The sequence below is a fragment of the Thunnus albacares genome, chromosome 16 (genome assembly GCF_914725855.1).
Source record: "Thunnus albacares chromosome 16, fThuAlb1.1, whole genome shotgun sequence".
NCBI classification, from domain to species: Eukaryota; Metazoa; Chordata; class Actinopteri; order Scombriformes; family Scombridae; genus Thunnus; species Thunnus albacares.
In genome coordinates this window covers 5,559,808-5,684,160 of record NC_058121.1, presented here as the reverse complement: position 1 = coordinate 5,684,160, position 124,353 = coordinate 5,559,808, and the positions used below count along the sequence as shown (strand labels likewise).

Here is a 124,353-nt window from a genome sequence, read left to right as displayed (position 1 = left end):
AAGAAAAGCGACAAATTCTCATAAATTAGGAGCAGGAATTACAAAATGTTTTGTATTTTGATTAATAAATTATCAGTATTTTTGCTGATTAGTTTCTGTCAGTCGACTTATCAGTTAATTGACTAATCATTTCAGCTGTACATGTATGCCATATTTTCCTGAACATTTATGATGAAGCTACATGAATGTGAACTAAGTTGCAGCTCAGCAACATGCAGTTCAGACAACTTTAACTGGGGTCAAACAGTAATGAATACATTTTATACTGTACAGTATAGGCACATACAGTAAAACACACATCTCTTTCATGTACAGTATGGAGGGTTGTTCCCATGACCATAAAGGAGGCGATCAGCCATTTTTTTTCCAGGAAGCTCCCTCTTTTGTCACTTTAAATTTGTCTCTCCCTTCATCTATCTTTCATTATTCTTCCTTTGACCTTTTTTCCCCTCCCTCCTATCAGAGACAATAATTCTAATCACCTGATCTTTTTTCTGTGTACACCTTTCTTTCATCAGACTCCCTTTATGCTTTCTCTGCCTCACTCCCTTGTTCCCTCCCGTCTCGCACAACCAATAACCAGGATCTCTTTATCATCTGAAGGTTATCACAGTTTCTCCTCCTTAGATATGACACACGCATCCAAACTAAGATCTATGATCTCAGAAGAATTAACACAGCCATCAAAGGATGCTGCATTCCTTTCAGGTAACATAAATATAAAGAAACAAATACTGATGTCAAAACTGCAGACGTGTCATCTATTGATTTGATATATTCAGTTACACGTGCATACTACGTTTTACAAAAAGTTGCATGATCTTTTTAATAAAAAATGTTGAAGAAATAAGAAGTATTTCTAATAAAAAGGGTTCATTTTGGAGGTACAATATTTGATACATGCCTTCATAAGTTGCCACAGAATGAGAAAGCATTCATTTTAGCAAATGTCCTGGAAATGTTATTGCTTCTTGCTTGTTGTTGCTTCTTAAATTCACTCAAAGTGCTCAAACATGCAGTTTTTCCCAGATGTCTTCAGTATACATCTGTACATATATGGATACATTTCTCATCACATTTCATTGTTTCATAAGGAGTAACAACTATCTTGCTGGTTTTGTTATTGTAACCATTTTACAATTCAACCAGGAAAGACATCACATGTGAACAAGACTGTAGATGCTTCATTTAGTAAAAGCTTTATTTCTTGATCCAACATTAAAAAAAACAATATGTGTAAAAGCCTATAAATAGATCCCTTTCTGCAGAGATCCACAGATACAAATGCCAGAGGGACTTTGCAGCATACACCACAATGACAGCAGAACAACGAAACATGTAAGGTGGTTCAAATATCCTTAATATAATTACTGGAAAGCCTGCAAATAAATCCCAGTGAAAGCACTGGTTAACAGCTGAGAGATGGAACCCCAGTGGTGACAAAATAAGAGCGATAAGGGTCTTAATGCTTCAACGCTAAACAACACTAATACCTTTTCTTTTTGTGAGTGACATTATTTTGTTCAGATAAATTCTTATCACATGAAGTACCAGAATTCAACAGATTATCTGTAATATATCAACTAGAAGGAAACATTCCTATATACTGCATCAAAATTGCATGTCAAAATGTTTTGTTCCACGTTACGCAGTGGTAAAGTGAATTGTCGTTTATTACCAAATAATCTTTTAAGACAATCTATCAAAAATGCTAAACATTTTCTGGTTGCAGCCAAGTGCCCTGACTACCACTGAGAACACTAAGGTCACGTCCTCTGTCATTTTTCTTGAAATTTGGGGGGTCTACAAACTTGGTGGAGTTTACTTCTTCACTTAAAGTCCTACACATGGTGCATATTTTATAATCTATTTAATCTGCTTCCATTGGACCAATTTTAGGCAAATTATACTATATAGGGAATCAAAATTTCAAGAAAATATTAGTTATTAATTAATTAATTTATTTATTTTCTGACATTTTATAGACCAATTGAATAATACAATGAACTTAAAAATAATGAATCTGTAATGTAAATAAGTTTTAAATTATCTCAAATACCAATCAACAAATTTCATCATCGTGATTTTGTTTTTCTCCCCACTGATGTGATAAAAACAAAACATATGGGGAGATAATGTGGGGAGAAAAACATAACGTATCATGATCCTAAACCACATGTTCGGTTGTGTTTAAATTCTCACCCTGAGATTATTTTATCACTTTGATCACAACAAGTACTGTTCAACACATCAAAATGTTAGTTTGATGTGTTGTTAGATGTATTTTACTCTCATTTTAAAATTTAGAGATGGTTTAATTTTCTGTCTGGGAACTGTCTGAAACACCTCACTAACTCTATGTTCAGACAATTCTTACTGACAGTTAGCTTGTTGAATATCTACTTGTACATTATTGAGATTTAACAGCAGGCTGTCAAATTTAAGTGATGTCATTTGTACTACCCCTGGATTTCGTTCAAAGTTGGCAGTGTATGAGATCAGAATGGACCATTTTCCATTTAGAGTGGACCATTTTCCAAATACAATCATTACCATGTTTCTCTCTGAGCACTTCTTTTTCTTCAGTCTGGCAAACTACCAGAGCCAAAAGATGATTTAGTGTGAGCCACAATGACTTTCATTTCAGTTTGCTTTAGGGAATTCTCCTTTTGCTCTTATGATGCATTATTATGGTCCCTGCAGCCCGTAAAGCACTGTGTGTTTGTGTGTGTGTGCATGTGTGTGTCTCTTTGGTCATAGTGTACACATTATCGTATGTATTACAGTGGCATTTAGGAGGTAGAAGTACCCTTGAGACCAATAGCAACACCGCCTCCTGCTGCAGCTCGAAGCTGTGAAAAACATTTTCCTGATGAATATTAAATGAGCCTTTATGAATAAAACACCAATCACCAAATGTCTCTTTGTTTACTTTTTTATGGACTTGCTCTTGCTGGCAATAAAATACATGTACACCTTAATACAGACAAATATTCTTATGTCAAAGTGGACATGTTCTACTATTTTAATTTGTCATTTGTATGGAAAATATGCAGTGTGTTCTCCAACACACAGAAGAAGAAGTGGTGACCCTGAACTTTATATCCCCCTATTTAGCATTTATAAGCAGTATATAAACTTATGTAAATAAGTTTTAATTAATGTATTTGTCAACTATAACTCCTGTTAAACAAATAAGGAACAACAATATAGTAAATCACAGTTTTAATATTATTAATAATACAAAATCTATATAAAATATTCAGGAGGAGCATTTTTTAAAGTCATTAAATGATTTAAAATGATTTGAGCATGGTGCTATTGAAAGCCGGCATCTAAAGTCAGCAGATGACAAGTTGATTCTACCGAAAAAGTGAAGTTTTTAATTTGAAGCTTGAAAGGTGGCTCTCAAACAAGTCCTCACTGCCTTCCAGAACAAACCATATGACCTTTACAAAAAAAAAAAAAACATTCATACAAAGAATTTCCTCAACTGCCACAGCAATGATTAGAAGATAGACTTGAAAAAATGTAAACCTATCTTAAAACAACAGTCAGGAGCCCAAATGAACATTGAAACATGTTTTTCTTGCTGTAATCATTCCTCCTGTTCATACTGACCATTAGAAGATCTCTTCATAATGCATTTACAATGTAATTGATGGGGGACAAATCTTCCTCGTTGTCTTCCATAGTTACAGTCTTTTTAGTTAAAAATTCCCTCTTTGTGTCTCAATGGATATTGTTTTCCTGTCCAACTGCAGTGGAAGGATTGTAACAAAAAGCGGGAATTTGGCACTAAAAAGACACTAACGTTTGAACGATACAGACTTCATTTGACTAATTTGGGCAGCTGAAGCCTCATATTAGCTTCAAATAATTTAGTTGTGTAATACATTTGATGCACAAGAACAGTTCATTAAAACAATAAATATTTAAATACATTTTTTCACAGAGGAAGAACTGTGGATTTTGTCCCCCATCATTCACACTGAAAGTGCATTAGGAAGGGAAGTCTTAATGGTCAGTATGAACAGGAGGAATGATTACAGCACGAAAAATATGTGTCAGTGTTTATTTGGGTACCTAACTGTTGTCTTAAGACAGACTTGCAAAATTGTAAACCCGTCCTACAAGGTGTGGTTCAGTTTAGGCAACTAAAACTACTTGGTTAAGGTTAGAGGAAGATTGTAATCATGGATAAAAGAAACCAATGTTGACTGTTGTTAGGAGACAGTGTTCTCTGCTGTCACAGTCAGACACTTTCCACACCCCATAAATCAACCCCAAACTCCCCCGTAACGCCTAGGACACACTGGATGTGTGAGCAGCGCGTGTGCATCACGGAACCTCTTGCTTTTCCAAAATGAAAAGCAAGAGGAACTGCAAACAACGTCAATTATGACTCTTTCTGTTATGAACTTTTGATCCATGGAGGTTTTATATTTGTAAAACTTTCCTCAAGCTGAGAAAAGTGATTTAAAAATATGTGACGTCATCACAATGTAAAGTCTATGGGCTGAGCAGGAGCTAATCCACCATTGTGCTGTACATTCATATACTTAAATATTCATAACACTTAAATTTCTCTCATTCTGTCTCACTGTTCTCCTGTCAGAATTAGATTTAGGTTAGTAGCTTTATGATCTGTCCTTTCTGTTTGATGTTCAGTGAGTGTGGAGGTAAACTTTGAATGTTTGGGTTTCCCTTAAGGAGAGCACGCTTTCTGCAAGTAAGTCGCTTTTGTACGTTTGTGTGTTTGGTGGTAAGAAACAGATAAAGATGCACAAACAGCATATTGATACCTTACTTAGTCTGCTTCTGTTCTATCTGAATATGATGTGAGCCGATGAAGCACAGAGAGAAGGCATCCTGTCTACAAAGAGCTGTCAACAGGGGGTCCAGACCATAATAATATCTTGCAGACTGTTTCTCTGCAGCAGACTTTTTCATATTTTCAGGGCGAGACACACACACACACACATATAAAAGCCCTCCTCACTGTAAGAGCATGTTAAAAGGTCTTGTCTCTGTGATCAATACAGGTCAGCGTTAGTCATTGGATGTGATCATCCATGGGTTCCCTCAGGAGGAAACTAAACCGCTTCACTTCTCCCCTGGACAGTGAACATGGATCCATGGATTGCTGCTGATGTCAGAAGAAGCCAGGCAGCACAAAGAAACATGAAAAAATAAATCTGACAGGGGGGAAGAAGGAACAGAAGGCTTTTAAGTAACATAAAACATTGTCTAAAAGTGAAATTCAGGTTTCCCTGGGTATCCAAGAAGATGTCTCAAAATGATCAGTAGTTTTATTTTATTATTGGGTCACCCATTTTAGTGGATATTTAAAGGGCAATTCTTATGGTCCTTTTACACAGAGATTGATCTTAAGGGTGATTCATTCGTATTTTTTAAAAAAGTAATTAAACAAAAGGCAAAATATTGCTCTGCTTAAGCAGCAGCATTTCATTTCCTCACCCTAAATGTGTTAAATGTAAATTAGAGTTACAGTATGAATACTTTTGAAGCAACAATTTCCCCAGTGCATTGTACAACATATCATGAAGAGGAATGGACGCAAATGGAAGAGACTTCAGGCTGAGCGAGGCTGAAGAATAAATTCTTTATTCAGCAGCACTGAACTGAGCAGAGAAAACTGCACAGAACAGAATATCCAACAAAGACTGAACAGAAAACCAGGGCTAAAATATAAACTGGACTAATGAGGGAAATGGGGAGCAGGTGACTGGACAGGGGAACAGGCAAGAGGCTGATTGGCTGGCAGAGACACAGGGAGCAGGGCAGGGCTGACGAGGCTGATACAGGGCAGGTGTGTAAAAGGGCAAAGCAAGCACAGGAACATAGGAGGGAGACACAACACAAAATTTAGGACAAAAAGTCCAAAAACACAGAGTGCACACAGGAACCCAAAAGAACAAAAACAGTCCAAAAAATAATAATCCAAAATAAAATATGGTTGGCACCCAGATTGACCCGCTGCAGGTTTTTACTTTATTTTTTTATTGCAGAATACTTCAAATTCAATGGTCTGTTTGGCAAGTTGGTGAAATAACTCTAACATTTTTTCTCTTCTGTTACATTAAAACTGGGGAGCTATAGTGTATTTACAGCCTTTATGACTGACCACTCATGTTGCTCAGTTTGCTGGACCCTGCTTGACAGATTTGCTGCTGCATCCCAAATTCTCAGTACTCAAGTGGTAAAACCATTAAAATATGACACGGGCCTCTGTAAGAGTTTACATAAGGAGTTTTGTAATGTGTGACTTTCATTTTCACTCTCGTCTTTTTAAGTATCATGTATTTATTTTTATTTAAATGTGAATTTTAATTTCTTTTTAAACCTGCATTAACTGATTTTTTTGGCCACTTGGGGGCAGCAGAAACAAGTAGTGAAGACAACACTGACATATCATTATCTTTTAAGTTGATGTGTTGAACTTGTTAGCAAACAGTTGCTTCTTTAAGCATCCAGCAGTTACGGAGCAACATCACATTCATTTTATTGAATAAGTCCAATATTCACTCTCCTTTAGCTGTGTTTACTCTACCAACTCCTGAAGGAAATATCTGGCTCTTTAGCTGCTAAATGCTCCACTATGTTCACCAGCTAGGAGCTAGGTTTGGTGCTGAGCAGGCAGTGAACAGGGTGGTTTTTAGAGTGGGTTTTCTCTGAAAACAGCTGCCTGCTGTGGCCAAAAACACAATGCTATGAGAGTGCTGAGCGTGAACCAAAACAGTAAGTCACAGCCGGACAGCTAAACAATGAGCTGAAACTCACTGTAAAGCTCCATAAAGCCAAGGGGAGCCGCAGAGTCGAAAAAGGAAAGAAAAGGTAAAGTTGTTGGTTTATTTCAGATATTTTCTATTATTCTAGAAATGGAGTTTTGGGTTGGTAGTTCTCCCGGTTTCCGATTCAAAAAAAAAACTTTATTTCTCAGAATCAAAGGAAAAATAATTAAAACCGATGGTCTTAACATTAATCTAATCATATTGTTGAGTTATCAAGGACACGTCTGGGTTTTTGTGTTGAGAAATGTTAAAGATATCATTAAAGAAAACCTTAACACGATGACAGTGAGGAAAATATCTCTGGGCAGCGGGTCCTCCGGTCAACCAATCACAAAGCTTCAAATTCTGGATTTCAAATTCAATTCATCCCTGGAGCGCTCTGAAATATAAGTTTGTATTGTTGTATTTGTATTGAAAGAACATCATCAAACAGTTACATAAAATAACACAAATAACATAACGGCTCAGATAACTACACAACGCAAAGACAATGATTCAAAATACATGCAACTACGTGGTTTCAGCAACAGTAGCATCAAAAGCAACCACCATAGCAACCACCATAGCAACAATAGAAGGCCTGAAAAAATCTTTGTAATAACTGACAAACTGAGCGAAGATTATGAAAATAAAATGAACATTCCTCACTAGAAGTGTTATCAAAACGCATTTTAATGTCAAAACTATCTTAAAATATTGCATTTTCCACTGAGAATAAAAGGAATGTCATCCTTTTTGTTTGTTTTCTCAGTCATGTGACAGCACATGCTTGATAACAGACCTTCTGCACCTATTGGGCTCCACCAACATTGGCTCACAGAAATAACTGGGTTATAACAGCCTCCTAGGTTAGTAGGCCCCTAATAAGTTATATATTTGGGACAGATGTGTGATGATAACACCTATTCAGTAATCAAATCGGGTAACCGACTGGGGTCCCTGGGGACCCCAAGAATAAACTACAGTCAGAAACAACCATCATAACAAAATGTTAACTTATTTCTTCTCAAAACATTATTAGTTATGTAATTAATTCCATCTGGAAAAAACAAACAAATTATTATTATTTTAGGAAAGTTACAGTTAATTTGCATAATATTGTATAAAATGAAAATATATACTTTTCTTTAATACAAATTGCAGCTTTTATCCCAAGTATAGTCTTTCCACAAAACCCTCAGAACGACTGACAGAGTGCCCCTACCCCCCGATAGTCTGTGATACTTGAAACAAACATGAACTCAAATACTTCCATCTACATAGGCAGAATTGGGTGCTTTTGAAAGAGGTCCCTCAGGACCCTAGTGCATTGGAATTTTTGAAAAACACTAATTAAAACAGAAACAGGAAACAATGATATGAAGTCATTAGGAACAAATTGATTGACAAACTCATGAAAAATTGGAATAATAGAATAAAGCACCTGTGAGATATACTGTATATGTACTGTATACCTCTGGGGTCTCCAGGTACCCCAGTCGGTAGGATTAAAGTTATCATTCATTACCATTTTAGAGTTTGCTAACAGACCAAGGCAAACATATGTCTGACATTAAGATGAAAAAAGTGGTAATAAATGAGTGGCTCAGATGACTCATGGTATATGTCTGCAGTACAGAGGGAGAAAGAAAACTGTACATCCTTACATCCATCTCGCTTTTCCATCAGTCCATTTGACTCAATCAATCCTGACAGCCGGCCTCTCCTTTCCCTTTCATCTCCCACTCTCTCTCTCTTTTTTTTTTTTTTTAAAGCCGTCAGCATCCATCTCATTCGTTACGGCTCTATTATGCAGTGCTGCCTCAATAAAATAACAAACGCATGAATAAATCATACCCAACCCCAATCTCTCTGATTCATAGAGTTTGGATAATTATTCAGTTTTTCATGAGAGAGCAGTCATTGATTCGACTTGACCCTAAACATTTTCCAAGGTTATGGGATGGGAAATTGATCGGCGGCGAGCGATGATGGAGAGAGGACCGAACTCACAGAGCAGCGGAGGAAACGGGGGAATATCCAAATATTCAAATCTCTCTCCCTCTCTCCCTCTTTCTCTCACTCTTCAAATATCCGTGACCAAATGGATTTATAATTGGAAGTCAGGGGGCCCAGAAATACTCCTCACCTTCTTTCTGAGTCATCTAGATATTAGTTCTGGTGAGTTACAGGGTTGATATGAGCACATGGGGAGAAGATGAGGGAAAGAAAAAGTCATTAGGAGGAGCTCATTGCTGGTATTGTAAGAGACTCTCTCTTCCTGTCATTTTTTCTCCTCTTCTCTTTTTTCTCTCTTGTAACTTCACTTTTTCACATGCACACACAGACACATTCAGTCGTCCATCGTTTTCCTCTCTTCCAACAATGTTTCTCATTATAGCCTGTCTCCTCATATTTGTCATATTGGGTAGTCACCCGTGATGATAGCATAGGGTACTGGGGCACTGTGTTTGTGTGTGTGTGTGTGTGTGTGTGTGTGTGTGTGTGTGTGTGTGTGTGTGTGTGTGTGTGTGTGTGTGTGCAGTGACTTGGCTTTTCAGAACACCCCTATGATTCCTCACACGTATGTCCACACATACACACACACACGGTGACAGGGAGTCAGAAAGTCCTATTTGCTACAGAGTCCTTATTTCTTCCTGGTGGGAGTTGAGAGTCCCCCATTGTCTGAATTGAGTAGGACTTGTCTCTGGATCTATGAATCCTATTATGAAGGAAGTGAAAAGGGGAAGGGGGGGGGGGGAGAAGATGGGAAGATGGATTTTAAAAGGAGCAATGCACTGAGCGGACATGTGCAGAGTCTGACCTCACCAAAAAGACAACAAGCATTGGTCATTTGTTCAAAAGCTAAAAATGGTCTGTGTCTACATACTGTCTCCTACCTACAGTTGGTTTCTTTGAACAGCTCTGTCTCTTAGAAATTAAGTTTATATACAATTAAATTGTTTTCCCAATTACATTGTCTTGGCGAACATAATTGCTGCCTTTTTTTTGAGTGAATTTTGGTGCGTTACATTTATATAAGGCACTGAAGTCAGAGAGAGGAAGTCGGGATGGATGGTGGACGCAGGATTCAGAGACTGAGGTTCCGTGTGTGTTTAGGTTTCAGCAAAAAAAGCACTTTGGTTAAGGTTAGTGAAAGATTTTGGTGTCGCTCAAATGTGGAAAAACATGTTGTGCTTCAAGTCTTTGCAAACTTTTTTCTGTATTTCCCTAGTCTTAATCAAGTGCTGCCAGTGCCTAAACAGAACCATAAAAAGTTTGATAATGCTGTAGTTACTGAATAAACTGTATATAAAGACGGACGGCAAGATGTGACTCATTGGTTTGCATTGGAGCCAGTTGGAAGCCCAGAATTGCAGCTTATGGTCGGTGCCGCATCTTTTCCATTTGGAGTGTTTGGGTGTTGCCTTTCACAGTCTTGAATCACGCCCCGCCACCTTGGACCAAAGCTAACACTTGCTTAGTGGGAACACAGAGTGTTGCACACTTGGGCTAACGTTAGCTGCTTTAGCTAAATTGCGCTAACAGGGCAGGTATTGTAATCAAGTGGCATTAAATTTACTGAAATATTGTGTGACAGCATCCTCTGAGGGTCTTGTTAGTGTAACTCCTTAACCCTTACATTCGGGTCAGATTCTCATTTTGACATTTAAAAAAAGTTTTAAAAAATACCGTAAATGACATACTACAAGCCTGAAATGTTATGACTTTTCCTAAAGTGGCCCAGAATATACAAAAATGGAAATATTTCAAAATTATTTATTTTTGTGCAATTACATGAAGTGCACATATTGCCTAATGTTTATTTTCATTCCCATTAACCTGTCAGATCAGACCATTATTGGGTTGATATTGTGTACTAGACCACAGAAAGTGAAAGATCAGAAAACTCTTATATGAGTCATTTTTGGATTCTGTTGTGGAAATATGAGGACTTATGCAAGAATGATGTAAAAGTGTCATCATGATGGACACACAAAGCAGGAATAAGAGATGACAGACGTGCTGATGCTGAGGCAGAACAATGCTGAGATTATGGCTCTTTGTTTTTCTGTAGTTCTGTCTTTTTCTTTGGCTTTCGACTGTTGTGTGCTTTTGTATTCAGTGAACGCCTGTGTGTGCTGGTCAAAATACATGTGTGTGAGTGAAAGAGAGAGAGAAAGGTCTCGTTTAGTAACTTCGATGAAGTTAAAGTAACAAATCACACAACTCAGACACTTCACTGATGCTGTGCAGACTCTGACACACACACAGTCATAAAGGACAGACATGTCAGAATGATAATATTTTACACTGACGTTCCATCTCTGAGATCAGAAAGAAATGTGGAGCATACGAGCACGTAAGACCTGCTGTGAACACTGACACCGGAGGTGCAGTGCAACAACTCAAGTGAATGGTTTAAAGAAAATGTTATACTTTTGCAAAATTGTGGTACTTTTTTTTAACTTCAGTGATATAGATATTTTTGCTTTTATTGTCATTGTGCTGCTTTTTTAAAAGATTTGGTTATCATAATTACATACTGAGGAAATAGTAATGAATGTGCAGTAATCACTAAACCTAACTGTAACATATTTAAAAGAGCACTCCATCAATTTTGCATTGCACTCATATAGCGTTGTCGGACTAACAATGGACAATTTATTTTAGAACCAGAGATATTGTCTTTTTATTCCATGTATTCTCCTTCCATGGCAAAACATTGGGCCTACATTACCCACAATGCAACTCAAACTCTAAAGAGGTCTGGTGACCATGCTTCTTTCTAATTCCAAACCCCCAGATTTTCTGTCATTTTCAAACATCTTCAACCCCAACTGATGTTGCCTCAAGTGACATCGCTTAAGGCAGTTTATGAGACTGTCCTCCCAAGAAAACGACACAATTGGTTGCAATGTCAGTTGCCCAAAAATGTTCTGTTGTTACGTTTGAGTGACAGATGCCATCTATCAGCCATAGTATTTATGACCTGGAGCAGTGACACAGTCAACAAATGTCCACCTTCAGGGGAGGATATAACCCAACAGTGGACTTTGACACCGGAGACTGCTGTTTGTTTCCTGTTTCCAACCATGAGAGCCACATTTCCAAACGCAAGTCAGTTTTTAAAAAAACTAACCTTAACTTCATGGTTATTATTGTAGCCATGATGACAAAGGTTGCCTAACTTTAAGGACGTCATTTTAACCCAAACCACAATCTTTCCCCAAACCTAACCAGACCTTAACCATAGTACTGTCACATCATAAAACATCAATATTTTTTAACAGTGATTTTTAATGGTTTTTGAAAGCACAGATGAATGATGTAATAATGTATTTGGTCATTAAACAGACAGTCTCCCTTTAAACAAGATACATTAGTGTCACTTCAACAGAAAAAAACAAAACAAATACTGGCACGTACTTTTATGAATTTGAAAGTTATAAAAATATTTTTTCCATATCCTACAGGACAAATAATTCAAAGGGGTTTACATTTCAATATATTTTTATTACTTTAAGCAAGTTGATATTGAAAACATCCTTGGTTGGGTTACAAACTGATACATTTCTCCACAAAACTTTCTTTCAGTTTGGTGTTTCTCTGGTGACTCTGCTGATATAAACATTTATCTGTCCGTCCGTCTATTTGTCTGGAATGAAACTTCTGTGCAACATGCATTGCTGTGGTCAAACACACACACAAACACACACAAACACACACAAATGGACAATGTGTACACAGAGCTCCCAGTGGGCTAAGTGTCAGGAAATGAGATCTGGATCAGAAGGGGAGGAAGTCGAATTCTAAAATAAGAAAAACAAATCAACACCATTGAAACAATCTGGCCCCTGCGTTTGTGTGTGTGTGTGTGTGTGTGTGTGAATGCATGTGCGTTTGCATGTGTGTGTGGAGCAAGTGTAAATTAAATGATCTGCACACTTTGTAATTACTTTCTACCCAGCAAGTGCGTTATTCTCATGACAGAGAGTGAGAGAGATGGACAAAAAAATACAAAGAACGACAAACCAGGGGAAAATTCACTGAGACATGGAAGTGAACACACCTGAAAATTAAGGTTTATTATTTTGGAAGCGCTTCAGTTGAGGTGCTTTCATCACTTTCAAGTCACTGGACCATTTCTCATTGTGGAAAAAACATAAATAGTATGTGATGAGGTGGATGATACAACTCTAGCATCAGAGTTCCCATCAATACTAATGTTTCCCTGTTTAATGGTTTTTAAATCAAGTATATTAGCTGATAAAAGTATCTATTCAAGTGCTACAGATGATCATTACAGCTATTCAAACAAATGTTACATGTAAAAATAGAACACGTCTGTTCTGCAGCTGCAGGTGAAACTGTGTCTGACGGCATGACATCTGTAAAGACGGTGCTGTAGTTCAGTATGACTACATGTGATCTGACGCAAGTTTCCACGGAGCTAAATGTCACGGCTAAAGAGAAATGTGTTTTACAAATGTGTGACACAGAGATGATGTAGGTAATTGAAATATGTTGTGTATAAAACTTAATAGTAGCCTAATGTAGTCTGTCACACTGGAGTCTATCACAAATATGTAAAATATGTCTGCAAACAGTTTGTGTTTCCTTACTGATAGCCAAGGAATGTGAGGATAACCGGTCAGTTTTAAAGAATTATTAACACTTTATTTTAGGGGTATGTCATTTCCTCTAATAATTTCCTGGAACTATAATTTGGTAATAATTCTGGAAAAGAAATCCTTCATAAATGCTAATTCATTATTAATTTATTATTGGAAACTTTATTCTCATTTTGTGTTGAAGTGTATCCTTGCTTGTAAACAAATTTTACATTTGTGTATGTTCAGCTGAGCAGCTGTGCACTGACGAAAAGACTCTAGTTTACCCTTGCAATTAATTGGAATTAGTTTGATTGGTTACAAATTCAGTAATTGTGTGTGGTCTCTATTTTCCCATATAATTAGAACCAAATTACATTGTTATTTTCAATTGATAATTGTTGTTTATATAATTATTTTTTGTACTGTGTGTGTACTTTAATTTCCCATTAACATATTGTAATTCTGTTTTGAACATTGTACCTCATGGTCAGCTTCTTAACACCTGAGCCATGGAGGCGCCTATGAGAACATATTCTGACACACAGATGACAAGTCTTCAACATGACATAAAACAGCCATTCTCAACCAGTGGGCTTCAGAGTGGTAATGGTTAGTTTTTTTTGTTTGTTTGTTTTTTTTTTTGGTAACTTACAAAGCTAGTTATTTTCATATCTAAATGTGCTCAAGAATTCACATAAATAAAAAACGTCAAACTAAAATGCATAATTTTATTGACCAGTTACTTTTTAATATTACCATGCTAATCACACATAATCAGGTAGAGACAAACATGTTTTGCCACTGTTAGCTTTCTCTGTGGATCATGCTTGAGAAGACATGGCTCTGTCCACTGTGTTGGAAAATGAACTGATGGAACTATCAGCAAACAGCAGCCTGAAGCTTCCGCTCACACAAGTTGACCTTGCTTCAGTCTGGATGCTGGCTGCCAGTCAATATCCCTCTCTGTCAAAACAGGCAATCAAATTTCTGTTGCCTTTCACCACCACCTATGTATGTGAGTCAGGATTTTCCATTGTGACTGTCACAAAATCAAAGGCAAGGCACAAACTGAAAGCAACTTTGAATGCTACTCTGCGTGTCAGCCTCTCACCCGTCCCACCATGACTTGATCTCATTATTTCCTAGAAGCAAGTCCAAGTGTCTCACTGAGGGTAAGCAGAGTATTTATTTTGGTCATTACAGCTGACAGTGACATAACACACATTCACAGCCCAGTTTATTTTTCTCCTTCTTTGTTATGTTATGTTTTTTTCTCATTTATTTGGGAAGGTTGTCCTCAGAAGTTTTTTAACAATCAGAAGTGAGCCTTAAGTTACAAAAGGTTGAGAGCCCCTGACATAAAAGACTATATGTTCCTCCATAACAAACTGGCATTATACTGTATGTGACAGCAACACAAAAAGCATGTCACTTTCACCTGTTTGTCACTTAAGTGCTGCAGTTGTTCATTTAAGTCAAAATACTTTAGTTAAAGCTATGGTTAAGGTAGCCATTTAAACAACACCGTGGTTAAGGTCTGGTTGAATTTAGGCACAAAAATTACTTAGGTTTAGGGAAGCATCTTGGTTTGGGTTCAAACTATTACCTAAAGGGGAAATAACATGCTTTTTGTGATTTTCTGTCATTTTTATATGTCAGATGTCTATGTTAAACATAGTCAAAGTCCCAAAACTTGAGGTGAGCATATATAAAAATGCTCCCTTAAAGTCAAAAGCCAGGGTTTCAGCCTGCCCTTAATGCTCAGTTTGTAATGTTACTTCTACTTGCATGTACAGTATTTGAGAAGTTACCATTTCAAATAAAGAACAAGAAATAGAAACGAAATCCAACTACTACTGTTTGCTTACTTAGCCTCCAGAGCTGGCAGAAGTCTGCCGGGGGGCAGCTTCTATAGGACCTACAGGTCGCTGTCACTTGAATGTAAACTTACAGTATGTTGTTGTGGGGCACCTTCAGAAATAGCTGATTCAGTCATTTCTCTTAAGAGGACAGTCTCATCCCTAACTAACAGTTAGTGCAAAAGTAGAGCACTGCTTCTTTTCATGCATAAAAATTTCCTTCTTAATTCTCATTCACTGACTATGAGAAAACTTAAGATTTTGGGCTTACTTCAATGTCACAAAAATTTAAGTTACCATTTAATTTCTCCTCCTCCATGCATCCTCAGATTTTGTGTACTATCAGGATGATTATTTCTTTACCCAGTATAAGAAGTGAACGTTATTCAAAAAGTGTAGCTGGTGGCTCTTTCTGTCAGTTTTGTGGGCGGACTGTTTTATCTTTAGTTGAGACATCACAAGTGGACAGAAATATTCTGCTCATTTATGCCACTTTAGGGTGCACATAAATACCCTCACCTGAGTAACATCTTATTACCAGTAGCTGCCTCTTCTCATGCTTGTAAACATTTATACAATCCCTATAATGTTTAAGACAGAGTTTAATGGCTTGGAGAAAGTGAATCTGTCCTTCAAAATGTTTTAAAGATGTTGTGAATTGCCAACAAGGTCAGAGCAGCTAAAAGGGGTTGGTGACATAGATGACAAAGAAAGAATCAGGTGAGGAGATAAAGAGAGACAAAGAGAACAGACTTACCTTTTCAACCTTTACAGACAGTTACAGTGTCAGCACTCCCTCTTCAGTGCAGTGACAGTCTGAGAACAGCAACCCCGATGGGAAGGTGACATTTACCTTTTTCTGGCCTACAAAGAGCCCTTGACTTCTCAATGGGCACAGACACACACACACACACAGCACATTATAGCTCCTGATGGTCTCAATGTTTCCATTAAGCACTGAACATGTGCCAATTTAAATGTCTCTGAAGAGTAGACCAGCTCTTTTCACAAGCGAGGCTGAGAGTGTGCAGGTGTGAAGATAAAAAGAGATTTTGAGATGAATGCTTGGTTGCATAAGTGGTGTGAACACATGTATTGAAGGTAAAAAATAAATTAATTAAAAAAACATACATTGAGATATTAAGGTAGTCAGGAAGCGTGAAAGTGAATTGTTACATCATGGTGGATGGATGGGAAGGATCAGAATGGTTCCCATGTTAAGGACATCTGACAATAGGCCATAAGGTGAACTAAGAAAAAGTGGCTAGAAAGTTCTTTTTGTTCCCACACCTAGGCACTACTTTTTAAATGCATTTTTGCATAGATAACACCCATATGGACCTTGTGTTAAAAGTTTTTTGTCACAATCCATAAATGTATATAAATGTGACAAGTAATGGTGCATTAGTATACTTAAGTGTGAATTTAGACCATGAAATATGGCAAATTTGTTTGCTTCAGTGATTGGCACTAAGCATAATTAAACATATCCATGGTAAATTTTGCACGTTTTGTGCATCAACATTTTCAGTAGCCACTATGTAATCTGAGGAAGAAAAAAAAATGCACACTTTGGCCCAAGATGGCTGAAATTAATCAAAATGCTACCCCACCCCCCTTAATTTTTCCCTTCTGTAGTGGTTATGTGTTTGTTGATGCAGGTTCAGTGACAGAACATTGCAGCATAACCCATTTGTATGGTGGGTAGTTCCACAACTTGACAGTATCTCCTCCCCAAAGTCAATATTGTCCCACACAAGTATTGTAGGAACCTTCTTTGAGAATCCTTTTGGTATTTTCATCAACCTGTCTCTTAGACCCCATACCAGCTAGGCTGCTTAAGGAAGTCTTACCCTTAGTTAGCACCTCTTTACTAGATATGATCAATCTGTCTTTAGAAACAGGCTATGTACCATAGTCCTTTAAAGTAGCTGTAATTAAACCTTTTTTTCAGAAGCCTACTCTTGATTCAGGCATTTTAGCAAACTATAGACCTATATCTAACCTTCCCTTTCTTTCTAAAATCATTGAGAAAGCTGTTGCCAATCAGTTGTGTGACTTTCTACATAACAATAGTTTATTTGAGGATTTTCAGTCAGGATTTAGAGCGCATCATAGCACAGAGACAGCACTGGTGAAAGTTACAAATGATCTCCTAACTGCATTGGACAAAGGACTTCTCTCTGTACTTGTCTTGTTAGATCTTAGTGCCACATTTGACACAATTGACCATCACATCCTATTACAGAGACTGGAACATTTAATTGGCATTAAAAGAACTGCATTAAGCTGGTTTAAATCCTACTTATCAGATCGATATCAGTTAGTACATGTTAACGATGAATCCTCTATGCAAACAAAAGTTAAATACAGAGTTCCACAAGGCTCTGTACTTGGACCAATACTATTCACCTTATATATGCTTCTTTTAGGTAATATTATTCAGAAACACAAATAAATGTTCATTACTATGCAGATGATATCCAATTATATTTATCAATGAAGCCAGATGAAACCAATCAGCTAAAGAAACTCCAAGCATGCTTTGAAGACATAAAGATTTGGATGACCTGTAATTTTCTGCTACTAAACTCAGACAAAACTGAAGTTATTGTGCTTGGACCTAAACACCTTAGAAATACATTATCTAATCATATAGCTACTCTGGATGGCATTACCCTGGCCTCTGTGGGAGTTATCTTTGATCAGGATATGTCCTTAATCTGTTCCAGAATAGTATTTAAAATCCTTCTCCTCACCTCCAAAACCCTTAATGGTCAGGTACCATCATATCTTAAAGAGCTCATAGTACCCTATTACCCACTAGAACACTGCGCTCCCAGAATGTAAGCTTACCTGTGGTTCCTACAGTCTCCACAAGTAGAATGGGAGGCAGAGCCTTCAACTATCAGGCCCCTCTCCTATGGAATCATTTTCCAGATTTGGTTGGGGGGCAGACACCCTCTCTACATTTTGGAGTAGGCTTAAAACTTTCCTTTTCGATAAAGCTTATAGTTAGGGCTGACCAGGCTTGCCTTGGACCCTAGTTATGCTGCTATGGGCCTACACTGCAGGGGACTTCCCATGATACACTGAACTCCTCTTTCCTCCTCCTCCTCTCCATCTGTATGCAGTCATGTACCATTAATGCATGTTACTAACTTGGCTTTTTCCCCAGAGTTTTTGTGCTTCCTCGTCTCACAGAAAACTCCAGAGTCCAAGGGATGGTGGTGTGGCCCTGTGGGTTTTCTGCCTTGACACCTTCTCCAGCTATTATTGCTATTATTATTACTAGTCATATCTCTATTATTATTATCATTGTTATTGTTGTTATTGTTTTTATTATGCTTCTCTGTGTCAAGCTACTGGCAAGCCCATCCTAGACCTTACCTGGAAGCACAGGTATTCACTACCTGCAGGGCTTTGTTGCCTGTTGCACCTCCACTGGTGCCACTGGGCCAGCTGCAGTGTCGTCAGCTGGGAGCCACCCTTCACAGATGTTTCACCCCTTTGAGCCCAGAACATCTCAAGGTGGTGGGGCAGTGGTAGGGACATCTCATTACCGTTCCCTGCAGCTGACTCTAAGATCCTTGCTTATCCCACTTTGCATCTTTCCTTCTGAGCCAAAGCCAGAAACTCCCTTGCTCTGCCTCCTCAACCAGTTCCCTGAATGCCATCTTTTGCCTGGACCTGGAAATTCCGAGAACCTTCAGGAATCTTTGGGTGGATTTTCCAATGAAGCCTCTGCAGGCGACTTCCACCGGGTCGGTAGATGCCTGCACCCTGCTTCTGTGCATGCCACAGACAGCTCACTATACTTCTCATTCTTCCTCTCAAAGGCTGCCTCCATACCTTTCTCCCATGGGACAGTGAGTTCAGCCATAATGATCATCTTGGCAGAGGTGGACCACTGGAGTTTCTTAAGTTTCTTAAGAGTCTCTCCCTAAGTTTCTTTCTTGAACATTAATTTGTTGAGGTACTGCCTGATGGCACAGATTTACCTCCGTGCGCATCTTGAGCTTCAGTATGCTGTGTGATCCGTTTCTCAGCCACATCCAGTCAGTTTTTCTGTTCTCTCTGTAGCAAGTGGCATGAAACCCAGCATCTTCGGGAACATTGTCAAACTCGATTTTTATCTAATGTATGTCTGTTTCTGCTATTCTTTGATTCTCACCCTGCAAGCCAAGCCACCATTTGATGCTGTTTCTGAATGTATCCCACCGTGTGCATGTAAAATCCTTTGTCTCTTCTTTCTTTATGGATGTGAGATGCTTATAACATTGTTTATAATCCCTTTTACACACTTTTGAAGGTCTGGCCGTAATTTCCTCTTCTTCGCTGCTCAATATTGATGTTGATGCATGTGACAGTTGGTTTGCAAAGCCTCATCAATCATGATTAAAATATGATTACACAAGGAAAGAACTATTGCCGACTTTAAACACTAATAAAAAAACTGCAGGATAACACATTGAGAACTTTTATTTTCTCATTCAAAACCAATAGATCTTTCAAATGAAGTAAAAATTATTTAGTGCAAAACGACTTCACCTTATGGCCTACAACTCAAGCACTCACATATTATTAAGTGCCAAGTCAGATATGTTGTAGCTCTCTGAAAAATCCCTGTTTCCAAGTCATAATTGCAACTTGGAGGTTGACATGAACACTATTTTCAAGTGGGAAACTAGTAATCATGGCACTCCAGTATGACATGAATGCAGCATTAGCACTTTATGTTCTAACTACTTGATACTGTGGGTCCAGTCTGTTTGATTACATGTTGTAACAACCCTGCAGGTGCCTGGAGGGTGGGGTCAGGTGGTCCGGGAAATTCAGCTCACCTGGCCTGCCCTCCTCTTTTTTATTTGAATAATAGTCCATGGCATGTACAACTCTACAACTGTATGACTCTACACCTTTCAGTGATGATGCAAAATGGCAATGATTCATAAGTGTCTGAAATCTCCAATTACTGCTCACTGTTAAGTGCACTCAACTACTGAGTGTCTATTATATTTTGGGAGAAGTGAATGAGTGAACAAGGGAGTCATTTTGGACACAGCCAGCACCTATTTTTCTTTTCCCTGGTTTGCACCTTTAAGGTTTGTTTAGTTTTGGTTATGCTAGGTTTGGTTTTATTTGGTTAGTGTTTTCTGATTTAGATGGCTAATAATAAACTAGTTTCAGAATTGACGACAAAATTTCACTCCTTGTGTATAAAGCCCTAAAGGCCTTGCTCCACTATACCTCTCTCGGACCTAATCATTCAGTATGAACTCTTAGGTTTTCTGGCTTAGACCTTCCAAGTTGTTTTGAGACTTAAAACAAAAGTTAGTGAAGCAGCTTTTGGTCCCAGCTGCTGGAATATCTTTCCAGATTGTATTAGATGTGCTCCAACATTAACAGTGTTTGATTAGTTTTATTGTGTTTAAAATATTGGATTGTTTTACTTGGTTGTCTACATTTATGTGTATGTTTTGAATGTGTATATGTATATTCTGTATATACATGTTTGTGTTTTGTTTTGAGTTTTTTAATGTGAAGCACACTGAATCTCCCCTGGAATGAAATGCACTATATAAATAAAGTTTGCCTTGCCTTAAAGAATAGCCAGGCAGTGGATGACATCAATTTCACAATAATCATAAAAATATTCAGGATTCAGGATAGAAACCTAGAAAGTTGCTTTAAACAATATTCTAAACTAAAATTCACTAACTGAAAATATCTTAATGTACTTCATTTATGTGCATGTCTCTTGTTCTAGGACTATATAAAGTATGTCTGTGTGTGCATGTGTGTGTAAAGCAGTTGAGCTCTATAAAAGAAAGCATTCCCATGATAAAAACTCTATTTTGGCATATTTCCTGCTAAATAGAAGAAAACGTATATAAATATATATATCTATTGCAGGTAACAATCTCATCTGTCACACAGGGGTGCCAAATAAGAAACACTCTTCACCTCTGACACACTCACAAACCAACACACACATGCAGGAAACTCATCTTAAATCTCCCCATCTTTTGTCAGTTTCAATTTCACTGTACACCTCCTGCACTGCTGAGCAGAAGAAAGAAAAGGGAGAGGTCTGCAGAGGAATGACAGAACAAAGACAAGTGGCACTGTTAGATCAGCTGAAACCTACCAAATTGAATAGAGTTCTTCCAAATTTCTTTTTACCTGCTGTGAGAGCTGTCTGTCTCAGGTAACTTATTCCTAAAGGTGTGAGGGGTTTACTGCTTTCAAACAATACTACAGCTTTATGGAAGTGAATACAACTTCTTAATCTGGTCCATCAGAGTCATAGATTACCATATCACTACTTGGTTAAGGTTAGGAAATAATTGTGGATAAAACTACTTGTCTTATCCAGTAGGAACTACTCAGTAGAAAATAGGATAGGATGATCAACAATTGTTTCCCGAATCAAAGTCACACATTTTGTTGACCCATCTATCCAATCCAGTCTCCTACTTAAGTGCTAATAACAATGTCACACTACATCTGCCTTTGTTCCTGACAGACAAGAGTCATAATTCACATTTCACAGAGGGAAATGTGAATTATGGCATTTTAAGCATTTGAACAAAGAAAAAATGTTTTCTTTTGAGGACAGTCTTACTATAATACACCCACCAGCAGCAACCTGTGGAAAAATGATGCTCTATGAGTCTAAATGACAACATGCTGATCAGATCTGAGTTCCATACAGGTCAGAACAACCCTGTCTCCTTGAAATTACTTTTATAGACTACTAAATTGTTTTCCCTATTATGTTGCATTGGCGGATGTATTAGCTGCCTGGATTATGTTCACAGGCAATGTTTTATTGAATGAATTCAGCGCTATGTTTATAAATCGCTCTGAGGCTGGAGGGAGGAGGTCAGGGTGGACGCAGGACTCGGGTCCGCATGCTGAGTCCAACGTGTGGTAAGGTTTAGGCAACAAAAGTGCTTTGGTTAAGGTTAGTGAAATATCGTGGTTTTGCTTAAATTTTAATAAACATGTTGTGCTTCAAGTCATTTTGGACTTTTTTCTGTATTAAACCAAGACCATGATCTTTCCCTAACCTTAACCAAGTGCTGCCAGTGTCTAAATACAACCATAGAAAGTTTCATATTGCTGCATTTACTGCTAGCAGATATTGTACTGCAAGATCAGATATTTTAGTGGGTAAAAAGAACTATGATGTCTCTGAACAATTCACTCATACATTTAGTATCAACATTTTTGCAACTTGCCAAATACATTAATTAACAACATTATGTTGAGAGAAAATGTGATTCAGCCAGCAAAACATATATGCTGCCACAATTTAGTTGTATATAAATGTAATTTCTAGGAGACAGGGTTGTTCTTTTTACGCCAACCATCTGCTGCTTGGATGGGAAATGATAAATGGACTGCACTTATTAGTTCTTTTCCTCTTTAGCAAACATAGCGCTTTACAATTTGCCTCATTTACACACACATTCACAAACCACTGGCTGCCATGCAAGGCCATTGGGAGTAATTTGGGGTTCAATGTCTTGTTCATTGACACTTGGATACATGGAGCTGGGGATCTGGCCTACTCCACTGCTCTACCACACAAAAGCTCTACGAGGGTTATTTTGTGTCTGTATGTGCACTTTTCCACTCTCATACACATTTTGTTTTGATCTACATTTTATGGGCTATAGAATGTAAATCAAATTACCAACATTTTCCCAGAAATGTATTGTAAAGAAACCACTTGGTAATTGATTAGTTTTCTGAGCAATAATCCAAACACTGCAACATTTTATCTCCAGAACTTAAAATTTAGCTATGAAATTGTATTACAGTCACGTGACGTGCAAGATGGTTTGTTAGAAAGAACCATTTGAGAAGTCATCCTTGGAAAAAGGCAGTTTCAAAAAAATACTTGGCAGGTGGTTGGATGAACCATCTGTCTCTCAAGGTCTATCAATGTCTTACCTTGTAAGGCAGTTAGATATGTAAGATCACAAGATCACACAAGAATCCTTATAGGATGCTGATTGGTCCAAACCGCTAATGGTTTGGACGCAAGCGTATAACTGAGAGTCTGACAAGATGAAGATTCCAGAATCCAGAAACTTTGCCTTTAGTGAACTGAACTGAACTGAACTCTCTCCTGCTTTCTCTCCACTCTCCTCCGCACATCCATTGTTCATTTATTTTCATTTGTATTTTTCCTCAATTTAATTTTTCATCTGTGATCCCTGGACAACTGAATAGGAAACTATCTCAGATTTACAGCACGATAGCAGGCAAGCAATTATTCCAGTCGCCTTTCATGCATTCATACATACTTCTGGAGGATGTGAAATTCTTTTTATTCTGTGATATGGTCAATTGAAGCTCCAAATGATGCTCATTAACATCAGTAAAGGAGCATTAGGATGGTAATGATTATGAAGGTGATATTCAGTCTTGCTCACAATACCTCCTGTTTGGAAAAACTGATAAAATATTGGTATTCAAAAGGAGGCACCCGCAACTTTAGTTTTGATTGAAGTGCTGTGAGTGCTGAGTACACACACATATGCACGCGCGAGATACATGGTGGGTGACAACTAAAAGCAACAGGGGAATTTAATCAGTTTTTAAATTGAAAAGAATTGGACTGTTATCACAGTATAATTTGGACTGTAAACTGTGTCTTTTCAGTGCCTGAGGTGTGTGTGTTTATGGATGTGTGTGTGTGTTTATGTGTGTGTGTGTCTGACTCTGATGAGACAGGGTCCTCTCCAGTGTTGTCCCACAGTTTTCAATTTGAGGGTCATTTGTTTGCATTATCCAGTTTATGACAGGCGGGGAGGGAGAATGCCACTGTTGTATCGGATTCTAATTATTTAGCAGCTGTAAAACACTTGTCGCTGCCTCTCCTGTTTGCCTCCAACTCATTTGTCTGCTATCGTCTTTTTTTTTTCTGGCTTCCCTCCTCCCCGCCTCCTCGTGCCTTTTTTTATGTCACCTGTAGTTACCGCTAGCAGTGCCTTCTAAAGGAATACTCCAGACATTTTCCAGTCTTACCAAGAATTAGGTGAGAAGATCAGTGAGCTAGGTGCGCAAAAATGAGGTAGCTCCGTAACATATTTAGCCCAGCTTAGCTTTTAGAGCAACTTAAAGGCCAATTCATGCTTTCTATATCCATGTGGCTGCGAGGGTCTGCATGATGTAAATTTTGTCATCTGCCCATCAGCCCAAAATATGAGGCTGCCATCCACATGCAAGTGGACATGGAACATGAATTAGCATGAATTAGTCTTTAAAGCAGTTAACAGCATTGGTTTTGCTTCTAACCCTGCTGCAGTGATGTAGAAGTGTACTCCAGGGTGTGTCAGTACACCATGACATCACTGCTGAGTGTGGCTACAGTTGCAACAAACCACACTTCTGGGTACATGAAAATTCCTTTAATTGCATCCAAAGCATTTTGAACCAGCTGCAGGCAAGATAAAGGTGACTGACTAATTTCTATATGCAGAAAATTACAATAGTTAATGCAGGAGAAGATAAAAGTGTGTACTATGGTCTCCAAATCCTTAACAAACAAGTATTATTTTAGTTTTGTAAGTGATCTGAGATTGAAGAAGCTGGTGAGTTGATTTGTTTATCAAATTGTAAACCAGAATCAAAGATAATGCGGACTTGCATGGGAATTAACATTCAATTTTAGAGGTACAAGAGTATTTACTGTGGTTTTGCAAAAGTCTGAAGGGCCAAAAATTAGGACCTCAGTTTTTTAGATTTTAGAGAAATGAGATATCCTTTCCTCTGAATCATTAGGTGAAGCGACATCTATTTCTGATGACAGTGACACAGCTGGATCACCTGTCAGTCGGCTTTAACAGCTAGCAATTTTTGACAGAGTTTGTATTTTCACATACACTCACCGAGCACTTAATTAGGAACAGCTGTGCAGATTTAATGCAATCCAATATGACGGCTCTGCCATAAATTCTACATTTACGAAGCTTATACATTTTCAGTTTTTGTTGACACTGTCAGAAAGGTGATAATTCTACTTTATGTTTATTACTGAGGTCATAGTGGGCGGTGGTGGTGTACTGGAGTGCATTACTGTATATTGAAAAGTGTTCCTAATATTTTGCTACCCCAGCTCTTTTGAAGTATTCCAGTCACATCCAACAAGGAGGAGACACCGGGGCAGACCCAGAGCACACTGGAAGAATTATGTATCCCATCTGGAATCTGGGAACACTTCTGTATTCTCCAGGGAGTGCTGAAGAATGACAGGGTAGAAGGATGTCAGGGTGACTCTGCTTAGCCTGCTGCCACCACTGAGATTATGCCTCTGCAGACCAAAAAGGGTCAAGCTCAGCCACTTTACTGCATCCTAAGGACACACACAGTCACTTTATGCCACACAAACGTACATGCCCATGGAAACAACACCATCGACAGTCTCTGGGACAGATGCCACCTCTCCTCGTCGCACCATCTCTGTCTCTCTTGTTCCCCTTTTCGGAAATTAATCAGGCGACATGTACTTGGGAAATGAGGTGACATTTTCCTATAATGAGAGCGATGGGTGGAAGGCAAGGAATCACTGCGTTTCCAGGGCCCGCCATCGACAGAGATTGACATTTTCCATTACAGAGTCAAAATGTACATGTGTTGCTCCATCTGAGTTGCTGTGTTTGTGTGTGTGTGTGTGTGTGTGTGTGGTTTAAGGTTGGTTTTGGCAGCAGACGGCAAGGAGGTCATCCATCTTGTTACAGCCATATCCCAAAGTCTATGTGTGTGTACATTATGTGCGTATATGTGCCGTGGTGTTTGTGCATGTGTGTGGCGCCTGTGTGTGCTTGGGTGCAGAAGTGCATGTGTGTGTGTGTGTGTGGAGAGAGAGTGGTGGTAAGGCGTAAAAGCATGATTTATGGAAGGGAGTGGTGCTGGAAAGCTCTAGGTACAGCGACGCCTGTAAATCCTGATAAAAAACCTGGATAGAAGCAATTTAATACCATCAATCTTCCTACCTAGGGGCTGTGATATATTGGCAGGTAGAAAGGAGTGTGTGTGTGTGTGTGTGTGTGTGTGTGTGTGTGTGTGTGTGTGTGTGTGTGTGTGTGTGTGTGTGTGTGTGTGTGAATTAAAGAGGTAAGCTAAACCCATTCCTCTGGTACACAAACCTGCTTTGAAGAATTAGTTCAAATGTAAGCTGGTGGCTATTTAGTGGACCAGAGACAACAACGGCAATTTTGGAACAGTCTAATCTTGAAATTTTCATTTTTAAAAAACATTTAAAAGAAATTAATCTTGAAATTTGTTTTGACTCTGTTCATACAAACATGAGTAGCTACTGACCATCAGAATGCATTCCACCTCTGAAAAGAGTTTGTTTGGTTTTGACTTTCTAATTTTTATGTCTACTAATTTGCTCCAGCAAATATGTTTTCAAAGAAAAAATGATGAGAAAACATTTTTAAGGAACATATCTGCAAAGTCACAAAACATCTGTGCTGAATGTATCTACAAAATGTTCACTGATAATATATTCTAACCTACAATATCCACCCTTGGAATGTTTGATTTTTGTTTTCATGTAACATTTTGTGGACAGTAAAAACAATTGTCAACAAAATCCAGGCAACAATTTGATTTCCTTGCAGATGAATTTGGCAAAACTAGTAGTATATAAACATAATTTTGTAGATAAATCATCATAATTACTTCACAATGAAACTTGGAGTCTTGGCTTCGAGATTTACATGGATGAGACTGAACTGAGACTGAACCTGAAACATTAGTTTGGACTTGTTTTGTTTGTTGTTTCTGTTGTAGTTGTGCTGTTCCCCTCACATTCAAAAAAATGATTCCAAAGTTTCACTTTAATAACATAACTAAATCTTGTATCTCTCTGCATCAGTCAAATTCAGTTAATTTTATGGAATCAGAAGGCCAATAAATGAAGTTCTAACAAATGTCACAATTCAAGATAATGTATCATGTTCAAATGTCATTAAAGTTCATCTGTGGGGTCACATCACTGCACACGATTTCAATCCACAACTTGATTTAATTTGAATAAAAGTGTGGAATGGAGCTGGGTCAGTTTGTAGACCATAAATATAAAGTAACCAGTTGTTTTTAAGATATCTTGCTCTGGACCAGTGTTTAAAAAAACTAACAAACCAAATGACAGAAAGACAAACCTGCTAACATCTCCATATTAGAACAAAAAAAGAAACAGAAGTCAGAGAATTGTTCACACATATGCACATATAAATAAACTGTGTTTTTTATCACTTAGCTGTGAATTCAGTGCATAATTTGACCATAACTACAGACTGAAGGCCAAAAGAAACACCAAGTAAAAACAGCCTTTTGTTTACACGCTCCCCCGAGGCTCCGATGACTTTCCATTCACTCGGGTTAATAAGAGTATGATTTATAGCAAGACAAGGTTCCATCTATCTAACCACAGCTTGTGTCACCGCTCGGATTTGCAGTTCTCCACTAAATGCTAAACACTTCAGCAGCATCTCAAGTAAAAAGATGTACTGGTTGTGCTGTTTTTGGGAACTTGTTCATGCAATGAATGGCAATGCAGATGAGTTTATCGCTCATCATCAAGTCAGTCAACCAAATAATCAGTGAATTCATTCACTCATAATGTTTCTGCTTATGATAGCAGGACGTTTAGTGAATGCTGATAGGGGGGGTTACATTTTTTCAAAGGAGGATGTGTGTTATATTATCTAGACACCTAAAAAATATTGAATCATGTCATATATCATATATAATGATCAACACAGAGTTCTAGTGACAATTAATAATTTAAAATCCATCATCATCACTCTGTGGTACTGAACTCCTAACACCTGTAATTTGTCAATATTGTTTGTTGTTTTGTGCAGATTTGATGTTTATATCATGTTCTTTGCTCATTTTATGTCTGTCTTGTAAATCACTTTGTTATTATTATTATTATTATTATTATTATTATTATTACATGCCACATTATCCTGTTTTGAGCCAAGTTAGTTCATTCATGTGTCACAAAATCAGGTAAAGGTCAACCTGGACTACTGTAACCAGGATATAATCTTTATGTGCATGTGTAGATATGTCAGAGTGCAGAGATGTCAATTTGATTAGTACGACAGAGTATTATGGCCACTGTTGAGGTAAAACATGAGATTTTGAGCAAAAGTCATAGTCATTATTAGGGGTGCAACAGATCACAAAACTCACAATTCGGATTGTATCACGGTTCATCACATATCAGATCATTTTTCATATCAGCAAAAAAAAAGGGGGAGACAAATATAATTTTGCTTTCCATTCCATTTCATTCACAACACTCAAGATGTCCAATGTTTAAATAGAATCTTAAAATATATAAGATATTCAATTCTCAATTGTTATATTGAAGTGCAATATGAGGCCTGATACCTTCTTTGTTTAAACATGGTAGTGAATGAAACAACAGCCTGTGTCCACATCATCAAAACTCGATGATAACTTACAAACATGAACACACGTCTTGCCCTGCAGCTTGTTGAACGAGCCACCGAACAAACATTCACAGTCAAAGTGCACTACCACCATCAGTTAGCAGCTAGATAGCTAATTAGCTGCTCAGCTGCAGCACATTAAACAGCTTGTAAACATACCTGCAGATGTCACTTCAGACCCGTTAGATGCTGGTTTGGTTGTTGCTCTTCAAAATCCCTGTTAGCGACATGCTGTTTGTCCATGACTTGTAGCTACCGTACCGTGTTTACTTTGTCTCCATTGAGACTCATTAAATTTTGCAGGTAATCTGCAGTTCACATGCGTGCCGAACCGTTGGGTCAACTATGTTCTGTTACACCACTAGTCATTGTAAGAAGGAACAAATTGTAATTTTTGAAGTAAAAGTCATGATATTATGAGAATAAAGTGGTTTGATGCAATTAGAACAATTACATCTTTCTTGTCCTTATTCTCATAGCATTTTGTCATTTTCTCTAAATATAACAACTTTATTCTTGAAATCTCTTTTCCCTCCACCCCAAGAGTCATCCTAATACTCACCGTGGATTAGTATCAATGCTGCGTTTGCATCTCAATTCATGCATATTTAAAACAGCATGACCCCAAAAATGTCATAAAAAAAACTATAAACACTTGAAATGAGACAAACAGCAAACTGCCAGAAAATACTGGTACACTGTTTTTGTCATTACACTCTGACAACAAAAAAGTGAGAGTGAGTTCAAGGAAACAAAACAACACTTTAACTTTAAAAAGCCCCAGTTTATGCTCACTACACTTGAATATCAACAACTTTTCAGGTCATTCAATTCTTATTCAACTACTGATTTAGGTGTTACTTCAAAACATTAAAAAAAAACAGCCTCTGAATATTTTATTGAGGCTATTTGACTGAGAACAGAGCAAACAGCATTTTTTAATATAAACATTCACCAGAGAATTCTCTTTGTTTTGGGGTGACAGAAATTTAGAAAAAAGATGAAAGCTGATTGAGGTCATAATAAATCATTTACACATTATGTTTAATTGTTCAATTTTGTCCCAAACTTGTTACTGTAGTTCCTCCCTGGTCTGCTCCGATAGCATTTTGTGTGAAGATGAGGCTGCATCGACAGCGTTATCTTTCTGTGTGAAAGACTTGACTGGAGAGGCCTTGAGAAATGATTTAATTTACCCCAACAGGCACTAAATCACACCCAGTAAGAACATCTACTTCACAAATACACACACACACACACACACCAATACACATTTCCAGACAGGCACACACACAAGTGCACTTAAACACAAACATACACACACAATCAAGTATCCCTGATGGCAAACAGACATAAACATGCACACACACATATTGTCAAGGCAGTGCATCAAACCATGAGCCTGTCCACTCCGCTGTACTGCTGATTTGGAAAATTCACACCTCTCGTTTTCTCTCTCACATCACATTTCTACCAGTTATACTCATCAAGTGACACCATCAAGCTGCACAAGAGTGTTCTCATAACACAAATATGATGCTGCAGCTTGTGATTCAAGAGACAGCACTCTTTGATAATAGCACCCAACACCTCCCCCTGAATCCTCATATTTCCTCCCAGCTCACTGTTGATGTTGTGGAAGTCAGTATAGTTCACAGTTGTTCACAGTTTCAAAGAGTGCTGGTAAATTTGGGGATGCTATTTGGCACAAATATGTCAATGACCAAATTGGCGTTCATGTCCTATCAGAGTTACTTTAAGGTTCCTATCTGGTCCGATACCTTCAATCACAATAAAAGTCCTGCTCTGATTTTCCAAGTAGATTTTGTTTCCAACACTTGTGTTCAGATATCCTTACACTCCAATATCCTGTGCATCATTCATGAGTGTGTGAATTTGTCTTGTTCCTCTAGTGGAGGATCATTTGTGCAAAACTCTGAAATGCTGTCTCTTGTCTGTTGAGAAGTTTTCTGTTGGGCCGTCATTTCATGAGTGTGTGTGTTGTCACAAAATCAGACTCTTCTCCAGTAGTTTGTGCTTTATTTTGGGTTCTACTCTGATTCGCCATTTTATGGTTCCTTAACCTAAAAATCCTCTGTATGGCAGTCATAATACAACCAGCCTAGCTAGCTTCCGACAACCTCATCAGCTGACAGCTGACAATGAGCTGTTAAAAGTCAGCTGTTTTCTCCTCTAAATTGTACATGGGCAACGTTGTGAAACTCTTACCAGGGTGTACCAACAATACCCCACTGTAATAGGTCACAAGCCCATTCAGGTTGTTTACGTTGACTCTGAAACACCGCAGTTGATCACATGAGCAGTGAGCGTGTCACTATAAAGAGAGGAGATCTGTCAAATTAAACCCAAATGTCATGGGTGTAGTGCTGTCTTGCTCAAACTACCAACTCTGCAGTCATACAACCGTCTTCAGTTGTTCAGTTACATGAATTCTCAAAAGTCGTATATATTGGAATCTATCCAAGCTGTGCCATCTGTCTTAGATGAGGTGAACACAGCATGAGCACTGCATTATGTGACACAGCTGTGAGAAGCATAGGCACATTCATGCATGCAATTTGCAAAAGTGTTGGGTAAAGTGGAATATAATTAATGCTCAGCTGATCACATTTCTTCAGACATACCTTTTAAACAGCAATGCTCACTTGAAAGGGGCTGTCTTTAGTTTACAGATCTGTCAATTCCAAATAATTTTCTAATAATTTCCTAGAAAGTGTCTTGGAATGAACCATGTAATTTGAGACTGTAGAAATCATGTACTTTAAATGAATTCATTGCATTTAATAGGTATTGTAATCTAGAGTCTTTAAGTCAGTACACAATAGGTCATGCAAAAATGTGAAATGTTTCTAAAAGAAACATATGTGAAGAATTAAGTTTCCAATAATTAACAAATATTTTTTTAAAGTTTTAATTGAAGCATAGGTTCACAGTTTTTCAAGTGTGTCTTATAACAACAGTCAGGTGTCCATGTGAACGGTGAAAGAGGCTTCAAATGTGCTTTCAATGTAAGTGATGGAGGCCAAAATCCACAGTGTGTCATTTTGTGCAAAAATACATTTAAAAGTCTATCTGAAGCTTATATGAGGCTCCAGCAGTCTGAGTTAGTCAAATCAAGTGGATATCTGACACATTTACAGTCTTTTTAGCATCAAATTCTCTCTTTGTGTTTCCTCAGACAGTGTTTCCCTGTTGAGCTGCAGTGGAAGTATAGTAACAAAAAGAGGAACTTTGGCACAAAAAAGACTGTAACGTTGAAAGATATCTACTTGATTTGACTCATTTGGACGCTGAAGCTTCATGTTAGCTTCAGATAAACTTTTACATACATTTTTGCACAGAAGGAGGACTGTGGATTTTGGCCCCATCACTTATATTGTAACCACATTATGAAGGGCTCTTCTAACAGTCAGTATGAACAGGAGGAATGATTATGACAAAAGAAACCTGTTTCAATGTTCATCTGGGCAACTGACAACTGACTTGAAAAATTGTGAACCTGTCCTTTAAGCACTGCTTTTGAGGAAATTCCTATGGCAATAATTAACTACTGTTAAACTCAATACAACATACTAAATTCTGTAAAAACAGTTCATGAAAATTGTCTCTATTTCTCACATAAAAATAATAAGTAGTTATTATTACCAAATTACATAATGTTTTCTGGGAAATGTTCAAGAAATTATGGATCTGAAAACTAAAGGGTTACCCATTGAATACATACGTTTAATTAACTGACATGTCTGACTTTTCAGAATTTTGGATTTCAGTATAAATAAAAAAAATGTGTATTTATCTTGTTTTTTAATGTCTACATTCTTATTCCTAGCTCATTTATATTTGATATTTGATGCTTTATTGGCATACATTTTTTTTGTTACAACTGTATGTACGACTCCCCCCAAACACATAAACAGGCACTTATCTGCTCCCTGACAGTGTATAGAGGGAGCTGAGGAGAAGGTCCTGGGTAGGAGAATAAAGTGTCAGCTTGAAATGTCTTGTGATGGGCATCGGCTATCCAAATGACATCAGTCCAACATCCCGCCAACTTTAAGCCCAGCGTCCACACACCTCGTGACAGATAGATTAAGATTTTGACAGCCTTAAGCCTTCAAAGCTCATGCCTCGACACATTCTTCTTTGAACTTTTACTTTGCTGCTCTCTCTCTTGACCGGTGCTCGCTCTCTCGCTGAGAATGACAGACCTGTTCGTCACAACAGACTGACTGTCAGACAGACACTGAGCTTTTTTTTTTTTTCTAAACTAACCTTCCCTGCCCGTCTGTCTTTCCACACAGACACAGAGGACTGAGGCAACCAATTAAAAATGATTCCTACTGATGTTTACTCGTGTTTATGGCCTGTATCAGAATAGTAATGATTTGGTTTTTCAATAGAAATGCCAGAATCATGTCTTTAGTTTATATAAAGCATTAATGCATGTTGTTCTACTGTACTGTAAGACCCACAATTATGGCAGTATACAATATACAGCTTTGCTATGCATTTATAGACTTTAACAATGTAACCGATGGGATTAAAGCTATTTCTATTTTTCAGCATCATGAACTACAAGTGTAGAGTAGTGGAGTATTTGTACTGCTAAATGCACTATAAATAAATACCCATTGGACTAAAAATAAACATTTATAGTCGACAATTAAAGCCACTATGTGTACAATTTTCATGTGATCATCTAAGTGTTTCTCCTGCATGAAAAATGTAAAGGCAGCCACATCTACCACAACCTGATGGCAATGATAAAAGCGATTTGACATGTAAGCATTATAAGTGCCAAAAACCACTATAGAGATACCGCCAGGCTATTCTGAAGCTGATCACTGATTAGAAGTTGCTGGTATGTTTGTCACTAACATTTCTTAGCTGGTTACACACACAGCAAGCTACTGGTATTATAACTAACTTGGCTGACCTTATCAGTACCAGTATCAATACTTAAAATTGGAGTCAGTTTTTCCAAAGTGAGAAAAAGTTGCAAAAAGTCCATAGAAACGTCTGAAATAACTCCTGTAGCAAAATCATTTTCTCCTCTATGCCTTCATATGCATTCAAACCACTCATTTGCTCACCAAAATATGACACAGCTTCTGTTTGTTGTTTGTAGATAAGCATCTTTGTCACATAAATATGTTTGCTTAGGCTGGTATTTCACCATATCCTGGCAAAAATATGAATATTTGGACCATCCTGAGCCTGTGGACAGACAGTGAAGAAGTGGAGTGAGAAGTTTCTGGATAAGAGGGGTTGCTTCTGTTTTAGCTCTTGTCTCTTTAAGGCCCACCTCCCAATGAGCACTCTGTTCTGATTGGCTGGTGGTTTGAGAGGCTACATAAACAGTAGTAATAGGATTTAACTTATTTTTCTCATTTTTTCTCGAAATGGAAACTTCTCAAATACATCCGTACATGTTTGAGTCTGGATCCAATCCGAAATATGCAAGTGGACAACATGAACAATCCATAGAAATGCCTTAGCAACAACTTTAGCAACAACGGCTATGGAACGGACAGCTGTCTGTGAGCATGCACAAGCAATCTGATGTCATCATGAGGAGGAAGTAGAGGTAACTTTGCAAACGAAGCCCCGGCTTTTGACTTGCAGAGAGCATTTTTACATATGTTCACCTCAAGTTTTGGAAATTTGACCATGTTTAACACATACATCATAACAGTATAAAAATAACAGAAAATCACAAAAATTATATGTCCCCTTTAATTACATTTGTGTCATTCCATAAGTACACCAGCTTAAAACATCCTGAGAGCTCCCAAGGTCAGAGCCACATCTTTGTTCCTTGCCAATCCAATTAAACCCATGACGAAACAATCACCACTTATCATGACTGACACATATGACACAGCCCCTAACCCTCATGTGCTCTTTTATGGAAAATGATAAGGAAAATGTTCTCCCTTTGGAGGTTTTCTGTCAGTGACATGATTCAGATCTTAATTATCCAAAATAATTATTCAAAACTACTTCTACATGTACAGTATGTACACACACTCATGTTACCAATCATGCTGGTGCTTATATTGGTTAAAACTTGTGATTCCATTCAATAATTTGACAATTTTTTTCTTTCTTTGCATTATTGTCCTAAAATAGTTTTATTTTGTTGTTGTTTTCCTCTGCATCTACTGTATAGGTTAACAAAGTGGGAGGGGATATGTCAGTCATCCAGGGTTCCAAGTCTCACAAATTGTCAGTGTCAAATTACTGGCACTTGGAGTATTTTCGGGCTTTGATGGAGGTGAAACTCTACCAGTTTAATCACAAGCACAAAAGTTGAGCAACTTTGTTAGAAAATATCTGTTTCTGAGTGATCTGGTGATTTTCTATATTTTTCTTGTTGTCAACAAATCTCATGTGCAGAGCCAAACTAACAATGAACTGATCTACTTACAAGCATTGTGTGTGTGTCCAAAGCCTGATACACATCATTCCTCTGTGCTGTAGACCTCTGTTGTGATCCAAAAACTATTAAAAAACTTGTCAGTGAGCCGCATTGTTGCACTGGGTGACATGTTCCTTCACCACAAAGAATATAGTCACATTAGTTCGTATAAAAACAGCTCCAAAGACTAAACTTTGATAGCTTGTTGTTCTACATATCACAACCTCTTGACTGGTACTACACTGTAAATTTCTCAAAGAACTTCAGTACAAAGTCAAGAGGTTGTGATGTGTGAAACTCTGTGGCGTCTGCCTTACACAGAACTACTCTCCAGAGACTGAAAACGTGATCACTGATATTAGTCTTTGGAGCCATTTCTAAACAAATTTACATGACCAAACTCTTATAGAGATAAAGGAATATATCGCAACGGTGTGGCTCACTGACATGTTTTTAATAGTTTTTGGACAACAACAGAGATCTACGGCACAGAGGAATGATGTGTATCAGGCTTTGGATACACACACAATACTTGTAAGTAGATCAATTCATTGTTGGTTTGGCTCTGCACATGAGATTTGTTGACAATAAGAAAAATAAAAAATTACTAGCTATTTCCTGTATGTAACTATTGAACAGTGTTTGGTTCCAAATTGCAACAATGAAGCGTTCTGAATTTATCAAGGCTCTAATTTTCACCTCTGGTAGAGTCACCATAGCAACAGCTGCTGAGGCTTATGGGTACCTCAATATTTAGAGCCGTTCACAATACCAAACTGACAGAAAAAAAAAGTGATTTCTTAGAAAGTTGGAATAGGGTGGCTATAACATAAACCTTTAGTACAGGCTAATTTAATTATCCAGAACACTCCAATGTTGCTATGATGAGAAACTGTGATTATCTTTAAAATAAAACTTTCAATTTCTAATTTACAGTGGGAAAAATACTTCTCTAACCACTAGCTTTTACTTTACAACTTAACACACCCTTATCCTGATGGGGGACATCTTTATGAACAAGCATCCTGTTGTTTCCACCATTATAAGGTTTTTCTTGTGAGTTTCTCCTTGTCTTTAAGGGTTTCAGCAGGGTGAAGAAGCCTCTCCTCTCCTCTCCTCTGCAGCAGGGAGGGCAGGCAGCTTTGTGATAACCTTGCCCTGTCATTGCATTCTTAGAACAAATCTGCTCTTATCAGGATCTTGTAGCAGGCAGCAAATGCAATTTCCCAACTCCCCCGGCGGGTGCCTGCCTCAAATCCTCCATGGGCAATCTGCCTGTGTGATCTGACGTCTTTAAGAGGGACTTGAACCGAGGCGGCATTAGCCCATCTGACAACTAGCTCTGGCTCTGACAAAGTGTCAGCCTCACAGTGCGCTCCCTCACTCTTTCTCTTTCGTTTTCACACTGATTGCTTTCTGTCTCTTTCATCCTTTCTGTGTATTAGCATCTCTCCTTTTTTTTCCCCCTTACTTTCTTTCTTTCTCTGTGGTGCCACTTGTCAGCTCTCAGGCCACAGATCACAGGAACGCATTAGCGACTCCTCTTGTCCATCATGCCTCTCTTTGCACGCCACTTCTCTGTTCTCACAAAGTCCCGTTCTTCCACATACAGCGGATTTGTTCAGACAGGCTGCTGCTGAGGTGAGGGTGTGTGTTTGCCTGTGTCTGGCTTTGGGTATGTGTGTGAGTTATGTTTCATGGAGCAAGCCTTTTTTCAAATAAACTACCTCTACACTTCATGCCGGGGCAATGAAGCAAAAACAGGCTCAGTCATCATTTTTGCTCTTGATTGTACCAATTTATTCCGTGATTATTCTCCCAACTGTCTACCTTGCAGACCTGCTGCTACATGCAAAAAGAAAAGAGCTATTAAATTACATCAAACATCCAAGAGACCTTGAAGCTAATTGCTAGAGTAAGTTGTGAGGAACCTGAACAGGACTTACATTGACCTAAAATCACACAGTGAGGCTGCAACAAGGACAAGAATCAGATCAAAACTGTTCAATGCAGCATTGAAAAAAGTGACAAAGGAGCAAGATCTTAAACTTTATTATCTATTTTGTTGCCATCTTTGTTGCTTAGTGTTCATTGCTTTCTGTTCCTTGGATTTTCTGTTGGTTGGGTGATGCTCTTTCCTTCGTCTATTTCAACAGGTTGGCTATGCTAACTGCCTAGTCGTTGTTCTTTTGTGTATTAAATGTAAAAAATTAGCTAGAGTTAGAATAATTGTTGTTTTTTATGAGAATGATAGAAAGGTTAATATTGTTATGGCACTTGTAAGATTTTATTATATCGTCACTGAACTTATTACAATTCATCCTGTGGGGAAATTAATGTACCGTATTTAATGACAATTAAATAGTAGTTGAGACATTTCACTCTCAACCAAAAATATCTGTTGGCATTAGAATAAAAATTGGAGGATTGCCAAAATCAGTAGAATACATGGTCTGGGAACCATGGATATCTGTACCAAATTTCATAACAATCCATCCAATAGTTTTCAAGATATTTCACTCTTGGTTATAGTGTACAGAGCAAATTACATTGCCACCTCCACCATCACATGGCTACATGGCTAAAAACATGTAAGATGCTAAGCTACACGTGTGCCAGAGGATTTATTCCCAGAATAGAAATTAGAGATAGCCTCAAAATGGACATAGCTCTGTTTTTTATCCATGCTTTTATAATGATAACTTTGATGGAGAAAAAAAACCTGTTTAAGTCCACAGGAATAAAGCAAACTCATCATCTCTCAACTATCTGGTCCTGGCAATAGCATCACTGCAGGAGCCTGACAGCAGCCAGATGAAAGCTGGTGTGACTGAGAGTCACATAGCCCTCAGAGAGATCATGTGGTGCTATTGATGAGATGCCACTCCATCGCTTTACTCCCTTGGTGGTAACGTGTTGTACTCTGATATTGAACCAAGAAAGAAAACTAGAAAATTAATCTAAATATTTTATACAGTCTTATACAAATGTTATCCAGCTCATCTTCAGCCCACCCCAAAAATATTTGTTGAATTAGTTGTGCTGTAAGTTGTCAGAGGAAACAAATCATAGCCTCTCATCTTCTTCATCTGCGTATAGCCTATTTGTTTTAAGAGACCAAAAAGAACACAAAATATAAGTGATGAAATTACATTAAAGAAATAGTTTTAGCAAATATGTTGGGGTTTTTTTTGTTTTTTTTGCTTTCTTTCTGAGAATTGGATGAAAAGATCGATGTCATTCATGTCATGTCTGTGGCTTGGCAGAAATGGAATATAATATTCATAAGTATGTATTCATTATTGTATAATTCCATGAAAATATGAAAGAAAGGGCCTTTCGTGTTTTTCACGAGTTTCGTGGCCACCGTCAGTTCTCCTACATGCTGGGAAGAGGAGGGTGAGGGGAGGGGTATTCAGTTGGTTGCACTCTGCATCCTCACCACTAGATGCCACTAAATTCTACACACTGGTCCTTTAAGTATGGAGCTAGGCTTTAGAGGTGATTAGAATAGCATAAAGAATTAAAGCCTGTCCTTTAATACGTATGTTGTTTTGTTGAATCCGTATACAAGCAAACTGTTACAACAAGACTCTGGGAAGTCAAAGTGCAACTGTTTCTCAAAAAAATTACACCTAAAAAACACAAATTGTTTTTTGTTTTTTTTTCTCTTCTTGTAGCGATTAAACTAATGAGATTTAATATGTGTGCTGGAACACATATTTTGAAAATGGACAATGACTAGGCTCCCCCTGCATCCTTTCTGTATGCTAAGCTAAGCTATTAGCCTCCAACTCTGTACCAAATTTATACTTAATTATACCTTGATCCAGTTTCATTGAAATTTTATAGTTTAGTTTTTTATCTTTACTTTTATTCCTGTGTGCCATCATGTGGCCTACCCAACATGTGATTATAAGACACTGGTATCTTACACAGTTTTCTGGTAATACATATGCAAGAACATATGGAAAAACAAAATAAATAAATAACAAAAACAAAAGATTCCAAATGAACTGTTTAAAGAAAAGAAATGTTACATTTCTACAGCTCATTTTTCTCTTCTCCCAGGCTTTCTCCAAGTAACTAATTTATATGTTTCATATGTGAACAGCCAACTTTTCGTGCATCATCCATACAATACTTACAAAATTAGTATATATTTTTCATCTTCCAAACAAGGTATTTTTTAATTCCCAGTAAAAAGGACACTTGAGAACAATGAATGATTTTTTCCTAAAATTTCTCATATTGGATTTTGATACAAGCACATCCAGCACTGATGTGGTTAGACAGCTGTCTTGATTAAATCTATGCAATCTTTGGGAGGATATATTCTCATCTATGACTGGTTAAAAATGACATTTTGGAAAGACATGATTTCATACAAATTGGCCAAAAGGTGAATGTGGTAGTAGCGCTGGAAGAAGCAGATCCTTTACTTCAGTAAAAGTACCAATACAGCAGTGTAATAATACTCCATTACAAGTAAAAGTACTGCATGAAAAATCCTACTTAAGTAAAAGTACATAAGTATTAGAAGCAAAACGTAGTTAAAGTATTGCAGTAAAAGTAGTGGTTTGGTCCCTCTGACTGATATATTATTATATGTGACATTAGATTATTCATACTGAAGCATCAGTGTGTAAGCAGCAAGTTTATTCCAGTGGTTCCCAACCTAAGGGTCGGGTCCTTCCAAAGGGTCACCAGATAAATCTGAGGGGTCGTGACATGTTAATGGGAGAGGAAAGGGAGAGGAAAGAGGAAAAAACAACAGATACACAAATCTGTTTTTGGTTTTGGACTTTTTCTCTAATCTTTGATTTTTGGTGAAATATTGGATCATTTGAACATTTATTGAAATGAAACCATGTGAGAACTTTAGAGGGAAAAATCACTATTTGGTGGAACTGTTAACAACTCATAGACATCTGAAATGTGACCCCGACTACACACTGCTTTTTGTCAGACGTCAAAAGCCAAAAAGGTTGGAAACCACTGGTTTCATCTTTAACAATGTGTTGTATTTTAAAAGCTTGTAGCTTGTAGAGTAGAAGTATAAAGTAGCATCAAATGGAAATACTCAAGTAAAGTACAAGTGCCTCAGAATGTAACTTAGGTACAGTACAGAGATAGATTTATTTGACAACAATAAAAGTACATGCAGGACTATAGTCACTCAGTCCTGACGTACAATTAAATTATTTAGGATAAAAACACAATAAAGCTAAAAGCTTATTTCCATTGTGGTCATCTAAGGGGGGCAGGATGGCACATATTCAACTCAGGCAGGACCATTTAAACACAAACAATCAAACTAGCAGACAAAGACAAAAACAGAAGAATCATACAACAAGCAAAACAAACTCATGATTGGCTTTTCATTAACCATTTCTCATAACACCATCAAACTTTCTATCACCCATTACCATCAGAGGAGGCAAACTGTCAATTATTGGGGTAATCTAACACTATGGAGTAATTGAAAGAGTGTGTGTAGGACTAATTGGAATAGATATGTACAAGACTGATTGGCTTAAATGATTAAAAGTGTCCCCTTCAGCAGCCATCATGACAGCATGTGAACCTCCTGTTGTGAAACAAGCTGGTTAAGGAAAAAAATCATTAAAATTTGTTGAACATCCAATGTGTGCTACTGGGATATCTTGACAGCATATTTTGACATGTGCATAGCACTGCCAGAGGTGTGCGCTCTACTAAGCGCCATCTTGTCTATGTTGTTAATAACATATTCAGGTAAGATTTCATGAGGACTGTGCAAATGAAAGCCTTCTCTTGAGTCATAGTGCATTCCTGCTGTTTTGAGCTGTCAAGTGTAAATGCTGTTGGTGCAGCCATTTGTTAAATTTCTGTCACTTTTGTTTTAATTGGATAGGTAAAAAGCAATTATTTAAAACATGTTTTGTAAAAGCTTTTGTCTACTGTTGTTTACAAGGTCAAGAGTTATTTCAATCTCAACATTTGAGCCAAAGTGGACTAGAATTACTTAAAGAGCTTAGAAAAATGTAAATTTGAACATTTACAATTCCATGACAACCAGGCAAACTCCATATGCTGAGGAAGATCATGTTAGATGATTGAAAGCTCCAGAACAGCTATTGAGGAGATCTTGTAGTGAGATTGTTTTGTCAACTCAGTGTTACCTTTCTGACATACAGAAACCTTTTAAAATCAGCTTTTTTCAGTAATATTATTAATTTGTGGTTTGTTTTGTTGGTTTAGTCTATATAACAAAACTAAGAGTCTATAGGCAATACTAACATGCTGATGTTTAGCAGGAGTAATGTTTACCATGGTCACCATGCTTGTTAGCATGCTAATATTTGATAATAAGTACAGCTGAGGCTGATGGGAGGGTCATTAGTTTTGCAGGTATCTCGACATAAACCAATGAGACTGTCCTCCTTCCAAAAATGACAATGGTACAACAGTGGATTATGCCACAGGAGACCACTGTTTGTTTCCTGTTTCCAAGTCCAAATCAGGACAGTTTTTTAAAAATCATAACTACGATTGTCCTCTAACCTTAACCCTGTGGTTATTATTGTTGCCATGACGACAAAGGTTGCCAAACTTTAAGGAAGTTGTAACTTGAACCCATGCCGCATGTTTCTCTAACCTTAACAAAGTCATTTTAACCCAAACCATCTTTCCCTAAACCTAACCAAGTGGTTTTTGTGCCTAAACCTAACCAGTCATTCTGTGTCACTCTGGAGTGCATGGTCAAACAACATATTTGGTCATTTAATTTGGAGGACTTATTGAAATCAAAGTAATGGACAAAAATAAAATTGTGGTGCTAGATGAAAAGTTAAGGGATCACCAGAGTGATTACTATATATCCTGAGGTTGCCAGTTGCCAAGGTGTTTCAATCTGGACCAGAGCAATGGACCAGTTGATCAACCGACCAACAGTCCCATAGAGCCACGCCGCTTTTAGAAAACTGTCATATGAAATAAGATATAGCAAAACTGACAAATCCAACAAAAAACACAATTTTGTCACCTTATCTGGTGACTTATGAGGTAAAAAAGTGACCTCTAAAGTAAATTTCCCTTCACTTTCCCTCCCTGTCTACATTGCACTGCTGAAATAGTCTAATGAACACACTAAACTGTACAATACATTCACAAGCTGTTCTGCACTGTCTTCCTCACAGGCTCTCCTGATGGAGGCAAAGTCAACAATCAATTCAGTCATAATTATGGAAGTTATTTTGGCCCTAGAGAGCACTAACAATGTGGGGAGAGAGAGGAAGTTTACCCATCCTGTCATTTTAATTAGATCCAGATTTACCTTTCACAATCTTAAAAGGCCCCATGGAGGACTGCAGAAGTTCATTTGGCTTTGTGTTCTGTTTCTGAGCCTTCACCACAATCTGCTAACAGACAGGATCTTGGCTGGGAAACGCAGCTCAAACCTGAGGTTTCATACTGCCTCTATCACCTCATGCCTGTAACCTTCCAGATGCCATTGTGGATTTAAACTCCAAACACACGTGATATTAAAGTGTGTTTGCATTCTTCAGAAGGCAGGAGATATTTGTACTATTACTTTTTTCAGTTGTATATTAAAATGTCATGTTAATAGAGAACATAATAGGCCAAAAAAGGTCAATAATGTCAGCTTATTGTCGCTGTCAGCAGAACTGTTTTTGCTGATTTACAAAGATCAGGGGAAGCAATTTCCTCTCTGTGCCTCACAACCCTTAAATAAATAAAATATCCTTGAAATAGAAAGATTACACAAAAACATAATCATCTACATCGAAACTCCCCAGCTGCTGCTCTTTTCCCCAAATGCCCCAGCCGGAATTAGCCATGATTTATTTTCCCGTTAAATGAACATTTTTAATTGGTCAAAGAGAGGAGAACAGTTGACCGCTGAGTCTAGAAGTCAAAGAATAGCTTTCAGATAATGTGATACAACACTCAGGAAATATCTCAGGTGAAACTGAAAATATTCAGGTAACCTGCAATTCAAACTGTGACCACTACGCCAAAATAACCGCACAGTTTTTCACCAATGCTGTTCCTAAGTACAAGTACCTCAAAATTGTAGTAAGTACAGTACAGTACTTGAGTAAATGTGCTTTCCATCACTGGAAACCAGCTAGCCAAACTTTTCCTTTCCATTTCTCATCATCCAGTAACAAAGATGTATTGGAATGTTAAGTTTATTATAAGTGTGGATATTCAGCATATTCTGTAGTCTTCCTACAAACACTAATAGCATAAAAACACTGAAACATAAAAAGCAATAAAGAGACATATGTTTACCTGGACCTGTTCTCCTTTCTGTTAATAAAAAAACATTATATTCCAAAAATCTTGATTTAAATAACAAACCTTTATCTACAAAGGCCGTTCCACTACAAACACATTCAGACACACACATTTTCCTTGCTTCCTCGCTCACTCGCTCACTCACACACAAGCACACACTCTCGCACTACTTCAATTAGATTCTATTGGATTTTATTAAATCTTCCTTGAGCTTTCACTTCATGGCAGCATCCATCAGAGGATTATTATTTATCTTGCTGTCAAGAACTGGCAGCACGTAGAATCCCACAGAGACATAGAGGAAGACTTGTGTGTATGTATATAGAAGCACTCCTGTGTGCAGAGGTATATATGTGTGTGTTTGTGTGTGTATGTTTGTGGGTGTGTGAACTCTCTGGTGTTAAAGTTGAAAGAATGGGAAATCAGATTCTGGCTAATTGCAGACATTAGCAGAGCATATTAGATCCATGCATGTCTATAATATAGTTACAAATGTAAATGTTTTCATTCAGCACTAGTCACTGATCTTATAGGAGCTTATATTTGATGCGTAATAGAATAGACAAAAAGAAATAGAAAATAAAAAGAGTAAGACGTTGACATTAATTGGTGAAAGCCAATACTGTAATTGTATCACTTAACGTTTGCTCTAAATGTCTCATTTGTGGCTAGCTTTTGCAGTTGATCTTTTTGAATATGTTAAATATGCAAATAACCATATGACACCCCAGATGTTGCTGACAGAATATATGTTAATATTCCTGGTAATTTCAATACTTTGAGGTGAGGTAAAAACTGTGAAAAGCTAATTTATATTAGTTATGCCAATTCCCCAGAGTCACTATATAAAACACCTTCCTGATCCAAAACACAGAATCTGCCAAAAAAAAAAAAAATATCTGTGTGTTTGATGTGGAAATATATATTATTTCCTATTTGAAGATTAAGTATAAATAAGAATCAGAATCAGAAACAGGCCAAGTAGGTTTGCACATACAAGGAATTTGCCTTGTTGTTAAAGATAACTGTCTTCCCTTCATGCTGCGACATAACCTCCCACTTCACCAGTAGACAGAGAACAATGTGCAGATATGATAATTGCTGCTCACTCCGTACAAAAATAAGCGTTATATGAAATCACAGTCGTCTTATGAAACATTTTGATCCTACTTTGTGTCAGCGAATTGTCCCCGTCGCCCTACCATTTCTCAAGATTAAATAACAGGTGATGTTACACTGGGGGCTGAAACACTTAATGATGCCAGGACTTCAGTGGCCAAAACTAAAATACACCTGAGGAAAATAACAGGAAAAAATATATATATTATATGTGAGAAGAAACTAAAGCTGAGTGTTTTGAGCCACTTTCTCTTTCAGCTGTACTCCTTCCGGACCTCTTAAAGGTATTTTAGGCTGTAATGTGCAATTTGCTTCAAACTGCAGGAACTAGGTGTTGAATTATTATGTGACTTATGGATGATATTTGATTCTAGTTCCCGAGGTTTCAGAAGTTTTTACCTATCAAGATGGGCTCTCTGAGCACTTTTCCTCCCTAACTTGTCAATAAAGAATGAGATGAGTGCTTTCAGGGCAAGAGCACTTAAAGCAAAGATGTTTTGTGCGATAAGAATCCTGAAATGCCATAGTTCAGCCTTTAGCCTCTCTATCTATATGTGGTTTGGTTGAGAAATCCTTTAAATGTATAGTAATTGGGATCTCCTAGACTCTCCTCAGGGATCCTTGGCAGTCCCAAGTTTGACTTTGAGTGCTGCTCCCCCTACTGTATGTAAATGCCTCAGCCTCCAGCTCAGCGCTGATAAACGGGATCTGCCGGAGCAAATGAGCTGAATCCATCAACCTACCATTACCTAAGGTTAACTGCTGAAACATTATACACCAGGGTGCCTTTTCTTTCAATCAATTCCCTAAATATAGACCTCCACAAACCCCTGTGGGCACAACACCAGGGCAGTGTGCACTCAGTCACACCTATGCGTCCACACACAGACAGAAAGTAAAAGAACAACACTGACCAGACTTTAAAGAACAAAACTAAACATAGGCTACTGCACCTCTGGCCATAAAACACTAGCCGTCTGCTGCTTTTGTTTCCCAGCAGCTGCCACAGGTCAGGAGGCAGTTGATGAGGGTGTTGTTCTCCTTTAAATTGTGTGTATGTGTGTGCGCGTGTGCGTGTGCATTTGTGCCCCTTCAATAGAGCTTGTCATAATGTAGCAGATAAAGTGCTGATATGGCTGTGGCTGACACTATTATACACCACCACCAAGGAGACGGATATGGATGGAGAGAAAGAGAAAGCAGGAGGAGGGAATGGATGGATGGATGGATGGATGGATGGATGGATGGATGGATGGACTAGAGTGTATAAGCAATTTGGAATGGCAACTTTGGATGAACCTCTAATTTGTCAGAGACTGAGTGAGTGCGAGAGAAAGGGCAATATGGATGGAAAGTGGTAGATTTGGTGGCAGCAGTCTCTTACTCAGCAGCATGAGCCACAAAACATGATGAAGAATGCTGCTGTGATAGGGTGTGTGTGTGTGTGTGTGTGTGTGTGTGTGTGTGTGTACATAAACAATCTGCCATGAACTGAGAGGCTAACAGCGAGGCAAGTCTGACACCTAGAGGTTGGTTATATTTGCTGTTCTCTAACTGCACCAAGAGAAAAATGCAGTACTGTATGTGACACTTTGATGTAATATAATGTCTTCCATACCTTATCTCTCCTCACAACCTCAGCTCTATGTACTATATACTGTATGTCTACTTCTATGTGTTGCACCATTACATTGAACTATTCTGTTATTTTTGGTCTTCTTATGCACATTACCATACCATTACCTCACTCCCACTGATACCTAAATTTTTCTTGTACTACAACTTGCATATTACATTAACAAACTTTCTCATTCAAGTGAATGGGAAGGTGTGTCCAAACTTTTGATTGGTATTGAATATATACACATACATACATACAGTACTGTGCAAAGGTTTAATGCACTGAGTAAAGTGAGGATGTTTTCTAAAATAATGCCATGTAGTTTTTATTTATCAATTAACTTCATACAAACTTCAGTAAACAGAAGAAACCTAAATGAAATCGATATTTGGCGTGAGCACGCTTGGCTTTTGAAACAGCAGCAGTTCTCCTCAGTACATCTGCACACAGTTTTTCAGGTACTTGGCAGGTCGGTTGTTCCCACATCTTTGAGAAGTTGCCTCTCCTGTGGATTAAGGCGACTCAGCTGCTTCTGTGTCTTCACGTAATCCTAGACTGACTCCATGATGTTGAGATCAGGGCTCTGTGGGGGCTCTGTGTAGTTAGTTAGTTAGTTATTGTGTCATGCACATACAAATGTCCAGCCCACATGGACTTACATGACACCAAAACACAGTTGCAGTGGTGAAACATTTGTCAAACATAGACAAGAACAAACAGTCTTACATTACATTGCAAACAAAGAACTTTGTCTTACCAGGCTTTAAAAATAAAATCAGCCACACAAAAGGTTCCCTTCCTGAAACACAGCTCAAGATTTTTTTAATAAACATTCATCCAGAAAAATTCATCAGGAATTATGGACATTTTACTAGATAGTGTAGCCTTTAGAACATTACATAATGATCAATAAAACATAAGATGGAGTCATTTTCAGTCTCACTTAAATCACATAGCAAACAAAGTCATTCCTCTTTAGGAAGAGCAGTAAACCTGCCAGTTTCTATAGCCAGTATAGACAGTACTGTATATATATTATTTATATGTATATATGTAACTGCATATTCCTTGTAAGTGTAATATAGCTGTTTTTTAAATTCTTCTTTTAGTGCTTCTTTTATATACTTTGTTCTATTTTATTTCCAATGTTACTGTTTGATTCTATTCTCATTTAAAATAATTGAATATTTATTACATTTTTATGTGTGTGTAGTGTAGAGGGGGCTTCAGCTGCAATCCCAAAGATTGATTATTTGTCAGTAATTTCAGTTTGGGAACACAACAGGCAAACAGATGACGCACAACATTAGTTGCTAACCTGAGGTCCAGATCCTGCAAGAGATTCGAAATATAAATTTTAGAGAGCCACAAGCTGATTAAAAAGATGTAATAAAAAGAAAAAACATATTTCTGATACATGTGTGTATATTTTCTGACTTTTTTTCTTAGGTTTGTTTTTTTGTTCTTTGGGTTTTTTTTGCTTTTTTCGGTAATACTGGAAACTTTCAGCTCTTCAGACCTTTAAATGAAACTGTGCAAGAAAAATCCCTCTTTGGCTGAACTGCTCATAACTCAAAGACATGCAACATGTGACAAAGGGTCACAAGTAGATATTGCTTTATTTTACAGGGTCATGGTCAAAACATCTGAAAACCACTGATGTAGAGACAACCATATTGTACCCATTATGAAAAATGTTTTTTAGAGGTCTAGATTCCATAAAACCATTGTTTCAACTGAATTTCAATGACTATATTTCAATGTATTAAGAACCTTCTTCACACTGAAGCATCTAAATATTGAACTCTTAAAATTCAATGAGAATCCATGACTTCCAGGATCAGTAAGAAGTATGTGAATTGGTACCACAGGTGATCAGTTCCAACACCAGCATGGGTAAATACTAACAAGTCTGAACCTGAAGAGGCGAGCTGTCAGGTTAAAACTTTAAAATCTTTATTTTTCTGTCTCTGAGTAAACACAATACCATTAAAACTGACCATTTTTAGTTGTTAATCAAAAAAGATCAAAGACTTTCTATCAGCTGACTATCAAGCATTTGATATCAGAGGATGATGGGGTGAATTTTAATCCATCTGCACATCTTGACCCAAAAAGAGACAGCATCTAGGCTGCAGTTTGTATTTCAAAACACTTTATTAACATGCTCTTGTTCTTCATCAGCCTGTACATTCAGTACTAAAAGGCCTCACCCAACATACACACTTAACACATAGTTATAATTATGAATGCACACACACACACATACAAAGACACATTAGGCATACTATAAAAGCTGTTACTTTTGGGGAAAAAAAACAATTCAACCACAAAAGCACTCACACTGACAACTTGCACTTTGGATGAAGTGTGTGTTGACATGCAGATCGTAGTTGTACAAACACCTCTAGGATGCAGAGCTGCTTTCTTATTGGTTGAATTAACGTCAGTGAGTGAAACCTGAAGAACTAGTGTTTAATGTTTCAAGACAGTGGTGTTGTTTATATTACTCGGATAATTTGGTGATGTTTCATATGAGCATTTCGGATCAATTAGAAAAAACGAACAAAAAAAAAAAAAACAAAACAGATGATGTCTTATTATTATAGTGAGACCTGTGCACTGATAGAGACGTTTAAAAGCTCAAAGTAGTTGAACATTTCAACGTAAGTTTAGCCGCTTTCGAGGCCTGCACACAAATAATGCATCCCATAATGCTCCAATTCAAACTTGTCAATGGATGTGCCAGCCAATCTCATGTGAACGCTGTCTTGTGACCTAAATTGGAGCTACGATATGTTCCTGCAGTGAAAATAAAGGTTGAGTGTAGAACAGAACTTTCAGTCTAAAGTTACTCTGCAGGTGTTTGCTTTTACCACCAGCTGTAACTCAACCAATGACGTTTCTACCTCCAAAGCAGCTCTGCCTGTATTTGTAAAAACCACAATCTGATGTTGACACTGGGACTGCTAGTTAACTACCAAATAAATAGCTTCAATATAAGGATTTTTTTTTTTTTAAACTACTCTAGTTTTAATTCGGAAACTTTGATAAAAAATACACACTTCTGAACAATGTGTCAGCTAAGTGGGTAATCCTGAGTCTTCAAATCACCCGTTGGCCTGTTATTCCTCTGTGTTAGTGACCTTTCATGAGCTGAGCTTCTGTGCTCAAGTTAATGCTCTTGTTTTCTTTTATTCCCTTGTAACAAAATGATATCAAATGTGTGTGTTTCTTTGGAAATAAATAAAGACTGCATATTAAACAACTTTATAACATCCCGACTTCAATCAGTCGAGTCAGTAAAAATCAGTAACTATGATGTGACTTCGGCAACTATTTTTAGACTTGAGAATGTGAGAGAATGCAAATTTTCTTCAACCTTGACAAAGAATATGCATTGGATTCCTTTGGTGTAGCTGGTAGTGCTTCAGTAAAACTAACGGCAATTTTATCTGGTGTTTGGCAATAATGTGGCATCTGACCTGTAGTATTATCTCCACTGTGTAAACAAAGATGAATGCACCGCTTGTTGGTGTAACTTGGAGTGTTGGCAAAGGGCCTGAAGATGGGCTGCAAACTTAAACCAAGGTGGCTTAAATCCAAACATGCAACCTGGCACAACTACTTTTGAAGTAGGCCCTGGGTTTTGTGGCAAGTTCAACTCAAATATATATAAGTTCATACAGAACAATAGAAAATCATTTTTACCAAAAGCTAAAATATGCAACTTCCCAAATTTTTCATCCACCTAATTAAGCAACTTTTGTTCCACAAAAAACACGAATACTGAAAAAAAAAAAGAGTGTCAAAAGAGATTTAGGATATAGGTCCACACCACAGTGCATGAGGGAATTCATTAAAGTGCTCAAAAGAAGCAGACAAGACTAAAAGAAACTAACAGCAAACAACAAACAGAGACAGACTGAAGTTGATATGAAAGAGGAGACAGAAAATAACACAAAGAAAAGCCACACTGAGAATAGAAGGATACATATCAAATGCAGTCATGGAGAATGGCCACTATCCTGAGTGGAGTTGGCACATTCAGAGGCTTTCACAAGGCTGCTCGTAACAAAAAGGTCAGTTATGCAGAATGAGACAAAGAGCTAAGCAAAACACCTTCAAAGGCCTTACTCATCATCTGGTTTCATGTAGGTATAGAAAAAAGTTTTAATAGAAGAGTCTCAAAAAGAGAAAAAAAAGGCATTTTGAGAGGAGAGGTGCAGAGAAGAGAAAGAAATGAAAGAAAAAAAGAAAATAAAAGAGGTCTGCGGATGGCACCTCTTCTGTTCCGTCTCTTATAGAAAGCAGGTAGGTTGGACTGCCTTTGTGGGTCGACTTGTACTGTACCGCGCTGAGATGAGCTGAGAAAACGCTGCGTTTTGCATATGCAGGTACAAAGATTCGACCCTTCTCAGTCCCTTTTTTTGGCTAACGAGGTCGGTGAATTAAAGTCGAGCGACAGCAGCTTTCTGAGTCGGGAGTTTTCCTCCTAGACAAAGAGACAAATTAGATTTTTTTGAAAAGCCTGGAAAGAAAACACTATTTTTTCCTTTATTTTTGTATTTGAAGCCAACTAAATGTTTAAGCTCCAATTGACAGCTTGTTTCTTACCTAGAGTGTCTTCCAATGAGTTCACCATCACCTTGTTGACCTTTAAAGTCCCTTGCTCCGCTCTGAAGTAAAACCATTGAAAGGAAAGGTTATTTTCAGAGCAAAACAAGTCTGTGTTCACACTCGCTGCTGAATCATAGCTTATGTAGGCACTATTTCACTGTTTGAAAGCATTTCCAACATAATCCAGAGTAAAATGGACATCGTTTCTTGAAATATGGTGCTGCTGATTTTTTTTTTTTAAGTCGTTTTTCAATGCTGTGAACATCACAAACGCAATTCCTTTCACCTCAGATGTACTGGGGTGCAAGCAGAAATCTCAAAAACCAAACCCAACAAAAAAGAAACACACTGAATGGCTGGATACCACTAGAGGTCAAGTGAGATAATATTGGATTTTGTTATTTGGGTGAAACCAAATGATTCATTTTTTGTTTTGCAATAACGACACAACTGAAGGGTTTTTTGGGAGTCTTTATCCAAATTGAGGGTTTAATTATAAAGGTTATTGTATTATGTACAGACTGTAAATCCTTTTGAGGCAAATTTGTGATTTTTGAATTTTGGCTACATAAATAAAACAAAATAAATAAAACTGACTTGACTGGATACAAACGTACGATAAGGCTGTAACTCACTTTTCATGACCAATAAACCGATTTCTCAAGTAAAAGGAAAAGAACAGAACAAAAAGGAGCTCAAAGCGCCGTGTCACTCAGAAATGGAAAACGAAACAAGCACCTCAGCTTTAAAAAAGTCCGGTGATCAGCAACATGATGAACTGAATATGACCACTATATAACCATACTGATTAGATTCATTAATTAAGCTAATATAAATAAAAAATATCTGTCGACCCACTTCACACATAATATGTGTGTAATATTATTCAAGGTCCTGGTAGTTTCCAGAGAATTCATTTTCTCATTGATATGCTGTCTAGCTATTATTGGACTGTTGTATTTTCAGCTTGTGTTTTCATTTTAGTCAGCTGTTGCTTTAGGCTATCCAACCAACCAGGGACACAAGGATGATCAAAACCAACATACCCTTTGATTTTCCGTACAGCGCCCAGCCTCAGCAAAGCTGCCAGAGAGTTCTTCTGAAGGTCAGATGACAATACCTCAGTGTATCTTAGTCTACCTGGATAACAAACAGACACGACTCAAAATCAGTATATTTTGTTGAAGGTTGAGATAAAAACACAGGAAGAAACAGTTTGAAAAAATTGGCAAAGAGGGAGAAACCTGCTAGCAGGTGTTTGATGATGAACTTGCGGACAGCGGGGATGAACTGTTTTTCTGTCAGAGCCTCAGTGGCCTCTTCACACAGGAACCGACACACCACCTGGACCCAACACACAAACACACACACACACACCGCAGATATTAAGGTCAAAAATGTGTTGACAACACCCTCTAAAGGACATCTGATATTAAGAGTTCTGTTGCTTAAACATCAATTTCTTAATGAAAAAAAGGCTTGATGTTTGCATGCAGTTTTCTCCTGTTTAGAACATGTGCATATGCATGAATGTGTCCTAAGATATGTTAAATGGGACTTGACATTACATTTAGAGACCAATTTAAAAATAATTAAATATAAATAAATCTGTAAAACTGGAAAATACTGTTTAGTGCTGCAGATGCATGATATATAATGTTTTCTGCATTAATGAAAAGAGTGGACAAAAGAACCTTGTCGCTACATTGTAAAAAAAAAAAATCTGACTTAAAAATCTAAATTGACTGGAACACAACAAGGAACTTTATATGACTTTCAACTCTATCAAGTCTCCAAAAACGTTCAAACAATGCCTGATAAAGTCTAACACATTTCAGAAACTTAATTAAAGTCTGCAAATACTCTTTTTCCTCATCTGAATCTATTATCCTGCACCTGGACTAAATACAGGATTAGATATGCACACAACTAGCCTCCTGTATACAAAACCAACACAACCAACATTCACAAAACTACAGTGTGTGTGTCCCCGTCACCTGGTATCCTTGTAGAAAGGGGTCCAGCATACTGGTGAGGAAGGTCAGGGTTCTTTGTCCTCTCTCTGTTACAAGAACTTCCTGCTGAGTAACCTGCAGAGCTCCAGTCTTCACCAGCAGGTAACAGGCCTCCTCAAAATCCTACAGGACACATGACAAGAGTGAAAAATGAAAACCACATGTCTAATGGGCCTTACCGTAATTTACTGCAGGGCCATTTATTTCAAGCACAACAGAATACAAATGTTCTTCACCTGCACTGTAGCCCCAGGACAGAGGATGAACTCATTGGAGAACATGTTTCTCAGGAAGCTGAAACTGTTATAGACCTCCTCTGGAAAACACACAATGATTTACATGCAGGAGAAGCAGCATACTTGTATTCTAAATATCCATCTATACCATGTGGCTTTCTGGTATAAATATGTTGAACTATTAAGAGTGGAAACTGGTGTGCTCAGCCAGCACAAAATTCCTTGAAAGGGATTTAAATCTATTGCATTTTGTGGAATTTCTCTTCCTTTCTGAAGGATTTGTATGCCTTTGTCTCCTGAGGCAAAACTGACACCCTTTTTACACAAATTTATGCATTGAAAGCCAGCTGTTATTGAGTGGCTATGAAAGGTACTCATCCTATTTTCTGTCACAAACACAGTTGAAAATATCTTTATTCAAGTAAATGTTCCAGCAAACAGAGAAATCCCTGAAAGTGATGTGAAACTATAGCGACAAAATAACCGAGTTTGTAGGATTATTCCCTTTACTTGCCTGGGCTGTGTTGTTCTATCACATTTCACAATGTGTCACACTTACGTTTTTTGTTGGAGGTGGCAGTGTGTATGGCTGAGGCCAGCAGCGACGGTCGGATGAAGACGTGCAGCGCCTGGTTCCTGTAGGAGGAGCAGGAGAGTACGACGACTGCCTGGCTCAAGAGATCCTCTTCTGGAGTGATGGTGCTGTGAGGTTCCTCTGGCTTCACTTGTCCTCCTGCTTCAAGATCATGTTTAATGTCAGATGAAGGCAACACATAAGGGAAAGATGGTTTATTTTCCAGATATGGTATATTTTTTTCAGACACTGTAAATGTGTAAAAGCTAGCTTGTTGTTTAACATTACAGATTGTCTGGTGGATGTCTGGTCTCTCAGTTTTACTGAATGCAGCTACATAAAATAGCCACAGCGTAGCGAGCAAAATGTCTTTCAAAAAGTGGCCTGATATAAAGGTTTGGATGCAAGTGTACAAACCAAAATGGTTGGCCTTTCATCCACATATAGGATCGTTTTTTCTGCTTCAATTAGACATCTCAAGAGTTCTTAAGACCATTTTAGCCAAAAAAAGCACCATTGTTGGACTGTAATTGTGTTAATGTCAAGTTTTTAGCTAGATTTGTACTTAAGAAAGTACAAATATATTTATTTAAACACACCAGCTCACCTATGTGACACATTTCAGAACTAAGAAAGTTTTCTCATCACATCTGAAGTACATTACTTTTTTCAAGCATGTTTAACATACTTTAAGTGAAAGCTAGAAGCCTAAAATATACACTGTAACTTAACTTTGTAGGACTTTTCCTGATATAACAAGGAATAAAAAATAACAAGGAAATACAAAAATCAAAGAAAGAGGAAACAAACAAATGAATGAATATAAACCTTGTTCCAATGCCAGCTGGACTCTTCCCTCAGAGATCCTCACTAGACCTCGATGCAGGGAGAGACTGGAGGAAACTACCTCTGATGGAGGCATGTGGTCTGAGGGAGAGAATTAAAAAATCTTATCGACAAAATCAAAGGAGCAGGACAGAGAGAAAGGAATAAGGGGACGTGAGCACTTGTGATTAAAACTTACATATTGCATTAAAGCTATCCAATATGCAAATGTTTCTAGCAAGATGGTCTTAATCTGAATCTAATCAGATAATCTACTCCATATGGAGGACTTACGGTTTCAAGGATAAATCTTTTTCTGGTCTCAAATAACGCCACAACAGTATCATCGTTAGTTATATCTAGATTACTTAATATCACTTCAGCTCCCACTAATAAGCTCTTTTCAACCACTACATCTGAAAATCAACAAAGACGTCTTGTTCATCAGTTCACTTGAGCACAAAGTCAATAGTATCATTGTGACAACAGTGAATGTGCCTGAGAGGGAGGACTGGGATCATACTGTACCAGGCCAGTGTAGGAAGGCTCCATACTGCCGGGAGAGGTCCCTGAGCCACACAGCTTTTTCAGTCAACTCGTCCAGCGCCATCCCCTGTTTCTGCCCCGCCGCCTGGTTCTGGTGGTGGTTCTGGAGCAGCAGGGAGGCCAGAAGGACCCACGGCTTCAGGACCATGTTCTCCTCCTGTGCCCTTACCAACCTGTAGGCAGAGTTATTCACGAAGCTGTGGATCTCCTCGCTGGGCCTCCTGGGAATGTGTCTGGACAGCGAAAGCTTACAGTCAGGCAATGTTTTTATAATTGCAGAAAATATGGTATTATTATTATTATTATTATTATTATTAATATGGAATTATTTTTGCACATTAAAAGAAATATATTTTTATTTTAGAAAAAAAAAAGATTTTGTATAGATTTTTTTTAGATTTGTACAAAAGGACAGCCACATATTATAAAAACACTCTTTTATCTACATATCCTCAACTATACATGAATTAAAAAGTGAACAAACACTTGTGCAAGAGGGGGAGGAATCTATAAGCTAAAAGACTAAAGACGAGATCAACTGAATTACATTAAACAAGAATGATGAGGGGTGGAAAAGCTACTACAAAATATAGGATACATACAACCAGGAACATGATACAAACCTTTACAAGAGGTGGCTGCCAGGTGAAACAGTAACAAGCTTTTTAAAAATCAAAATCAGATATCAGTGGGTTCAGAACAAGCATGATGAGGGATTTACTGACAGGTCTCAAGTATGTAAATGTCAAATTTTGCCACGTTTTTAGGGTGTATACTGAAGATAACGCAATCTTGATTAGATAAAATCTAGATAGAAGGCCTATTAGCCTTGTTATACTCCTGAAAAGAGACAACAGCTTTACTGATGCACAACATGACATGTGGAGGAAGTTAATTCAAGAACTAATCATGTTGTAAAAACAATCAAATAGCAGTAACAGCACTGGATGCCTGGGTGTTCCTTTAGTTTTTACACTGATAGTTTAATGCTTGTACATCATACCTTGGTTTCAGGTTGAACTGGCAGCGGTTAACCCTGCCCTGGGATATACTTCTGACAGACACAGGCTGACCAAAGTACACATGGATACTGCCATAGTCTTCACTGAGGACCTTTCTGGCTTTAAACAGACCCTGTAAGAGAGAGATGATGCAGTGATAAACCAACTTCATACAGACTTCCTACACCACTAACAAATTTCTATGTCTGTACCATAAAACTCACTTTCCAGCACTCTGTTAGTTCATTTACCCCCTTTTGGTAAATTAGCATAATGTTAAAATGTTTCATCTCTGACATGGACAACCAAAAACCAGAAGTCAGTTTCCCAATTTTACTGTGGTGGAAAAAACTGACGATACCTGGTGATAAACATTTATTTCAACTAGTCACATGAGCCAATTTAAAATGCCAAAACTAATTCTCATATATGTATCAATTTTCTTTCAGGCTGCAAAATGACTTTTGATGAAAAGATTGTTTCAGATTTAGAGAAAAAAGGGTGCAGCTGTTGAATTTTTACACTGATTTGGGATTTTTCCAAATCAGGTGTTTAGGTGACTCACTGAAGTTGACTCCTTGGGTTTTGGTACACCCAGTAGTTCTCTGGCATAGAGCGACTCCTCCAAGATCCTCTCATAACTGATACTGACTGGGACCAAGCTGACATCATACACCTCCCCTTTGAGGAATGGATCCATCACTATGTTCAACAGACCTGGATGAAGACACAAAGATAGGACACTCAGAAAAATATTGATTATTGAACAAAAAAAAGGTTACATCAGTTGAAAATGGATTGTACCACAAATAAAAATTTGCAAAATGATGTTGAAACATGTTGAAAATATAATGTATGATCCGGGCTTTTTGTTTTGTTTTTTTGTCACATATTCAGTATGTTTTAAGAAGCTGTACTGGCAGAAGAAACTACAGAAAAACCAAAACACAGTATCTGTTCAAACATCCAGTGGGAAATGTTTTACAGATTACTTGTAGATTATGAATTTTGTTTTTCCATAGAAAGCTGGGAGAGCTTGTGGTTGCTTTGTCATGTGACTTACCTAACTTTGGAGTCAAAGACTTGCACGTTCGGCTTCTGGTTCCCTCTAGGAAAAATTCAACTGGTGCAAATCCATTCTGGAATAAAAAAAAAACATTTACAAACACTTGATTGTATTTACTCTCTCCCAAAGTTGTGCATTCAATACAGAAATAATATCACAGTTGTAAGTTGTATGGACTGTGTTCACTCTTTCTGGTTGGGCTCTGTGTACCAATTGTGATCAGGCCTTTAAATTATTAAAACGGGCACAACAAATGTCCTCTAAAACTTTAAACAAAAAAGTCTCTGAGGAAATAACAGTATCCTCACCTTGAGCATGGTCTTAACGTACTCTGAGAAAACAGCCCAGTACAGTTTGTCTCCACCAAATGACCGCCGAATAAAGAAAGCTCCAGACATGCGCAGCATCTCCCCAACAAATTTCATCCCCATGAAGTCTGCAGGGAAATACTGATTGTAAGTTTATACGCAAATAGTGATGGTGCAGTACAGGACTGAATTATGTTGAGAGGTAATCTGAATGTGGACAATATGAATATAAATCATTCTAAAACACAGCAGAGTACGTCCTCCAAAAACACCATAAAGTAGAATCAACACCTCTCTGACACAAAGTCAACAAAACCTGGACAGCTTGTACATGTCTATCTAATAAGCTGGTACCTAAGCACACACACTTGTTCTTTCCCATGCTTACCCATGCCGGCAGCGATGACAGGCAGAGCCAGGTCGTAGGTGTACAGGATGTATGACATAAGCAGGAAGTCCATGTAACTACGGTGACTAGGTAGCAGAACTACCGGGTGCTCCTGAATGGCCTGCTGGAGCTAACAACAATACAAACGCATATTAGGTGTGTATGTGTCTGTCAGTCTTCCAAAGTGTTTTAAACTTTTCACTGACACTTAATCATTAGTGTCTGTGTTTATACTCACTCTCTGGATGCCCTCTTCATTGACACAGATGCTCCTGAACAAGGTTTTAAAAACCTTGCTGAGTGTGAAGGCGAAGAAGCGAACAGTGCTGAGCTGCAGGCGGTGAGCCATCTCCTCCAAGATGGCTGATGCCTCCTCCTGGACATCATCAACAGCCCTGCCCATCTCTTTGGAAACCTTGGACATTCAAAATAAAATATTTCCCAGAACAGCATAATGTGGTAAATGTATTCAGCATCTGTCAGCTGTGTATTTGCCAAAGCACACGCATGTACTTTTTAGGAACTATGGTAATATTTTCCTATAAGTTAGGAAACCACTGGCATTAACTTACCTGATTGATGACATAGTGTATCTGCTCAGACTGAAGCACCATGTTCTTCAGCTGGTTGGCTTTGCAGGGAGCTACTCCTTTGTAAAGAACGGGAGTGTAACATCTGAGGGCGTATCTGAGGTCGCTGGAGTTCCTCCTCTCTTCCAACATGTCTTCAAAATCATCTCTTTTCTTCAGCATAGGATCTCTATGCTAGATAAAAGCAAAACATCGCACTATGTTAGAAGCAGGTATTGTTTCTACAGGGTCTACTTTGTGTCTATTGGTAAATACACATCTGAGCAGACAAAAATGACATGTGGAGTTCCCCAAGGCTCCATTCTGGGGCCTCTTCTGTTCAACATCCACATGCTCCCACTGGCTCAGATTTTGGAAAACAACAAAATATGTTACCACAGTTATGCAGATGACATACAAATTAACATAACCGTCTCACCAGGGGACTATTGTCCAATACGAGCACTGAGTAAGTGCACTGAACAAATCAATGACTGGATGTGCCAGAATTTTCTTCAGTTAAACAAAGATAAAACTGAAGTAATTGTTTTTGGAGCCAGGAAGAACAATTAAAAGTCAGCACTCAGCTTCAATCAATAATGTTAAAAACCACAAACCAAGCCAGAAATTTTGGTGTAGTCATGGACTCAGACCTGACTTCCAACAACTACATTAAGACAATTACACAGTCAGCCTACTATCACCTAAAGAATATATCAAGAACTAAAGGACTTATGTCTCAGCAGGATTTGGAAAAACTTGTCCATGCATTTATCTTCAGTAGACTTGACTACTGTAAAGGTGTTTTCACAGGTCTCCCTAAAAAAAAAAATCAATCAGACAGCTGCAGCTGATTCAGAATACTGCTGCTCAAGTCCTCACTAACACTAAGAAAGTGGATCATATCACTCCAGTTCTCAGATCTTTACACTGACTTCCTGTCTGTCAAAGTATTCATCTTAAAATGCTGCCATTGATTTATAAAGCACTGAATGGTTTAGGGCCAAAATGCATTTCTGATCTGCTGCTACATTATGAATCATTTAGACCTCTCAGGTCATCTGGGACAGGTCTGCTTTCTGTCCCTAGAGTCAAAACTAAACATGGAGAAGCAGTGTTCAGTTTTTATGCTGGAAGAAACTCCCAGAAAACTGCAGGTCTGCTGCAACTCTCAGTTCTTTTAAATCACAGCTGAAGACTTTTCTGTTTGCCTTTTATTAAACCAAATTTGAGGCTTAATATCTTACACTGCACTGTATTTTTTATTGTCCAGTTTTATCTGTCTTATTCTATTTTAACTTATTTTCATTTCCAAATTTAAAACTTTTAATTGTATTTAAATGTCTTTTTACATTGCCTTGTGTTGCTTTTATAATCTGTCTTGATGCCTTTTATGCTCTATGTAAAGCACTTTGAATTGCCTTGTTGTTAAAATGTGCTATACAAATAAACTTGCCTTGCCTCCTATTCATACTGACTATTAAAAGATCCCCTTCAAATGTGCTTTCAATGTAAGTGCTGGGGGCCAAAATCCCAAGTGTGTTCACACACAGTCATTTTGTGTAAAAATGCATTTCAAAGTTGATGTGAAGCTTATATGAGGCTGCAGCACTCTGAGTTAGTCATATCAAGTGGATATCTGACACATTTAGAGTCTTTTTAGCATCAATTTCCCTATTTAAGTTTCCTCAGACAGTGTTTCCCTGTTGAGCTGCGGTGGAAGCATAGTAACAAAAAGAGGGACTTTGGCACATAAAAGATTGTAACGTTGAAAGATATCTACTTTTAAATACATTTTTGCACAGAAGGAGAACTGTGGATTTTGTTACCCATCGCTTATATTGTAAGTGCATCATGAAGGGATCTTCTAATTGTCAATATGAACAGGAGGAATGACTATGACAAGCAAAACCTGTTTTAAATGTTCATATGGCCACCTGACTGTTATTTTAAGACAGACTTGAAAAAATGTGAACTTATCCGTTAAGGCACTGCTAGGGTTACACAGTTTAAAGGCAAGAAATCAACTGATTAACTTAGTTCTGCCACAGTGATTCAAACCGTCGCTGCATATCATGTTGCATAACAGTGGCATGTAGTATAAAACTACCGCGAAGTAAATCAATAAACTGCCTTATTAATGTCCGTAACATTATCACCTACAGTACAGAACAGTATGTTTCGAAGCTGTGTTGTTATATACACACACATATGAATGTGTTATTCACTTGTTTGAATGAAACGTCAAATGCCAAACAGTGAGAGCTAAGTTAGCTTAGCCTTCTGGCTAGCAAAGCATAACAGTTACATACCGAACAAACAGCGTTGGATGTCATACTGCGTCACTCTTTACAAACACATACACGCTGCTTCCAGGGATGTTATATGTGCATGAAGGATTTCTGTGGTCCTGCTTCTTGGTAAAGAATGCTCCTAGTTGATGTCAGCACTTGAACAACTTCACATGGGCGTGTTACTACCAGCCGACTTTTCCGTATATTTTCACTCAAATCTACGGTGGCCCGCAAGGACCGCCCCCACGTGCTTCCACAGTTTGTTTTCATTCATGCTGTCCGGCTGCTATCGTTGAGCCTCAGCGAGTTAGCATCTGTTTTGCTCTCTTTTTTGTTAACCTGCCTGTGCCATTAACTTAAAATGAACTCCAAAGCTAACGGAGAAGAAGACGAAGATTGTCTGTTTCTTGAACAAGTTTTGGACAAACTGTATGACTTTGGTAAGTGTAGTGAACAAGCTAGGCGGCTAGCTCATAGGCCGTCAGAAACCTACTAACTTACTACTCCTTTCATACTTGTTTTAGCATGTAAATACACAATGGAAAGTTAAATCGGTGCAACAGAAGTAAACACCTATTAAAGGGATGTATTTCCATGTGCTTTAGTAATGTAGGATGAATGAATAAACGTCTGCTCTACAGTCTTATTAACCATCAGTGCTCATGATGGTCTAACAGTGACATACAGGCATGTTTACCCTTGTTTCGGTTGCAGGCTTTTATCCACCTGTTTAGAAAGATATAGTTCTTAATACATTATATTTATATCAAGTAGTAAAGGACCTGTGCAAGTTTAAAGTTTGTATATTAGTGGCCTATACTAATCACTCCATGGAAGTCGGGGATCAATATATTTTTATTTACAATCACAGAGGTGATCATTGGTAAATATTGTTAACTCAAATAATTAGTTAGCAAACTGATGTGTAATTACAGAGACAGATGTTGAACTCTACTGCCCACTGTCTCTACTCTTGTATCAATTTTGTGTGCTGTTTTATGGCTTCATAAATTTGTGTTTTATTTCAGATTTTTTGATATTGAAAATTTTGTATTAAGGTATTTATGCTAATTCCGCATATTGATTTTCAATCTAATAGCCTTTTATTGCTTTTAGCTCACATAAACACCAGAGAGGGGACATAAACCCTGTAAAATGATGATGATGTTCAGCTAAGGTTACAGGGACTGGAATCACATATTTCACGCTTTCTGTACCCGTGTTGTTGACCTGATGGTGCAGGTAATAAACCAGCAACCAAAAAGAAGTCTCGGAAGAAGGGAAAACGGAAGAGATGTGAGGAAGAGGAGGAAGAAGACGCTCCTTCAGCTGACAATGAAGACAACAGAGCGGAGCATTTTGGTGTTGCTCACCAGCAGCAACAATCAAAGGCTGACACCACTACTCCTCAGCAAACAGGTAGGCTGCCACTAAAATATGTTTTGTAACTCTGCCTCCCACCTATACCTTCCCATATTCCAGCACAGTTTTCTGTATGTCTCCTTTTCTCACTTGTTAAAGGTATCATGTCTTACTCAGGTCCTACCATGCAGCAGGTGAGTCAGGTGGAGGTAGTGACCTTCCAGGACCCCACGAAGAAACAGAAGACCAAGCCGACGCCAGCACCTGACAAAATACCTGTAAGTCTATGATTGTTTTTAGCTTATTCCATATATATCAGAACACAGCTGAGGCTTACAAGGTCCAGAACACACTTGTTTTCCTCTGGTGCCACCCTCAGTTCTGTATTACATTTGTTAGCCTTTTAATCTAAGAATAGCAAAGTAGAAACTGGTAGAAAATTACAGACCCATTATAAATTGCTATGTTCTAGGATGCTGTATCATCTAGACTATATCTGTCTGTATTCCCCTGCTGCTCGTTGTGCTTGTTGAAACATTATTTACAGGTATGATTATTTCCTCTTCAGCTTCTGCTTGTTGAACACACCATTTCATTTTATTTTTCCTGTTTTCTTGCTTTTTCCACATTATCTCTTGATCATTCAGGTTGTGAAAAATGAAAAAAAGCAACTTTATCAATTTCATAATGCTAGTTCAGGACACAAGCTATCCTTCATAACACTGTAATGAAGTTTCTTTAGTCTTGGTATTGTCATCAATACTCATAGTGTACTGAGGCTGAGAGGCTTATAGAGCTGCATTCTGCTTTCTGTCATCTTGAAACAGTAAAGTCAGAAGCTTAACTGATGCACACCGTTGTGCAGGACTTTCATGATATCATAAGTCCAAGGTTGGATCATTTTATGCAACTTGTGTTATAAAAAACAACTCAAAAACTGTCTGGACACTCAGAGCTCAGTTTTGCTTGTTTGAGATGTCTTTATTGGATTGCATTTTAATATAAATCTAATTATTGTGATATTAGTGTGTGTAACCAGTGTGACAGATGAGGTAACTCATATATTTTAATATTTCAGCAGATAGACGGATACAGATTTTTTTTTTAGGTCAAACAGACATATTGAATTTACATTTCCATGCAGCCAATATAAGTTTGAAAAGGAAAAAATGAAAACAGATGATCTGCTCTGTGAAATCTTTCATCTTTTACCATCTTATGTGCTGCATTTTACGTAGAGTGTCGTCAGTCAGACTTAGTAATGAATCTGAAACTCTATACAGCACAAAGGAAAAATAGTTTTATTGCACAAAGAGGTACTACACTTCCTCACAGCATAATGGAGTAGAAATGGAACATAGGAGGGGTGAAGTGAAGTTTATATTCTCTCACAGGAAATGTGACAACATCCTTTCGGTCGCATGAAGCAACAGGGCTGAAGGGGAAGGTAGTTTTGACATTACAGTGGTATGAACTAAAAATCATCTCCTCTAGGATCAGTTACTTTTTACAGCAGCTTTACCAAAGAACTGAATCAAGTCAGCTATGTGCACAAATGCAGCACCTTCTCATAAAAAGTCTTTCCTCCTAGAAACTTGTTTTGAATTGAAAACCTGCCACCATGTGACCCATAGTTAACCTTCTCTGTTTATGCTCTTCCTGTCACCATCCATTCACTTCATTTTCTTTCTCCTCTTGTCTTTGTTGCCTTTGGATGTGTGATGTCTTCACGTCCAGCCCCTTCAGATAAAAGAGAAGAAGCAAAGCGACCAGATAGAAGAACTCAATTTGGAAAAGGTAACAATTTCATCACACTTTATATCTTCTTTAAGACATTTGCTGTGGCATTTATATTGATGTTGCTCCGAAGCTGATTTACTAAATTAAAATATCTGCTTTAATTACAGATTTAGTGACAGATGATGTGAATATTGTTATTTTATGATTTCTACATGTTATAAAATTACCTCCCTTTTATTTGTGTGTATGTACTGTATGTAGGCTCGTCTGGAGGTGCATCGGTTTGGAATCACTGGCTATAAGAAGGAGCAGCAGCGTGTTTTTGAACAGGACAGAGCAGTCATGCTGGGAGCCAGGGTAAGGAAAACTTTCCTCCCGTTCCTCCAAAGTTGGAAATACTCATGACTTGATTTCTTTTAGTGTTTTTCCAAAGTGCTGTACATATTTTCTTAGCGTCACGCCGCCCTTATAACAGCTGAGTGACCAACTTGTTGACGTACAGTAATTCTTCTCTCCTGATCAGCCTCCTAAGAAGGAGTATTGCAACTACAAGGTGCTACAGCAGCAGATCAAAGAAAAGAAGCAGAAAGCAAAGGAGGAGGTTCAACCGGTAAGACCTGCACCGAAATGGGTTGCCCTAATTTTACATATAAGTGAACATATATATTGCTAGGTTGTTAGTTAGAAGGTTATGGGGATGATAATAATAATAAATGAATAAATAACAATTCTAACCATGTGTCCTTGCTCTGTAGGACCTGAAGAAAAAGAAGAAGCAGAATAATCAAAGGTGGGTGGACTGTAAACATTTCCCTCATTACAGATCTTCATGGATCACGAAGCAGCAGCAGGGCGGTGTAAAGTGAAAGACTTACATGCTGGCAAACATTTTCTCTCCTCAAGTGTCCTTGAAGCTGTATAGTATATAATTATCCTAAATACGTAAGTCTAAAGCACAAGAATGTCTCCTTGATTAACAAGAATTCATCATAACCTGTGGATAGAAACACAGCACCGGTAATTTGCATAATATCTTTCTTCAGTATATTTGGCATCATTTGAGCTTCGGAGAGAAAATCCCACATTAACAGATGTTCACACAGGCTGCCTAGCTACATGTCAGTGATTGAAACCTGCATTTCCATATGCTGCCATCTCCAGCAGGGACAAGAAGAAGAACGCGTCCTCTGGTTCGTCCTCGGCTCCCTCAGGTCAGGTCGGGCGCTTCAAGAACGGCATGCTGATCCTCAGCTCCAAGGAGATCCAGAAAATCAAAGGCAAAAGGGGAAGTAAATAGGTGTGTGTTCTTACACTTCTATAAATCACTTAAGAGGAATTAAAAGATTAATATTAAACTCCTGTCAAGTGTGAAGGCCAAGGTTAAACATCTAGTGATGAGGATTAAGGGGAGTGCAAATGTGTGTTCATATGTTTGTGTTTGCAGGTGACCGATTTAAATCTTCAGGATGGGAAAATATCAGCAGACCAGAGGAAGAACCGGTATCCAAACCTCCATCAGTGACTTTGCAGCCAAACATGAAGGAGGAAATGGACAAAACCTGATGTTGAGAAGCGGATTTCCTGAGGACATGTCTCAGGTCTGCTGTAAAATATGAGGTGACGGTGTTCCTGGTGAAAGACCGCTGAGTCAGGATCCAATTTATCAGTCTTCAAAACGGACCCTGAATGTGCGCCATGGCAGGACGTTAAATGCACAAAACTGGAGTCTCTGTCGAATCATATTCCATCACAGTTAATTTATTTTTGTTTTATAAATGACCGAAAAAAGAAGACATTTTCATTTCTCGTGTTTTACACTGTAAAGGCTTTTAAAATTACGCAGTTACAATGCATTTCTCATATACAAACCATGTAGTCGTACAAAACATTTACAACTTGGCAGGAAGGGAGGAGGGGGGGGTCAAAGGGATCTCAACAAGACACATGTAATTTAAAAAAATGTCGACGTTTTCATGAAGAAACACACATAAACACACTGAATGGACCACGAGAAAGCAGAATCGGTCTTGCCCCTAAAAACCGTTATTTACATCACCTCTTGGGAGCCTCAAGAAGCTGTCTTCTAGATGTCAACGTTGCAAGTCTTCACAGAAACCAGTTCGTTCCATTTCATTAAAGGAAAAACATAGAAAATAATGACGATGGCGAAACAAAAGCTTGTGATCTGGCAGTGTGCGGCTGGGTGAGGTCACAAATTCTCACACCATTTTCTTGAAGCAGCTTTTTGTATTATTTATATATGTTTTAAAAAGAAAAAAGAAAGAGCATGAGGAAATATCTGCAGCACATCGCACATGTTTCAAGCTGTAAGCACATCTGTGTCACGTTGAGGAGACTTTGTAGCCGGCAAGCCTTTTTTTTTAACCTCTTTCAATCAACCATAGACGGTATATATAATCAGTAGCCATTCAACTTTTATACGGAACAAAACAAAGAGGGTGATAGACAAAAGAAAATAAATATATAATTAAATATATTTACATACTTAATACAGTAAATAAATGACTTTTTTCCTGTGCTGTTTTTTTAAGATAACTAACTGCATTGACATGCTTTTTTCCCCAGCACCATATCTTGAAGTTAAATTAGTAAAATATCTCACATTCATGGGTGGGTAAGAGTGGGGTTAAGGGACATGCCATACAAGCACTCTTACAATACCACATCTAGACAGGAGTGACTACAATGTGAATCATTCTAAATATGTGATATTATGGTCTGAATCTGCCACATAAAGTATTGGTTTGAAGGAAATGGACTGACCCCATTTTACCTGATATACTCTCTGGCTTCCCAAACCTCTGAAACACTTTGAATCCTAAGCTTTTTGGTAGTAGCTTATATTCCCTCCAGTCAAGATTTCCTCTGTGCCACTTTGATATCAGAACTGCCCAGAGACATGCAACCCCCCCTTCTCACCCCCCCAAATCATCCAGACTTTCAGAAGAACGTGATAGATGTCTCACGTTGCTCGTGGGCGCTAAATCTATTCCCGGGTTACAACAAAGTCTACCTTGGGGCACGTTTCTCCTCTGGTGTGGGAGGTTAGAAGAGACCGAGCAGCAAGTAAAGCTTCACATGATGCAACGTAGCCCTTAGGTAGTAGCTGGCAGTCTGGGGCACGTCACAAAGTCCCCTGTGGCAGATAGTTAGATGTTTGGTTTCTGGGTCGGGGGGTGGAGGGGAAGGACTGGTTCAAATCCTGACGTTTACACTAATGCTGCATTCATGTCACAAGGGGAAAGGTTGTAAATATACTACTGGAAAGCACTGCTTAGGTCAACGGGTTCATATATACCACTAGAATATACTGTTTGTCTTCAGTAGTTCAACCTCCTGCCTGTAGTCAAGCATAGAGGATGTTACACAGCTGGTAGACCATATATGGCTGCATGCCAATTAAATTTCAAATTAAGATTTCAACTTTAATAAAATTATTTATTATGGGTTTTATTTTCTTGATCTTAAGTTTGCACAGTAATGAAATACTTTCATTGGTGTCAATTTTTCCCAGCAGACATTTTGACTTGTCATAGTAGGAAAAGCACAGGTGTTACTATTAACATTAGCAATGACTCCTGTTCTATTCAGGTGTCTCAGTAATTAATGACAGCATCCTTTTCCTACTGTGAAATGTCAAAATATCTTATGTGAAAAATGTCTAAACCAAACTCTGCAGAAAACCTCAGCTTCTTCATGACTTCAGACAAGCTTCCCCACATAATCTGAATGCAGCATTCATTGCAGAGAGCCAGTTAAACTGGTCAGGCTTGTTGCAGACTTGCACTGTAGCGTAAAACGCCATCTGTTTTGCTATCCTAGGACTTAAATGTCATGGATTTGACATTCTTGATAACAGCTTTGATTCAAAAATAAATATATAATCCCGTCTCCAGCTCCCAGAAAGGTTCAATCATCATTCTCCAGTAGAATTTCTTCATTCAGTAAAGAAAGAACCCAAATTCAGGAAGCAGAACAAAACATAATTAAAAGATATTATACTACTCTAGTCCTCTACAGTTAAGTAAATTATTTTAAAATAAGTACAAATGAATGTATAATATTTCTGTTATATTATTGAAAATAGAGCTTTCTAATTTTAGTAAGAAATACCTGCTTCACCTGGCGTATTTAAAGTTTGCGTTGAACTGAAAATGAGAAGAATAAGGTAAGGAGGATATAAGTGCTTCCTGCGATCATAAGAATTTGTCAACATATATAAAAACATGTAAAACAGAAAAGAAATGACTGTTTTATGTCCCTGATTGAATGTTGGAATATCATGCGATAGATGAGACAAAATGCTTGCTGACATTTTTTTTTTTTTTAAAGTCAGCAGTTAAAGGTATGAACACACAGTTGACCCATATGTAACAACAGGATTAGTTTAGAAATGCATCAATCCTGTTGTACCTCCATCCAACAGCAGAGGGCGAGCTGTCGTAGCGGTTGGCTTTAACATCACTCTTTGCAATAACAATAATACAGTTCACTATTTACAATACAGCTTCAGATATTTTGTAAACTTGTTTGATGCGTAATCCATGCTTAATATCACACGTCATAATCACATATCAGTATTTACAGTTTGTGGATTCCCATACACACACACATATGACCCCAACATCTGTATGGCAGGTCTGCTGTCTACACTTCTAATTACTTCTCTCTCACACTCAGAACGTTATAGATAATAGAAATATTTCAATATCGTAATAAAGATTAAATAAGTTTAAATTCATTTAAAAACAAACTTCTGCATTCTCTGCTGCATCGAGCTGAGTGACATGATAAAATATACATGGGTGACGCATGTTTAAACGATATTATCTTATATCCTGTGTCACAGTGGTCTGGTTGAATTTTGAAGCTACTGTCCTCTACAGGCTGCCGTATCCAGCCGCCTGACGAGACGTCTGCAAATGTAGCTTTACCTGATGTGACTTTTCAAGATCATTAAAGGTACCTGGTCGTGTGAGATTCTACAGAGAGACTGAAAGATGAGCACACGATAAAATTACTAAGAGAAAACCACACTTATTTTTTTTAAAGCAAGGTTAGGCTCAGTTCCATTTCATTTTAGCATGTTTTGACGTTCATCCTGATGTGTACAGAGCATGGGAGAGGCTGACTGAACTTGTTACCTCACCTTGATTAATACACACATTTAAACCTCTTAAACCTCATTGAAACACCGGTTGGTCACTTATTACAAACTCCTGCTGTGCTGCAAAACATTATTCAAACCCACAGAATAGTTTTTAAAATTCTAGTGAAGATCCAAAAGTTAGCGAAGATGCCAAATATGTCTGATAAGTTGAAATGAGGAAATATGTATAAAACGATGCACAAGACATCTAGAATATATCTATTTGATTTAATGACAGGATTCTTGAGTTTGAATAAAGCTGAAGAGCTGTAATAAGATGAAGCAGAATATAAATCTCTCAGTAAATGTGGAATAAGAGGCTTTAAATGACCCTACAGCTATTTAAAGGGGAAACCTGAATATTAAGGGTTAAATGTCAATTTAACTCCTGCAGGATGTCTCAAACTGATTTCAATCACTTCTATTAAGATGTCAGTTGCTTGCATGTACGGCATATTATTATTGGTGGTAGTAAAAGTTACAATAATACAAGCTAAAGGACCCAACAAGCCTGGAGTGGCGCTAAAGACTAGAAATTGGAGTTGTATCAGTTAATAGTTAAGTCCACTGTCTGCAACTTCATATGAAGTTATTTCCTGGGCTTATTTTACGGCCTACTTCTATGCAGCTTTAAATAACACTGAATGATAATAATCCAAAGCAAAACACTATGTTTACAGTTGTAATGAAATGTAGCAGCATGTTTCAATGCTTTCAAAAGTAGTTTGATATCTTGGAAAATGTGTTCTCCGCTTTCTGCCAAGAGTTTGATGAGAAGATTGATACCACTCATTTATTTGTCCATCAAATATAATGCTACATCCAGCAGCAGATTAGCTTAGCTTAGCATAAAGACTGGAAGCAGGGGGAAACAGCTAGCCTGGCTCTGAGTAAAAGTAACAAAATCAACCAACCAGCACCTCCAAAGTTAACTGATTATCAAGTTATGTCTCGTCTCTTTAATCAGTACAAAAAACAAAGATTTTTCCCCGTTTCAAGTCTTTATGCTAAGCTAAGCCAAGCAGCTGCAACTAAATGAATTCAGCACTTTGTGTTGCAGGATAAAACATCCCCCCTTCTCTTCCAGGCTCTGTAGATCTATCACATCACTGAACAATGAAATGGAACTCTCCCAGCTTGACCTCAGTGTGTAAACCTCTTTGACAACAGCACCAAACAATCTTTACGCCACTTTGCATGACACAGAGATCTCAGATATTCCTACCCACAGACAGGAAGTCAGTTCTCCATTAAATACGAACTGAGAGGGGAAAAACAGAAAACAGAGAAGGCGGCAGTGTTGTCGGAGCTGCAACTGAGATAAAAGTTTAGCTTTTGAATATTTCATGAGTGAAACAACCCGTGGTGCCATTTGAACTCCTAAAAAAAACTGTTTTCATCTGGTTTAATCTGTAAACACACCTGAGAGAGAAGCAGAGCAACAATGAGCATCACTGAATCATTTCTCCCTCGTTTTTTTTTCCCGCCTTCTGAAAGCACCTTGCTGCTATAAACTGCTATTGATAACTAATGATGACTATGGTGTTGTTTTCTGATTGTATATCAGTAAATCAGTAAACAGATCAGATACCAGTTAGCACAATAAAAAGCAAAAATAACTTCTAGCACAATATTATTTCACTGCACAGTGTGAGAGTCTTCACTGTTGATTCTGTCAAAGTGTGAGGATTGATTCGTTTGATCACAGGCCTCTAGGAGACATTTCAGGCCGTATTGTTCTTTCAGTGACTTTTTTTTTTTTTTTTTTGGAATGGCACAAGCTGGAATAATAACATGAGTGCTGTTATTATTCTGGAGTTCACAGGGCAAAGACCGGGATATGAAAAAAGTATGGCGATCCACAGTAACTCTGTAGTGACATCCACAAGCTTCAATCAATGTATTTATAGCCAATAATAACTCAGATTTAATCCTTCATCACAAATTATGGAGCAGGATTTCACCCTGAAGTGTATCCAAGACAAAGGGCACCTTGAGAAGGGTGGGAGAGGGCTAAATCCCATCTGGCAGGATTTAAAAAGATCCATGTGGGAGTGAAGTGAGGCTGCATATGACGTTGTTGGTTTGTATCCAGGGCACGCTCAGACGGAGGAAGGAGCTCCTACTGTTTGATATTCTTTGGCACCTCCAGGCCCGTCAGTAAGGTCACCTGAAGAGGACAAAAAGACAAAAACACAACAATGAGATCATCACTACTGAGGCTGAGAACAGTCCAGCTGGATCTGGAGAACATACACACATTTGACATCTAGTATGATTTAAGGCACATTTGACCATTAACTGAGATCACAGTTTTAGTTGGATTTAAGGAACTTCTGAACTACCAGCTAGGTTGACACATACTCAGTGGACACTTGGGATTGGGCAACTCAACACATTGAAAATTGATCACACTTTCAAGTTCAGAAGTCGCCAATACAGCTCATGGCTTCATTCAAGAGTTTTCAGTTTTCAACAAGACTGGTTGCTATTATTGTGTTTTACAAATCAGGAGATATTTGTTTTGTGCTGCTGCAGCCTGCTGATGAACACGAATGAAGGTAAAAATCTGAGCACTACAAGAAAATACAACACTGGCTGCACCGTTTTTTGCTGCGACACGTGGCAGCTCTGATGTCAATGTAAAGTCCCACCAACACACACTGACCTGTACGTTTCTATTGAGGCTGACTGCGGGCATGAAGACCCCGTCCAGGTTCTCAAAGGCAGTTGGTCCATGCTGTTCCTTGTTGATGAAGAAAGTCAGTGTGTGTTTGGTCAGATCCAGCAGGACACCCACAGTCGAGCCTTTACTGATGCCTCCCTCCGCCCTACACACACACATACAGATAGATAAAAAAGGATAAATTTGGGGGATACGTGAAGTGAAAGTGAGAGAAAAAGTGTAACTGGAGGATCTACCCAAATGTGAAATTAAAACAAAGACTGTTTTAATTAAGAATTTAAAACGTTTCATCTTTGATAAGTGATAAATTTCCAGTGGAACTGATTTGTCAGTAAAGTAGATGAAAACAATTTGTTGACCCTCACATTGATTGACATTTTTGACTCAGTTAAAATGCCTGTCATTGACTGTGTAAAAATGCCCAAAATCTAAACACAATCAATATAAAGGCAGCTTGCATTCACAAGTGGACCTAAAGACCTATCCACTCCAGATGTTTAAAAGATTGTTGTTTTATTCTACATCTGACCACAAAGTGCTTGAGAGACATTAAAATCTCATTTTCAGTGATATAGATTTTTATATAATTTTGTTCAACAAGTCTTTTTACAAGCACATTCAGGACAGACTGTCTTCTACCATCTGTTCAGTCCAGTCTATGCACTAGAGGGTGAGAGAAATGAATGTCTCTAAATGTAAAAATGAGATATGCTACTGAAAACGTGTTTTAACTGTAAAACCTGTTTTCTCTTAGAAGCTAAGGTGTGAAACCACTTTTAGATGTGCAAATAGCCACGTTTCTCTGAGCTCTAAACACATTACACCTGCCTCAGGCCTGGGCTGAGTGAAAGTCAGCACTCTGAGAGAGAGAGATGAGGAAATCAATACATGGCACATAACAAGAAACGCAGGCATGAGATGATTAATGACATGAAAGCAAATGGCACTGTGAATGCACCTGTAGTCTGGGTGAACTGCGAAAAGAAAGAAAGAAAGAGGGAAAGTGTGCGGTTTTACATATTCATGTGACGGGTCGTCTTTTCTCTTGTGAAGAATAGACATTTTCTTGAGAATAAATGTTTAATGAGAGTTTGATAGCTTCCTTGTGACACTGAGAGAAATGGTGCAGAGAGATGTTTTGATGTCTTCTGCAGCCTGCAGTCTTCTTCTGCTGCTCCCTGGTGTGTTTGTTAGTGGATATTGTATGAACCCCGGGGTTCCCTCTGTCATCCTGTGCATGTATCATTATCCTGTGTGTGTGTGTGTGTTTGTGTGTGTTTGTGCGCGTTGCTGGGTGAGATTTAACGAACAGAACACATGATGATGAATTGATGAAGAGAATGCCTCCTGCTGTTCTTGTTGACGAACGGATGGTGTTAATTAGTTCAAATGATAGTTGCCACTCTCTAATGAGGCATACTTTATTTAAACTTTATAAGTTTTAACTGATTGACCTAATTAATGGTTTATACATGATTTAAGTAACAAGACTTTATTAACTAATGACATAACACATTGTCATTTCATATACTTTGTTATTATAGCCACTTTAAACAACAGATACTTTTTGTCATGACACTATTGGCCCTCTGGCACATACAGTGTACACATACCTGTTGGTGTGGGAGTTGTTGTGCATGAACCAGGAGCGGTTGTTGTCTACATACATGGCCCAGGCCTTGTCATCTTTCCCCAACATCATGTCTTTCATGGTGTTGATCCTCGCTATGCCAAACGCAGGGTCCGGGTGGTTGTCATAGCGATCGATGCTGACCTCCCAGTAGTGGATGCCCTGAGATGCAAAGGAATATAGAGCACATCTGATTAATCTTCAATATAAGTCACTATAGGAGAGCCAATTAGTAGAGACCTGGTCCTACTACAAAATGCTAATCACTAGTGATATGGCGTGAATGTCACCTTAGAGAAAGCAGCGGTTCCCAGCACCACACGGTCATCATAGCTGTTACAGGAGACTGTCTGGTTTTCATTGGTCAGAACAATGTCCCGGTGAGCTGAGGTGGGGTCAAAGGTGAACCAAGCCACTGTAGGAAGGACACAACAGTCAGTCATGATGCTACATCCATGTGCTACGATTCAATTTTCAGACAGAAAGCTATTATAAAATGCAGAATAAGAAACTGATTGGACTAGTGGAGCTTTATTTGCTGGGTGCTGCACTGTGGAACTTTTCCTTAAATTGACATTGGATTTGTTCACTTTCTCATTGTACCATCAAAAGTTTGTATAATAACAACATCTCTTTCTCATTTTCATGTTATACTAAATATACGTTCCTGTTAATATGACATTATAACAGGCATTTTTCACTGTTCTCTGACATTTCATAGACAAAACAATGAATCGAGTAAATCAGCAACTTCATTGACAATGAAAATAATTGTTAGTTGCAGCCCTACATCTAATTCATATTTTATATTTAGACATTTTAGTTATTTAATAGTTGAAAAATAAGTTATACACATGATATAGTATATAATAAATCATATGTATTAACAGTTTGTTTCTGCCAGACAGACTTCTGTATGGAAATCAGTGTCTGAGAATATTATGATCAATTGGTAAGTCTGGCCGTTCATAGATGTGTGAGTGACTTTTACTGCAGGGTGCAAACACACACACACACACACACACACACACACACACAAATTGGACATCATAATCTGTTTGTTTTGCAGCCACAGTCTTTGTCGCCAGCTCTTTTTTCTGGTTAAGCCAAGCCAACAAAAGTCACATCCCATAATTTCCCTTTTTCAGTGTAGCTGCAAGAAGCCTCTCATTCCTCAAGGAGAGAGGGAGGAGGAAAAGGAGGATGGGTGAGGGGTGAGACATAAAAGAGAGAAAGCAAAGGAGGGGGAGTAGGCACTTAGAAAGATGACAGAAACAGAGAAAGAGGGTGGGAGGGATGAACGGTTATGAGTCACAAAACAGACTTTCATTGTTACTGTGGCTGGCAGAGACAGACTGTGTGTGTGTGTGTGTGTGTGTGTGTGTGTGTGTGTGTGTGTGTGTGTGTGTGTGTGTGTGTGTGTGTGTGTGTGTGTGTGTGTGTGTGTGTGTGTTGAGTGGTCATCCCACTGCAGATATGGAGGATTTGTTACTGTACATTTTTTACTGCACTTTTCTGATGGTTCTTCTAACCCTTTTCTTTCCTTCTTTTCTGCTCCACTCTTCACCTGTCCTTCCTTTCCTCTCCTCTACTTTCCTTCCATTTCCTTGCCTGTCCTTCCTTTTCCTTTCCTTTTCTTTCTCCTTCCTTTTTTTCTTTCCTTTTCATCCTTGCCTCTCCTTTTGTTTCTTATTCACTCCTTTCCCTTAGCATTCTTCCTTTCCCTTTCCTTGTCCTTGTCCTCCTTGTCCTTCCTCTTCCCTCCTTTCCTTTTCTTTCTTCAGATTTCCTTTCATCCACTTCCCCTTCTCTCTTCCATGTCTTTATTCTGGAATATAAAGTTACTAAATGCTTCCTCTTCTCTTGCCTTTAAGAAAACCTCCAGTCTCATCTTCTAAGAAACTTCTAAACTCAATGTTACAAAGTGAAAATAATTTGAACTTCAGTAATGTAAAAATGAAACCTGTTTAACGAAAATCATCACAAACAGAACGAGACAATCAAAGGAGTTGAATATAAAACTAGACAGACATTGTCCCTTTGTGTTGAAGCCGCTGAGGGCCAATCTTTCTCTCTCTCTCTCTCTCTCTCTCTCTCTCTCACACACACACACACACACACACACACACACCACCTACCATCAGAGGTCTTGAGCACTACCGTCTTGCTGTACGGCCCAACACCGATGGCATTGTAGGCTTTCACTCTGGCATTATAAGAGCTGTTAAAATGGAGGCCGTCCACCGTACACACTGTCTCCTTCCCCACATAAACTTCCTGGCAACACACACACACACACACACACACTTTAGTAACATCAAGATAAATATAGAGTACAAGTACAAGTACTAAAGTTTTACTGATAACACACATATTACATATTACTACACACACACACACATACAAACTACCATCTGGCTTTTTTCAGAGTTGAGCAGCATATGGATTATTAATAATGAAAAGAGAGCCACAGAAAAGCTTGTATGACATAATTTACTGCATTTTGGATCAGATTACAGTCACATTAGTGTTAAGCCTTGTTCTCTGTTTTACACACGGTATGTATTTTGACTATGTGTGTGTGTGTGTGTGTGTGTGTGTGTCACACCAACCCTGTACTGTCCTCCGTTGCCATCGTCCAGCTCCAGGATGTATCCCTCGATGGGGTTGATTTGGGGCGCAACAACCCTCCAAGCCAGGGTGGCGCTGTTGTTCCTGGTGCAACATTTCTCCAACTGCAGGAGCGGAGCCGCGGGCACAGAGGGTCCAGACTCCACTGTGGGGAGAGATGAATCAATTTGATATTAAGATTTTTTACTGGAGGATGGTCCAATGGGGATACCAGGATGAAGAAGAAATATAGAAAGAGGGAAATATGCAGGGCAGAAGCAAAAAGGAAGACAGACAGGGTGATGTTGTCAGCTGGCTGGATGCCTTTAAACAAACTAAAGGGAGAGAAACAGGAGCTTTAATGTGGATCTAGTGGGAGATAAAAGTAAAAGAGCCTTAAGGTGAATGAGCTCCGGGTTCATTTACAGTACAGGGCAACAGCTGGGAATCAGTGGAGGCTTAAACAAGGCCACGTGAGGACATTATATCCTGGAGCTTTAAAGGTTGATGTGGATACTTTTTAACTGAAGCTTCTGGAAACCATTATTTGAGCACTATCTGACTAATTTGTTGTATTATTACAGTCCAATCAGGTTATGTTCCTGGAAAAACCTCTCAGACAGCGTGTAGACCATCATGAGATACTAACTCTCCACCAAACACCAGGCTGATGATACTTTTTTTTAAATGAGTTAATAGCTTAAAGGCATATTTAGACTGTGCAACAACAATAGTTGTGTAAGTTTATTGCATGTCACACTGTGCCAGATGCCTGTCAGACTGTACTGATATCAATATGAAGCTGTCAGATTGTGCGCTGAAATGTGTGGTGAATCATAGCACTAGGATGTAAATAGAAAAAAGTATATGAAATCAGAGGCATGTCATCAGCTCGGGTCATCCATCTGCGCCACTCTGATGTTTTAAAAATACTGCAAAGTCACACAAACTTTTGTTTCGCCTCCATTGTTTTAGTTTGTGTGTGCCATGGACTGCACTCACGAAATGTCAGCCAGTGTATTCTGTGTCATTTCATGTCTTATTCTGATTAGTTTTTTTGTAGACGTGGGTCATAGCATCAGTTACATTGTAAGAATTTGGTCTTAAATTTCTGACACTGCCAGAATTTTTCCTCAGGCTGTCTTTGGTCACCAAAGCTCCAAACCTGTTGTCGGTGGATGAGTCTCACAGTGAGATCTAGGACCATCGTTTTGGATTGACAACCAAAGATTTTGCCACATTTCTCTCATGATTGTAAATCATCTCAGACAGTCTAAATCACACAGTGACAAGGCCTTTAGGGAGAGCATAACTCCCTGGAGACATGAAAGTCAAGAAAGGCAGGAACCAGCATCATATCAAAGACTTTATCAAAGACAAAATAAAAACCTGTATATCTCACTAACCCTTGTGGTGGTAAAACACGTGCTAACAAATTGCATTCCAAAAGGAGCTGAAACAGACACACAAACCACACAACAGGGTAAAAATAACCACTGAACACAGAAGTGGAGATTTTGTGTAACACAGATCTCAGGGTATTGAAGTCATATCATGTCTTTATATGCTGGCACTTATCTGATCTTTCTAAAACAAGGGAAGTGAAGACACAGGGGGAAGGCAGCAGTCAGGACACAGGGAACCATGTGGAAGAATTTATGACTCAGTATCAATACCAATATTTATATTCATTATTTACAGCATTTATAGCCGAAGTAGTTTTTTGAATCATGGACAACCACTAGACAATGTGGATTATTTGTTGTCAAGTAAAGAAGATTATTTATTCATTTAGATATAGCCTTTATTACTAGTGATTGAGTAGCAAAATTAATATTTACATAAAACTAATTTGAAAAGTCAAAATACTAGATTAAGAAACAGAAAACTACTTCATGCAACTACTTCATTGGTAACTTTGTGTTCCAGTGAAGGCCACACTATTCTGTAGAGGCACTATTCTGAAACCATGCAGAGGAAAGAGACCAGATAGACACCGTGGGACAAAAAGACCAGTGAGTTTCCAACCAGATTGGCCGTGAAGGCTACCAGGACTGAGGGAGGAGGAGGAAGGAGTGACAAAATAAATTCAAGGGAGGAAAACAGAGGTTTACTGTGGAAAGTAATGTCTCTTAAATACCTCCTGGTCTCTCTGTCTCCATCTCAGTCTCACCACTGCCTGCTGCCTGCATTTGTTTCAATAACGGATTCTCCTGCACATCTGGAAATACGACGTTGGTTCGGGAGTTTTAATACAAGCGCACATAGACAGAAGACGGCACATAAAGCAGCTGGTAATGACAGAAAGTCATGCTATGTAATGACCAAACATAATAAATGAAAAGTATTTGTGAAAAGATAAATCTTCATGGTCATTCTTATGCATATAATATGTATATTTCATGATTTTCACCATATATTTATTTGTAGGTGAGGCCATTATAATTCATAACACTTCATAACAGAAACTCCCCAGTCCCCGCTCCGCGCTCCCCACTCCCCACTCTCCACGTTCTTTTGAAAGATGATATAAACATTTTACAAAGTTTTATCAATATAAAATACAGCATCATCAGCATATTAGGAGGTTTTAGGTTAGGTTTTTTTCCAGATATTGAAATAAGATCAGAAAATCCTTCAACTGCATTGGGACTTCAGAGCACAGAGGTGTAGGTGTGGTATGCTTAGTGCTCGTTTTAAGTATGGGATGGCATGGAATGGCAATGGAATGGCATCAATAATGTAAATAAGTTCCTTTATGCAATTAAATGAACATGTATCAGATGCAAAAAACATCCAAAATCTTGTTTTTCACTGCTGGAATAAAATAGTTTTTATCTGTGTTGTATTGTTCCTGAGGTTTCACGTAATGCAGGGAGTAAGTAATTAATTACAGTTAGTGCTTACTTAAAACATCTGATCCAGAGCAGCATATTCGGCTCAGATGGCAAAAGAGAACTTATAAAGATGGAGAATAATTTCAGGCTATTTCTGAACCAAAAACAGCTTCTGCACTGTGCCGTTGCTCAAGATGTCAGAGCTTAAATTCAAAGAAACTGGTGTATCTTTAAACTCTATCGCTTTGTTCTGGCTTATCAGTGAGATGTGAAGGAGGGGAAACGTACAGATGGGTTTCATGTCACTGGCCTTAAAGAACAAAGAGGGACGATCAAAGCCTCTGCTCTGCTTGACTGGAGCTCAAATTAGAGAAAGCCTCATTCAAGTGCAACTCAACCTGGGACATTACCAGCAGATCTGGGTCATATTCTTTATTAACTACCTTGAATTTGTCTCACTTTTGAGGAATCTGCAGTTGCAGTTAAAATGTCTTTATTTCAACAACTTATATGAACTGGCCCCAATACGACACCGTAAGGAATTATAAGCGTATTATAAACCCATTAAGAGTGCTTAATTACTATAATTACACCATAATATGATAATTACTAGTTACACAGCACTATACTGACTGTAATTTTCTCATTATCTGATGATTATATTGCATAAGCTTTTAGCAGCTTTGTAATAATTGTAATGGATTACACTGTAATTTCAATAATAGAAATGAATAAGCATTTATTTAACATTTTAGCCAAGGGGCTGTGTTGAATCTATACCTGCAAAGGAAAGAGCTTCATCTTTACTGCCTCAGTGGAGCAGTATGGAAATAAAATATGCACACTGCTGTTTACATTTTTAATGTACGTTAACAATACATGTGGGTAATCTGTGTGACTGCACTGGAATGAAAATAAAGGAAACTTATTCATGCACACCAACTGGATGCTAATTAGCATCAGCCAATGAATAGCTAACTAGCTGTGTATATTGTTGTGCATCTTGAAGAAAAATGTGTTTGTGTATGTTTGTGCATGTTAAAATGATTTATTTATAGAGCCCATTTAAAGGGGCACTCCACATATTTTGCCCATGAAGTTCAGTTTACTGGTCATAAGCTCTACTACACAGCCTGCGATAACCTTTGAAAAAATAACCCTGATGATGTCAGATTTGGCTTTGAGACTTGGGCATGGAGTTTGAAAGGCATGTGCAATTACCAACCAGGGAGGGTGCAAATGCTGCATTTACGCAATGTTGGCAGAGTGGGAAGATTATTCCAAGATGGCTCCTCCTGATGCTAGTCTTGTAGTCACATAATTTATTCAAAGTTCAAATCAATTGTGTTCATTTAGGATGTTATTTAAATGTGCCAGCAATGGTGGCTTTGCAGCCATTTTGAAAACTGTTCATTGACACTTATGACGACCTGGTTTTCTTGACTTGGTAGTTCATATTAACGGTCATAAATTTATGATATGAACATGGCATAATGACACTTGAGGTGACCTATGGGAAATATAGAATCCCATGTTTTTGGAGTTTGACCAATAGTAGAGACTAAAAGTCAGGATATCTCAGCCTCTGTTGCTTCTTTTTTCCTCTTTTTTTCTTCTTTCTTCTGAGTCTCCATCTTTATGAAAGTGCAATACTACATCTATGTAGTCCTCCTTTAAAACAACAAATGTTGACCACAGTGCTGACACAGAGGGGTTAAAAATACAATGAGATAACGAAAAAAAATTGAGTAGAAATTAGTGTAAGAGGCATATCGCACAGAAAAACATGAAATAATCTTCATTCATTTTCAAATGTAGTTGTAAAATGGGTATTATAATGGGATTTTACAGTATTAATAGAAAGGGAAGTGTGTGTTTTTGTGTGTTTACCTTTGCCCTGGCAGAAATCCAGCTGCAGGATGGTCTGGAGCAGTGAGTCGGTGTTGAGGGTGAGGTCGAACTCAGGGCCAACCTTTGGCTCCAGGGCCCCTTTTACCCACTGGTCCTGAGATGACGTCACCCGCTTGATCAGAGCATCTGAGATCTACACACACACACACACACACACACACACACACACACACACACACACACAAAGGCAAAGATATACACATGTAGAACACTTTAAAGCACATGTGTACACAGCGAGGAAAGATAAGTGCAAGACACACACAGGAAATGAGAGCATTTGCATTTAATATCTACAATCAAATATGCTTGCATGCTCTGATACCCTCCCTGAATACAGAGCAGCTTCTCTGTTCTGGGATCCATTCCATTAGCCTGGCTTCATTATATTGTGTCTGACAAGTGAAATGAGGCACACATTAGTGCAGTTCAAATATTTAAGGATACGAATTAGACCCCTCCTTCAACTGCTGGTAAGAGCTACACTGCCTCGAGAAAAAAGAAAAACCTAAGCGAACACATTACATTAAACTACACTAAATTACACAAAAAAATATGATCTTCTGCCGAGGCAAAGCATGAGCTGCAGACATGGAAATTCATCCTCTAGCATTAAAATGTAGATCTTTTCATTTAGCTTTTTGCCCCCCACTTTAAATAGTTTCAAATTTATAAATGCTCCTGAACTTACATATACCTCTAATATCCACCTATAATTCCTCTAGTTAGCGTTTAGGTGTTGGCAACCATAAAGAACCATATAATCAATACATCATAAAATATTCAGATCAAATGGAAGTGAGAGGATGTGTGTGTGTGCGTGTGTGTGTGTGTGTCCCACAGGAGTGTCTTTGATCTCTATTTCATCTTTCCCTTTCACCTTACTTCATTTCTCTCTTCCTACTGTATCTCTCTCCAGGAAGAGAAATCCTTCATAACCAGAAGCGGAGACACGAGAATTTCATCTCACATCTTTCAGCAGAAAGTTGAGTTGAGTGAAACTAACAGTCATAAATGTAACAACTATAAGGGGTCGTAAAGTTTAAACATGTTCCCTTATGTTTTTGCTTTCTGCAGGAAATATTTCTTTGTCTTTGCCATTTAACCTTTGTGTTTTGTTTACATTGGCTGTTTCACAGACCCTAGTGTTGTATGTGTAAAAATAATAATAATAATGCAAAATCAACATTATTTTCTTTATTTTTTTTCTCTTCTTCTGACCTCATTAAAACCCCAAAGGTAGAAAAGTTATTAAGTGGTAACCCTTCACTTTGCCACAAACTGGGGGGGGGGGGGGTTGTATTACTGTAGAGATTGTAAAGCCCCCTGAGGCAAATTTCTGATAGAGGCTTTAAATTGACTTAAATTGACTCAACTCATGTTTAGGGTCAATTAGACCCCAGAGACGTATGAAAATGCAATTTTGGGAGGGGCAGTGCTGCATAAAAAGTACTGCCAAAACTAATCACAGAAAGTCTTTTGTATTAAATCATGTTTTACAGCTGGGGTCCCTGAGACCCCAAACAGATACAGAATGTGTTATTTTCGGTACCAAAATATGGGACCAGTTCAAAATCAGTTTTGTAAGCAATTCTCAGAATTTTGAGGTCATGTCACAATGCTAAGTGTGTTTTCTGAGCTATTAAATAGAGCCTGGGTCAGAATATAAAGAATAAACCTTCTAAGCAGGTGTACATGTCACATTTGACCTTTCTCAGCTTGACCCTAACATGCCCGGATCAATGACTATTGATCAGCTATCGAACATCTGAGCCTGCTGATAACTCAACTTGTTAGGTCAATTAAAAATAGATCAGCTGCAGTATTACTAAAGCAAATCAGTCTCATCCTGTTATGTGTGAGGAGCATGAGCACATGGCAGGCGTACTGGATATATATCTGCAGTATGTTTTTATATTCTCACATCAGTAGTGAAGTCTTCCTCTTCAGACTGTGCAGTGTTTTTACCTTCAGAGACATCAGAGGCTCCTTGAAAAGCTGATTTATCCCCTTAAGCAGCTCAAAGGAACAAAGTTCCAGACTTCCCTCTTCCTTTCAACTTTCACATTTACCTTTTTGGTTGCAAATACTTCAAAAAAAGATTTGATTCAAGTTGATTTTTTAAATGTGGACCCCATACTGTGTTTGCCTTGTGTATGATCTCAGGAACTTAAGTCATAACTTTGACAGTTTTTAAGGATGCTGGTGTTATTTTATGTTTTCATGAACAGACAAAACTCACAAATGACATGATTCTAACAACAAGTATTGTCTGTATGGCCACAGGCTGATATTGCTTTTATTAGTAAATCATTTTTAGATAATAATGAAGATCTACTTGATAACAGGATAAATTAATTAAATCATTTAGTCTCTACAGGGACGTTGTTCATCATTAAAAAGATACAACAATGCCACCCTTATCCTTTAATACCTTTGTACTTTGCTATTTAAGATATGAGACTGTGCAGCTTTTCATACCTGCGAGCAAAGGAAGAAACTCACACATGAACACCTCTGACCACCTCAGGATTGTTCCTTTATCCAGTTATCAAGACCTACACTAGCAGGAATATGTGCAATGAAGCAGCTCTTAAAGGGTCAGCATGCTTCAAACTTAGTGCGTGTGGGATTGTCGAGCAGCGTCTGAAACTCCCACTTCTCTTCTCTGATGTCAGAATATGTGAGCAGATACAGCTGTGTCCAACTATTTTTTAACTTAGCAAAACCAACAATCCAACAAGCAGGCCAGGTGTTGAGAGGTTCTCTTACACTCTATTTTGTCTAATTCTTCACACAAATACTACTACTACTACTACTAATAATAATAATAATAATAATAATAATAATAATAATAATAATAATAATAATCATCATCATCATCATCATCATCATCATAATAAACTTTATTTATACAGCACTTTTCAAAACAAAGTTACAAAGTGCTTTGCATGGTTAAAATGTTTAAGTACTACAATTTGGCAGTAAAATCAGACAATTAAAATGTCATGAAATAAAATGGACTAAAATACCCCTGTTATAAGGTCAAAATAATAATAACAAAAAAAAAATTAAAGAATTAGGTCATTTTAAGCATACTGAACCCTTTACACTCACACAATCACACAAACACACACTGAGGGTCCGTTACCTGGAGGAAGCCGCTGGGATCGTTCTCCTTGAGGACCTCCAGACAGTACTCCATCATGCCGGTGGTCTGACGTAGCTTCATGGTGCAGTGGGTGATCTGGTCGCGCACCACCTGGCAGACAAACAGACAACAAAATACAGTAGTCGTTATTAAAAGTAGTGGTACAGAGCAGGGCTTCTCTATGGTTTTTTTAAGCCTTTGCTCATTAGACCATGTACTTAAACTTCTAGATAATATGAATTGTTTTTAAATCCTATTTATTTCATCTTAATAAGTCACAACACCTGTCAAACACCTGTTGTGCAAACTTTGTGTTAAGTGTGAATTTCCCTGCTATTCCCTAACTTCATTTCCTAAATGTAACTGCCATTTAGTTTAGTTTACTCGACTTTACTTTACTTTATCTTTTCAGAAATTCCTTGTGTGTCCATGGCAACTGTCAGACAAACAAAACAACAACAAAGGACAGTACAGTTAAAGACAGATATCAAACATTATAGTGCTCCAGAATATCATGCAATATAATACTCCACCACAACATCACCTACACTAAAAATTAACTATTACTACACACAACTTTCATATCACAATAGTTTAACATAACCACACTGGAAGGTATGAAGGATCTCTGAGCACGGGTAGTCCACAAAGGAGGTATCCTGTACCTTCATCCTGATGGTAACAACTCATATTCACCATAGATGAACAAGGTACAGGTGGAAATGGGCTGATATATAAACTATATACTTGCAGGCCACAAAATCAGTTTTAAAAAGGCAGAGAGAAGCCACTGAGTGCAGACAAGAGAAAATTTTAAAGTATGACAAATATATTAATGACATGGAGAATACAAAACAGCTTAGACTGGCTCAGACTGGAGCTTGGCTATTGTTATAAGAGGTAATTAGGAAATGGGGAACAGGTGCGTAGGTGAGTGTGGGGATCAGGTGACTGGAACTGGCAGGAAAAGACTGTGGGCAACTGCTGGTCGGCTGGAGAACGACGGGAACGACAGGTGAGATAAGCACTGCCAGGCAAAATAAGACAATGAAAAAGGTGCAAAATTAAGAACCGGCTGACACCGTGACATCGTAATTTCACAGCTAGAAGACATCTCTAAGAATCCCATAATATTCTTGGCACGCTATCACCAGTATATGATGCAATGGAAAGAGCAGAAGAAAAAAGAGAAAGACTGAGGTGAGTATTTTACAGAAAAATCTGCCTTAACCAGAAAAATTAAATAAACCAGTGTAAACGTTTTTCCACTCTCTAACTGTTTCAGTGTCTCTCTTCCTTTTTACTCACACACACACACACACACACACACACACACACACACACACACACACACATCACATGCTATGTGCTGGCTGAACTCCGAGCAGGAGGAAGTGAGATTTGGACGGGTGTCAGAGCCAGTTGTTCAGGGCTAATTGAAAGTCAGCAAACTGTCACCATCTCATTAGCCTTTTGTTTATGTTTAATAACAGTTGCAATACTGTACACTTCAACTGATCAGTGATCTCTAATTATCTGCTCAAACTACAACTGATACATATATATAATATGTACTGTTCACGTATATGTACAAGACAAATACATCAACTTTGTAGATGTTAAGCAAGAGATTAAACAGAAAAAGTCCTATGATGTTGGTGAATCCGGGACAATTAATTATACCGTTAACTGATGGCCGCCAAATTTCATCAGGAAGTTAATTAGATGGAGTCTTGGTAATTAGTCCCCCTCGTTTATTTTATGGTTAATGAGATCACAGTTCATTATTCACCTGTCAACTGCCGTCTAAACTAAAATATGAAGACCATGAAGAGTCAACTGAAAGAGGATCAAAATAATCCACAATCTGAGCTTTAGATGTAGAGTCTGAGTGTGTGTGTGTTTGTTCATTTTCTTTTTTATTTATTTGGTATTTAGCTTTAATCACTTACACTTACTTGTGCATTTAATAAGTTAAAATCCGTGTCTTTTTGTGTTTCTATGTGACTGAAAACATCAAAGCTAGGTTCAGTTTTTTTAAAAGGATTTAGGTTTAGAAGAAATGAATCAAAGGTCAGTGAAAGGCCAATAAAAGGAAATAATTAAAAGAATCATGTGATGATTGATTTTGATCATGATTTTGTAGCTATGCCATCACACAGCTGGAATTCACCTATACAGCAAAATACACACATAGTATACACACACACACTCAAATAATTTACCAGGAGAAAATGTGCTTTTTCAATTCCACTTGACAAACCCAGCTCTTATCTCCTGTGTAAACAACATGGAGTATGAGGCATGAAGCTTGAGTAAATCTGAGATTTATTTCAATTTCCTTCTGTCCTATCTGTGCTGAGATGTGCCATCAGCTCCCTCCCACACGCTCCTGCGGGCCTGGTTGAAGGGATTTTTCAATATGTTCCACATGCATCTGAAATGAGTTTGAGGGTGCACATATTGGAACATGTTAATGCAAACCAAGATTTGAGTTTTGACATGTATGTGTGAGGCAACGTGACTCACAGCCTCCTCATCGCACTCTGAACCACGTTTCAGTTCAAGGTCTACTACCATTTTGGGCTGAAAATGTCAGTTTTACATTTGTGTGCTACAATGGACAAAGCCACTATCCATGAGTTTATTTATTTAGTGGGGTAGGGAAGTAATAACATCAAAATATTACATTTATCAACCTTTCAAGAAATTTAACTTGATATGTGAAATATTGCTTTAAAACATGCGGTTTAAGATACAATTTATGTCTGACATATTGAGTTATCTGTACATAAATTATTTAATCAAACCTCTCAGTTTACACTTTATAAACAATGGTCAAATTTAAAGGGGATGTGTCATGCACATTTTCAGGTCTATATTTTTTCTGTGGCTTTACTGGAATATCTTTGCATGATTTTAAAGTTCAGAAAACTCCTTATTTAACTTATACTGGCTCTTTATGCAGCCCCTCAGTTCAGCCTCTGTCTGAAACAGGCCGTTTTAGTTTCTGTCTCTTTAAGAACTGAAGCGCAGGCTTTTGACTTGCAGGGAGCATTTTTACACAGGTTCACCTCAAGTTTTGGAACTTTGACCATGTTTAACACAGACATCCGACATCATAACAGTATACAGGTAACAGAAAATCACAAAAAGCATGAAATGTCCCCTTAAAAGATACTGAACAACAGCACAACACTATTAAATTTCATTAAAAGAAAAAAAAAACTGTGTTGGCTTCTGACTTCAATAACCGAGATCAGATGACCCCTAATCTCATTCGAAGAGGGACTCAGACACACTCATCTGTACGAGTTAGGCAGAAGTGAATATTAATCCATCATCAGCGGCTGGATTACAGCTAAGACTATGTGTGTGTGCTCTTGAATGTCTATCTTTTTGAGGACAAAGTTATGAACCCATAGAGTGAGGACTTTTTTGGAAAGTGAGACATTTTGTCCACTCTGCACTTCTTCAAAGGGCTGTTAGTTTTAAATGTAGGGTTTGAATTAGGTTTAGGTACATAGGGACTGGCGTTAAACATGTAGTTGTGATGGTTGGAGCTATTGTTTCACTCTGACTCCCTATTAGCCTGGTAGTTACAGAATTGGGAGCCCATAGAAAAGAGAAAAAAGGGCAGCCCTACCTAATCTAATGCTATGAAAAGGGAGATAATGGATGGGGAGCCCATTATTACAAGTACAAACATTTGAGCCTTGTACTGGTCAATATCTGACTCAGATGTGATCAACTACAAAACTCGAGAACAGACACACAGATGCCTATTATGTTACAGTGATGAATGCTACCATATAAACTGCACAAATAAAAACAGTATCTTGCTATGATTATATAGTATGTGATGGTGCAGAAGGAGGTATACTCTATCATCAATCATCATCAATATTCATCAATAACTGTTTAAAAATAATGTGACACTGTGTCAGAAGTAATTAATCAACATTTAATTAGGGCTGCAACTAAGCATTATTTTCATTATAGATTCATCTGCTGATTATTTTCTCAATTAAACTGTCAGAATGTCATTTTTTTAAATTATTAATCATTCAACTATCAAAATAGTTGCTGATTAATTTTCTGTCGACTAATCGTTGCAACTCTAATTTAATTACCAAATGAGCTCTAAAATTTTAATTTTAACAAAATTTCTAAATCAATGGACATTTTTCAGTTTTCGATTTTTATTGTGTTATTTTAAAACTAAAAATTGCAATACACAATGTCTGCCATTGTACAATTGCACAAAAATTGACAAACTAAGCCCATTCACTCCCAACACAGACAGACACAGTGAATATTTCTGGCTGTTCTTTGAAAGAGGAAACCAAAATATGTTGCTTTTAAAGGATTAAGCTCTAGCTTTGGTAAATTTTAGAAACATCTGCCTTTCTTGATGTAGGCACAGTCTTTAGATTTTTGTTTTTTCCTTTGGTTTTGTGTCTAGTCAGAGCTGTATCTACAAAAGCAGATTAAAAGGCTTGTAAATGCGTCTGACAAAAATGGAAAGGGCAAAGGGTGACTTCATAGTCAGAAAATATAACAATCCACTGAAATAGATCATCCTTTACTGCCTGAGTCTTGCTCATGTGAATGAAAAAGAGTTGTCTTGGCAGTTACACAACTTAAATTGTGCTCTTAGCAGTCCAAAAACAAACACAAGCTGTGTTCAGTCCCATGATGCATTTATGGAAAGGCTGTATTGTTTTTTGTGACTTGTGGCACTAGTGTGAACATTTGTTGGTAAGGTGTAAAGATTAAAATGAAAATTAGAAACAATGAAGGAGCTTTAGCACCTTTGCAAGACTAAAAAGTAAAAATTCTTCTTCTCCTTTCAGATACCTCCAATTAAGAGATTATGTACAAAAACACTTAACACCTACTTGAGACCTTGACTACTTATGACCTTGTAATGGAAAACGAGCTCTTTATCTGGTAATACTCTTGTTATACATGTGTAGTGGACAATTCTCTTGAAAGATGATTGTGCACTCTCATATCTGTTGATGTTCTGTATTCGAATGTGCTTAGGATAAGAGGATGTCAGCCGGACATTTAATCTTGTTGTTTGACGTTTGCTGACAAGTATCAGCAGGATGCTGCGAGAATGCGATGACTGAGGATGCAGCTGGAGAGATTGTAACTGACAGATCACAGAATATTCAGAGCACTGTGTGACAGGCGTGGCTACCACTGTAAGTATGACTGTTTGGCTGCGTTCGAGGCTGTTTGTCTAACACAGACACTGAGTCCGCATGCATACGTGTCTGATTCCAGAATAAACTCTGACAGACAGTCTCTCTCTTTGTGAAATCCACTTTTTTTTTACAGACACTTCCATGACAACCTCCTGCTAACAGACGTAGCTTTAGACTGAAATGGGGAAAAGAAATCTGTGCCACTATTCCTCATGATATATAGGAGCAGGGGCTTCATCACTCTCTGCTAGACACTCTTTAATTCAATTCAAGATACTGCACAGACTCCACTGTACTAGAATAAAATTACACAAAATCTATCCAGATGTTTCTCCCATATGTGACAGATGCTAGTTTGCTGGAGCAACCTTAAGCTGTAGTTTTTTCACGTTCTGAAATTCAATCCTTTTTATCTGGCATTTTTGATATTATCTCTAAAGTTGTCGCCTCTAATCTAGAACCAGATCCTTCAATTATCATCTTCAGCTCATCTGAAAAACAGCAAAAAAAAAGCAACAAAAATTTTAAAAAACCTTACACATTGGAATAAACTGATGTCTCAACCATTAAGATGTGGCTGAATGACTTAAAGGGGACATATATGCTTTTTCTGGTTTCTGTTATTTATATATTGGTATGATGTCAGATATCTACGTTAAACATGGTCAGAGTTCCAAAACCTGAGGTTAACTTATGTAGAAATGCTGCCTGCAAGTCAAGGCCAGGCTGCTCTGAACGCTTCGTTTGTGACGTTTTTTTCTGTCTTGCTGATGAGTTGACATCAGATCGTCATTCACGCCCATAAATAGTCGTCCATTCCATTGCCTTGGTTGCTAAGGTTGTTGCTAAGGTTTCTCCATGTGTTGTTTGTGTCATCCAAGTGTCCATTGTTTTGACCCCTTATTAAGAACCTTACAGCTTAAAATTAAAAAAAAACAACTTTATTTTCCATCTTTAATATTTCACAGTATCACACAAATGTGAAAGAATGTGAATGAGTGAAAATACACAAGTAGTTGTGGTGGGTTAGGGTAACAGAGTGGGATTATCTAGACTCTTTGTTGCCTTTACATCTTTTTTCCCCCTTGTTTCCTTCTCAGTTTATTTTGCTGCTATTACTGTTCAATTTTTTCATTTAGTCAGTTTTATTATGTACTGCTTGCATGTCAAGTAGATACCTGGAAAACACATTCATTGGCTTTATAACTGTTGCTGAGCAACAACTGACTCATCGTTATCTGTATATGAACTTAACAGCTCAGTAAAAAAAAGTTGCACAGTATGATGTCCTGTTTTCCAGAAATTAGTTAAACAAATTTTTATGTATGAATGTATAAATGTGTGAATGTTTCCACCTCAACACTGTAAACACAGAGCAGCTCCTGCCTTTCATTTCGTTTAGCCGTAAGCTGCCTGTAAGAGCTCAGAATAACTGTTATTATTTATTATTATTATTATTATTTATCAATCGACCAATTTCATCAGGAAAAAATCATGAATTTCCAAAATATGAATGTATGTGTAGAATCTAAGAGACACTGAGCAGCATTTAAAGTGATTTCCAATCAACTGTCTTAAACTTTCAACCTACTTTTGTTTACAGAGTTTAAACTGTTATTTCTTATGCAGAGTCCAACAAAGCTGCAATATACAGACCACTGCTCAGTGAATAAAATCCAAGGCAATCATAGTGTGAAGCCATTTCACTGTATTAGCACTAATAGGATTCCAGGAAACTTTGATGATTATCGTGATAATACTGATAATACTGTTTACAGCATGGAAGTTTGATACCAGCACATCCCTAATACAGAGCAACAGTAAATACACACATCCTGTCACCTAAACATCTAGGAGCAGCGTCTACAAGATCTCCGTTATTGTAAACATGTAACACTTCCTTGCTGTATGTGTACTTCTGTCAATTATTTAATTTCTTGAAAATGGCAGTCATCAGCCTTATACAACATACTGAAGCACCTTCAGTTGCTGTAAGTTGGCTCGCGAATTCTCCTTTTGACGCAAAGCCTTCAAGTCGCTGCTCTTTTCTTTTCTTTTATCTCCACATGAATGTGAGCCTGCAGTTAAATCATTAAATCAGTTAGCGATACACAGCATCCAAATTAATATTTATTCATGTAAAAAATGTTGTTTTGCTTATCAGCCATCTACAAGCAGCTATTATTCTCTCGTCCCAGCTTCGTCCCGGCTTCCAGCTCTTTGCCCTCTAGCTAAATCTCAGCCTGCAGATAATGACAACAGCTGTCCTTGGGGCTTCCGTCCAAACAGCCCCCCCCCCCCCCCCCCCCCCCTCACCCCCCTCCCTCCCCTGCCATCAGCCAGACGGTCAGTCGGTCGGTGAGCACGTTGAGACTGGGCAAGAGTCCATGTGATACACTGGGACTTAGGAAACCCCCAACAGCGGATTTACAGAATAGAAACTGAACTGCCAGATAGACAGAAATCATTTGAGTTGAGAAATGAAAAGTGAATCTATAGAGGTATTAAAGGCTCTGAAAATGTATTTTCCTTATCAGTTAATTAGGTCCTACATGCCCACATTACTATGCTAAGAGCGCTACTGGTTCTTTTACATGACAGATATCTGTGTTTGTGTTTAGTCTGTGCTCTTATTTAAAGTCAATGTAGCTGTGATGGAGAAGACTCATGCAGGGATTTCCAGTCTCAAAATCCAGCAGGTAACAAGTACTACAAAGTTCCTGCACCGCGTTGGATCATAAACTCTGACTGTGAAAGGACTAAATAATCAGATCTTCATCAGGCAAAATTCACAAAACCTGATTTTTTTTGGTCCTTTTAACAGTCTAAAACTCAGAAATCAAATCTGCTCAAACCAAATCCACATAGTCTTGATAAAGCTGTTTTTCCTTATTGTAACGATGGTCATTGCTTATTTAGTCACAAATATTGAGAAATACATGAAAAATACTTAAAGTCTCCCTTTACACAAAACTGTGTTTTTCTTCTTGTTCCTTCAGTTGGATGTTTGAGATTCACTGTGCAGAATAATGTATGATGAAGAATGAAGTATTTTTTATATTTATATAAAACAAGTGTGGAGGGGATCTTAAACATTTAAAACCTCGTTTTCAGACGCTTTACAAAATCTACTCAAGCTTTTGCTGATACTGTAGACTGAGATATTTAATAAGAAATGCTTGCATATGAACCTAGAAACTAGAAACAGGTGCTGCAGGTAGTGTTTGGTGGGAGAAGACAGACAGATAGATAAAGGAGAGGCAGACCAGAAAACAGGCAGGGAACCATATTTAAATTCCAATTTGCTATGAATTAAATAACCCCAAATATCCTGCTTGCTTCAGGCAGGAAAGAAAGTTAATGACTTTACTCTTATTCAGAGAAATTAAGTGATAATGAGAGCTTGAAAGGTATTTAAAGTATGAAAAATGTGCCTTTGGATATGTTGAAAGGTCTCCTGCAAAGTATCACTTCACAGGTCACTTCACAGAAAGGTCAGATGTTAAAAGTACTTCAAAAAATCAATGAGTAAATGTCTTCCTAGATCAGATTATGCCTACGATACATTATTCAAAGGCTTTTTCTCCTCTTCTCGTGGATGGTGCTGCTGATTTCTCAGCTTCAAGCCAACTAACAGAACCACAGCTGAATCAGATTTGAATCCAGCAGTCTCACCTTTAGTTTGTACTCCTTCTCCTTGGTGACTTTGGTGAGCAGTTTGGCTTTCTGTCTGGTCAGCGCCTCAATCAGAGAGTCACACTGAGCCACGAGGCAAGCTTCGAACTCCACACCGTTCTCCTGAAGCAGCACAAACACACACACACACAGCAGGGACAAAAAAAACATTATACACTTAAAAAAAAAACAAAGCGAACAAGAATTATAACTACTGTGCTCCTGACACTGTTTTATGTGGCACTTGTGCCAAATAAAGCTACTTTACGGTGTCTAAAATAGATCTGTTGGCGTATTTTTCTTCATTTTAGAAATCCAGTAGCACAGAGCAGCTTTGTGTTTGTTACTGATATGTTAATTTTTCAGCTGGATCTATTTTTGTTTCATCCGCGCAAACATTAGAATACAGTTTTAATTATTTCAACAGACTACAGACCACAACATAGCATACATCCCATTTACCATCTGTTTATACAACTGCCATGTTCAACCAAAAATAGAGATGCACACAAAAAAATCTCTGAAATAATGTTTACACACATATAACTGTTATAGTTGTGGTTATGTGCTGTGATTATATAGAAGGGCTGCAATTATATTCACATCACACAGGGGCAGGCAGGGCTATTAAAATACAGCAGCAATGGAAAAAGAGTAATGCCTGCACACGCAAAGATATATTTGATATATGTTTGATATACTACTATGTTGATGTATCATTTCTGTATTTCCACTCTTTGAGATTAGATACCTTTTTTAATAACGGTTGATTAATTTGAGATGTTTATGACCCTGGGCAGACTGACTGATTAACCCCACCTGCCACCATAGAGCCTGCCAATGTGTGTGTGTATGTGTGTGTGTGTGTATGTGTGTGTGTGTGTGTGTGTGTGTGTGTGTGTGTGTGTGTGTGTGTGTGTGTGTCTAACACGGGTGTAGGATCCACTTTTTATCCATTTTGACCTGGAGAGGATCCACCTTGGATCAAAACATTGTCCTTTTGAATTAAAATTAAAATTGTGGCTTTGGAGTAAGTTTCCATATGTGCTATAATTAACCAACATTCCCTGACACTGACCAGGCTTTTCTTTTGGTCAGAGCATGAATGTAGTGTAGTGTTACTGAACTTTACTTGAAATTACTTCAAAAATAACATGCTGTTTGAAACCAGATTTGCAGCACTGTTATGTTTACACAGAACTACTCTCCTGAGACTGAAAATGTGAACCCTGTTATTAGTCTTTGGTGCAGTTTCTAAACAAACTAACATGCCCAAACTCTTCATGGTGAAGGAACATGTCACCAAATGCAGCGGTGTGACTCACTGATGTGTTTTTAATAGTTTTTGGACAACAATAGAGGTCTACAGCACAGAGGACTAAGATATATCAGGCTTTGGACACACACACAATACTTGTAAGTAGATCAGTTCATTGTTGGTTTGGCTCTGCACATGAGTTTTAAATCACATTTTTTCCACAGGCATCAATAAAGGCTGAAGCTTTGATTTGTGGTCTCAGCTGCATTCAGGGTTATTCTGTCTCCACCTCCGTTTAGCCACAACGCTGCAGCTACTTACAAGCCTCTCTCTGCAACAGCAGAGGGAAACCCCTCTGTGCTGTAGGTCTGCGTGCTGTTGCTGCTTAATGAGAAGGATCCACAGGGGCATTTGATCTGAGCACAGAGCTTACATGATGAGGAGATGAGGTCTTAGATAGTAGTGATTTCCAATCAAGCGTCCTCTGCTGAGTTCAGATCTGTAAGAGGATGAGTACTGGAGATTCTCTCTCTTTATTCCTCACTTTTCTTTCTCTTTATCCGTCCATCTCTCCCCCCGAGACGGTGCAAAGTAGTTCTAGGAGGTTTTTTTTTTTTTAACTTAAATGCAATCCTCTTCATGTATGCAATAAGACTCTTAATGCCTGCTCGTAGCACTGTGGCTGACAAGATATGACAGCATAGACAGTGTGTGTATATGTGTGTGTTTATGTGCGAGTGTCTGCATGACTGGCAGATGCTGCGGGAGAGATCAGCTGCACAGCTATGCTGTCCACAGGGAAAACACACACACACACACACATCCACACACACACTTCACCTCTGGCTGATATGGTTTGTTTCAGTTTTGGTGCCAAACTAAAAGTAAAGTTGGGATTCAGATTTATTTGGAGCGTATTGTCCATTTGATAACGTCAGGGTCTTATTTCATCTAAAAACATCCGTAGTATGGAAATTACATGAAGAATTTTACCTATGGAGGTAACTGATTGGACATGGCTATTGATTGTGGTCTCTATTGATTCTTGCTTAGCCAAACCTCTCTAGCTTCTGGGGAGCTTCAAGAGAAAGTCCAGATACAAAAAAAGGGAACCCTGAGACATAGGAAATGCTGAGGCAGCTGCTTGATTGGCTGTGAGTTGTGAAACGTTTGCCTCTTGAGAGACCATCGCTCTGGATGAAGCGCTCCCTAAATCATTAGGTAATTTGTCATTGCATCCCAAAACGATTGATATGATTATCCATGATTAACTTACTTACACATCCAGCAGTTACAGAGCAACATTATCATTCATTTACAGTCGTGCTTCTGTCAACCTGATGAATATAAGTCCAATATTCACTCTCTTTTATCTCTGTTTTTTGCTCTCTACCAACTCCTGAGGGAAATATCTGGCTCTTTAGCTGCTAAATGCTCCATTATGTTCACCGGTTAGTCTACAGCTAACTGTGTCTGTTTGCTGTTTGGTGCAGAGCAGGTAGTGGTTTTTAGAGCTTTTTCTGCTGATTATGGATGGACCAGTGACATATTTGAAGACATGTTGTAATTTCATTGAGCTGAGTTACAGCAACAACACTTTTCTGCTTCAGTATCTTCAGTCAAAGCCTGTCTCCAGACCCCTGACACCAACACCCACATGACATCTTGTAATCTACAGCTGGAAAGTTGGATAATTATCAAATGGACTAAGAGAAGTATATAAATGTTGTGTTTTATACAGGATTAATTTGACAGGTTTGAGTGTTAGAAGCTTACCTGTATCTGCTGAAGCATGTTCTTAAGTTGAACCAGGAACTCCTTGGCATCTTTAGCTTTGTCAGAGACACCGTTGAGGGCCTGAGAGATCTGGCACTGCAGGAACACAGAAGGAATATATATAACAATTCAGAAATATCCAAAAAGACTTTGACTTACAGGCCACACCAGTCATCTTAATTACTTTGGCGAGTATTATATTTGCTTTTAAACAACATTTTTAGTCCGGTCAAGTTTATACAGAGCAGTATAAGCGTCGAAATCACTCATATGATTGTGTCGCAGAAGCATTTCTGAAAGTCTAAGACATTTTTCAACACTCAGTTAAGAGAAATAATCCATTGAAATCTTGCCACTACTGCCTCCATTTTTCTTGACCCAAGAAGATAGCAATTACATATCCAAAAGAAGAAAAGACAACCACCTTCCAAAAGCAAAAGCTGAAATTACAGACTACAAAAAGCAAGTACTGACATCACTTATAAACAATAATTTACACATCAACACTGACAAAGCTACTGATAAGGTTGAATGGCGAACTGTTCAACCAGTTCAACCACTGAGGGTTTGGGGCTTTCTTTAGATATCTGTTATGTAATCATTTAACCCAACAGACCATTCTCCATGGATGCTCAGATCACGCCTGATCCTAGCCTAGAGCAAAGTCCCTGTTACCCCTTCTCATAGGCTGAGACCCTGTATTGTCTTAATACTAGGGATTGTCTTTAAAATCTAGAAAAGCCATGCTGAGTTTAGACACACTGTCACTTGTTAGTTTTCTCTTCCTGTACAGCACCAACACTTCAATGCTAAAAAAAAAACACAGCGGAACTTAACACACAGACAATCTTAGACATGTGGTCGTCTTAATGCACTGATACAGTTAATGACCTGCATCCATCACAGTGAAGAACTCAAAATCCATTACAACACTGGGAAACGTTTGAACGCAAACAAGATTTATCAGTTTTGACAAGAAAAATATCTTTAAGTGATTACATAATGTAAAAATACAAGTGTTATATTTGACAAAAACATGTCACTTCAGTATGAGTCAGTGGGTTTGGCTTTCAGAGCAGCAAATATTTTGCCAGTAAGCGCTGAGTACTGAGATAAATTGGGTCTAACGGTGTTTGATCCTCACTAAATAGTCTCTATATATTCTCTCCTAAATGAAGCACTCTCCCAATTTTCTATCTAATTTCCATACAATAGCCATTGGGGATGCATATTTATAATGTTTAATATTCTCTGTATCAACAACTGTAGCCTAGTTTCCATCTTCTATCTGCTACTGATTTGATACTTCACGAAATTGAAGTCAGTGAGCACAAATAACCAAAGATTAGTTTAATGACCAACGTTTCATTTGGTTAATTTAATAATCTCATCTTGCTGGTCACAAGTTTGTTTCCAGAAATTAAATGGAAGCAGTGCAGACACTTTGTATTTGGTATTTGCAAAATATTTTTTAGAATATGAAAAAAATGTTTCTATACTGTTAAGTGAATTTGCATCTTGAAAGGTGAGGAGAGAATGACTGGCATATCTTGGTCCTGCAGCTGCTAACACTGATGCCACCAGTTATTGCTGTGCCAACTATAAACATGGGTTAATTTATATGTTTAACCTCTGCAGTCCTGCTCTTCCTCTGCATATCTGAAAGGCCACGCAAACATTAAGCACTCCATATACAGAATAAAAGACATTAAACAAAAATAAAAGATGCAACTTGCGCTTATACCCGCTCAAATCTGCCAGTAATTTGAGTAATGGTCTTCATATTTTAAAACTTATTGTAGATGTTTTTGGCGACATACTGTATTTTTATTTCCTCATGGCAGACATGATGTTTAATTCTGTGTTGCTGTGCTACAGCCACTGCAAAGCCACTGTAAATCTAGATACACCAAGATGTACAAGTATCACAGGGTACCTACAGTGGCACCCTGAATGTAACTTTTGCAACATAATCTAAGTAAGGAGGATGAAAAGTTCTGGTGGCAGATGATTTTAAATCCAAAGTCTTTGCAATATGCTCAGTTTAATTGAACTGATAGCCCTGCCTGAGATTTAAAAGAAAATGATTGCAGTAAAGAACATACATTTAACATATAAGCTGAATATTTTAAACTAAAGTCATATCAGACAGGATAACGTATGGGGAAACTGCATGAACTAAGCCAAAAAAAAAAAAAAATCCAGACACACATTGAAGGCAATGGGGTGGTCCAGATGGTCTTCAGCTTTTGAATACATAACTCAAAGCTTAGGACGAAGGTTTGTATGTCCGTGTGTGTGCATGTGTGTGTGCACGTGTGTGTGTGTGTGTGTGTGTGTGTGTGTGTGTGTGTGTGTGTGCGTGCATGTGTGTGTGCATGTGTGCGTGAGTGCCCATCAGTCACTGGTAAATAAGAAAAGACAGGACAAAGGAAGCACACACTGTTACACACATGCCAAGCTGTGATGAATCTGCTCCACTATCGCCACACCCACATGTCCCACCTGCTCCCCCTCCTCTGAATACACACACACACACACACACACACACACACACACACACACACACACACACACACACACACACACACACAGACAGATCCAGAAGGCAGTTTGAAGGGGGACAAGCGAAAGTGTCGCCTCCTTTTTTGTTATTATAAATCACGAATAACAGCTGTATTTGCTGCATGGAGCAAAGGTCAGACTCATGGCACGATCATCCTGTTGTCTGAAAACTCCAATTCTCTGCATTGTTACATTTGTACATTACATGGACTGTTTATACTGTGAACATTTGCACATTCCCGCTCAATATCTTGTACAATATTTTTTAAACTCTAACAGATATTTCCACAAAGAATATATCTTTACTTTTTTAATTGTAAAATTTCATTTATATTATTTATGATCACCTGACTTCTGTGGAATTTCCCTTCTTCTGTCTTGCTGTTATGCACAACAACACCAAGGCAAATTCCTTGCATGTGCAAGCTTACTTGGCAATAAACCTGTTTCTGATTCTGATTAAAACTTAATAATAAACTGTTTTTGAAAGTTAAAATGTGATACTTAAAAGTATCAGCTCAAGCAATGCAGGATACGTCACATCTGAGAAGCCAACAACAACAAGCTTCTGTCTTCTGTCTACAAGAAAGTGCTGAACATGTAGATACAGAGTAACAGATGAGCAAATATCATTATGTAATCACATAATAATGATTAATGGATGGATGAGTAGCACTCAGCAAATCTAAGAAATCAGCAAATATCATCAAATCTTTTATTGATTAGTGGGACTTGATATAATTTATAGAATCTCATATACAAATAACAATTTTTTTTCTGTTTCCAAGTATACAAATTAGGATATTGAAATTAGGATTCTGTGAATGACAGCAGAGAATTTACATTAAATCATTATCAATAAACCTGAAGTGACTATCAATTAACCATAGTGTTGATCATTATAAAATTCTTTCCTTCATCTCAAGTCCTGTGGTTGTATTTAAATCAAATCTGCCACTGCACACAGTCACTGCACTGTATAGATAATCCTCTCGACAATAACCCCCCCCCCCCCCTCCCATTCCACACAAACACACACTCACACATACTGATCTTATCCCTGTCCATCCCTCTCTTGGTGCACGTGCTGCCCAGAGTCAGGAGGAGGGATGTGTGGAGGTCATGGTTCACAAATCAAGCCAACCCTTCTGTGGAGCTTCTCACTGTTCCTCACCAAGAGGCCATCTGGCCCAGCAAGCTGTCTGGCCTGTGTGTGTCTGTGAGTGTGTGTGTGTGTGTGTGTGTGTGTGTGTGTGTTCATGCCAAGATGCTAACAAGGGGATGAGGGATGTGCCATACGAGGGTTGTCCTAACACATCCCCTCCTCTCTTAATTGTACTTAGTGATTCATTTAACTCTGCCGCTGCTCATCAGGTCAAAGTTCTGAGCAACATCCACCCACCTGCCTGTCTGCTCCTTCATTTACACCTCCTTCATTCACTCACTGATTGTTTTGACCCACTAGTTCCTTTTCAGAGTAGCTGTAAGGCTGGAGTGTGTCCCAGCATGCATTGGGCGGAAGGCACAAAGACACAAAGAAGAGGTCACCACTTAGCTTCCAGGAACAGCATCAGGCTGTGTGGTGGTTTTGGTGCAGTGAACAAAATTACAGGTTATTTTCTTTTTCCTTTATTTAACCAAGGAAAAGTCTCATTGAGATTAAAATATCTGCTCCATGAGAGACTTGGCCAAGCATTTAGCTTTTAGTTACAACATTAAATAATATACAAACAAGCCACACAATGGAAACAAGAGTGCTATTTATTTTTAATCCTTTAAAATTGACTTGAATTCAAAAAGACTAATCAGCTCTGACAATTTCAAGTCCTTCTGTAAATAAATTTAAGTGGAGGAAGCAGAGCGTTTACTGTAAAAGCTTTTTTTGTCCAACTCCACCCTTACTTGAAGACCCAACATCTTAAGAAAATCATGACAGCGAAGGTCATATTATGTCATGTAGTTTTAGTTTTTGGCCCAGAAGGACTTTTTCTTATACACAATTATTACAAAAGAAACAATGAAAATAAGTATGTACATCACACACATTTAGACTCTTTAAAGTCTTGAAGAGCCATGTCAGTCAATTATTTTTGTGCCATTCATGTGTGTGGAGAGTCAGCCGGCTCTGCCAGACAATTACTCTCAAACACATTTTCTTATTGCCCATAATTGCAGAAGACTGAACAACTTTTTTCAGCATATTTGCTCAGTGACCAACTTTCAGTGGCATTCATTGGATGCCAACTTAGATCACAGTATCCAACTTTCTAAATACATCTGTTGCTACCACTCAAACACTCACATTTATACCTCTGGACATTTTAGGGACTCCATTTAACATGGATGTACTATACATGCAAATACTGCTGAACTGCAATATATTCATTCTGACCCTCAATACTGCAGTAGTCTGTGGTAGCTTTCATACCAGACTTGCAAACATGTAACATATTGTTGTGTTGAGTGTTTCATATTCAACATTTGCGTTCTTTCTAGCTGCATCCTGCTTCTGCAATGACAGATTTAACTCCAAGGAGATCTAAATGTGTATATTACAAAAATTCGTTTGGCAGATTCCTTTACAACTGCTGTATTTTGGCATGAGAAACATGATAGGAGTAGACTGTCCTGTAGCCAAAACAGCCATGTGTCTTCACCAAGGCACCAAACTCATTAAGTCTTGTGGTCTAATTAATGAACTCTAAGTGAGCAGCTGTTTAAATAGATTACAGCACTGATCAGTATGTTGCAGACATCCATCAACAGACTGAAGCTTTTTATTTGTTTATTTGTTAACCTTAAAGTGTAACAGCTCTTCTGTTTGCAGAAAAATCTATTTGCCGCTCAATAGGTTTTCACTTGACCGACAAAGCAGTGCTATGAAATTACATTTTTATTTAAGTCATTGGTTTTTCTGTTGTTCAGGCCAGTTAAGGAGACATGGAGCAAATTCAACATAACTTGTTTTGGATGGTTTTCTATTTACTTGTATTGAAACAAAATCATGCTCAAGTTAAGATGCCAGTTTATAAAATTCATACCAAGCCTGAATGCACTGCCAGCACAATATCCATGCCTAAATTTGGCCACAGTCATAACGTGTCAACCTGTAGTAGAGCCCAGAAAAACTGCGTGTAACAGTGTTGAAATGTGACAAGTCTGCCCTAAAGGAAAAGGAACGGTGGTCACTGAGCCACTGAAGAGATTTGGAACAACAGAGAAGCACGGAAACATGAAAAAAACAAGAGAAACAGGCAACTGAAAGCGAAGAATCAAGAGATGATAAGAAATACAATACATCTCAGTCAGGTTCAACGCACCTGCAGAGCAGAAATGTACATTCAGAAATCCAATTTCTTCACTCCTTTGTTTCTTTTGTCCTCTTCTCCTTGACCTTTTTCATTCTTTATTACTCCTCCAAACGGGAGTGTCATTTTTCTTTTTCCCCACTGTCAGCACCCTTCAGAGACAAGTGCTATTATCTCATTATCTTATTATGGGAGCAATGGAGGAGCATTTATTCAGTCTGTGACATTCAGGGAGACCAGTGACATTCATGGAGGCAAAACTGTGTTGGTTCACTGATGCGTTTCAGCTCAACAAATAGCAGAATGCCCGCGAGGAGGCAGGGAAACAGATTCAGGAGGTGATCAGCCACTAACTGCAAGACGAAGACATAGGAATTAAATGTTCAGAAGTCTTCAGTTTCTTGGCCTTTTGGAAACTTTGTCAGTGTTGTGGAGCGACAGTGGTGGTGAGTAATCACAGAGAGAAGATGGGGGTTACTGTGAACCACAGGAGAACAAAAGGCCAGCTTATGTGTTTGGCTGTCAGCCTACAGATGGTTGATGGTGGTGTTGACCTTGTCAAAATGATGCCCAAGGGACATCCAAAGGAGAAGGAGGAGGGGCATACCCATTCCTTTACCTCCCTGCCTCCAATTTTATTTCTTCTCATTTGCATTTATAAGCCTTTACGTCCTCTTCGATCTTTTTCATTTCCCCTAAACCCCTCTACCCTTCTACCTCTCTCTTTCTCAGTACTGGTTTTGACTTGGTTCTGAGTATGTTTAAATTCTAATGGCAAATAAAAATCTCCTAAATATGTAAATAGGGATCTACTTTATCCTTTAAAAGTCCTGCACAATGGCACTTTTATGATGGGTAAAGCAATACAGATACTTTTTTCCTTGTGCACAGGTGCAGAATCACACTTAATCCTTAAGATTTTGGTGAAATCAAACCCTGTTTTTGATACCATTTATGGCAAGATTTTTTTCTGCAATAGTCATTAAATGTATTTACATCCAGTAATTATCTCTATATATTCTCTATATAGTGGTGTTATGTGGAAAACTAGTCACGCCATGTGCAGTATGAAATCAGATTACTGTTGCGATCATTTTTGCGACACTTCTTTATGAAAACAACATGAGTTTGTTTGGTTGCGCTGCAGACAGACACACCAGTTGCTCTTTTATTTCTGATGATTACTGACAAACAGATGTAGTATTAAGCCCCTATTCCACCGGATGGTACCAGCTCAACTCCACTCTACTCACCTTTTTTGGTTTTCCATTGGGCAAAAGTTGTGGATAGTACCTGGTACCTTTTGGTATCACCTCCGTCGAGGTTCCAACTGAGCTGAGTCGATACTAAAAGGTGATGTGAAAACACTGCAGACCACTGATTGCAGAGAGAACCATCACTCTCTCTCTTTTTCTCTCCCTAACGAGTTGGGAAGCCGACAACGAAGTCTAACTTTACTTTTAACGTTATCAAACGAAGAGAAACGTCCTCCCCTCGTGCTAAACTGGTCTTAAATCAATACCAGAGTACTTCCTTGTTTTATGAATGAAGCGGTGCACAGACACACAGACACACAAAGCAGCTGCACTGTGTGTGTTTGACCAATCAGCAAGCAGTCATCCCTGCAAACCTCGCCCCATTGAGGAGCTACAGTCTGCAGTGAGAAACGAAATCCAGAAAAGTAAAGCAATTAAGGTCAAGTAGAGTTGAGTCCAGCTGGTACCATGTAGTGGAAACATGGCTTTATACTGCAATTGTTGTTACCATGGTAACCACCAGTGTCACAAAATCAACCAAGGCTGAAATCTTAAGGTTTACATTGTTACATGCTACCCTGGTCGTTCGATCCATTGTCTAGTGTAAGAAAATGTTTAATGAAACCATATGAAGAGCCAAAGAGAATCTGCAGCTGCCTCCACAATCTCCACTCTGTACATCACTTGGTATACTCACAGTTCATGTACACCATATCAACATGTAAACATTTTTTTTTATTTTTTCATGTTTTCCTATGTAAAAAATCTAAATAACATCATTATCCATTAAACAGGTGGTATGCTCTGATCTACTCCTCACCACACAACCACATGCGCTTGTGTTGCAAATGTATGTTTTTCTATTAAAATTTATATATATGCTTTTAAAATATAACTTTAGTCACAAGATATGCTGTACTCCACCATAACAATCAGTCTCTACCTTCCTCCGTCTAGTCAGCCAGCTGTGTTACAGTATTAGTGGCTCACATCTGAGGTCAAAAGCAATCTCCTTTCCCCTTCCTCCTCTTCATCCTCTCATCCACCGGCACCCAGCCTCCCAATCCTCTGCTGCTCTGCTATACAGCCACTTGAAGGCTAAATGCACCACAGTGAACTACTACACAGCAACTATAGTGGTTACACTAGATGCACCTGACCAGTTCAAGCATGAACCAATAAATAAATGCTACATTTAGCTTTAGCCACACCGGAACAAATCTATCCAGCAAAGTTTAAGTAAATAAAAAGGCAGGAAAAAAAATCCAGAGAAAAACATTCTATCAAAAATTTATCAGTATTGGTCACATTTGGTTATAGCCACTATTCACTGTTTTAATAATTGAACAAAAGCAAAGAAATGTGCTTGCTGGTACATAATATAATGTAAATGGTCAGAGGCAAGGCTAATTTATGGGAGTAACAGAAGGTGTATGTGTTCATTTCTACAGTATGTATGAGCAAAAGACAACGCTGCACAATATCTAATGCTGCAACTGTTCTACAGCTCAAATAAACAACACAACTACTTTATCTGCACAAAGACTGGAAGCAGGGAGAAACTGCTAGTCTAGCACCATCAAAAGAGCAACAAGACAAAGAGTCAATGCCAGCAGCTCTATGAGGGTGTACTTATGAACAGTGCTTTGAGCTTAATGCTAATGTCTAATTCACAATGGTAATGTTAACATGCTGATGTTTAGCAGGCATCCAATAATGTTTACCGTGTTTGCCATAGTTTAGTTTGTTATCAAACTATCATTTGCTAATAAGCACTAAACACAAAGTACAGCTGAGGCTGATGACAGGTATTTTATCATAAACCAGGATGAATAAATACCTAGTAGTAATTTTGACCTGATGATAGTACTGGATAAAAAACCATGAACATGAATGTCTGTACCAAATTTCATGGCAATACATCCAATAATTCACTAAAACCCAAACCATGCCAATGCCAACCTCAGAGGTGAAATCAAAGTCATCCTCTAGGAACTATGAATGTTTGTACAAATGATGTGCCAATCCATGTAGTTGATACAGAGATTGAGATATTTCACTGAATAAGTGAAGATTTGACCTGCTGGTGGCGCTAGACAAAAAGTCAGCCACAATTATTGAGATTCATCTTCTGTGGACCATGAATGTCTGTATAACATGTCAGGACAATCCATCCAATAGTTGTTGGGATATTTCAGTCTGAATCAAAGCAGTATCTATTAACTTGGCCATCCTTGAACCACACCACTACTGTGACTCCAGAAAACCAATATGAAGAGGAGAAATTCTTCAGAGCAAAAGGCACTGATGCATCAAACCTGCTCTACGAAGCCTTTTAGCCATTTATATGTAAAACATCAATATTTATGGCATAAGGCTCGGTGCTCACACATGTCCAGTGCAGCTGTGCAAAAAGGAAAAGTTAATTTACACTTCTCCTAGTGCAGGTATTATTTTGCAAAGCCTACTTTATATCTATGAGTCAGCACACATTACATATTCATAAACATCTTAATTGAGCGTGCATGTCCTTAATTAACCATATTACTAATATATTACATTAAAATGTGGAGTTCAAGTTCAACTTTAAGTTTGTTTCTTTATCAAGAAATCACAAAGTCTCAGATGTCTCTGCACAGTAAAAAAATAAAAAAAAAGTTTCTTTAGATGTCTCCACTGCTGCTTGCTATGATGAGACCTTTCTTAGTTTGCCACCCAACCACAGCACAACACTGTCACATCATCCCCAGAGAAACGGATTCCTCCCCAGTCGTCTTAGATAAACCGTAGCAGGGATCAGTGGTTACAGCCAGAACTGCCTGAAGGAGCTCCAGGAGGGAAAAGGAAGCATTGTTTTATCACCACGAGTCTTCTGTGTGGGGGTTTGTTTCTAAGCAGAGAGCGCTGAGGCAACAAAAGTGCTGCAGAGCAAAGAAGAACGGCCTCTCTAATCAATAATTGATCAGGGCATCTTCCATATTAATAAATGCAGAGGGTAGGTAGATCGCCATGGGCGTAGTTGTCATAAAACAAGTGCAAATTAGGTTTGCAGGGGATGATAAATCTATTATGGACTATCATGGGACGTACTGTACATTTTTCAGTGTTGAGATTTCAAACTGTGACCAGTTTCTTCACTGTTAATGTTTCAGAAGCTTACATACATGCTGGCATACACACATACAACTCATCTACAGTATAAGCATGTAATCTGCTCTTTTAATTTATTGCACTTCCTTATAGAATAGAATGATCAGCTGTTTGTATCCATAGGGGTTTAACGGTACATGTATTCGTCCTGAACCGTCACAGTACAGACGTTATGGTTCAGTACATGCAGTCGTACAAAGAATACGCTCCGTGATCCAAACAATTACTGTCAAAATAGTTTAATAATGCACTTACTCCTACATGCGGAACAATTATTCTAGAGTGCAAATTCCACCTGGCAGTGCACCACTTAACTTTAGTATACTCATGGGTGTATGCTAGCCAGCTTGTCCTAGGTAGCCTAGTTACTCTGGTTACCCTGTAGTGTCGCTGCCATCAGAATGACCAATGAGCCATAACACTGACCAAGTGCAACACTATTATTAAAATATGCTCCTTGTGAAACGATAACGCGTCTCCCCGTCCCTCCCCTCTCTGTGAAAGTCGTCTTTGAGTGAAGCCGTTCAGCTGAAAAACGATACAAACATGATTTCTGATGTAGTCAGATACCTTGTCATAAGAACCAGTTCTGAGAGAAAAATGTAGTTAAAAAGTATTAAAGTAGTGGTTTGGTTCCTCTGATATATTCTTTTATTTAACCTTTATTTGACCAGGAAGTCCCTTGAGATTTAAATCTGTTTTCTGAGGGAGACCTAGCCAAGACAGCACAAGAGGTACAGGTTAAGTAGAAAAAAATACAACAGATAGGGAATACATACATCAAACACACAAGGAAGAAACTAAATCCAGCTCAAATAACACAATTCTCAGTTACATGGACTTTTAACATGGCTTTAAATTTTTCCATATATTATATATATCATTATAAATGACATCATTAGTTTATTAATACTGAAGCATCAGTGTGTAAGCAGCATGTTGCTGTTGTAGCTACTGGAGGTGGAGCTGGTTTGAACTACTTTATATACAGTTAGACCATAAATCAGCAGGTGTCAGCAGGTGTCCTGACTCTTACAAGTTTTCCTTTCCCACTGCTGCACAACTAAACTGTGTCAGTAATAGTTTTGACCAATGACCTATTGTTGGATATTTACATTTTTCAAAATAAGAAACCAAAATATTATTTTCTACCTTTCTTTTTGTCTGCTGTACTGAAATTGTGACCCCAAAACCGAGGTACATATTATACCGTTACACTAAATGTAACAATGCTCATTGTTCCTCTATAGGATGTCCACACTCTCCTCAGAGGTCTGGCATCATTTTGTTACCAAAAATAGATCACAAATACTCTCTCTGTCACACACACACACACGAACACACACACACACACACACGAACACACATTGTACTATATTGGGTCTTTTCTACAGAGCATGTCCGCTATGTTATGGCCAGAGGAGAGGAAGTGCAATAAAGTGTGCATTAACCTACATTCAGCACACAAGTCTGGCAGCACAGCCTTGAGTTACCGTGCCACGATGTGAGTGTGAGTGTGTGTGTGTGTGTGTGTGTGTGTGTGTGTGTGTGTGTGTGTGTGTGTGTGTGTGTGTGTGTGTGTGTGCTATGTTCTCCTGACATTGCGGGGACAGGTTTTCTCAAAGTCACATTTTGGGACACACTTCCCATGTGGTGACAGAAATCCAGTCCCCATAAAGTCAACCATTTCTTTTAGGGTTAAGACTTGGTTTTATGGTTAAGTTTAGAATTAGGACCATTTTCTTAAAGCTACATGCATTTCCTGAAATGAATGAATGAATTAAAGAATGAATGAATGGTGTCATGCCTGCATGGGCTTAAAAGGCTCCACAAATTAACACCAGCCAGATCCATAGCCACATATACATTTTCAAGCAATACTATAAAATATCCTACAATAAAGAAAAGCAATTTAAATTGTCATGATCTTCATATCAAAAACAAAATTCTTAAATCACTGACAAAACATGTAGTGTATAATTATAATACTGGAGAAATCAGAATAAATACTGATTAAATAGTCAATTTGTCCATCTTTTCCAGGCCTTTGAGACAAAGTTAGAAAATGCATAGAAAACATATACAAAATTATGTTTTTAGTATTTTATTAAATCTTTATTGATCAGGTAAAAAGTCTCATTGAGATTAAAGGACAGGTTCACAATTTTTCAAGTCTGTCTTAAAACAACAGTCAGGAGCCCAAATGAACACTGACATAGGTTTTTCTTGTTGTAATCATTCCTCCTGTTCATACTGAACATTAAAAGCACGGCACTTAAAGTACATTATGAAGGCTGCATAAAGGGCCAGTACAAGATAAATAAGGCGTTTTTTGAACTGAACTGTGACTCATGCGAAGCTTATCTGGTGGAGTCCCAGAATAAAAATATACTGTAGAGCTGGAAATGAACATAATAGGTCTCCTTTCAGGTTAGGGTAGGCCTCCCGGGAATTCATGTCAGTCAATAGAATGTCCTCATAAGCACAGTGTTACAGATTAGTGAGTGTTTGTGTGTGTGTTGCTGGGCCTGAAGGTAAGAGGCGAGTAGGGCTGACCTGTCATGGCCAGTACCATCTGAAATGGGGTTAGTCAGGCCTGGCAAGTTGGCACAGTTCTTCACTCGCTCTAAATTACCTCAGAAACAGCATCTCCAAGAGATGAAAGCACATATGTCTGCTGATAAAACTGTAGTAACTTGTTGTAATGTGGCCTGAGGCACTGAATACAATTTCAAAAGGTATATTAGATATTAGAAGATATATATTACACTGAGAAAATCAGTACAGTGTTCCAGTCATGTAGTCTTACTAAGACATGACATGAAGTTGCCTGGTTATTCTAATGTACCTGTAATCATTAAAACTGCTCCTTACTGTATCTGTGGGAGATATAAGCTGAAAGGGATGTTTATTACTGTATAACTCGATGATTTTTTGACCATCTGGTGATATAGTTGGCTTTCATACTCTCTGACCTTTCTTTATCACCTCCTGTTGTCTAAATGAGATCAAAAGCTGCTACACAGCTGTTATATAACAATATTATTTGTGCTATTTATTAAAAAGGGGGGAGGGGAAGCATGATTTACAACTATTGTGCTAACCAAAAGATTCTGGATGATCAAAAAGAAATCAAATACATACGGTACAATCAAGACATATTTAATATCTGGGAAATGTTCAATATTTCAGTATTGTTGTGAATTCAAAGAGTTCCCTATCCACATAAAAGCTGCATGAAGAGATATAAGAGATCACAAAAAACAGCCTGCTGGCAGCTCAGATAGTAACACACTTGTCAAAATGTTTTGTCAGCATCCCTGCAGACAAGAAACAAGCAAGACAAAATGTTTACTGTCAATATTAAATGACATAATATTAGAGGAACTGACAATTCTGGAGAGGGAAAGGGATCTCATTTCATTCTATATGCTCGAGATTCATCCAGTAAATGATTTTTTTTTTTTTTGGTATATCTAGAAATATTCCAAAAACATGACACATGCTACTGTGGAAAGATTCGGCATGATAATTGACTTCATTATTCATCATATGTCCTCATGTGTCACAAATCTCGAGTCAGTGAGTCTGATTTCTGCCAATAAACAGCAGGGAGTAACGTGGTAAATAAAAAAGCAGGCCAACAACATCGCCCTTGTCATCATATGACAAACAACCACCACTATAAACACAAAATAATTATATTTTCAGAAGGATGTTCTGATTTTCTGCCGTCAGAGATAAGCTTCAGGCCTGTAATGTAATACAATTTACTGCAGATGTTGCTGAGGAGGAGTGTGCGTGTTTCCCAGAATAAACAAAGGTTGGTATAAACCAGCCATCCTGCCACTCCGACTGTGTTGATAGCAGTCTACACCAGAATAAATCTACATCATCTGCAATCTTAACATCAGACACAGACACATACACACACACAGGGATAGCTGCGGCTCAGGATGTAGAGCGGGTCATCCACCAATCAGTAGGTCAGCAGCATGTCATAGTGTCCTTGGGTAAGATACTAAGCTCCAAATTGCTCCCGGTGGCTGCGCCATCAGTGTGTGAATGGGTGAGTGAGCATTAGAAACACTGTAAAGCTTTGGATAAAAAGCGCTATATTGCTCCTGTTGTGCAGGTTGGCACCTTGCATGGCAGCGTCTGCCATCAGTGTATGAATGTGTGTGTGAAGGGGTGAATGTTGGCATGTGTTGCAGAGCACTTTGAGTGGTTGGTAGACTAGAAAAGCGCTATATAATTGCAGCCCATTTGCCATTTACACCCACTGACCATCTGTTTTTCTCTCCTTCTCACTACCACACACTTGATAATACCACATTCAAATTTGAGTTTGATTAAGATTTAGTGCTAATCTAACACTTATTTTTCTCCATCTTTGTTAATAAAAGCCACTGACATCTGTCTTGAACCCACATAAGCTGATATTTCATTGACAAATCCTACTAACACGCTTTACTTAACATCTCACTGTACAAAAAGGTTATGAAACAATTTGAGTGTGCATGAAATTATATTCTTGAACATTAGCATACTAGCCTAAATAAAAGCCAAACAAAATCTTGTGAGCTCAACTGTCACAGTGAGATTTAGTTTCAGATGATTTTCTTAACAAAATCTCTCTGAATTTTGTCCAACGACTGTCTAGCTGCCAAAATCCAGATGAAAGAAGACAGGAGTTGTTCAAAAAGTTGGAACGCTTGAGCTCTGAGTCTTTATCACACATGCAATGATGCATCTAACCCAAAAAAAAACTCCCTTTTTTACCCTTTCTAGATCACCAACTTGTGGACTGACCAGTAAGGAAGACATATCACCCTCACTGGCAAATTACAGTCTGGGCTGGACAATGATTCCAAATATGAGGGAGGATGATGGTAATCAACTGAGGATCCGTAGCACTCACAGGACATGAAATACATGTTTTCTACAGGTGCAAACAGACTTAAAACATGTGGAGGGACATATGAGAAGCTGAAACACATTTTGGAAAAGAGAGAACTGACTACATCATCAACAGCAGCTCTGTTTCACCATCTAACACAGCGAACAACAACAACAACAACAACAACAGCAGCAGCAGGAGTTGACTTAAAAAGGTTCAGAAGCTTGATAACAAGCAGCAGAACAACACAAAGATAAAATCAAGGAAGAGTCAGGAGAGACGATACGATTTTCGAAGCAGCTCAAAATACCGAGGGAGCAATTAAATTTTGGTGCTGCATACAGATCCCATGGCATTTCAAAGTCAGTAATGGTACCATTTTTGAGGTACCACGCAAAAAATTCTAAAAAGCCGCCTGGGCAATGGAGAGGATAGGTTATCATCTTGGGAAAGGGGATTTATTTTGATCAGGACTTATCTGCTAACATAAAGGCACAAGCGTACACTTGCCAAAAAGAAAGCGATTACAGCAGAGGCAGGTACATCAAAACACATTTTCAACGCTGAGTTAAGGGTATTTGGGACCAAAATCTGTGGTTCCCACGAGAAAGCAATAAAGGGTCTCTGTACACCTGTACATACTGCAGCTAATGGAGGGGAAGATCAATGAACTCAAAGTGTTACCAAGGATGCAAAATGACTCACCTAAATCTGAGGTTTGAAGGTAACATTTTCCAACCCTGTCTTTTAAAAATGACAGTGTTTCCCAAACATATAGCAGGCTGTACGTAAGCAGGCTGCAAAAACTTGTATTAATGTGTATTGATATCTAAACCTTCTGTAGAATGCAGCATAAATCAACATGGATCAGAAGTCAATCATTTTTTGATGGATTTTCATTTATTTTTTGGTACAGTCATATGCTTGAATTTGCAAGCTCACAGCTCAGGATATGGTTGGTTACCTAGCAACAGAACTGTTAAAATGTTGTCTACCTGCCAATGTTGTCTATTGCTTCTAAGTGTATCTGTTAAAGGCGACATAACATGCATATTTATCTTACCAACTCTTCATGCAGTCCCTCAGTTCAGCCTTTGTCAGAAACAGCTCGTTTTGGCTACTGTCTCTTTAAGGCTCCCCTTCTGATGAGCCCACTACGTTCTGATTGGCCAGTTTCCAGAAGCTGCCCCTCAGCAGGCTACATAAACAAACATTTGTAGTAGAATTTCACTTATTTTTCTTAGTCTTTACTCAAAATGGAAACTTTTCAAATACATATGTACATGTTCGAGCTAAATATGCGAGTGGACAGTGCAAAAAACCCAAAGAGCAACCTTAGCAACAACAACCTTAGCAACAAAGACTACAGAACAGACGGCTGTTTGTGGGCATTTGTGAACAATCTTGACATTATCACAAGGAGGTAGAGTAGAGGTAACTTTGCAAACGAAGCGTTCCAGCTCAGGCTGAAACCCTGGCTTTTGACTCGCAGGGAACATTTTAACATCATAACAGTATAAAAATAACAGTGGATCACAAAAAGCACGATAGGTCCCCTCTAAATATGTGTTGCATACTTCATGATTAGACCTAACAGTCGGCAGCAGAGAGCTTTTAGTGTCTTGTCCAAATGCAGTTTCAAGAAAGAGTAAATATTTTTTCACATGCTAACTGCATACAACAAAAGCTTAAAGATCTTCTCAGCCATTAAAAATCTAAAATGATTTTAAGATGACACTGCAAAAAACTGAAGCACACACAGCAGCAAAGGAGAATCAGCAGCTTTGCATTTGTGGTTTTTAATATTTAACTCAGAGCACTGCCAGAGCTCGCTGCTCTTTACTGGACTGAGCTAGGTCACACATACACACACACACACACACACACACACACACACATAAATACATGCGTGGGCACACATACAGTACCAGTCAAAAGTTTGGACACGCATTCCCATTCACTTGAATGAGAAAGTGTGTCCAAACTTTTGACTGGTACTGTATGTGTATGTGTGCATGCTTTAAATAGACAGTGTGTCTTCTGCTTGACTGATCAGAGGAAATTGGATCAGTGTGTCTTCCTCTGCATTTCCTCTGTGAAAGTTCATCCGCTTCACTTATGCATATTTATGCCCTCCAAATGTGTGTGTGAGTGAGTGTGTATTTGAGTGTGTGTAGCAGTGGAATAGTCACCCCTGAGGCTGCTCCATGATATACTAGGTTTACAACAAATACAATAATGATCCAACTGTCTTTCCTTGACATCTCACATTAGTGAATTCTCAAATACAGGATTTGTAAAGCATGAAACACACACACATACGCCTCAAAACGGCATCAAATATGGCAACACACACACATTTACGCGCATGCAAAAGACACAAATAAACACACAGGAACAAACTCATGCAGCTGCTTCATGTTCACTCCCTGAGGAATTCGATTGACAACTGGAGGTCTGTTTAATCCACATGAGACATACCATTACTCACTGTCTACCACCCCAGGTAACACATACACACATTACAACAGCCATCCTTCACTGAATCATGCAAACCATCCTTGAGTATGATTCGGAGGTACAGCATACCAGATGTTCAGCCTGCAGTCAAAAGTCAGATATCTTAATACTGTTTACGTCTATGACAGTTTGTTACAGACATGGCAGCCAACTCACCAACAAAACAAATACTAAGCAAACACATATCAGTCCATGAGTTTCCCTTGAGCTACAGTGGCCCAGTAGAGTCTTAATTCCCTAATGGTTTGGAGTTCTTCAAAACCTTAAGAACCTTCAAAGGTTCTGTCCAGAATTAGAGATCTTACAGTACACTATCTGCTAGTAGAAACGACAGCATCATTAAACTTTTATGATTATATTTAGGCACTGGCAGCACTTGGTTAAGGCTAGGGAAAGATCATGGTCTACTTCAGAGTGATATATTAATGTAGCACTTCATTCATTCGAAAAATCATTGCATGTGAGTATAATCCAGGCAACGATTACTTTTGCCAACACAACGCCTTTAGGAGAGCAGTTTAGTGGGGTAGTATAATCCCATATGGGCTGGGCACCATGTGGTGCAGGAAACTGATAAATCAATCAATCAGCCTACAACCAAATCATGATTCAGCCTGTTGTTAGGTCATGAAAGCTTTTTAAGCAACCGGTACTCTGAGAAAAATCATTCTGGTGCACAGAAGCAGAAGCATAGGAAGTCGAATGACGATAGCAGAATGCTGCAACACCCACTAAACCTGAGTAGACAACAAAGGAAAAGAGTGCTACCCACCAAAACAAAATCCAGCCCTGCAGTTTTGATCTCACTGAATGACACTTCAAAAACTCTACAGCCATTTCTGCTCTGCAACAAAGATTCACATGATGTTTGCTGCCTGACTCAAGTGCAGGCTTGAGAGAGGAGAAGACAGCCAATCATCGATCCCCCTCAACATGAAGGACACCATATTAACTAAGTGGCGGCCATCTCTTATTCATACACTGCTCATTACTTATCAACGCCCTCTCACTCCTGTACTCTGATGGGATTTTCACGGTCCATTTATGGGACAGGACGATAGAGAGAAAGAATGATGGAGGAAGGGCGGGAGGAAGGGGGTTAAATTAGGGGGAGGGGACAGTGTAAATAAGAGATGGAGATGGAGAAGTGAAGGGAGAGAGGCTGAAGAGAAGGTGAATGATGAGCAAAAGCCAGAAAGAAGGCAAAAGAGACGAAAACGTGTGACTGCTAAATGATGAATGGATGACTGGAGGCTTCCAATCACACAAAAAAACAGAGAGACAGAGAGATTAGTCCCAATGACCCATTTAGCAGGAGATAGACAAAAATGTCTTTTAATTTGCACTTAGGAAGTGTGGGTGTGATGATCAGGATGATGAAGGCCTTATGAAATGCTGTATTAAACACAGAAAGTAGTCTGGTTGTCAAAAATCAGACACTGGTCCTGTACCCTTTTGCTTCCTTTTTTACCATAATGTCATAGTAAAGATGGTAATGACTGTGAAAAGGTTAAAATATTGTAAAATCCTGCACATTTCACAACTTATGCAATCAAATCAGGAGTTTATCCAGAGTAAAAATGACAGGTGAGAGAAAAGAAGACAGAAAAACAAGCACAATCTTCTATTTTCATCGCTATCTTTTGAATATTAACAGCAAAGTTGGGTCATACTGAAACCCGAGAAGAGTGAACTCGAAGTGACCCCAACTCTGGAGCAGACTCCTATTTTAAATTAATGAAACAGTTATTAAAAAATGAATTAAATCATAAATCACTTTAATCAGCCTTTAATGAAATAGGCTGGTGATTTTAGGCGTGTAGAGTTAGAGTGGCAGAGGGATGAAGTTGGACGGCAAAACACGATGCTATCACTGGGTTTTACTCAAAATGTTCTCCACTTGAGTGTTAAATGAATGAATTAAAATTTTATTACTGTCATGCATATAATGCATATAATGCGTGACAGTATGCACTCCAAGCCAGATACAAAGTGCTCCATATACATTTTCAAACCAGACTACTTGTCCAGAAATAAGGAAAGCCATTTTTAAAAATTGTCACAATCAGATTTTCAGACCTTCTGCAACAAAATTAACGACTGACAAAACTTACACAGAGTAAATATCAGAATAAAAACTAATGTCTAACTAAGTCTTTTGAGACAAAGTTAGCAAATATAAACACGTCGAAACTAGAAAACCATTCCCATTTTTTGATCTTCCACACACCAGAATATTTCAGGGTTTTTTTCCAGCCACTTCTTGAAAAATGTACTATTACATTATCCTATTATGAACAATACTCGACCTGCAACAATTAGTTGATTAATCGATTAGTCGCTCAACAGAAAATTAATCAGTTCAGGCTTCTTACATGTGAGGATTTTATGCTTTTCTTTGTCATATATGATAGTAAACTAAATATATTTGGCTTTTGGACTGTTGGATGAATAAAATGCATTTGAATAAGTTATTAATGTAAGTTTTGTAGGCAAAAATGCCCAAAATTTGCTCCATGACATATCATAAACCTCCATTAAACCCTCATGTTTCGAGAGCTGCAATGATTTGTCAACTGACAGAAAATTAATCAGCAATTATTTTTAATTGAATAATCATTTTAGTCTTTTTTTTTTTAGAAAAATGCAGAAAGTTTTGTTGGTTTCAGCCTCTCAAATGTGAGTATTTGATGTTTTTTTTGTGTGTCATACATATTTTTAATCTTTAATTAGTCAGGCAGTCTCATTGAGATTAAGATCTCTTTTCCAAGAGAGACCTGAGAACAAGAAACATTCATAAGACAAGAACAAAATCAGTAAACAGAAACAACACAACTACACAATTAACAAGGAATTAATAAAAACAGTTACAAGAGTCATAAAAAACATGAGATAATAAAGCTTTAAAATCTCCAAGAGAAATTTAAGACTCGAGTTTGAGGGCAGTTTGCAGTTCATTCCATTTAAAAGGTGCATATATAATTTCAGCCAACATTAGTGTGAACATGAGGGATATCTAAGGTTAAGTAGTTATTGGATTGTTTACTGTAGTTACTAGAATTACATGTAATAAGAGATGTGAGGTAGTTTAGAAGCTTCAACAGTAGAGCTTTATAGATGAATAATATGAGATAGTTATTTCTTCTTGACTGTAAAGAAGTCCAACTAACCTTATGATACAGAGAACAAAGATTAATACGAATTTGTCATTTGCGATAAAGCGTAATGCACGATGATATATAGGCTTTAACTGCTGAAGTGTTGATGGGGCAGCATGACAGTACAGAATATCTCCATAGTCAAGGACAGACATGAAGGTTGTCTGCACAATAGTCTTATGGTTAGAAGAAGACAGACAACCTTTGATTCTATACAAGAAAGCCTAGTTGAATGACAGTCTGCTGTCAAGACAAAGTCCTAAGTATTTGTATGACTCAGTAAGAGTAATATGGTTGCAATTTAAAGTATTAATGGCATGATAGTCAGAGTCACTGGTGGAGGTGGAGAGTACCATGTACTTGGTCTTTTTTACATTTAAAACTAGTCTGTGATTAAGGAGTGATAATTGGAAAGCATCGAAGGCAGACTGAAGCCTGAGCTAGGGTGGAGTCTGGGGAAAATAAAATGGTATCATCTGCAAAAAGATGTTCATTGAAGTATTGATTAGGAAAAATTATGTTATTTATGTATAATGGTAAAGAGCAACAGACCAAGGATAGACCCCTGTGGCACCCCATTTCTGATAGTAAGACGGCTTGACTGAGCACCATCAGCAACAAAAGTCTGAGTTCTCTCTGTAAGGTGAGAGTGGAACCAATTAAGCATGCCTTCATCTAACTCTATAGACTATGGCTTGTGGAGTAGGATTTTATGATTGACAGTATCATATGCTTTTGAGAGGTCAAAGAAGAGAGCGGCACAAAATTGTTTTTTATCCAGGGGGGAGACAATGTTATCAATGACTGAAACTGCATCTGTTATTGTGCTGTGACCCGGGCGAAAACCAGACTGTTGTGGCTGTAATAAGTTTAGTGAATCAATAAAAGTGCGTAGATGTAAATTGACCAATGATTCTAGTATTTTGCTTAGAAAGGAAACGTAGATATTGGACGGCAGTTGTTGAGATTGCCGACATCACCACTTTTGTATAAGGGTACCACTAAGGCGCTTTTCCATAAAGCTGGAAAAGGTTAAAATATGTGCTAAATGTGGACAGATTAAGGGGGCACTTGGATGAAGGAGATATTGGTCAAGATTATCTGCACCAGTATTTTTGCATGCTTTTAACCTAAGCAGAGCTTTGTGAACATCTGTACTGCTTACCAAACTAAAAGAAAATTTGCAGTCAGCGGAAGCTGAGGCATTGGGGACTCCCTCGGTTGGACAGATATGATAATTGTCTACAGGTGAATCTACAGACATATTATTGAATAAAAGACCAGAGGACAGGAAAGGGTGATTAAAAGCTTCAACGTAGGATGATCTATGGGAAATACGACCAGATACTTCTTTGTTCTGTGGTGGGAGATGTGACCGTGATGAATTCTTAAAAGATGCTATAGTGTTCCAAAATTTAGTTGAACTATCACAGGCAGAGAGTGCTGACTGATAATAATTTGATTTAGCCTTCCTAATTGTGCTGGTGCAGATGTTTCTTTGTTGCCTGAAGGTTAACCAGTCCTCAGGGGTGCCACTGGATCTAGTCTTGGACCAGGCTTTGTCTCTGTTGTGGATGGCATTAGAGACTTCTAGGGAGAACCAAGGACTGTATTTGTTTCTTTTTTTTTTTTTTAAGGGGCATGTCTGTCAGTAATCACATTAAAAGACTGTAAAAGGTTTTCCAGTGCTACAGTAGGATCAGTAATAGAGAAAGTAGAGGTATACATGACAATAAACTAAATTTTGATTTTGGACTGTTGACCTGACAAAACAAGACATCTGAAGATGCCACCATGAGCTCTAAGAAATTAGCACAGCAATTCACTAATTTCAGACAAAACAACTGATCAATTAATCAAGAAAATATTCGTGAGATTAATCACTAATGAAAATAATCATCAGTTGTAGCCCTGTAATAAGGGACAAAAATATTTCTCCCAAATCACAAACAATCTTTTTTCCACCTGAATATATTTGAATCTGCCAACCTCAACCTTGTTTAATATGCATATACATATCCTAAATTTTGGTTGTGACGTGTTTTTTCAAACCATTTTTCTTTAAAAGCTTACTTTTAATGTATTAATCATTCAGAAAAGGAGACATTTACACAGTTAATTGTCTGCGCAGTTTGCGACCAGACACCAGGAAAAGGGTTGCAATAATGACTTAAGCTTACATCCTGATCCAGCCTGAGGAACTCCACCAACCTCCTCCTCCTACACTTCAGTCACTATTCACATCACACACACATACAGATGTGGGCCAGTAACATATGAAAACGCCAGGACAACACTGTGTGACCTATTCACGTGATGACTCACAGTTGCAGGCACACACACACACACACAAACACATTACACTGGGGGTTTTACCCCTACAGTAATTATTTTACAAGTGAGTTCTCTAATTTACAATTTGCCCTACAAACCGTAAGCTCAACACAGGAGAGCAAAGGTGTTTCCCTTCTGTGTGACTAACATTTACTGCATCCTCACGCTTTACATTCGCTTGAAGCAATCCTGACAATGCAGTCTGCTAAATTTTCAACAACAAGCAGATTGTGAAGGATTTGGTTTGAAAACATGTAGACTGGTAGCTAACAACTAATACACATTAATATAATGCCATAAAAACACTTAAACATGAAGACAGTGGTTGGTAGGTAGTAAACTGTGTGGGTGTTTATTTCCGCTCACAACAAAATGCAAGTGTATAAATGGATTGGAGCCTTTGGGGGGGATTTATGAATCCCTGCCTGTGTGTGTGTGTGTGTGTGTGTGTGTGTGTGTAAGAGACAGAGAGAGAGAGAGAGAGACAGAGAGAGAGAGACTATATGCAATAGTGTCTGTAAACCATACAGCTCATTAGTATTCAACAAGTAGTAGTAGTAGCCTAATTATTATTGTATCAGTATGGCTTTACAGGACAGGTACTTAAGTGACTGTGTGTGTGTGTGTGTGTGTGTGTATGTGTGTGTGTGTGTGTGTGTGTGTGTGCGTGCGTGCGTGCGTGCGTGTGTGTGTGTGTGTGTTTGTATCCCTTCATCACTCACTTTGTGTTGTTTCCACATCACAGCCAGCGGTTTGACATCGTGCTTTGCGTGTTTTCCCTCCTCCAGACACTTCATGCATACCGGAGCCTTGCAGCTGCAGCAGTACATGTTGAAGTTTTCCGCTTCGTGATCCACGCAGGTCGCGGGTTTCCGCGCGGTAGCGGGCGGCTGCTGACCGCCGCCGCTCCCTCCTCCGCCAGCCGCCCCTCCTGCCGCTTGGTTCGGCGGCGGCACCAGGCGGTGCTTGGCCAGCGGACCGCGGGACGGGTGGCACCGCTGCTGGCAGGCGTTACAGTAGAAGACGTCGCACTGCTCGCACATCACCGCCGCGTCCACCGGGTTGCGGTCGCACAGCTGGCACTTCACCGCGGTGGAGGAAGATGAGGAGGAGGAGGCGGAGGTGGCGCGGTTCTGCTGGTACCGCGCCACGATGGCCTCCAGCAGCCGGTTCCGAGGGAAACCCCGGAGACCCCGCTCATCCAGGGAGACGCTCCGGTGGCACAGCGGACAGGTGAGGGAGCAGTGTCGGTGGGCGATGGCCGGTGGAAACACCCGCACCCCGTTTGGAGACTTGAGTTGGCACGGCGTGTAGGAGCCGTATCCGCTGTCCGTCTCGCTGTACAGGCTCATCTTGTCCATGTCCAGGTAGTCGTAGTCAGAGCTTCCCGAAGCTCGGCTCTGCACCGGGGTCTCCCCCTCCGGGGTCTGCACGGTGATGTTCCGAGCGCACGCCAGGCAGACATTGTGGGAGCACGGCAGCAGGATGGGGTCCTTGAAGAGAGAACCGCAAACGGGACATTTTAACTCTTCCTCCATCGCTCCCTTCGGTTTCGGTGCACCGGGGAGAGAAGCAGCTTCAATGAAAACACTCCAGCACCGACTGACACGGACAGCTCCCTACGCTGCTCTGCGCAGGCGCAAAGGGGGGCGGGGATTGTGGGGCTTGTGGTTCGAGTTGATTGATCGGGTTAATTTAAGCTACAGGCTCTGAAATACCACGGACCCCCTTTATTGTCATGAGTCATAAATGTTTGTTTGTTTGTTTGTTTGTTTGCTCTCTTTTGCCTTGGATTTTATTACACTATTGTTTCCCATTATGATGTGATGTTTCCTTGTGTGGACCCCAAAAAGAGCAGTTAACGGGGATCCAAATAAATAAATAAATAAATAATAAATAAATAAACTTGGATATACAAGCTAGTCGAACAGTAGGTAATGCTTTATTTTACAGGTCCCTTCATTTCATACTAATTTCCTGGAAGTCATTTGCAGGTATTTAACAGTTCATTTTTACAGAGAGGGTGGTGCAAAAAACAAACAGAAAAAAGTGTTAAGTTTGTGTAGATGGTAAATACCTAGTCATTATATTTGGATTCATACTGTTAATTTGCAAAAAATCTCAATAAATTACACTCTTGACAATTTTTTATCTGATATAAAATACTGAGTTTACAGTAGCCTATGTAGCTTTGTGTGTCAAATGATATATTATTATATGAGGTTTTTTCACCATTTTTCCTAAAAACTACTGCTGTATAATTGTTAATACAATATTGATGCACTAACATGTAAGCAGCATTTTAATGTGTAAGCTGGTCGAGGAAGAGCTCATTTGAACAACTTGATACTATATTTAGCCTATATGTATTGTGTAATTTTAATTGACATAGGCCTATATCAATGTATCACATTTTATGGGAAAGCTGGTCATGTGTATTGTACAGTATGTAAGGTTGGACTTACACTATAGTGTAGTGTAATAAATGTAGTGAAATAGAAAATGCAATATTTCACTCTGACATGAAGAAGTATAACATAACATAAAATGGAAATACTCAAGTGAAGTAGGCCTACAATCTCAAAAATGTACTAAAGTACACTATTTTAGCACATTTATGTACTATTAACCACTTAAAAATAAAATAATTAATTACTTTAATAGAATAATTGCAATATCTTGGACTTTATAAAGGCCATCAGTTAAATCAGGCTGCTTACTAATCTTACAGACTTACAATCATTAACTAACTTTCTGGCCAGCTGTTCAGCAATAAAATAAAAAGGAAGAAAACTGTTAATTTCTTAAATGTGAGAGCAAAACTCTTTTACCATCAGCCCTCCTGACTGTAGCTACAGAGAACAGAAAGGCCAGGACTGTCAATCATGATGTCAACAGTAATGGTGGTGATAATGTTGGTAATGATGATCCTTCATTATGACCTCCTCATACTGTGCATTTGTTCTGCCTGTCAGTCTGAGACAGATGGGACGTGATCACAGTGGCAAAATTAGACGACACCATATAAAAATGTGATAAAGTTTCAGATGTTGAGGATCCTAAAGGACGGATTCCTCTTAAGGAACAGGGACCAATTGAAGTCAGTTCGATCCAGTAACCTTTATGTTGTTTGACATTAGTCCTCTGTGTTGGCTTAACATTTAATTGACCAGACAGCAGCCGTGACTGAAGCCCCTGAGGGAGCAGCATTAATCCCACCCACTGGGACAGCTTTCCATTTATAGGCCCTGTTAGCATCCCATTACCTGCAACTGATATCAGCTCTTTGGTGTAATGAGTATGAACACATACACACTTGAAGCACAGATGCAAATGCTGATGGATACACATGCAAACGTACCACATACTCACATGTGGATTTTTACATTCATTATCTGTCCTAACCTCTTTTAGAAGTTTCCATTATTGTCTCATAAAATATTTAATGATAGGACTGAAAATGACTGTAAGGCAGCATAGTGTCATAGCTAGAGATGAAAGCTCGTGTTGAATCGTCACTTTGACGATTGCAGAAATGACATTGAAAGTGCATCTTTGTGGGTTGCTTTAAGTTCTGCAGATGCCCAACAGAATTATCTTCTTCTAAATGCCTATAAAAGAAGAGTTACTTACTTACTCTTGAAGAAAATTGGTGTGATATGTTCTGTTCTTCTTCCATTTCACATCAAAAGTGCAGCCACTAGTCCAAGTGAGATAGCAAACTGGCTGACTCTGCTGGGTAAAATTGTCAGCAGTGATACCCAGGAGTAGTAGTTTCATATTATTTAATATCTGAAAAATAAATAGAAGTAATAGAAATTAATGCATCCTTTAAATCGCACTCTATAGTATATAAGTAAATCACACTCACTCTCACATCATCGATGGATCGTCTTCAGTGACTCCAGAGTCTTTTCTGAACTTGAAAACTGTATTATTCATACCTAACAACCTGACTGTGGAATGATAAACTTCATGTAGAAACACTGCCCTCACATCAGACATTCAAGCTCCACATTCATGTTAAAAATAGCTTTTGTGGCTTTCATCCTATCTCACTATGCTACTCTATATGTAAGTGGATGTTCTACCCTGCTCTACTTTTCTTTTCTCAATTTAGCTGCTCTGTATGTATGAATCTCTATAAGGAAATGGGAGGAAATGGGTTAACAGTGACTTTTATTTATATATTCATCTATTTATATGTAATTTCCAACTTTCTCTGTATCTTCTATACGGTTTTTATTTTATTTTGAGCTTATAGAGCGGCAGTGATGGTGATGATGATGATGTTAGGAATGGGGCTGGAAAAATTTGGCAGGACACACTGTTCAGTGTGGTGACACATACTGTATATATGTTGATATTAAATATGTATGTGATTGCACTATATCATGCTGCTGCACCTACACACTGTGTATGTTTAAAGGATGCAGTAAAAAGGGTTGGAAATTTTATAACAAAAAGTAAAATGAGATGATTAAAGACATTAAAAAGGATGATATTTCTCTTCCTTGTTAAATAAATGTCAGTAATGAGTTTCACATTCATAAAACCATTAATTGAAGAGTGCACATGTGCCATTTTTTGCTAAAATAATAGATATCTCCTCTCCATGCAGGCCCCAACTGTGTGAAGCTGTATGAACATGAAGATGAGGGTAGAAATTTGTTTTTAAGAAATATTATAACACTTCACTTGTTTTTGTTCTGTTGTGAACGAAGAATCTCAGAGACGAAGTATCTAAGGACATCACCTTTACCAGACTCCCAACATTTGCTGATGCAGAACTAAAACTACCATCTATTCATCACGTGAAATCTTTACTGTGCTTCCTGAATGAATTCCTCTCCAATAATCCCACCAGCCTGATCCTTCTACTCTGAGGTTAAGCTGATAACTTCACCCAAAGGCTTTCCTCCTGTCCTCGATCACATCAGTGATTATAACGAGATGAGCTGTGAAGCAGAGAGAACAATCATGTGTTGAATCATGAAGAGCGTCTAAAAATATCAGCGTCTGCCATCGTGGCACGTCAGGCCCGGCGCTGCTGGGAAATAGTTTACACAAAGAGAGGAGCAACTGTTTTCATGTCACAATCATACAATCCAAACTGGTTTTAAACTGGGTTTTGCTGCAGGAACAACTGCAGGGCAGACTGGATTGAATTTAGACATTTGATCATGCTGTTCCCTTCAGAAAAAGGATGTTTTTCTTCACACTTTATGGAAGATAAATAACAACATTTTATGAATGTTTTCCAGGAAATGACACACCACTAGAAATAATGAAAAGCAATTATAAAACTAGAATTGACCAAAATGAATTGTATACACAGGATCTACTAGATTTATTAATAGTTTCATTTGCTTTAATAGTAAAACCTTAACATCTGCATACTGAGCAGCTTTTTATTCCATAGTTTCAGATTCAGCCGCCACAAGAG

General features: G+C 38.3%; 3 protein-coding genes across 8 annotated transcripts; 1 reads left to right on the top strand and 2 right to left on the bottom strand.

Moving 5' to 3' along the window:
• Positions 1–50,689: 50,689 nt before the first annotated feature.
• On the bottom strand, positions 50,690–60,894 carry gnpat (glyceronephosphate O-acyltransferase). Of its 2 annotated transcripts, none has more exons than XM_044376591.1 (17): positions 60,716–60,894; positions 58,407–58,598; positions 58,073–58,249; positions 57,835–57,964; positions 57,447–57,574; positions 57,136–57,211; positions 56,638–56,789; positions 56,075–56,205; positions 55,054–55,304; positions 54,529–54,627; positions 53,686–53,859; positions 53,127–53,206; positions 52,873–53,013; positions 52,120–52,219; positions 51,922–52,015; positions 50,873–50,934; positions 50,690–50,750 (listed from the first exon to the last, which is right to left on the bottom strand). In XM_044376591.1, exons 1-17 carry the CDS (start codon positions 60,737–60,739, stop codon positions 50,707–50,709), a joined length of 2,055 nt encoding a protein of 684 aa, XP_044232526.1. In that variant the 5' UTR covers positions 60,740–60,894; the 3' UTR covers positions 50,690–50,706. The 2 variants fall into 2 exon arrangements, with proteins under 2 accessions (XP_044232526.1, XP_044232525.1); XM_044376590.1 differs by having other exon boundaries at positions 53,686–53,862; positions 60,716–60,893.
• Positions 60,895–60,913: 19 nt separating this feature from the next.
• c16h1orf131 (chromosome 16 C1orf131 homolog) lies at positions 60,914–65,590 on the top strand. Of its 4 annotated transcripts, none has more exons than XM_044376593.1 (9): positions 60,914–61,137; positions 61,940–62,116; positions 62,219–62,337; positions 63,797–63,856; positions 64,061–64,156; positions 64,323–64,409; positions 64,555–64,589; positions 64,961–65,096; positions 65,244–65,590. In XM_044376593.1, exons 1-8 carry the CDS (start codon positions 61,059–61,061, stop codon positions 65,094–65,096), a joined length of 789 nt encoding a protein of 262 aa, XP_044232528.1. In that variant the 5' UTR covers positions 60,914–61,058; the 3' UTR covers positions 65,244–65,590. The 4 variants fall into 4 exon arrangements, with proteins under 4 accessions (XP_044232528.1, XP_044232530.1, XP_044232527.1 ...); XM_044376595.1 differs by having other exon boundaries at positions 60,915–61,137; positions 62,237–62,337; XM_044376592.1 differs by having other exon boundaries at positions 60,948–61,137; positions 61,931–62,116.
• Positions 65,542–120,764, bottom strand: LOC122999575 (E3 ubiquitin-protein ligase TRIM9). 2 transcript variants are annotated; one of them, XM_044376588.1, is made up of 12 exons: positions 119,630–120,764; positions 95,717–95,812; positions 92,683–92,805; positions 83,792–83,902; positions 80,623–80,776; positions 78,036–78,116; positions 75,898–76,061; positions 75,424–75,562; positions 73,576–73,700; positions 73,269–73,447; positions 71,638–71,800; positions 65,542–71,139 (listed from the first exon to the last, which is right to left on the bottom strand). In XM_044376588.1, exons 1-12 carry the CDS (start codon positions 120,443–120,445, stop codon positions 71,092–71,094), a joined length of 2,199 nt encoding a protein of 732 aa, XP_044232523.1. In that variant the 5' UTR covers positions 120,446–120,764; the 3' UTR covers positions 65,542–71,091. The 2 variants fall into 2 exon arrangements, with proteins under 2 accessions (XP_044232523.1, XP_044232524.1); XM_044376589.1 differs by lacking the exon at positions 78,036–78,116.
• Positions 120,765–124,353: the final 3,589 nt, after the last annotated feature.

Bases quoted from the DNA above. Each gene is read 5' to 3' on its own strand.
- c16h1orf131 (XM_044376592.1), top strand. From the start codon at position 61,059: ATGAACTCCAAAGCTAACGGAGAAGAAGACGAAGATTGTCTGTTTCTT. The intron at 61,138-61,930 runs GTAAGTGTAGTG...GTTGTTGACCTG, and splicing joins GGACAAACTGTATGACTTTG to ATGGTGCAGGTAATAAACCA. The intron at 63,857-64,060 runs GTAACAATTTCA...TACTGTATGTAG, and splicing joins AAGAACTCAATTTGGAAAAG to GCTCGTCTGGAGGTGCATCG.
- gnpat (XM_044376590.1), bottom strand. From the start codon at position 60,739: ATGACATCCAACGCTGTTTGTTCG. The intron at 58,599-60,715 runs GTATGTAACTGT...GCTTTTATCTAG, and splicing joins CATCCAACGCTGTTTGTTCG to CATAGAGATCCTATGCTGAA. The intron at 56,790-57,135 runs GTAAGTCACATG...GTCTTCATCCAG, and splicing joins GTCTTTGACTCCAAAGTTAG to GTCTGTTGAACATAGTGATG.
- LOC122999575 (XM_044376588.1), bottom strand. From the start codon at position 120,445: ATGGAGGAAGAGTTAAAATGTCCCGTTTGCGGTTCTCTCTTCAAGGAC. The intron at 92,806-95,716 runs GTAAGCTTCTAA...GTGCTGCTTCAG, and splicing joins ACATGCTTCAGCAGATACAG to GAGAACGGTGTGGAGTTCGA. The intron at 78,117-80,622 runs GTAAACACACAA...TCGTATTTCCAG, and splicing joins GGATTTCTGCCAGGGCAAAG to ATGTGCAGGAGAATCCGTTA.